The following is a 118,582-nucleotide window of genomic DNA, read 5'->3' on the forward strand; positions in this document are numbered from 1 at the left end:
TGACTTTGGGAATTTCAAAGGTAAATGTTGGTATAAGTCTTGGTATTTAATTCATTTTGAACAACATTTTTATCATTCAGCAACATAATATAATGTAAACGTACTTATTTCAGTACAATCAAAATTTAGCGCAATGTATTCATGAGTTTACAATAAATAAATTAGTACAATCACATACAGATGAACTAGTGTTATAGCGCAAAATTAAAGTTTCTAGAACAAAATACACTAATTAAAAAAGATTACCGCCTAGATATGTACAAGTACGTTTATAGTATAGCAGATTATTATAAAATCAGATAACATGAACTTGGAAAGTTTAACGATTCTATTAATTTCTTTACTAGTATGTAAGGGCATGGTGCGCCTTGTTGATGGTGATGTATTGGGCGTTATATCACTAACAATACACTGCTAGTGCACGATGTGCGTGGTCTATCGCTCTATACTCTTCATGTCATCCATTTAACTTAACCACAGAGTTTTATTGTACGACTGAGTGATATCAAGGATAATTAGATGACATTTACCTACAGCATAACAACAGGATTAATCTTCTGGACCGTGACGTTCTCTTTCGGTTCAAATTACAACGTTAACAAAGTCATGTTTTTCTAAAGCCTGCTGTAAACTTTTCTTTCTTTCATTTTCTTATACATGATTCGATTAAATTTCCATATTAATCTGTTTTGTTATTTAATATGTGAAATAATAGTCACACATATACATATAAATAATACAAAAAAAAATATTCTAAACCAATATGCATTTTAGGTTCAATGATCGTTGGTCAAGGAGTATCGTAAATACCACTGTCTAGTAAAATTGAGATAGGTGTAATATACGGATCCCTTTAATAGTATGATTATTATAACAATTAATGTTCTAATTAGTACATATTTATGTCTTGTTCCGTCGATTGTAAATTTCCTCCATCGAAATGATATCTGGTCCCTTGAGTTGAGTTTGTCTCCATGGTTTATAAACAATCATACCACAACACTTACTGAACAGTTGTGTATACATGTAACACAGGTAAGAAATAAGGTAAATAACTCCGGATCAGAGCTATTGTCATCTAATTTGTGACGAAAGATTCTTTTTCTTTTTTTTTTTTTTTTGTAAAAGAATGTAAAAATGACTATATTCGATTGTGCTAGTGCGATACTAGCATGCCAAGAGCTTATTTATAAACACTCGTTCTAAAGGTATATTCGGCTAACCCTTTACCTTTGCACTTTTATGGTGTAAACAAATAACATTGATTAACTGATGTATTTGACTTAACGTATTGTCAATTAACTTTACCGCAAAAACAAAACTGTAACGAATGTCTTTGCACTTTATAAATGATTGCCTTATTTATGCAGTCATACCTGCTCATGTGCATGCTATACATCTACATATCTCAAATTATGAAGCGAAAAGAAACATTATTTTAGCCTATATAGACCGCTGTGACTGAAATGAATGGCATTATTCACAACAAGAGGCCGTGGGTCTTAACGGTCAGCGGACTATTGGTAAAAAACTACAGTCATAGTATATACAGTAGTGGCTAACACTACCAATGATACAAGGAAAGAAAGTTGTAACATAAGTTTCTAAAATAAATGATGACTTTGACCTTAAAAGTAGGTACAGGTCATTTTGGTAACCATTCTTCCAAGTTTGCTGCAGGCCCAATACTAGCTGCAATATTGTAGCTGAAAAGACTTTTAGACCGATAATGGTGTCGTCTTTAGAGCTACAATTGGTGCCTATTACTGCTAATGGAGCAAAGTCATGATTATGCAAACTATTATTAAAACGTCTGTATGCATTTTAGCTTACTTGTTTGATATCACTTACCCACTAGGCAATAAAACTGAACGGTATGAAATATCAAAATCACAGCGAGACATTATTTTTTTACATATGAATATGATGGTCTTTCCGAAGGAATCTACAAATTATGAATTTGACGTCTTATGAGTGGTAAAGTAGATATTAAGAATGTTCGTTATGTTTCTTTTGGACAAAAATAATATATAAATGCATTTTTGAAAATTGGGCCCCGAGTGATTTTCGGAGGCACGTACTGCTCCACTAGGACACATAGGGACCATTTCGTACCCGGCTGCAAGGTATAGTAGGCCAGGTACGTATATTCGTTCCAGCCCAATGCTAGATCTCTAGGCTTCTGAATTGTTATTCACAAGAAGATTTTAGCCTATTTGACCCATGTGACCTTGAATGGCAGTCAAGGTCATTCATTTTAATAACTTGTTTCTACAGATGTTCCACGACAAATACCTGGGTCCTTTATATAAAATATGATTTTCCTCACCTTATGCGGTTTTATGACAAATATGGCTGTAATCCATCCAAGGGTTAAGGAGTAGGCTTTTAAATTTAAAAAAATCATTCAAGTTTTCGTTTCGGAGCCCCACTGTTCTGTCCCTATGGATCAAACCTGGCTCATTTATATAAAATATTATTGTCTTCTAAGGATGATGGTGAAGGAGGAATGGCATATTAAAGCAAAATTTCAGCAAAGTTCACGTTTTGAAACCTCTTTGTCCCTAGGGGTCGAACCTGGCTCTTTTATATAAAATATTATTGTCTTCTCCCAATGATTTTTCACGCCAAAGATGGTTGTAATCTCCTCAAAATGAGCCCATGCTATGGGCCCAATATATACAGTGGACCCGCGATAATCCGGACGCCGGTAGTCCGGAAAACTCACAATCCGAACGGAAATGTCAGAGAACGGATTTCCGTAACGTTATTTATACTCACTAGTCCGGAAATTCGTATTCCGAATCCGGAACTCCATTTTGGGAACGGAATGTCATTTTCTTTAATAAATTCCCGCAATAATCCGGACAATTTGTTGTCGCCACGTGCAGAGAAAATCCAAGGTCAGCTACAGTCATGTGTACAATACACACAATCACTTGACACTGAGTGTGTTGTCATAACGACGGCTGCCAGATTATAGCCACGGGCGTTTACCTGAATACCTTTCACAAGGGTACATCCATGCAGTCATGTAACGGTTCATTGGTTTTCTATAGGAGATCAAACTTCAGTGTTGTTATTGAGATACGCAATATCAGTGGCGTAGCGCCCGTGCATGCTTGCATGCTCAAGCATGCAAAAACTAATCTGATAAAACGAACAGAGTTAGCTCTACACTCGACATAGACGACTTTTATCTACATTTTAAAAATGCTCAGACCTTCCTGAAGATGATATGGAACCTGTGTACGAAAGTCTTGACTGCAATATCTCAGCCCAAGAAATAATCAGTGCTATTAATAATTTGAAGTTACATAAAAGTTGTAGCGAAGACTTAATAATGAATGAAATATTCGTTCATGGAAAAGATATATTATTACCATATTTGGAAAGATTGTTCAATTCTATTTTTAGATCTGCGTTTTTCCCCGAGTCCTGGTCACAACGAGACAAACAATTATCGAGGTATATCTATTGTAAGTTGTTTCGGTAAATTATTTACTACTATTTTGAATAATAGAATTATGAAATGGGAGAAAGAAAATAGTATTTTAACAGATGCACAATTTGGATTCAGAAGGGGGTCTTCAACTTTAGACGCCATATTCGTATTACAAACTTTAATTAATAAGAAACTAAGAAATAAGGAAAGACTTTATTGTTGTTTTATAGATTTTCGAAAAGCATTCGATTTTATTGATAGAGGAAAGTTATGGAGTAAACTGATTAATTATGGAATTAGGGGAAAGTTTTTAAAAATCATATTTTCATTATACGAAAATGTTAAAGCCTGTGTAAAACTCGATGGCCATTTGAGTCAATGCTTCCCGAACAGAACCGGACTCTTACAAGGGGAAATATTGTCACCTGTACTTTACTCAATGTATGTTAATGATTTTGAAATGAGTTTTATTAATGATAATTGTCCTAATATTGAACTACAAATGCTTAATTTTGTTCCTATTAATGTATGCTGACGACACGGTCCTATTTGCCAATAGTCCAGAAGGTTTGCAATGCATGTTAAATTCATTATTAGATTATTCTAGACGCTGGAACCTGGAGGTTAATGTCGAAAAAACGAAAATTATTGTTTTTAGAAACGGTGGTCACTTACGAAGTAATGAATCATGGAAATATGACAACATGAATGTAGAAATTGTTGACACGTTCAAATACTTAGGTATGCTTTTTAATTACAACGGCAAATTTACAAAAACACAGAAACATCTTGCAGAACAAGGTAAAAAGGCATTATTTGCATTAGCATCTTCCTTTAAAAATCATTGTTTGAATGTTGAAACATATTGTTCAGTTTTTGATTCACATGTAAGTAGTATTCTATGTTATGCAGCCGAAATTTGGGGACTACACAAAGCACCAGATATAGAAAGGGTACACATGAATTTTTGTATATGTAGTTAGAAAACTAAGAGTGTTTAAATATTGGTTAAAGCTCAGGAATACGGATAACTTGATTGTGAAAACCTGTTTCGATGATCGCGTGAACGAAAATGACGAGTGGATAAGTAATATTAAGAATGAATTAGCATTATTAGGTCTCGGTTATATGGTTGACATGTACATTCCTGACAACGTTGCTTTTCAAATAATAAAACAGAGACTAGTTGATAGCACTAAGCAAAACATCTTAGCAAAAATATCTGCCTCACCAAAAGGTTCATTATACCAACACTTGATAAACAATCATTGTGTCCAATTTTATCTACGTAAATCTATTGAGGTCAAATACAAACATGTAATAACCAAATTTAGATTATCATGTCACAACTTAAATATTGAGGTTGGTAGACACCATAACATTTTACGTAGAAATAGAATATGTATTAAGTGTAACCTAAGAGATGTAGAAGATGAATTTCATTTTATTCTGATGTGTCCTTTTAATAATGATTTAAGGTTGAAATACATAAAAAATACTATTATAAAAGACCATCTGTTTTCAAATTAATACAGCTCCTAAGTATTAATAATGTAAGAGAATTATCCAATCTAGGTAAATATCTATATTTAGCATGCAAAAGGAGGAATTGAATTATTAATATATATTTAGTATATAACAAATGTAATATATATATATATACGTGTCCTCTTTCATTTATTAGATTTGAGTTTGAAATCTGTCAACTGTCTCGCATTGAATTTATAATATATTATTTTACTATATGAATATTATTATTACTATTATGAACCTATGTAATATTCCAATATTTGTTGATCACTCTCCTTATATGGATTGGTACGTTGCAATTGATAAATACATGTTGTTATTTTCACCTATAGGTCGAAAGGCCTACGGAATAAAACGAATGAATGACTACACAACATTTGAATACACGTTACGCTGCTGAATATAAATTACGTATAATTACGTATGATATGTCCAACTGTATGCCTAACATAACTTTGTGCACATTTGACAGACTTGAAGATTGGCCATTCTGGAAATTTATTAGAATAGTCTATATATTTCCGGTTACCACGTGCATTTAGTTGTTAAATTTGATTGTTTGAATCTTGTCGAAGACAATATTAGACTTCTTCACCAAATTCCCTCAAGCAAATGTGGATTTTGAATCGGGAAACACTTACGAATACCAAAATAAACAACATCGCATGAAAAGTTAGAAATATTCTCAAAACATATAACTATATTAAAATGATATCAAATCAACTGAAATTGCAATTGCAGCATGTTCTTGGCCTTAGTAACGTAAAAAAGTGAATTTTTCAATTTTAGTTCACATCCGGCCGTTAAAACGCGTGTTAATCCATGATTTTCGGTGTCTACTCACGAAATAGTTGACTTTTATTTTTATAGAATATGAACAGATTGTTGATTTAGACAATATTTTGTTGTTGTTGTAATTGTTAGAAATAGAACAGAATATGTAGAAAAATAGGTCTTAAATACTATGTTTAATTTTTTTATTGAGGTGGTCGAGGACTGTTCCCTTCTTACGCAATTTACGCCATTTTGACAGTGGTCTTTGACTGGCTGTCATAAACAAACCAACACGTAAACTTAAGGTAAACCGTCCCTTCTGGTTTCCTCTCATGGATTTCGTTCATTTTTTGATATTTTGATTTTAGGTATACCCTGATCACAAAAACCGCATAAAAATCATATGTCACCGGGTTAATTTTTCTTCCAGGGTTGCTTAAAGATATGTACAAATGACTTAATAATCCGGATTTTAAGGATTTTTAAATAAATAATATTTCCTCCCTGTAGCAACCCTTAACATATAAATAATATACCTGTAACATGTTCATACCTTCAGTAGGTGATATAGAATTCATTACTATATCCAATAAGCTGGGTTTTCCACAATAAAACGAAATATCGTTATTTTAAAATTAAGTCCGGACCCAATTTTGCAAAAATTGCATAAAAATAGTAATATTTTCTTTTTTTCTGAAAAAATGATCTCAGGAAAAATCGATTTTTTAGAATTTCCATGAAGACTGGCTTATTTGCAATACGAAAAGCCAATAAAAAGTATGCCTCACCGCATTATTTTTCAAATTATGACCGATTTGCTTCCTACAACCCCTTAAATTTTGGTCTGAAAATGTTAAAAAATAGGCGAATCTGTAGCACTTTTCAACGTTTTATGTTATTCATCTACCCTTGTTAGTTTTTACCGATTGGCACACCTTTATATTTATACACTTCAAGTAAACACTCGAAAAGGTTCTAGACGAAATATTTGCTCGAATGCCGATTTCAGAAGCGAGTTGTAATAGGTGGGTACGGAGAAATAAAATACGTTTGCCGGGATTCAGATAGCGACGTAACAAACGTATGACGTCACAGAAGGGACGGTCTACGTTAATTTCAATTTTGTTTAAAAATATTCGCCATAAGTTTTTCATCAGTTGAAATTACACAAAATTCTCCCATTGCTTACTATTTTAATTTTTGTTCGAGCACTTGTCAGGGGAGTCTAGTATAGTGCGATTATATGTATATAAAAAACCACCACTATTCTAATTTTGTGTATAGTTTTGCATGGTTATCAACTAAATATCGTGACCTCCATTTAACCATTGGTATATACGTTAAAAGTTACCATAGGAGTAAAATGGTTACTACATTGTAACAATGTCCCGTCAGCTTCTGGGTGGCTTCGCCCCCCATACCCCCTACCGGGGCTTCGCCCCTGGACCCTGAGCAGGGGGCTGTCGCCTCCTGCACCCCCAGGCATGCAGGCCTATCCATACCTAGCTACGCCTCTGAATATATGTTTAGCCACACGCTTTTAAACATGCAGTTTGAGTTTGGGTACGGGTACGTATGCTGTAGATACTGTACTTGTTTCGCATGCAGAATATATCGCTATGAGTATCGGATACAACAAAGTGAGATAATACTCACAAAATTAATACGAATTTTAAATGTATGTGAATCTATTCTAATTCATCGCCTATGGTATAAGATATAAAGGCTACGGCATATGCCATTTACACGTGTGTGGCATTGTGCACGAAGTTAGACGTGAACGGGCGCGTGGTTGTTACAAACGTCTGTAAGTCAGAAAGCAAAGACTTGTAGAAATGGTCATTAAAAACACACATTATACAAAATAACAATTATATGAGTTCATAAAATGTTCACAACTATTTGTTATCATAATTTTTTTATGCCAAGAACGTAGATGATATTGATCCTTTGTTAGGCAATTTGCCGTACGACAGATCAAGAGTGGGATACGTAGCTATATGCATACATAGTACACAATTAACAATGGCTTTAGGTTTCGTATTTTGAAGAAATACGTTTATTCAATATTTTTAACGTAATGATATAAAAATACCTATAAATCATAACAAACGAAGTATTAATTATGATACACGTATATTACATAAAAGCCTATCATCGATTACAAGGTCAAGGGGAGTAACTCGTACGTGCCAATTTAATTGACTAAGAACACGGAATTCGGCAGTCCGGACGGTTTAGGCTGGGAACGAAGGTGTGCGGATTATCGAGGGTCCACTGTATAGGCCTCCTACATTCAGAGAAGTTGTTTAAAGATGCGCCACCGCTGACAAATGGTATTTTTTCACTATCAAAAACAGAAGCAGACGATTTAGTATTGTTCTTCAGTTACAAAAGTTACTTACTTTACATTAATATTACCACCATTGAAAAGTTTGAGCTTCTAATTTTACTTAAAGTTAAAAATATGAAAAATAATTAATTGCATCCCGAAAAAATTCTGCGGCACTATGTCCTATATGGAATGAAATACTGATTACGCATGCACCAAATGCAAAACAAATTATCTTATATTATTTTTTGTGTTAACTAGACATATTTACACAATTAAACACCAATTATTGTTCAAATGATGAATACCATTTATACTCTGTCGGCGGTGGAGCATCTTTAATGGGAAAAGTTGATGTCAGATTGCCACCTGGATGGCGCGCTACAGCATAAGCTCACTTATGCATAATGCAAGTATGCTAATAAATGATTATAGGCTGCAGTATACGAGACACTTTATTGTTCATAACTTCATACTTAATTAACATGGATACAAAATAGTGATGGCATTCATTATCCTATGAACACCATCATATATAACCATAACATTCATTTCCCAGTTCATACATATATCCAAGTAAAGCTAAATATATATTTGAAACTTCATTTCTGAAGATTCCTTTAATTGGCAAACTTTAGCACATGTATCTGAAACATGTGTTGTACACTCTAATGAATCATTGTCTCATTTCTTTGTATCTTGCATTTATACCTTTATAAAGGCATCACATCTTCCGTTTTCTATCGGACTACAAAGTTCATAATCACCTTAGAAGACTCTAGGAGTCTTTATGAAAATAATGAAATACCATATATATTCAATCAGTAACAATGAAAAGACTATTATGGTGCAATTCTTAAAAATGTTTACAGTCAACAAAACGCAAAACCATCAATTAAATGAGCTAATATCAGAAACTTATAAACACATTGTATATATGTTTCTGCTAATATGGATTTCTTGAATTGAACTTAATCAGCAACAAACTCTCTCAGAACATCTTACAATTGGACATGTTTACACACGTAAACATCTCAACACTTCACAAATGGAAATTCCCACTCTGCCTGAACCAGTCTTTTTAAAGCATTATATATATATCATTGTTTAATAAGACTCCACATGTAGATACTGACCATAATACTAGTTTATCACTTTGTAGCAGGAGAGTTACACTTATACAACACATTGGGCAGGTGAGCTAATTAAAACTTGTATCCTACAGTAAATGTACTCACATAATTATTTGCACAAAATTACAAATAAACTAAATCAGATTATGATTAAGATACATTTGACTGCGTATATGATGGTATGTAAATGAATGGACTGGTTGGAGAAGATATGTAAATGATATTGGAACAAATTAAATAAAATTCATTGAAAGTGATACATGTACATCTAATGCAAAAGTGTTTGCCTATGGCATTGCTTGTTCATAACAAGTCACCTAATACAAACTACAGGGAATGTAGCTGAGGTTGATACATTGTAAACAATCTCTCTTTCGTGGCTACTTGATTTAGAATTTCTGTTCGAAACAAGTTTTGCTAATATTAACGTTCACAGAATCAAACTTGAGTAGAATTACACTTCATTATAATTATATTAAGTTCATGACAAATTTAATTTGCAGCGCAAACAAACTTTGGTGAATTTACCTTGATTTAAAAGTATGCTAATGTAAATTGTGCATGACAGAGAGATGATTTACAAAAGTTTAAAAAGTTGTCAACATAAAAGGCAATTAATGAAATGCCAAGGAAAATGAGTTAATACTGAGTATATTAAAGGGAGACAACCCAATATAACAGAAACTGCATGGCTTGGGAAACTGAAGACAATTGCATTGATTGTTCTTTTCAAAATAACAGACAGAAATAGTGTAGCATGGTGAATAGAATGTTGTATGTATTTTATGAAAACTTCAGTATAAGTGACAGAGCAACAACTCGCTAACAATATTTCAAAATCCTCACATATGACTTTCAAGTTGGTGTCATCCATCTAAAAAATTAACACACTTCCTCCAATCTTGAGGATGTGTTGATAGGTAACTAAGCAATAGACAATAAATTATGGATCCATGTAAACTTGTCTCTAGGTGTCCTCAATATTCATCATCAGTATAAAACAGTAGAGGAATGACAAGTTCTTCAATACTTATAAAGGAAGAAATAAGGTATATATTACAAGAATTTCAGTTGTATTGCTGCACCAGACAATGTTGTTTTTTATCTAGTTTTTAGATTCATATGAATTAACCGACTATATATGTAAACAACTTTTCATAGTTTTCAACACTCAGTACATATACAGTAGCACTCGAGATTCAGGTGAGAAACATTCTGTTAATCTCATTTTAATATCTGAGGAGCCAGGCATTGCATTCAAGTATGTGTCTATCTTAATATGGAATGCACTCTCCAATATTGATTAAAATGTTTTTATATTATTTTTTTACCGGTAGCACATTTGTATGCATAAATGTTTACAAGTCAAATGATTAAAATAATTTTACTTTTTGAATGATACAGAGAGTTGCCTCCCTTTGTGCACATAACTGTTCAGGTTGAGTATAGCATTCTGTGCCTCGCGGTAGTTGGTCATTGTGACAAAGCCATAACCTTTACATTGACCTCTCTGATGGTCATATATCACATTCACCTTGGATACAGTTCCAAAGTCTGCAAATAGTTCTACAAGTTCTTTTTCTGTGCAATCGTATCCAATGTTGTATGCATATATAATATATCCACCCCCGGGTGCCAGATGGCCTGTACCCCCGGGACTCCCTGAGGAGGAGCCACCACCATAGTTATTCCCCTCTCCCATGCCTCCATTATAGCCATGACCTTGGGATCCACCGTAGCTATACATGTTTCCATAGTTCATGTTTGGACCACCATAATTATTCGGGCCATAATTGTTCATAGCTTGACCTCCCATTGGGTTAAATCTCATCCGGTTGCCAGGTGGGTTTCTCATTGGTCCGGCCTGACCTCCCCCTCCTATCGACTGTTGGTTGTAGCGTTGACCTGTCGACATATTCTGTTGCTGTTTCTTAGTATTATCATCAGCAAATTTAACAATCAATGGAGCCTCACCGTCACATGGAGGTTTACCATTCATTCCTGCTATAGCTTCCTCTGCTTCAGTTTTCTTACTAAACAGTACAAATCCTACACCTTTTGATTCACCAGTTTGCAGGTCTATTAGAACACGAGACTGCACCACAGCACCATATCCATCAAAGATGGCTTCTAGATCTGCTTCTTTAAAATGTTTGGGGACATTCCTGATGTACAAGTTAGCTCCCTTGTAGGCCTCCCCACCTGGTCGTGCTAATGCCACTTTGATTATCTTATTCTGAATCTGAAGACCATTGAGTGTCTGAATTGCACGCTCGGCATCCTGAGGACTGTGGTATTCCACAAACCCAAACCCGAAACTGTAGTTTGTAGCTTTGTCTCGGACAATTTTGGCTGACTTGATAGGTCCAATGGAGAGGAACATTGATGTGAATTCATCATCTGTGAGAGTCTGTGGTAGGTAGTTAATGATAAGATTAGTGGTGTTCTCCAGTTCCTCCATCTCCAGTCACGGTCTGCTGTCTCTGTAGGATTGGTAAAGGTCGTAGCCGGTCACGGTCACGACTTCAGACACCCAGCAGCAAGTTGGAAAAGGAGAAAAAAGAGAAAGAAAAAATTAGTATCATTTTTAAAAGCATATTATAGCCAATGGTTCTTTTTCTTCCGTAAAACAAAGAATTTATTGTTGTAACATGTCAAATGAGAACAACTGTTAATACTGAAAGTCAACCCAGTAAGCACCCCTATACCTACAAGTACCTTAACTGGTCAAAAAGTCTTATATAATGAATTAAATTTTTTATCAAATACAGACTTGAAATAGTCTTTGGATTTCTTTTCAACTGGAATATGCTGTTAAAGTTCTATTAATTTAGGTACTTTTCATATCCTCAATTTCTAAAATATCTTAATCGTCCAGCTCTTTCAGTCAAATATGGCATGATGATCATCAGGTGGACCAAATAATACATTTATATTAGAAAAAGGTATTTGGTCAAATATGGTATGATGATGGACCTTGTATTAAATGTTCATCAAAATTAGGGTAAGGGTTAGGGGTTAGGGTTAAGGTTAAAACTTTCTGTAATAAGGAATGTCATATTGGCCTTGGTAAAGCTTACAGTACGATGTGTATCTATCTCTCATATTTGAAAGTTACACTCAATGATCCATGATGATAATCAAAGGCTTAAATATTATTCATGTATATACTGCAATACTTTTGACATAAACTTTGACATAAATGATTCCTATAAGGCACATGCTGTGCAGTGTACTTTACTTTCCATCTTAACATGAGTGATGTTATTTGATAATGTATGTTTTTCTAACAAATCCCACCGTTGGCCACCACCAGGTATACCATACTGTAAATATCCAACCCAATAAGCACGCCATCCTTTCTGAAGCCTCAATTATACTTAGCTTGAATTGAATGCAGATAGAAAATATGAAAACTATGTAGGTATCTAAAATAATATCAAAAATATGTCGGAGTCTTTAATAATATAAAAACTATGTCGGTGTCTTTAATAATATGAAAACTATGTAGGTGTCTTTAATAATATGAAAACTATGTAGGTGTCTTTAATAATATGAAAACTATGAAGGTGTCTTTAATAATATGAAAACTATGTAGGTGTCTTTAATAATATGAAAACTATGTAGGTGTCTTTAATAATATGAAAACTATGTAGGTGTCTTCAATAATATGAAAACTATGTAGGTGTCTTTAATAATATGAAAACTATGTAGGTGTCTTCAATAATATGAAAACTATGTAGGTGTCTTTAATAATATGAAAACTATGTAGGTGTCTTTAATGATATGAAAACTATGTAGGTGTCTTTAATGATATGAAAACTATGTCGGAGTCTTTAATAATATGAAAACTATGTCGGAGTCTTTAATAATATGAAAACTATGTCGAAGTCTTTAATAATATGAAAACTATGTCGGAGTCTTTAATAATATAAAAACTATGTAGGTGTCTTTAATGATATGAAAACTATGTCGGAGTCTTTAATAATATGAAAACTATGTAGGTGTCTTTAATAATATGAAAACTATGTAGGTGTCTTTAATAATATGAAAACTATGTAGGTGTCTTTAATAATATGAAAACTATGTAGGTGTCTTTAATAATATGAAAACTATGAAGGTGTCTTTAATAATATGAAAACTATGTAGGTGTCTTTAATAATATGAAAACTATGTAGGTGTCTTTAATAATATGAAAACTATGTAGGTGTCTTCAATAATATGAAAACTATGTAGGTGTCTTTAATAATATGAAAACTATGTAGGTGTCTTTAATAATATGAAAACTATGTAGGTGTCTTTAATAATATGAAAACTATGAAGGTGTCTTTAATAATATGAAAACTATGTAGGTGTCTTTAATAATATGAAAACTATGTAGGTGTCTTTAATAATATGAAAACTATGTAGGTGTCTTCAATAATATGAAAACTGTAGGTGTCTTTAATAATATGAAAACTATGTAGGTGTCTTCAATAATATGAAAACTATGTAGGTGTCTTTAATAATATGAAAACTATGTAGGTGTCTTTAATAATATGAAAACTATGTAGGTGTCTTAATAATATGAAAATATGTAGTGTTAAATATGAAAACTATGTAGGTGTCTTTAATGATATGAAAACTATGTCGGAGTCTTTAATAATATGAAAACTATGTAGGTGTCTTTAATAATATGAAAACTATGTAGGTGTCTTTAATAATTTGAAAACTATGTAGGTGTCTTCAATAATATGAAAACTATGTAGGTGTCTTCAATAATATGAAAACTATGTAGGTGTCTTTAATAATATGAAAACTATGTAGGTGTCTTTAATAATATGAAAACTATGTAGGTATCTTTAATAATATAAAAACTATGTAGGTGTCTTTAATAACGTGAAAACTATGTAGGTGTCTTCAATAATATGAAAACTATGTAGGTGTCTTCAATAATATGAAAACTATGTAGGTGTCTTTAATAATATGAAAACTATGTAGGTGTCTTTAATAATATGAAAACTATGTAGGTGTCTTTAATAATATGAAAACTATGTCGGAGTCTTTAATAATATGAAAACTATGTAGGTGTCTTTAATAATATGAAAACTATGTAGGTGTCTTTAATAATTTGAAAACTATGTAGGTGTCTTCAATAATATGAAAACTATGTAGGTGTCTTCAATAATATGAAAACTATGTAGGTGTCTTTAATAATATGAAAACTATGTAGGTGTCTTTAATAATATGAAAACTATGTAGGTATCTTTAATAATATAAAAACTATGTAGGTGTCTTTAATAACGTGAAAACTATGTAGGTGTCTTCAATAATATGAAAACTATGTAGGTGTCTTTAATAATATGAAAACTATGTAGGTGTCTTTAATAATATGAAAACTATGTAGGTGTCTTTAATAATATGAAAACTATGTAGGTGTCTTTAATAATATGAAAACTATGTAGGTGTCTTTAATAATATGAAAACTATGTAGGTGTCTTTAATAATATGAAAACTATGTAGGTGTCTTTAATAATATGAAAACTATGTAGGTGTCTTTAATAATATGAAAACTATGTAGGTGTCTTTAATAATATGAAAACTATGTATGTGTCTTTAATAATATAAAAACTATGTAGGTGTCCTTAATTATATGAAAACTATGTAGGTGTCTTTAATAATATGAAAACTATGTCAGAGTCTTTAATAATATGAAAACTATGTAGGTGTCTTTAATAATATGAAAACTATGTAGGTGTCTTTAATAATATGAAAACTATGTAGGTGTCTTTAATAATATGAAAACTATGTATGTGTCTTTAATAATATGAAAACTATGTCAGAGTCTTTAATAATATGAAAACTGTGTAGGTGTCTTTAATAATATGAAAACTATGTAGGTGTCTTTAATAATATGAAAACTATGTAGATGTCTTTAATAATATGAAAACTATGTAGGTGTCTTTAATAATATAAAAACTATGTTGGTGTCTTTGAGGTAGCTCCATACTTTTGGTAAAACCCATGTCATTTTTTTCTAATAGGTCTTATTTTCTTGCATTTTTCGTGTAGATTTCAAATCTGTATAGAAAAATGGGTGTTCTCCAACTACTTTTTGAGATATTTAAGCTTGAAATATACCATCTGTACAAATTTGCTGGCTGCAAAAAGAGGCCTTGACGGTTACCTGAGTACTGCTACAGAAAGAGCATTGCAAAGTTGTTTCAAATGTATAAAAATTATTTACGAATTAAAATAAACTTTAAAGTTGAACTTTCGTATTTGAATTTTTTTTTTTTTTTTTTTTTTTTTGTGATAGTTAGTGTATTATGTTCCCAAACCTTATGCTTAAAATTCCAATTTGCTTTGCCAACGTTAAACATCAAAACCAAACTAGAAGTCAGTCAGTGTCGGTGGTTTTATAAATTTCACTTTTTAATTTATGGAGATTATTTGGTTCCATCAAACCTGTGAATTCAGAAGGTTTTTGAAATTTTATCCATTTTGACCCATTTTGGCACCGCCCCTCTGGTCCCTGGGGGTCAGCCAGGACCAATATGGATATGGTGTTAAAATGCTATTTCAGGCTAATAATTCTAACCCAGTTTGACTCATTTCCTATTAAAACTAAGCAAATAATGTTCATATATGTGTTTTTCCTATATAGACTATAGTATATTTGACCCCATCCCCAGGGGAAAATCTGAGATCCCAGAGCCATGAAATTCACAATTTTTGTAAAGGGCCTTAAGACCTTCCAATCTATGATGAGTATTTGGTTCCATCAAATCTGTGAATTCAGAAGAAGATTTTTGAAGTTTTAGCCTATTTGACCCTTTTTTGCCCTGGCCCTAAGGCCCCTGAGGGGTCAGCCAGGACCAATATGGATATGATGATAAAATGCTATCTCAGGCTAATAATTCTAACACAGTTTGACTAATTTTCTATGAAAAATAAGCAGATAACATTCATAAATGTGTTTTTCCTATATAAACTATAGTAAACTTGACCCCTTCCCCAGGGGGAAACATGAGACCCCAGGGTCATATAATTCACAATTTTTGTAAAGGACCTTTCCATCTATGAAGGGTATTTGATTCTACTAGTTCCAGAATTTCAGAAGAAGATTTTTGAAGTTTTAGCTTATTTGACCCCTTTTGACCCCACCCCTAAGGCCCCTGGGAGTCAGTCATGGAAAATTTGTAAATAGGATTCAATGGCCATTTCATAGGGATACTTCTGACAACATTTGACACATTTCCTTTCACAAATGACCAAATAATGCTCAAAAATGTATTTTCCCTATATAAACTAAAGTGAACAGTCGGGCAAGGATAGCTAAAGTCGGTAAAAATGGTGTGAATGTATCCAGTATAATTTCTTATGAAATAGAAAAATAAAATCTCTCATCAAAAATTGTCTGCGTACGAAGAAATTAATTTAAAGTATAGGAATCCTAAAACATCCTCCCGGCTGACTATGTCCGTGGTTACATTTCCACGCAGCCTTGCTTTCAATGCTTTCAACTTTTCTTTTTTCCAATGGTCAGAACTGGGAAACGTAAGCAGAACTTGACCGTCGTATTAATATGTGAGAACTTTTGGAAGGCCAATGAACGCATTTAGACTGGTTTTCTTTGCCCGACTATTCACTTTAACCCCCTCCCCAAGGGGGAACCCAAAACCCCAGGGTCATATAATTTACAATTTTTGTAACGGACCTTTAGACCTTTCTATCTGTGAAGAATATTTGATTCCATCACATCCATGAGTGGAGAAAAGACTTTTGAAATTATAGTCAATTTTACCCCTTTTGGCTCCTCCCACAGCCCCCAGGGACCATATAATTCACAATTTTGATTGGCCTTATGCCTTAGAAGGTTTGTACAAATTTTCATTGAATTTGCTTCAGCGGTTTTTCAGAACAAGCCAAAAATGTAAATTGTTTACGGACATACGACGGACAACGGATGAAGCACGAGGACGGACAAAAGGCGATTAGAATAGGTCACTGAGACTTCGTCTCAGGTGACCTAAAAATTCATGAAAATATGTTTTTCGTAATATTAGGGTGAATGTAGTCTCAATCCTGTTGATCCTTAATTTCTAACCATAAAACAATATACAAAATTATTGTATTTGTACAAATGCTAACTAATTTTCTTTATTTCCGAGGACCGTTTCTACAAGTAATTATCATGTTTTGCCATGTTTTCGCCCCTTAAAAGCAATGAATAGGCAAAGAAAGAAATGAAAACCCATGTCAATTTCACAATATTTGTATATGATATGCCCAAGGTAATATATTTTTCAAATATCATATAAAAACATTGGGTCCTCGATCAAATTTTCACAATTTTGTAAGCTTAAAGTTTGTAACTCACAACCCTATCCCCATTTCATCCAGGGCTTAAAGTTTGTAACTCACAACCCTACCCCCATTTCATCCAGGGCTAAGATTGGTCATATTTGACTATTTTTTTTAAATCATGCCACAAAAAAAACATTCTACATCAATTCATATGTTTTGGTCATATTCTATCTGGTTTATGTCTGTTTATTTTAATGGTTTTCTCTAAATTTTGTGTTTTAAGGAAATCTGTAGGCGATTTTTTTAGAATTCCAGAATTTCAGTCTGGATGGGTCCCCTCTTATCATTTATTGCAACGAACGTTACTTCTGGTGTTTGAAAGTCCATTCCCATTAACGACAGGGACCGCAAAAACCTCAGAGATAGCATGTTATATTCACTTCATTGCTTTTATTTGATTTATTTAATGATTTTAAACATTAAATATTATATGTAGGCAATTTTCACCTATTGAAAAAATATCAAAGTGGAATGTTGTAGCGCATCGGAAACCATTCTGGAATTCAAAACAACCTCAGCAGCTTCCAGTTTAGTATCACATGAATTGGCACGGTTTTCAAAAGTATGGACCTACCTTAATAGTTTCTTTTGCAAATCGATTTATGGCTTACTTTGTGCAGTAACTTTATGAAGGGCTAGTCCAAATTTTGTTTTACTATTTATAACCAAGTGCCCTTATTTTTTTTCTACATTTTGTGTTTTTTAAACTACCTGGGCGCTTACTGCATCAAATACGGTAATCTAATCCATGTGACCTCCCTGAACTCATCAAACCCAAAGAAAACTTGTCAATAGAAACTGAAAATCTTACAAATTAAGGCAATAAGACATATTTGTACATTCATTTTATAATGTTGTTTGATCAAATGGATATGTGTTTGATCCCAATATTGGATATTATATTAGCACACTACTAAATTGTCTTCACTAAATCTTTTGATTATTTATTAAGGGCTGTTGCCAGAGAAGGAAAATAATCAAAATATGTGCCCATCTGACCAGCTGCCCAGAGTGACCTTGTAATGATGGAAACTTGAGGACATGGATCAGTGAAGAAGCAGTCAACAATATATATATATATACACAAAGGTTATGGATCAATATAAATGTAATCCTTCATGCAACTTGAAAATCAAAGAATGTGAAGTTTAACTATTTAGTAGTATTACTTGTAAAATTATATATAAATAAGATTACAAATATTGTGGTGTAAAATAGTCCGTACTAAAATTAGTGACTGTAAAATGATTAAACTTTCAACAGTAACATTAAATTCTTAATTGAGAAATGATTTTTGCATATTTGATAACTCATCAGTGGAACTTTTATATGAAATTAGAAGCAATAAATCAAACTCACTTACCAAATTTACCTATAAGTATTGTATGTAAAGTAATATGTGGCTAAATCCCAAACATTTTCATAGACAGCTTACCTCATTTATTATATTAAATGTCAACTTTTGTGTGAAATTTTTTCGAAAATAAAAAAAAATCTGAGATCTAGTCAATAAATTCTCTATAAATCAAAAATTGTAATTTAATTTTTTGGAAATGATTGCTGATGACACAGTTTATACTGTTTTATCAGCTGCAACAATATGATATAATATACATTATTAGAGGGCATGCAGATCTAGATGATCAGTAAATGAATGGCCACAAATAAAAGTAAAATGGGAAAAAGTAAAGAAATTTTAGCAAAGTTGATAAAATTATTCAAATAATAAATAGATTCCAAGCAAGGATTAAAGAAAACAATACATGTGTATATGAAAATGAAAATTAAGATCATATAATTGCATCACTGACAAAAATTAAGAACTTGATATCCTTTGTTTTACCTTTGAACAGTTTGATTAAAATTTTTCTACAAAAAAAATATTCAAAACTTTACATATATCAAACTTTTCTATCACTGCATAGCTTTGGTCATTGGCATATAATAACAAATAAAACATAAGTAATAATAATACTAAAATAGAGTCAGAAAAATAAATATACACAATAATATTCATCAAAACAAACAAAAAGCAATAAATCAAAACAGTCATCTGAAAAATAATAATAAAATATTCCATGAAATAGATAATTACCTTTTCTCCAAGATGGCCCAAAATAAAGTCAAGGACTAAAATACTTTAAGCTGGAACTTGGAAATAGATCCTAAAATAGGTTACTCCTATAGCAAAACAAATAATAAAAGAAGAAAAAAAAACATCAATATCTGTGTAATATAATATGGTGGAATTTTTTTATAAATAGGCAAATAGAAATATAGAATAGGTAAAATGGGCCATTATTGTATCAACTGGAGAAAATAGCAAATAGTAATGAATTTCCAGCAATTAATACCAGATACAATAACATGTAATATACAGGCTTGTACCATGTACTGTACATGCCTGTTCGGTGGTTAGAAGAGTATGTTCCAGATTTAAAGTTAAAGTGCGGAGATATGTTCTGAATGCTACAAAAAGATGAAGCAAATGTGATAACCAGGTATAGGTACTGAAGGTACCGGTAGTTTGATAAGAGTGACAAAGTTTTAAATTTTGCCTGCATCTACTAGTAAAGGCACTGGTACCTACCGTATACTGTACAATCATCAACATAGACACATTGGAAGCTAAATTGATATGTATATTCGTATAAGTGATTTCTTTGAGAAGTTATGGATTTACAGCATGTTTCACTACTCCTATTTATAACAAGAACTGTTTGAGAACCGCAAAACATGTCTCTGGAAATTTGTTGTTTTAATTCAGGTTCCATGAAATTTACCAGTATTATAAAATATAGCATTGTCATAACATAACTTAACTTTTTGGCCGATTGGAGTTCTGAAAATTTTGCATTTTCCCCCTTGAAGTGGTCCATACCCATCACAACTATCATAATTCAAAGTCATTGTAGAAATCAATGTCAGCTGTGATAGATAACAGTATTACAACACTTGCCCCAAACCTTAACCTGGCTATTTTGGCCTATTGGACCTCTTGAAGTACTAAAAATCCAGCATTTAATTGTCTCCTTCAAGAGATTGTCCACACCCATAGCAACAATTACAATTCAAAATCATTGTAGAAATCAACATCCAGTTTACTCCTACACGTGTATGAGGTCTTATTCTACCTGAATATATTGGACGCAATGTTAAAAAGTATCTCATCGTATTAATTAAAACCTCTTAACATTGTTGAGGTACATCCAGTGCAGTGTACATTGCAGCACAGTTTTTTCATTGTTTATTCTAAGTAATGACTTATTCTAAGTAATGTCATATGGCCAGATCACTGATCAAATGCTGTGGCTTATTTACAACGTACAGAACAGTGCCGTTATTACAATTCGTAGTGTGTGTATCGATTGACATGAATAACGAGGACCAGGAGTAACGACACACAATCACAAAATAACAAGACCGGCGAAAACGTAACGTTACATGTAGTTTTCTTTCAAAATAATTGAGTAGCATCAATGACACCTCTTGAAACGAATACGCATTTCAATATTATGTAACTGACATAATAAATTGGGGTTTTCAATAACTGTCTGTTCAGAAAAAACAATAATTTGGGAGAAGTAATTTCAACACGTGCATACTAACCCTTTCCAAGATGGCTGAAGTAAATGTGACGTCATACTAAGGGAGACCACTCTCATTTATCCATCACAAAGTTTTCTACTTTCACTTTGACTTTAGTTTTACAAAAGTAACAAACAATAATTGAACATAGAGACTCCTTTCTTACTTCTGATTTTTTAGTTGTATCAGCAAGCTCATACAAGTTCCCGTGGAATGTAAAGGTGGTGTGCTATCTGTAAATTTCTGTATCTGTATAATATTAACGACGAGGGGGTGGGGGTGGAAGGGGGGAAAGGGGCGGAGTACTGCCTGTTGTTCTTGGGTCCAGTTTTCGATGGCTGACTTGGACTTGAATACCTTGACAGATTTAGTGGACTTTCATGTAATTCTTCTTACATATTATAAAGTATGCATTTTCCAGGATGCTATTTTATAGTAGTCATGCATATCACACACTTTTACCATGTATTTGATGGACATGCATATGTTACAGGGTCAAGTGTGCAAGGGGTAGCGCGAGACTAAATACTTGCGGAGTGAGACCAGTCCTGCAGGGCTACTACTCCGGACATTGACTCGAGGTCGTTCCACGACATATACAGATGTATCTTTGACTTGTTGTCACCAACTTAGTCACAAATTCCACCCCAGCTAGTCTCATAAACAACAATTATACCAGATATAAATAAAAAAAATCTATATCAATGCTTCAGCTAGTTATTGCCTGGAAAACAAAATTTATAATAAAACATTCTATTTTTGGTAAAAGTGACCTTCGTAGTTGACATTTGCAAATATGCCCATTCATATTCTATCACTTTAAATATATTGGGAATCGGAACACATGTGGCAAAAACCACTTTGAATATTTCACTTCAGCATGGAATAAGGTCATTGGTGCTCATTTATGATAGTGGGCGGTATCAGGTCAAGGACAATCGCACCAAGATAACGATCATCAAAATCGTGTCTACTAAACCTGAAACCAATTATCATAACATTTTCTTTCTGACTATATAACCCATACTCTTCCTGATATCATTTTAAATAAGAAAATATGCATACAGATGCGTGATTTTGTCCGACAAATTACTAGGAACAGATTTTCTTACAAATCCCCTGCATTTAGGTCAATGCAATCTTGATCTCAAAGTCAATGGTTACTAGGTAAATTTTGTTTAATAGAACTACTTCCATAGGAAAGGTGTATCTCAAACACACATGTGTTTTTGCCGAGATGATACAAATTATACTCCTCTAATTTCCAATCTCTCAGAAAGAGACAGAACTGAATTGTTTATAACTGATCAGGTTTGATACAGAAAAAAAATCCGTTTGATTTGCAACTAAAACGTTTACATACAATTAACAAAGGCCAGTTTTATAACAATGATGTGACTTTGTGACAGGATTCCGTTCTTCTACATGTACTGGAGTGAACTAAGACGAGACACGAAAACGAAGATGTGACCGTTGTAGTCTGGATGCAGTGCCAAGTTTAGGAAAATAAAACCAATCAAACTTCATTAGAAGAGAACATACACGTTGTATTTACATCAATTTACCGAAATGTTTTAGCAGGCCTCTAGACACTATGATGTTTACAAGCCTGCTTTATCTTGGTTTATTATCATGAACTGTGTAGGCCGATCCCGGTCATATAATCACGTGGCTTCTCTATTTGTGTCGAACTTGGTTCCAGGTTTCCAAAGTTATCCGGATATTCTAGTCAGTCATGTTGAAGTTTGCCGTCCTCGCTCTGGTTTTCATAAGGTAATTTGCATTGTATACATAATGTATATACACAGCATAATGAATATTGATCTTGAATTCGTCATCTATTTTCAGTTTTGTTTGACTATTAAAAATCTGCAAATTACAAAGTACATCTACATGACCAACAAAGGATAATACATTGTCTATAAACTGTACATGGTAATCTTGAGTTCTTATCATGCAGAGATAACTTTTTATATCCATGCTTTAATGAAACTAAAATGTAAAGAGCGTGTAATATACTGAATGAATTGTATCACTTGCACATGCATCATACATTTACATTAATTTCAGCCTGCCGCCGTCTTTATTTGTTTTATACATTTGAATAACCAGGACACTTGGATTTGAAAAGATAATTTAGCTGGTCGTTTTGGAAATTAGATGAATAATTGCCGGGACCTGTTACATTACTTTGCTAAAACAATCTTTCAATACACCTCAGATGTATACAACTAAAGCACTACACTACACTACACTACACTACACACCACTACACTACACTACACTACACACTACACTACACTACACTACACTACACACCACTACACTACCCCATTCGTACAATATTAGTCATAATCAAAATGACCCAAAGGGAATTCGTGGATAAGAATTTAAAGAATCTTCACCGCCGACAAAGAATAAATGATACTCACAATTTGAACATAACTGGTGTTAACCTGTGTAAATGTATGTATAACTAACAAAATAAAATAACAACATAATAATTTCATCTTGAAGTATCTATAAGAAGCTCGAACTTTTCAATGGTGGTAATGGCGTAAAGTAAGTAACTTTTAATTTGTAATTGAAGAAAAGTACGAATTCATTTGCTGCTGATGGAGACAAATACAATTCGTCAACGTTGTAGCATCTTTAATTTTCTGAATAATCATGAACTGTGATATTTTATTGAATTCTGTAGATAAATATAAATATGTTATTCGTTGTTCGGCAGTGTGAAATCAGACGGAGACGAAGGTCACGGAGGTGAGAAGGGTCACGACCTTTTCCGTCGGTTCGACACCAACCACGACGACCACCTCAGCTCCGCAGAGTTCCGCAATCTCTTTCTAGGATTCGACACCTGGCCTGGTATACAATCAATCAATCATCAATCAATTCTTTTATTCTTCAAAGATGAGATTTACAAAACCAAAGAAATTTCAAAACATTTGACAATGCTTGTATCTTACATTACATGTTAATCATATTTATCTGGTAGTTTGGTACTGGTATTCTCTAATTAGAGTTTGTTCTAGAGATTCACTTTTTGTGGCTGTAAACTTCCTAGATGTGGTTTCCAAAAATTTTGCGCTGTCATTTAAGAAAAGTTCGTATTCTTCCTGTGACTGCAGCTTATTCTTGAATGCTTTACAATCCATTCCAAGTAGTATTCTCAGAAAATGTTCGTGTGAAAGATTATCTATATACGTACCGTGATAATTCGGGTCCATATGTCGCGAGAACCTTTATAATAAAATTAATTCTGTCCCTTTTTGTAAAGTGGCACTTAGATGTGAAATGGAGAATAGGATCTATATACAGTTCCTCGCAGTTTTTACACACTTCCTCATTCCATGTTGGAGTATAAGTTAACATTTTGGTAATATATCGTGTTGCATGCGTGCAGGGTATTTTCCACAGTATATGCGATGAATTGTATACAGTGTATATTTTGGAAGCGAAGAAAATCTCCGTCCGCAAGCATTCGGTCCCTTAGTAGCATATTTTCATAGTAAAAATATATCGATGAATTTACCAGTCTTTTCCACACAATTGTGGAGGGGAATTGCGCTGTCTTGACATATTTAATCAAATGATTTTAATCTTTTAAAATCTTAATAATATCGGGTATAAATCCAGTTTGTTCAGATGAATTATCAAGATATTGGTATAAACGAGACAAAAATAACTGCTTTGTTAAAGTTTTTTGGCGGCAAGGCAATAAGCGTTTGGAGAAAAAAGTTTCTTTTTGTCTATCTCCGCACCAATTCGTAGTATTCCAAGCATTGGCTCTGCAATGTCTGAACGAGTACGTTTCTGAAAACACTGAATTCTTTTTACACTTTCATGTTGGAAGATATTGAGTCTTTGACTATCTTTCTGAATAGGGTTGTTCCAAAATTGCGATCCGTATAGTACTCTGGGTAAAATTGCTTTCTTGTATAGTCCGGCAAAGACCGTTGGGTTTGTAGTTTTACAGTCTTGTCCAAACCTTGTCATTAGATTGGATGATTTCCGTAACTCCCAAATGAAATGCAAAGTTTCATTTTTTGACAATATAACTTACGTTAAATACTGTCGTTGGAATCATATAAGATAAGTATGGTCCGTTTCTTCCATATATTGCTTGTAGTGACCTTGTGTTACTGTACACTATTGGTGGTATCGAAAATATAGCAGTACTTATCCATAGAATCAAAAGCCTCTGCACGAATACTGCAAACTGTACGTGTTTTCTTATGTAGTATATATAGACTCATTATTATAAAATATAGAGGATGATCGTATCAGTGAGCATGAGTTTATTACTAGGTTGACGGTTATATTACAGAGGGTGGTCGCATCAGTGAGCACGAGTTTATTACTGGGTGGGCGGCTATATAAAGATTCTTTATTACAGAGGATGGTCGTATCAGTAAGCACGAGTTTATTGCTGGGTGGACGGCTATATAAAGATTCTTTTATTATAGAGGATGGTCGTATCAGTGAGCATGAGTTTATTACTGGGTGGGCGGCTATATAAAGATTCTTTATTACAGAGGATGGTCGTATCAGTAAGCACGAGTTTATTGCTGGGTGGGCGGCTATATAAAGATTCTTTTATTATAGAGGATGATCGTATCAGTGAGCACGAGTTTATTACTGGGTGGGCGGCTATATAAAGATTCTTTATTACAGAGGATGGTCGTATCAGTAAGCACGAGTTTATTGCTGGGTGGACGGCTATATAAAGATTCTTTTATTACAGAGGATGGTCGTATCAGTGAGCACGAGTTTATTGCTGGGTGGACGGCTAGTCATAGTGAGTTGAGCCAAGCTGGGTCTACTCCGCTGTTTTTCCTCCGTACAGACGTCGACCATGATGGCGCAGTGACAGCGGCCGATGTAGACACGCTCTTCTCCATGTTTGATGAAAACGGTAGGTCGTTTGTTGTAATATTTCAGACGTACGATTGGCAATCTTAAATTACATTAAGTTCGTGTGGCTTATGAATACATATAGGTCATTGCATATATATACGATAATTTATCGTTGGATAACTACATTTGAAATATATCGTTTATACTAACTTAGTATAATATGTAGTTGTATGATGGATGGAGATTGTTCCAGAGATAATATAACAGACTTCCCAGCTGGTGCATTGTAACTTGTATATAACTATTTACAACATGGATGACCTACTTATAACTGGTTATGGGTATAATGACTTTTTGTTTATTTCCAGGTGACCACTCTGTCAGTGATCGGGAGTTCTGCGACGCTTTCACTGCCATGTACTACCACATAAAGAGCTGTTAGTTGTTAACAGTGATATTAATGAAATAAATCTAATTCTGTTCTCTTTTTATGTTATTTACATTTTTGTGATGATAGAAGTTAGTAGTGTGGGGATTCAGGGGAAGATCATTGTCCAAGAATGCAAACAAAAGCGAAATACACGGATCACACATTTACTACAAAAGATGTCCATTTTTGCAGGAGGGAATAGATCGGGGAAAAACAACCCAATTAAATTGTTAGCTGGTAGGTATCTTTATCAGATGTTGTTTTGAGACAATTTTCGTCGGGTAGATAGAATGTATTGTCTAGTAGAGAAAAAGAGATAGATGTCTATCTGTCTCCTGATCAAGATAACTATAACTGTATACCATGTAACTTGAAACCTAGCTAGGTATTCTGGCAGCTTTGGGAACACATGTTGATAATGGAGGAGTTCGTGTCATTTGTCCGACATACATGTATGATGACATGAATAACCCTTGAATTAGCAGTGTGAAAGTCAGTGTAGTTTTTGGAAGCACTCCTTACATTTTGTAGACATAGTGTTCTCCCCAGGAAAAACAAAGATGACCATGGATATAACACGGGTACCTTGGTGCCTACAAGGACCTATGACCATGGATATAACACGGGTACCTTGGTGCCTACAAGGACCTATGACCATGGATATAACACGGGTACCTTGGTGCCTACAAGGACCTATCGGTTGTAACAAGTGAAGGCCCTGCAGGTAGGGCTTTAGAATTGTACCTGCTGCCCCTATTGCATGATCGTAATAGGCGACTAAATTTAGGATCTTATCTTTTCTCTTCTTCCTAACTGACTTTATCTTTCCTAATGCCTCCCTTGGCACCGCCTCACTTTTGGCCTTGAGTTGAGCGTTCGCCCCTGTGAGGAAGGCTCTGGGTTCTGTCCCCTGGCCGAGACACACCAAAGTCTATAAAAGTGGTAGTTTCTGCTCCTGCTTAGCGTTCAGCATACATGGAGTGGGACGACTGGTTCGCCCGTTGTCAGTATAATGTGACCGGGTGGGGTGTGTTGCTTGGTGTCTTCGGCGGCATGCTTCAGTGATATAGCACTATAAAAAGGGCAACAGTTCCCCTATACAAGAAGACACAACACGAACATACCGCAGTCTCCCAGTACACTCACCTCGCACAACATACACGCAACACACCGCATACATGGGAGGCCGTCCTTACATGACCATAGCTGTTAATAGGACGTTAATTAATCAAACAAACAAACAAACAAACGAATATCATACACAGATCGTCATTACGGAGGTTTCTTTCATAAAGCACAGGTATTTTTAAGCGTTCATTTTTTTTTATCTGGGCAAGGGTTTGCATGAATGGATAGTTGTGGATGTTATGGCCAGTACACGGTTGATAGTCACAGATTGTCTGAGTCCGTGTTTGTCTGGCGTCTACTCCATCAATGTGTGAGTGGAGCCCAATTATTGTTACCGTATTTCGACAAGTAATTACAAAAAATAACATATATATACTTAATGGGATTATAATCATTCGACTGTAACATGTTTATGTTAAGTTAATGTCTTCCCTTTCGATCACTTTTAACTTAGTTTTTTTATTATAACAAGGCTAAATTCATTATCAAAATTATCTCAAGAAATCAGGCACAACATAATTTCTACACAAGAATTACACTTGAATCAACGTATCAATATACTTGACAACTTATCATACAATTAAAAACGCTTTCTGTTTATATCTTTTATAATTCGGTATCTTTTATAATTTGGTATCTTTTATAATTCGGTATCTTTTATACTTCGGTATATTTTATAATTCGGTATCTTTTATAATTCGGTATATTTTATAATTCGGTATCTTTTATAATTCGGTATCTTTTATAATTTGGTATCTTTTATAAATGTAATATACTGTAAACCAATGTAGAATCAGGCGCTAATTTACCAAAGACTCCTGTACTCCAGTGCATACACAACATTTTGCTGTTCATCTTATTAAAAACGATTTGATACGAAAAATGATATAAGTAGACTGTAAGCCTCTATGTCCATATCATATATATATAAGTATACAATTATTAATTAACAGTGACTTCTGTTATACAATTTTCCGTAACAATATCCGAGGTTAAATCAGTTAAATCATATAATAAATGAATATTGGCCAGTGATTGTCTGATAGTATCAAAATGTTTCACATTCTTAGCATCCACAACATGTCGAGAACACATTATTTTTTTTTAAAGTAAATAATCCTTTCAAAGTAAAATCGCTGAGTGAATTTGCAATCCTAGTTTTGGGCCTATCCATACTGCAAATTGTACTTAATATCTTTTCATTACAAATATATAAATTACTTAGAGAAACAATATTTCTACAAATTCTGTTCCCATTCCTCAAAAGATGTTTCTGGCCAAATTTGGTTGACCTCTATTTCCCCTAATGAACCCCGCCCCTTCTGTCCCAGGGGGATCGAAGCCCAAATTTATGCATGCTCAGTTCTGTTTTTTTTCCTTTAAGGACATTTCTGGCCAAATTAAATTTGCGTCCATGCAGAACTGTGTGACTAGTAGCGATTTAAAGGATTTCAGTGACATCTATTTCGCCTATTGGGCCACGCCGCTCCTGCACCCGGGGGTAAGAGCCAAAATTTATACAGACTCTGTTCCACTTCCCCAGAGGATGTTTATGGCAAAATTTTGTTTCAATCCATGCTAAACTTTATGACTAGTAATGATTTAAAGGATTTACCTCTATTTCCCCAAATAGATTTCAGAAAAGCTGGTGTGACGTCACAGAAAAATTACATCCGGGTCCTCAAAGGTACAAACACAGTATGGCCTAATAAAAACAATAACATATTTTGATTTTAAACATATTTTTATTGTCGTAAATTATTGACAACAGGGATTGGACACAAGTTTTGCCAACTTAGTAACGTCCTCTCCCGACATTAACAGATACGTGATACATCCCTGCTACACAATCGATACTTTGACAAAAGTATACACATTCATACTTGCAAATTCCGATTTAAAAATTGTTTCTTATTGTGTCAGAGGTTATAGACTTTTATATTTTTAATTTTACAATTGTTTATTGCTAAACATATTTGTGTAGATTTAGTGTTGAAACCAGCTTGAGAAGCGGTGTTGGGCCGTCACAGTATTCGTTTTTTTTCTTCACAGAAAGAAATCCATGTTGTGAAAAAGTTATGAATAGATTATTGATTTTATTGTGTAATGTTTCTGTAATACATGAAAAAGCAGTTCACAAAACTATTAATTATAACGAAATGTGAACCACCTTGCCAGACCACGGCCGCTCATGTAGTTGGGATTTAATAATATAAATACGCAATTACCAACACATTTCTCAATAATTGCTTGTAAAAGAGATTATTTCGTTCTTTGCTATGTATATCTTGTTTTAAAGGAATACTATAAACCACTGTGTTACACTTATATGCAAATCTACGAAATGTATATGTGTACGTACACGTACATGAATGGCGGCCGATCGCGATATCTCGAAAAATACTATGGTGAAATCGTTCAGTTTTAGGTCTAATGCTGTAGAGTTTATTTTTTAATTTCAGTCGCTTTTATTCTATGGGCTGCTAAGTGAAGTATCAAATTGAAGTGATGTTACTTTTAAATAATTCGAATACATGTTAGATAGACTACATTTAGATTTATGAATACAGATATCTAGATCTTAGTACTGTAAATATGCCGACCAGGACACATTGCGCACGGCCTCGAAAATCCTAAAATACTCAATATTTTGTTTAAAAATATGATAAAAAGTAACTATAAACTGACTCATTTGTATGTCATAAACTAAATTCCAAAACTTCTAACGAAATATTTATCTAGAATATGTAATTTTGTGACTCTGAAAAAGGACGAAATTCGAGATCTCGGCAGTACTGTACGTAATGGCTGCCGTGCGCTTGGGGGTAATCTACGAAAGCAAACTTGAATTTGGTCATAATCACACATTTAATCTGTTTTACCAAGTAATACTAAGAAAACAGTAATCGCTTATTAAAATGTCAGTATGATATTTGCGGAACTTGGAATTTAATTCATAATTTCAAGCTGATATTTTTAATATTCTGTCAATGTTTATACATGTATAATGGCGACGGTGGTTTTTTTCTCGTAGCGGTCGAAATGGAGTATGAACATCGTAAAATATATGAATACCATATGTTTATATCGATATATTATTGTTACATATTTTTATTTACACCTTTTGAAATTAAGATAAAGCAACAATTCTCGGATTGCCGTACTATTTATTACAATAAAATGTAAACAAACATCGCAAGCGGCTTTAATTTGTTCCCACCATGTTAACGTGTACAGACAGATCCTTGAGCGCCCGGATGTACCTGTATATGACGTCATCGCCATCTTTTCTGCCCCTAGATACAAGATACAAGATTATTTTTATTTAAAGTCGTGTTTTAACAATAAAGCAATTTTAGGTCAGTAGAGCTATCCTTACGACTGTAAGTTGTAACAACGAAAATAAAAGCGACATAATAGAGATGTATCACAGGAGGTGGCATGCATCACAGATGGCTGAGTAAAATAGCACTAAATTGTTAAAGGTCACACAAACACAAAGCTCATACATGCAATAAATTTCAGATTAAAAGAAAGTAGTCTAATGTACATACATGCCAATATGGCAAAAAAAAAATAATAAAAAAATGTAATGGTACATGCTAATATAGCATACTCATAAACACCAATACAACAGGGAAATGATAAAGAGTATACTGATAAGACTGACATTTGTGACACAAACAATTACTATAAGCATTTAAAAAAACGAAACCAAAATAAGGTAGACATTAAAACCAGCAGGAAAACAGGGAAAATAACAAGTAAGTTACAAAAAATCTTAGTTGGTACAAAGGCTGCAGCTGCATATTGAGCCTTTCCAGGTGTTCAACAGTCTTCTGATCAAAGATAATGAAGGATTCGGCCTTTCTGATATCATTCGGAAGACTGTTCCATACCTGGACTGCATCTAAACCGAACGATTTCTTGTCATACCTTGTGGTCCTGACCTGTTGTACTTTTGCTATAAGGTCTTGTCTGAAATTATAACGTGAGATTTTAAAATTTACTAAGTACGCAATATACTGTTGAATAATATCATGTAAAATCTTAAAAGCTTCAACGGCCATACTTAGGAGAGAGCACTTATTTCTTTCTAACAATACGTGCAGAGGGATAGTAAAATCATTTCGATGAAACAAACAGTCCTTTCCTGGATTTTCTCTAGTTTCCTTGTGTTTTTCATACTACAGAAGTACCAAGCTAAAGGGCAGTAACTAAAGTTTGAAAAGGTAAAAGATTTTAAAATAGTGATTTTGCTTAGGTAACAGCAAATTCTTTTCAAAATTCATAGTTGTTTTAAGGCTTTTCTACAAATGTTGGAAATATGTAGATCGAAATTAAAATTAGAGTCGATGTCAACACCCAATAATTTTACAGAACTTTCACATTTAATTTCGTGGTTGTCAATGTTGAAAGAAGGGGTTTTAATTAAGTTTTTTTTTTTTTTTTTTTTTGTCTAAACAGATAGATCTAGTTTTACATTTTCCGGGTTTGCCTGCATCCCATTTTTACCAAACCAATTAATCGAATACTGACTCTCTTTTCCAAGGTATTTAAAACAGTGATATTGTCATTGCTGGCATAAGAAAGGGTGTCCCTCCTTCCAGACCATAAGGTGGGGTTGCAAAATCCGCCCACGTGCCGATTTCATTCAAATTTTGCAGTGTTAAAGGTCTAGATACATAACTACTTTTTATGTGCTGTTTATTTATTTTGTATGTTTTAAAAAGGCATAAAGGACATGAAATGATGTTTTCTAAAATTACTTTGGGTATGTGGCAAGGGAACCCCTTGTGTCCATCTTTTGAACATAATTTTTTATTTTTTGATTATTTTTGTTAATAAAAGATACTTCTTTCTTTATTTCATATCAATTTATAATGATATTTACGAATTATTTTTACGACAAATTGATTTTGAAGCAAAAAAACCTCAAATTTTTGTCAGGATAAAAATTGAGGAAATTGAATTTGCTCGAAATATTTGGCATGTTATCGATTTTGTCCACCCTTTTAAACCATTTTAAAAACATGCTATAGGTAAAATCTTATAACAGATACTTTTTCAAAAAAATGAAATCCGGGAAAACACATTTTATAGGCTGAAATGTAGCGAGGGGAATTTTCTAAAAAAAAAAAAATCAATATTTGCCCTAGTTGACCATCAATTTAAAATTGATCATAGACATTATTCTAGCACTTTTAAAATACTGTTTTATTTTAATATCCTGAGTAATTATTCCTTTTCTCCGAGATTTTAATGCATTTACATAATTATATCATAAATTACCTTATGAAAATGATGTCAATGTGTTGCCCTGGGGGTTCTCTCAGCTAAAGAGTACTTCTCTTTGTTCAGACCATAATAAAACAAAAGTCAGTGATAGAATTTTTTATAAACTAACATATGTACTCTAACATTATTGCATTTCTATTCATGCATCTTCCCTAACAGTACAAAAAAGCCTAACAACTAGATATGCTCTTGGGTGAAACAAAAAGTTTCTCTTTTCATATCAGAAATCAAATAAAACGCAAATGATACAGATTAAGATTATCCATCTCTCTTATGTAGATAAAAAATATTTTAAATTGAGTTAAAAATGATTAAAGAGGAAAACAGAGTTACATGGGATTTTCAAATAAAGTATGTATAATTTAAAAATAATACCAGCGCCACAAAGGCTACAATCTTAATTTTGAGCAATCAGACGGCTTTTATTTCGAAACAATGACAACAATGTATTTAAAACTGTTACTATCTCATTCGGCATACTCCATAACCCATATATTGTATCAATTTTCACAAATATCTAATAATATCTAAATTTCAACCAATCCGAGACCTCCATTTTGTTTCCATGGCAACCAATCTTTTAAAAAGGGATGCCATGTTATTCAGCATATTTTATAACCCATATATATATACCAATTTTCACTTAAATCTGACAATATCTAAATTTCAACCAATCAGAGGCCTCCATTTTGTTTCCGTGGCAACTAAGCTTTTTGAAAGTGTTACCATGTTATTTAGCATACCTCTTAACCTCTATATACCAATTTTTCACTTAATTCTGACATTTAAATTTCAGCCAATCAGAGGCCTCCGTTTTGTTACCATGGCAACCAATATTTAAGGAGGTGTTACCATGATATTTAGCATTAAACATTTTTACTGTACACTGATTTTCACTTATATCGGACTCTGGAATCATAAACTGGATATGTATAACTAGGTATACTAACAAAGAAGTGATCCGTTGCTACATGCACTCTCTATTTTGAAGTCACTCAAAAACAGTTTTCCCGGATTTTAATTTTGAACCTAATTTACACATTGACAGAAAATGTCATGGGAGTATTTTTAAATGGGGATAAAATTGTGGACAAAACCAGTAACAGGGTGAACTGAGATGACAAAAAACAAAGTTTCGTTTTCTCCAAAAAGTTTTACATTTTCGTAAAAAATATTATTTCAAACTAAATTTTCCGTTAAAAATCTAAAAGAAATTGCTTAAATATAAAGTATATTATCTACTCAAATGATTTATGAATAAAAAATGTAGAATATTTAACAAAGGCTAACCTTTTTTGGCATGTTTGTGCAGGTAGTTTTAATGAAAATGACTACAAAGAATTCAGGCCCTTTGGGCCTTTTTAAAATCACAAAAGAAAAAAGAATTGTCATTTTAAAGGGACAACTAGTAGTACTTTCAATATGCAAAGTTTCAAGAAAATTGGGCTGTGGGCAGTTTCGATTAGCTTGAACACCACCTTTAACGTCACCGTACCCCATTTGGTACACGACCCCTTTTGGTACAAAATTAGGGTTTTCCCCTCTAAAATCCTAGTTACTGTGTTTTGTTATTTATACTATTGTGATATGAAAATACAAGTATAAAATGACAATTTAAGCTCAAATTTGACTTCGATCGTCTAGATTATATTCCTATACGCCTACATCGAAATGGGCGAAATGGCCGTAAATGTTAGCAGTGGGTGCCGTTGAGCCATTCGACGGCTATTTTATGCTACATTGTTATCCGTTTTCATCTAAAGTAAACGCATTAAATAAATCTCTATATCACTAAAATTCTTCGGATATCATTTTCATAACGATACCTCTTTTATTAGCGCAGATACGCCACTTTTCTTAGTGTAACACCGCAATTCAAAAATCCCGCTTCGCCATTTTTGTTTTTACTACCAATGCGCATGCCTCAACGTTGCTGACTAAAACGATCTACCAGGCCAGGTGCTCAGTTGGGGGTTTAATGAGATCCGGATTTATAGCAAGGATATGTATTATGTGTTGGTGTCAATTATTACTTTCTGTCTATTAATCATTAAGATTGTAAGATAACCTACATGTACACCATATGAATTTTTGTCTTAAATAAAATGAGATAATCAAACAACAGACCATTGACATTTCCCCAAGACAATGACATACAAATGTACTCAGTACAGATACATGTAACTTAATGTAAGCAGTATCTCAGTAGATTTTTTTAAAGTGGTTCCTCAAAATTATAAAATGACTTAATCCAGATTTGCAGGCAAATACTATTTCATTGTTAATAGAGTTCATTACACAAAAACAGCAATAAACTGGATCAGTGTTGAGAATCACCATGGGGATTTAATGTCACATGCAGTCATGGAAAAAATATAACATTGAACTTACATGTACATCCTAGATCTTTCATTATATAGAAGACATTGCTCACAAATATTTCATTTATTCTCTCTCTCCATCTTTTCTATTTACATTAAAAAGGTAGTTGTATTCTTGATTTAAAGTTGCAATGTTATAAAAATATAATATATAGATATAAAAATTCTTAAACAGGTATGACAAATTCTGCATTTCTGAAAACTGTGTTTAGGAATCAATATTGATATACCAACCAAAATATGGTCAGTGCATAGCATCAAAACTAATATCAATGTGAGGCCATGTATACACATACATGTATAGATAATTCATATTCCAATTGCAAGTGATCCTGAATTGAACAAACGTGGATCATTTATTTTCATCTGTAACTTGTAAGAAGATATTGTAAGAATTGTAATTGTGTGTTCAGTATTGTTGTGTTTAAATGGAAACTGTACTACCTCCTTAGGCCCTATTGCATCCATTTTTATCCACTAATGAACTTAATATGCAATTATACAGTGTACCTGCATGTATTACCTAGTACCTACAAGTATAAATGTACATGTACCAGGTATATATTGCCTGTACCTATACTATTACCATGCATACTCTATATTGTGATTCCCAGTATTATAACTTTAAAGAAAGAACAAATTGATATATTAATGAGTGCTGTAATGTATTTACTGAAAATTAACAAGCATAATTAGGGCAATTCCAGTTATAAACTAGATCTTTTTTCTTAAAAATCATACTTAATTTCACAGTAAAACCATTTTTCTGAGACATTCACGTCTTCATATAGGTTTGCATATGGCAATATGTTCCAAAATTATTGTGCTAAATGCTGAATGCTGCAGTTTTCCAATGAACAAAAGAAATTTTGTAACAGATGATAAACTCAGGAAATAAAAAAAAATATTATGGTTTCCATGCATTTAATACTGTCTGGTTTTTACATATAGAAAAGGTATGTGTAGCCTCAAGAAATTCTTCTTATATTATGGGGGTTTCCATACCTGCAACATAAACAAAATAGAAAATTAGACATGAAAAATTATACCAGGTACAGAGCTATTGATTATAGGGTATCTTTGTTCTATAGGGAACAAAATGCACCATGTACAGGTAAAAATACAATATTATTGCATTGACATGACCATTATGAGGACTTTTCTTAACCTCTTATTTGTGGTCTTCCAGTAAAAATGGACAGGATATATTTATATATATCATTCCCTGTATAATTTTACCATTTTACAGATAAACTCCCAGGTAAAAATGATTTACATGTAGATAATTAATTACATATAATAAGTTAACAGAAGGAAGGATATCTAGTCATTGGTGATTTATATACCCAGTAATTGAATAGAATGGTATTTGTTTTACCATAAAAATATCTATATATGCTATAAAATAATTATACATGAATCACATGTATTTGAATCCTCTTAATAAATTAATATGGGAAAATTTAAATATGTAATGTTTTGTAATGCAAACCTTTTAAAATAAAAAATGGAAGATTATAACAAAATTGAGTTGTAAAAAATTAAAACAGAAGAGTGTATAAATTCATTTTGTATTGTAATTTATAAAATTATTTCTAAATATCATACATACATAATACATAAAAACATTTTTAATTACCCAATATACCTACATGTATCTATCTATGATTTTGTTTAATTTTTCATATAAATAACATTTATTAACAAGTTCTCAACCTCATGATACAGTTGCATAACAAGATTTTCAGCAAGTATGTACTATTATGCATTAGCTGTGTATTGAGGGCTAAATGAAGTCTTATCAAATTAAATACATGCACATTATAAGGTTATATACATTTTACATACAAACAGTTCTGAACAAGCTCTTTTTTCACAATATGTAATGTACACTACATGGTACAATTAATAAAATCTTATAAAACCAGATACCATATCTTATAATTATGTTCTATTTGCTTTATTTCTAATGCTTCATTTGGAGAATGGATACTGGATAGATCTATAGTATAGGCCTAGTTATAATATGGACTGTTTAGGCATGTTATTTCAAATTTTATATGCAAATGAGCAGGTGCTTGTTTCGTTTTGATAACATATTTTAAAAAGTTTTGAAAATTGGTATTTACCGGGATTATAGATTGCAGAATATTCTGAAACAGGTATGTTCTATTTTAAATCAGTTTATATGAAGAAGTGTAGTGGATATTCCTCATATTTCAATTGTAACACCAAACCGTCTTTCAATTTCACTGAAAAATACGGGAAATGACTCGCCAGATTAGGTAGTGTTTTGAATGGCGGTACTTTTTAAATAATCGTCGGTAAATATCAAAGACAGTCACACATTTCAAAATATTTTATTAACAAATACAAGATATACATGAATCATAGAGAAAGATAATATATTAATGTAATGCCAAATGGATTGGACAACAGGCAAAGCCTATATAGGTCCTCTCCAGAAATCCGGTTTATTTAACTAATAAATAGATATAAATAGTGTTGTATCAGTAGAAATGAAAAGAAAAAAGAATATTAGGAGCATACCCAAGCGGGCCATAGAAAAGAAAATAAATATTTACAACAGATAGACAAATAAGTAAATATATTTTAAATGAATAAGTAATAAATAGGCAATATTATTTATAGAAAACAAATTAATTAATTTATACATATCACATCCACACACACATACACACCCTCTCATAATGGCCTTCAATATATCAATACATGCATATATTTTAATATTTCTATAAAATCTATTTGTACAATTGAAATCTCTTAGTTTTTTTTATATAATTACTTGTATGAAGTAGTATCATTTCATTAATATCATTAGATAAATCAATAGACCCATACAACAGAATTTCAATATTAACAAAACCCAAAAGATTAGAAATAGAGATTATGTGATGTCTAAAATCAGAAAAATGAGTACAATAAAAAAAATAATGTTCAGAATTTTCAGTTGGAGCACCACATAAGCATGAACCATCATCTGTCAAATGATCGGAGAATTTGTCATAATTTAAGTCACTGGCATTATTGCGCAATTGGCATAAAAGGATATTTAAATTTCTTGGTTTACAATTCATAAATATGTTGGAGATTATAGATGGAAAAGTTGTTTTTAATTTTAATTTAAAAGAGGAAATAGAAGAAGATTCTCTGATAGAGTGATCTAGTGAGTTCCAAAGTTTCATAGAAGATGGGAAAAAACTATTATTATAGTTGTTAGTCCTTGATTGTGGTAAGTTAAAGAACCTTTCATTTCTAAATGCATAATTATTATTAGTATTTATGAAGGGATGTATATTGTCATATAGATAAGTAGGAGTATGGTTATTTAGGATTTTATATAGTAATGTTAGTTTGTGTTGATGTCGTCTATTCTGCAATGTTTCAAGTTGTGTTTCAGAGTAAAGAACATGATGAGAAGTGCCTCTTCTTAAACCAGTAATAATTTTCATAGCTTCTATTTGAATAGATTCTAAAAGATCAGACTCATTTTTTGTACAATTATCCCAAACAATATCAGCATATTCTAAAATTGGCCTAATATAAGATATATATAGTGTTTTTAAAGAGTTTCTATCAAGTTTATGTTTAAGAGTTCTTAATATATTGAGTCTGGATGATGCTTTTTCATAGATATTTGATATGTGTTCTGACCATGTTCCTTTTCTATTAAATGTTAGCCCTAAGTGTTTGTGAAAGTCATGCTGAGATACGGGTTGGTTATTAAAAATAAGAGTGGGATGTAGGTCTGCTTGTTTCCGTGAGAAGGTAATACTGACAGTTTTATTAGGATTAAAAAGAATTTGCCATTGATCAGCCCAAGAGGAAATAGAAGTGAGATCATCATTAAGAGTGTCTGCTGGCGTTTCAAGATCATCATCATCATCAACTATTACATATAAAGAAGTATCATCTGCAAATAATTTTATATTGGATGTAATATTATCTGTGATGTCATTTATGAATAATAAAAAAAGAAAAGGACCAAGAACAGACCCTTGAGGTACTCCTGCATGTACTGATTTCAAGTTTGATTTATAGTCATCAATGATTACTCTTTGTTTTCTGTCAGATAAGTAAGCTTTGAACCAGTCAAGTAATTTACCTTTTATACCATATTTTTGTAATTTATATAAAAGACCTGAATGCCAAACTCTGTCAAATGCCTTACTTATATCACAGAAAACAAAGCGCACATCATTTCCCTTATCTAAATTAGAACTAATAATATTAAAAATATCAACAAGTTGATTAGAAGTAGAATCTTTGGGTTGAAATCCAGATTGATTTTTACTCAACATGTTATATCTAGTGATATAATTAAAAGTTTATTTAAAAATTATTTTTTCTTACAGTTATTAGAAGTAAATCTTTGGGTTGAAATCCAGATTGATTTTTACTCAACATGTTATATCTAGTGATATAATTAAAAGTTTATTTAAAAATTATTTTTTCTAACATTTTAATAAATATAGAAGTAATTGCAATTGGTCTATAATTATTTAGGTCATTTATGTCACCTTTACCTTTATATAGGGCATTAACATTAGCTGTCTTAAGGATGTCTGGAATTTCACCCAATGATAAAGTCTTATTAAATAGTAATTTTAAAGGATAGATTAGTGATGGCGACAAGTTTTTAACTACTCTTGGCAATATGCCGTCTGGACCAGCAGGCTTATATTAATTCTTAAAAGGTTAAATTGGTCTTTGATCTTGTTCAGTAATATTTATTTCAGAAAGTTCATAAGGGCATAAGGGAGGTAATTCTGGAAGATTAGTGTCAGTGATATCTGAAGAGATGTTAGTAAAGAAATTGTTCAGTGCTTCAGCTTTATCAAGAGGATGTGTTAGTATTTTACCATTCACTTTTAGAGGATTAGAGGTTGTGTTAGATTTATTCATTTTAATTATTGACTTGGCAATATTCCACCATTTCTTTGAGGAGGTTGACTTATCAGACAGTTCATTTTGTAATTTTTGGATATAGTTTTCTTTAGCTTCCCTAATAAGACTAACAGTTTCATTACGGATTAATCGAAAATTTGACCAGTCTTGTTCCCTATTGAGGGTTTTAGCTCTTTTATGTATTCTATTTTTTTGTCTTAACTTGAGTTTTATATCTGAGGTGATCCAGGGTTTATCATTTGGACGAATTGTAACAGATTTATGAGGAATGTGCCTGTTTGTTTTTTCATTAATTGTGTTAATAAGATGAGAGTAAGAGTCATTTATATTGGTGCAGTTTATGAATAAGGTGTCCCAATCTATTCGTAGTAGTTCATTGTTAATGGTATCCCATTCTGCATTATTAAAATCATATATAACTCTTTTATAGGATCTGTGTTTGAATGTTTTGAAAGAAACATGTATTATAATTGGGCAATGATCACTACATAAGGGAGATAATATTTGACTATAGGTAATAAGATCAGAATTATTTGTAAGAAATATATCAATTTCAGTTGCAGAGGTATTAGTAATGCGGGTTGGTGCTTGAATTGTATCATGTAGTTGATATTTTGTTAGCAACCTTGATAAATGAGAGGTTTTAGTAAGTGTCAACAGATCAGAATTAATATCTCCAGTTATTATTATATTTAAGTTGGTATTAAATAAGTTGTCAAATATATTATCTAGTTTATTCCAGTAATCAACAAGAGAGTTTGGAGGCCTATAAAGACAGCATAGAAGAATTTTTTTGTTTGAAGTATTTAGTTCCAGAATCATAACTTCAATATTTTCAGTTTCCAACTCATTTCTACGAGTAACTATTATGTTGTTTTTTGTATATATGCAGATACCACCACCATAGTGTGTCTGTCTGTCTTGTCTGTATATATTTGGATGTGTACTGATTTCAATATCATTATTAGCAATATCAGGATTCAAATGAGTTTCAGTAAAACACAGAATATCATATTCAGATAACTCAGAAGAAATAATGTCAGTTTTATGTCTGAGAGACCTTACATTCAAATTTAATACCGATAAATCATCATAATCAGATGCTGTAGTTGGTCCAGGGTTAGTATGGATATCACCTGCTCTTAGTAATAATTTTAGTAGTACAAATGATATCCTGATACGAGGGGGGCGAAATACTACACAAAAAACCCGAATCCATATCTCGGCGTATGAGGTTTATTTTAATTACGATGAAACAAAGTGAAGAACTGAAACAAACAGAAAGAAGAATTACTCTTTCTTCTTTCTGATAGACAGAACACATAACAAACAACACTATGCTATAATGCAATAAATGTTACTCGAAACGATATGACCTTAATTTGACATGATTTACTTTAATATGTCGACTGTATATTTCCTATTCATAGTAAATATGAGTGATCGATAACATAACATACAATAGGAATGAAATTACATTTAGTCTAAACGATTATAAACTCTGTAAACTTACATTTTTGGACCACCCAAACTAATGGTGCGAAGCCCTCCAATGGCGTATCTTGCGAAAAGAGCGAACCAAAAGGGGGATAACTCTAATGTAACTATAAAAGTTTAAAGCGGCGATGTACCGAATCTAAGACACATAATATAATACGAAATAATTGTATAATGTAACTATTTGTTACAGAACACTCCCCGTCTGGTATTGAACATGGGAAATACCACTATAATCAAACATACAACTAATAAGCCTTTCAAGTATACTTCAGTTCGTAGTGGTCACTTTAACCTACAGGGCAATCAACTAGTTCATTAATACACTTTAAATGTCCATGAAATTAGTCTCTAAATTTCCCATGATTGGCACAAATTACTGATTCTCTTTTTCTAAGAGTACGATAAGTTCCGTGATGGGTCTGACATAGTTTTTGATTTTTTTGTTCATCATTGCGATATAACTGAACTGTGACGGTGCGCACATGACCGTCGTCACCTGGGAAAGTCTCCTTCACGATTCCCATGGGCCAGTTGTTCCTATGGGAGTCCTTTTCTATAACTAGCACAATATCTCCAGGTTGCATATCACGTTTGCGAACAGTCCATTTGCGACGTTGTTGGAGAGACTGAAGGAACTCGAGACGCCAACGCTTCCAGAAAACGTTGGCTTACGCTTGAACTCGACGCCAATGAGCTCTGTACATGTCTTTACTGTTAGTGTCGGTGATGTACTCTCCTGTTTCAGCTGGTTTCTGTGTAAGTAACATGCTGGGACTCAGAACTGTTGGATTATCCGGGTCAGTAGAGACAGGAAGTAAAGGTCGCGCGTTTACCATTGCAGTGACTTCCGCCATAAATGTAGTAATCACATCATGAGTTAGGTCCTTAGTCGTAGTATGGTAAAGCATAGAGTCTAAGATCCGTCGAACAACACCTATCATCCGCTCCCACACTCCGCCCATATGGGAGGAATGTGGAGGGTTAAAGATCCATACTGTTCCACTTCTAAACAAAAACTCCTTCAATGGACCATCCTCTACATTTACAGCGTCGATTCTCATCAAGTCGGTAGCGCCCACAAAATTGGTGCCTCGATCTGACCTGAATTCCGTCACTTTTCCTCTGATGGCGATGAACCTACGAGTCGCGTTGATGAATGCTGAGGTGCTAAGTTCTTCAACGACTTCAATGTGAATGGCTCTAGTCGTCAAGCATGTATATAGTACGGCCCATCGTTTACTGTTGGCAACACCACCTCGTGTCCGACGTGCGACAACATTCCACGGGCCGAAAACATCGACACCCACAGAGGAGAATGGCGGTCCTGGTACGACACGATCTTTTGGCAGATCTGACATTATCTGGTTCCCTTCCTTGCCTCGAAACTTCCTACACGTGACGCACTTATGAATGATAGACGATATAAGGCGCTTGCCACCAACAATCCAAAAGCCAGCCGACCTGATAGATCCCTCGGTGAGATGGCGACCCTGATGTTTCATCTGTTCGTGATAGTGTCTCACAATGAGAGTGGATATATGATGAGCGCTGGGAATGATGATCGGATATTTCTCGTTGGTGTCTATCTTCGCGTGTTTCAAACGTCCTCCCACGCGCAGGAGACCATGCTGGTCCAGAAACGGGTTCAAGGCAGATATGCGACTATCTCTAGGACATGGATTGCCAGATGACAAACATTCGATTTCCGTCGGAAAGGTGTCTCGCTGAACAAGTTGTAGAATGAAAGTTTGTGCACGCGAGAAGGACTCGAGGCAACTCGGAGTTGAAGGTAAATTCCCTCCACCAATTCGCCTTGCTAATTTAATCAAAGTTCCCATAGCCGTAACCAACTGATGCCAATTGGAAAACTTTTCACAGCGCTTAAGAATTGTCTCACCTGATACTTTTGCCTTGGTGAGGAGACAGGATACCTCTGGCCGAACTTCCTTATCGTCAGCCGATACCTCTGGAACAAGGTCATCGGAGAACTCTGTTCCTTCGAGGAGAAACATGGGACCGTGGAGCCACTTGCTTTCCAACAAGTCCTTTGCGTGAATAGGTCTAGTTCCTTGGTCAGCGGGGTTATGTTCTGTTGATACAAAGTTCCACTGTTCAGGAGTTGAGCTCTTGCGGATCCTCGTTACGCGATTACACACGTAGTTATAGAAACGGCGGGTCTGGTTATACACGTATCCTAAAACCACTTTACTATCTGTGTAGAAGCGAAAGATGCTTAACGGCAGATTGAGTTGCTCAGATATAGTTTCCGCGATTTCTATCGCAAGAACAGCAGCACACAGCTCAAGTCGTGGTATCGTCGTGGTATGAAGTGGCGCAACCTTGGTCTTACCCAAGATGAACCCTAGCTCTTGAGTTCCATCTTCACATGCTGTCAACAAGTAACCGACAGAGGCTATAGCTTTCTCTGAAGCGTCTGAGAAAACATGGACACTGATGTTCTCGCACTCTTTGAAGGATGATGAAGTATACTGACGTGGAATTCTGAGGTCCTGAAGATCATGTAATGAATCTCTCCATCGTTCCCACTCATTATAGAACTTTGAAGGAAGAGTCTCATCCCAGTCGAACATACCCGTAGTCATAGAGCGCAGCAGTATTTTCCCTCCGATTGCAACAGGTGCGATAAAGCCTAGTGGATCAAACAAACTATTAGTCACTGAAAGAACACCGCGACGAGTGTACGGTTTGTCATCTGGAGATATGCGAAACAGAAATGAGTCCGATTCAAGATCCCAACTGAGTCCGAGACTGTGCTGGACAGGTAAGCTGTCTGTACCTATCTCCAGATCCTTTAAGTCTTTTGCGAGGTCTTCTTGGGGGAATGATTTTAACACTTGTGTGCTGTTTGAAGCTACTTTGTGAAGCCTTATGCCAGCTGTAGCGAGAGCTTGTTGCGTACGTTTCATGAGGTCAATAGCTTCTGGTGCAGATGGCAGCGACATAAGCCCGTCATCAACATAAAAGTCTTGCTCAACGAACTCCTTCATATCATAGCCAAAGTTGTCAGCGTTTTCACATGCAGTTCTCCGAAGGCCGTACGTAGCAACCGCAGGTGAGGGGGTATTGCCGAATACATGCACACACATGCGGTATTCAACCAAGTCCTTGGACATGTCATTATCTTGATACCATAAGAACCTCAAGAAATTTCGATGATCCTCACAGACAAAGAAGTTGTAAAACATTTGCTGGACGTCGGCTGTTACTGCGACCTGCTCTCTGCGGAAGCGCAACAAGATCCCTGGTAAATTGTTGGTCATGTCTGGACCGGACATCAAGACATTGTTGAGCGACAGCCCATCATGTTTAGCCGATGAATCAAAGACTCCGCGGATTTGGTCTCTCTTTTTCGGATGATACACTCCGAAGATTGGCAAGTACCAACATTCTTGACCGTCATGGAGCGGTGGAGCTAGTTCGGCGTGTTTTTGCTCAAACAGTTTCTGCATGAAGGTTATGAAATGTGCTCTCTTGATGGGATCCTTACGCAGTGTATTGTCAAGTATATGAGCGCGCTTTACTGCTTGGGACTTGTTGTTTGGCAAACGCGGTCGATGTGGTTTAAATGGTAGTGGAGCTGTCCATCGCCCATGTAAGTCTTTTGTAAAGTCTCTATCCATAATTTTCAGGAACTCCTGGTCCTCACGAGAGAAACCCAGTTTTTCGTCATCTCTGGTTCTTTGGAAGATTGAGTGTTCACACTCGTCGTGCGCAGTGGTATCTGAAGGTGCACGTTCCTTCACTCGGAGATTGTAGGGACAAGGTTTGCAAAGCGATGGTCGGTCCTTGATGAGATAAGTCTTATTGACATTGACTGTGTCGGGACGATGCATAGTACCTAAACACGTTTCTCCAATTATTGTCCATCCTAGATGGAGTTGTTGCGCGTAAGGTGAACCGGAAGGACCAATACGTTGATCTTGTACGTGATGTACCTCAGGGATATCACGGCCTAGAAGCATGACAATTTCTACACTAGGATCGAGATCAGGAATGTATTGTGCGAGGTCAGAAAGATGGGGGTAATTCAAGGCAACATCCGGAGTTGGAATTTCCTCTCGTTCGTTCGGCATATTGTCACATTCAAGTAAGCACGGTAGGTCTGCATTAAATGAACCATCAAGTGCTGAGACAGTAAAGTCACACGCTTTCCTCCCTGTAGCTGAAGCAAGTCCAGAGCATGTCGATAGCGAGTAGTTTACAGTTTCGTACTTTTTATCAAAAAGTTGGAAAAACGCAGGGCGTACAAGAGATCTATTACTTTGTTCATCTAACAACGCGTACATCTTTACTGTATTCTGTGGCTCTTGTGTAGGGTGAACATTTACCATGAGGATTTTGGCGCACGATTTACTTCGGCCACTGGCATTGTTAATACGCGTACAATTTGCCGTAACTTTCTCATTATGTGGTATGGTGACTGTTTTTACTAGTGGTTCTTTGTCACGATTTTTCTCCCCGCCGTCAAAATGTAGAGCTCCCGGATGTTCAGTGCTTTGACATACATTGCATGTTATGTTCTTCGAACAGTTTTTGTACACATGATCAGTGCTGTCACAACATTTGAAACAGTACCTCTTTTCTTTAAGGTATTTTCTCCTAACTCCAATAGGTTTTGATCGAAATTGACGACAGGAGTTTAACGAATGGCCTGTGTGATGCAACGGACAAAGCGATGAACTGTCGATAGACTCCATGTTTCCTGTAGGTGAGATTTCAGTTTTGAAAGTAGAGACATGAGGTGCCGACTGGTTTCCACGTTTCTTTGCGGGGGCATGACTAACAGGATTTCTGTCCTGTTTCTGAATACTACTGTCTTTCGCAGTGTCGTTGTCATAGACAAATCCTGGATCATTCTTTATCTGACTCATCTCGCACACGAATTCTGTGAAGCATGAAAAGGGTGGGAAAACAACATCAAATTGTTTACGATACCGAACAGCATGATTTGTCCATTTTTCCTGAATGTTGTGCGGCAACTTAGAGACTATAGGGTTTATTCCAGCAGTGGTGTTAAAGTATGAGAGAAGTTCTCGGTATGTCGGGTTTTCCATGGCAGATTCAATTTCCGAAAGAATGTCAGCAAGTTCATATAATCGCTTGAACTCCTTGTTCGTGATCTTGGGAAAATTGTTAAGTTTTGTTTTGAGTGCGCTCTCGACCATTTGGGGGCTTCCGTACCTTTCATTAAGACGGTCCCATAGTCGTGAAAGACCTTTAACTGGGTTTGACGTACTTGCTGCACGGATGCTTGTCGCGTGTTTCACCGATTCAGGTCCTAACCAACGTATTAACAAGTCAAGTTCTTCAGGTGGCGAGACATTGAGTTCGTCCATGATGTTACAAAACCCAGTTCTCCATGCAGCATAATTTTCGGGTGAATCGTCGAACTTGTGTAGTCGCGAGAATATTAGATCTTTTTTTAATAGAAATTGCGAAAGTTCAGACGCGACAGTGCTCTCCTTCATGACTGGTTGTCTCAATTCATTTTGCGACACATTTTCCATGTTCGGTTGTCTTTCTTCGTCGCGCGACACATTTCCAATGTTGGGTTGCCTCGCTTCGTAACGCGACATATTCTCAAAGTGCGGTTCTCTTGCTTCGTAATGTGACACATTTTCAATGTTCGGTTCCCTTGTGTCGTAACGCGATCCATTTTCAATGTTTGTGAGCGAATTAACATATTTCTCTGTACGCAACACAGTATCCACTACAGGAACATTGAGATGTGCAGGAATATGTATACTTTCACCTGCAGCACTGATTGTCTCAAGTGCATCAGCTTCCGCTTCCGCTGCGGCACAGTTTTTGCGTTCTTGTAAAACATACATATCCGCATTTAGTTCTTGTTTTTGACGTTCTAATTTTGCTAAGTGTAATTTCTCCTCCTGCTCAATAAATGCTTGATGTTTACGTAACTCAGCTTCCTTTTGTACATATGCGACGCGAACCTTAGCAGCGTCTGCCTTAGCTCTCCTTCTAGCGGCATCAGAGCTAGAGTTCGAATGTTGTGAAATGCGATCGGAGTGTCGTGAAGTGCGACCAGAATGATCGGAGTACCTCGATGACCGATTGGAACGAGTCTCATATTCTGCGGAACTAATTTTTACATCTATTTGTTTAAGGACGTTTTTTACTATGAAGTCTGATCTTTTGAAATTTGTTGCGTGATGAGCTACTTCACCTTGGCTTTCTGCAGAGTTGATTGTGTCCATGTAGGACGTAAATTCATCTGAAATCATGCAATATCCACCATATACTATTGACAGAGAAAGTCTTACTTTTTTCAGATTTTCTACGTTATCATCACTAGCACACATAACATTGTCCAACTCAGACTGGCACTTTCCCCAAGCAGAGGACAATTTATCCTTGAGTTTGGTTAATGTTTGTTCATATTGTTCTTTGGCCTTCTCAGTCAGGACCCGTGTCCTTCGGCTTTCAAGAATGTTTTCCTGAGTTACAGATGATTTGATCGACATATTTGTACGAATGTTCTAGTTAACTGTACACAAATTGAGGCTGTATATGTGTAATATATATGGAAAGTCTTATATGGAGTAGTTTCAAGTAGTGGTACGTGTGACACTAATTTGTACGAAATTGCTTGTTCGAAAACAGTTCCATTGGTCACTGAGACTAGTACGAGTAGTTGTACAAGTGTCTATCGGGCTGCATTGAAACACGATTACAGAGTGTCCGAAATTTCTTCACTATCCTGATACGAGGGGGGCGAAATACTACACAAAAAACCCGAATCCATATCTCGGCGTATGAGGTTTATTTTAATTACGATGAAACAAAGTGAAGAACTGAAACAAACAGAAAGAAGAATTACTCTTTCTTCTTTCTGATAGACAGAACACATAACAAACAACACTATGCTATAATGCAATAAATGTTACTCGAAACGATATGACCTTAATTTGACATGATTTACTTTAATATGTCGACTGTATATTTCCTATTCATAGTAAATATGAGTGATCGATAACATAACATACAATAGGAATGAAATTACATTTAGTCTAAACGATTATAAACTCTGTAAACTTACATTTTTGGACCACCCAAACTAATGGTGCGAAGCCCTCCAATGGCGTATCTTGCGAAAAGAGCGAACCAAAAGGGGGATAACTCTAATGTAACTATAAAAGTTTAAAGCGGCGATGTACCGAATCTAAGACACATAATATAATACGAAATAATTGTATAATGTAACTATTTGTTACAGAACAAATGACATGTTAGATTTACATGAAAAATAAAGTAATAAAATAGAGAATAAGGCCACACATTCATTAAAGGTATTCTTATTAAATAAGTCATACACACAACTTTCATACTTCAACATACTCTCAACGCAAGCACTTAAGATTATTATCATAAATATTTATATACAGTATTTACATCTAACTAAGGCAATGTAAGCTAGGGAAAACACGGACATGAACGGTGGAAGACTAAGTGATTTTAAATATAATTAATCAACAGTTTAATAACAACAAGGAAACCACAACAGACCAGACATATCAAATAAGTTTGAATCACAAACTCAATTATAATCTGTCAAACATACTGATAAATTGAATACCTTGATTATTTGAGGTGTCAGTCTGAAGTTTTCTAAATATAGATCAATATCATATCGCAATCAAGTAGACGCTTGTAAAGAAAGATAAAAGTAGCGATAATAAATTTCCATTATGGAAAAAGAAATACATAAGAAAAGTGATCATATAATCATATTAATCAGAATTAAAATCTGAGTTTAATTATAAGCATTAAGGTATAATTATAAGCATTAAGTTATAAGTTATACAACAAACCTCCTACAATGTGTTAGTTTGCTTTCTAAAATAGAAATAACTAGCAAAGATTTAAGGTTGTCACAATCAGATAGAAGCTTGTAAAGCAAGGTTGAAACAGCGATAAGATAAGGTAATATTTACAATATTGGAAATCGTTTTGAATTATGGAGCATTTATGAGTCGGACATTTTAAAAATAATAATAATATGCTCAGTATTTATCATACACAATAGCACAAAAATACTATTATTGTTTGTTACGCAATATTAATTATTTATATTGTTGTGTGACTTAACTGGATAGCATTTACAGTGGTAAAGTTTACCAAGCGAGATTATAAAAATTACGAAAACATAAACATTATCCTGAATATTTACAGATTAAATTTATTTAACAATTAAGGTTATTAAATATGCAATTATAAATAGTAGGTTGACAATTGGCAGTAAAGAATATATACATAATTTGAGCAGAGTCAAACACTAATTAAAACAAATTTTTTAGAGAGTATCAGACATGCGCAATACACATTTAAGTGTTGACAGCAGACATAACCACGTGTATTACAGAGAGAATCATTACATTGGAGATACTAATTCTCACACAGAATGATGAATGAATACCATACCTTTCCATCAAAGTGCATGAATTAAAATTTCAGCATATAAATCGAGAATCTCAAAGCAAAACGTCCCGTGTACCAAAAGAGGTCCGCTCGCTGTATCAAAACCGGAAGTGACGTAGTGAGGAATAAAAACCGGTCTATTTTTAGCTTGCAGTTACGACGATAATTTTTTTTATTGTGGACGTACACCCCAGAGGCAGTCCTTGTCAGAAACTGACAAACATTGAATCACAAGGAATGCATATTAAAAATATCGCAAAAAATATGTCAAATTTGTACCAAATGTGGTACGGTGACGTTATACATACTCCGATTTATATGTAATCCGCCCTTTGGGCCAGTTGGATTTGGGGCCACTAATGGCGCAAACCATGCACAGTTCTTAACCGCATGATAGAATCCATCTTTTCTATAAAAATGACAATTTCAATTCTAATCGAAGTTAGGCCTAAATCGTAAACACTCTTTAAAAAATATTTTTCGCAACTTTTCCAATAGCCATTGGCATGATATCTACAGGATTACTTCCCTTCTATCAGAAATCTTTTCTGTTGGAGGCGTAACGCAAACCGAAAAATGTTGACCAATCAAATCATCGCTCTCAGCATTGGCAAACAACAACAAAGTCGGACAGGATTTATCATCGGGAACGTTTAAGGGGGGTTTATCTCGGGGGTAATTGGATGAATTTCAAATAATCTGCCCCAAAAGCAACAACAAATGGGGAAGAGAGGTGAGTTTCACATCGGTGCAATTAGAAAAAGAGGCAAATCTCATTGCATTCTATTGATAAACACTAAGAAAATGACAGATGAAATTGGCCGATTGCTCGTCGGCGAAACAAGTTTCGACAGATGGTTTTATACAAAATTAATGAACGACTTTTCGGTGGATGCGATCGATTCTTTTTGTTGTATTACTTTTACTAGTTTTGTGTTAATTAAAACATGGAAAATTTTCATTATACATGGCTCATCGTTGTGAAACAAACTGTGTATGCAGTGTTTTGACATTTTTGTCATTTTATAAAACTTGCTCAAACAAGTACGAATTTACCGCGGATTCTAAATCCCATCAAATAATTTGTTGAAAATTGAAGTTAATCCCTTCTCTCATTGTTAATCACCGAAGTAAGTTTATTTTTTATTTTTTTAATATACATATGTCATTACACGAAAAAAAATATTTAAAAAAAAAAAAATAAATGAAAAGAATGTAGCAAAATGGTTACACCACAGCCACAGGATTATGGCGTTCTATCATGATCAGTAATACTGGGACCATACCAGTAGTGGTGAAGGAACAGTAGTCGTGATTTAGGGAAATTTTAAATGGATGCATCCCATAAACTGATAAAGCACATTATTTCACATAAACAAAACAACACCATCATGAATAAATATTTGTAAACAGCTCCAGACATTCAGAAATCTGGATGCACAGTAGACTATGCACACAATTTATTACGACAACTGTTCCGTCACAACTACTGGTTGGGTCCCAGTAATGAGTATAGATTACATTGATATATAAAAGTACATCCTATACTAGTATATATGGGTATTTATATATATCTATGCTAGAACTTAAAGCTCCTGTGCCTCATGATGCAGCATGACTGTATCTTTCTGAAAGAAATTACCACATATAACAAGACAGTTACAAATTTAGTTGTCGCTATAGGCTCCTGTTTCTTGTTGATTGGCTGTATTGGTTGTGTTCTTGTGACAAACTATATTGAAATGTACTTCTTAAAGAAGCGGCTATTGTTAAAATCTCTGTGTTTTACAATTCAACTGACTTGTGTTGACACATATCACAAGGTAGCTGCAATAATGTAGCTCAAAAGACTTCTACTAGATAGATAATGCTGTTGTCTTTAGAGATACAATTGATGCCCATTACTGCTATTGGAGCAAATAAGGAAAAATGGAGAATGCTATTTTCACCTTTATTTTTCAATTTGTGTGCATGTTACTGAGCCAGTTTTATATTTTTTATCTACATTGCTGTAAGGCATCATAAAAAATTTTAGTCATAGGGAAAATCCACGTTCAGCAGTTATACAGATAATGAAATTGACGTATTGTGAGCAGTAAGATAGATATATTATTAATGATTGTTAGGTTTATATGTTGCAAGAATTATATATATATGATTTAAATTTATAAGCACAAAATAATTAGCAGTGCTCCACCAACACACAAAGGGACCATTTCATATACCCAGCCGAAAGCATAGTAGGCTGGGTATGTATATTCATTCTGTCAGCAAAATTAAGTATCAAATGTTGTGCCTGTGGATTCAAAGAAAAATTAGTGGTTGTCCAACATCATGATCAATGTAAAACAAGAATAAAGCTAATCTTGCTTGATACTAAAAAAGTGACCTGTTTTTATTCAGAATGGGTCCAAATATTAACACAAAAATGCATTATAAAAATATAAATGCCTTGTTTTAAAATAACTTGTTGCAATGATCTTTTTTGAAGGCATGTCAGCTGACAAGGGCCTTCGGCCAACCTCTCCTGTCCATGTCCACGTGGATGATGATGTCCCTGTACATGTTCATGTTAAACAAAAGGGAAAGATAAAAACAAAAAAGGTTTGTATAAAGTACTCTTATATTTATTTACTTTCTGATCTACTGAAATTCAGAGTCACAGCATTAGTACATTCTACACATAGATTGATATAATGTTACTACAATTATCTATGATGTCACTCTGGCAACACTAGCTGTCATTTCACTTCAAATGACTGCTAATAATCTTTGAGCTTCTTACAATTTCTAAGTTATGGATCTGTTCAGGTTCCATCAGTGGGAGGACCTGTGAGATCAGCCTTGTCTAAGAAGATTACTGCCAGAAGTAAGAGTCCGGGAGGAGCATGGGTCCCCCCTCCAGGCAAGGCCACTAAAGGTTCAAAGGTTACCTGGCAGGTAAGGCAGTAGAACTAATTGGCTATTTAGTTTCAACTTCATCACAAATTTGGGATAATAAATTGCATTGTTCTCTAAAAGCTAGACTGCTACTGTCAGGATTTCATAACTGATCTTCATACTTCATTGACAGTGTGGTAACAATAAAACAGCAGTGTGACAGTGGCAACACCGAAGGCACTTGATAGATCATTTGAAACATTTAGTGTTGTGTGTCACTATATATATTGCTATTGATCAATGATGTTAACATAACTGATAAATCACAGCTATATGGTCTTTCCACCAGCCATAATGATATACATGTTGTCATCTGCTCATCATCATTGCTTTACTGTCAGGCTCACTACAGTGTACCTCGTCCGTGCAGAATTTGTTCACACACGCCAAGACCGAGAAACCCACGTAAAATAAAACCCCAGCGCTCCAGATCCCATCGGGTGAATCATTGGCATGCTAGCTCAGAATTTGTGTCACATGTACTCACACTTGCATCATTCATGTTGGGTTGTTAAGGAAGACTATTGGATAAATTTATACTTAGGGTAGTTTTTGTTCACGATGCTTTCCTTTGTTAGGTTCCTATATTAGGTCCTGATACTTACTTTTTGTTCCAGTACATTCACTGTCTGTGCACATGGAGCTTGATTTAGAGGCATTTTAATATACTAGGTCATTATGCAGAGGTTGAACATTTGCTCGCATGTATATAATGTATTGATGTAATTGTAATATAGTTAATGGTAATGTTTGCGGTTGAGGGAAGCTCTTACTTACACTTTGTCTTGGAACTGAATGATTATACGGTAGTTAGTTATAGTTTACCACTAAATGAAGTTGTTGATGATAACTCCTTATTATGTTAGGGTCCTACTCATCGCTTGGAGATCAGTAATCCGCGTGAAAGTCTCCGCATGAGTGACCTTGACACAGATGAGGAGGAGCAGGTCCATGGACAGATGCGAAACTACGAGAAAAAGATCGAAGGTCTCATGTCAGAGGTTGGCACATTGAAGAATGAGGTAAATGTATAGCTTAATTACATGGCTGGATGGTGATAATAAGCAATATCTTCTTTTATAACTTGTAATTATCATGATATTTTTACTTTTCTGTATCTGCTTGTGACTAAGTAATAACTAATTATATCTATTTATTCTACTATCAAGAAAGATTATTAGTTTGCTAAAAATCTATTACTAGCAACAACAGTTATATATGTTAGTGTTGAAAGGTAAGATTCAGTGTATAGTGTATTTTTGTTTATGTCTACACTAGTGTATAACATGTAAGAGAGACTATTTAATTATTGTCAATTATCAGTTTTTGTGTAAGGAAAAGAATGCTTTGCCTATAATTTTATACGACTTAAATGTTGTTTATAGGCTGAACTTCAGAAAACGCTAAAAGAGATGGTACATAAAGATGACTTACTGGACGCCTCGCGGCAAGTGATGCGGGAACAGGAACGCGAACTGGACGAGTATAAAGATGAGCTTGACATCACAGCACATGAAAACCACATCCTCCGTAGGAGTATGGAGAACCTCACAGACGAGGCTGTCTATTCTAGGTAGGCATATAGTCTTGTCTTAGATAGTGTGTACATATGTTATAGGTAGGCATAGTCTTGTCTTAGATAGTGTGTACATATGTTATAGGTAGGCATAGTCTTGTCTTAGATAGTGTGTACATATGTTATAGGTAGGCATAGTCTTGTCAAAGAAAGCGTGTACAGATGTTATAGGTAGGCATAGTCTTGTCTTAGATAGTGTGTACAGATGTTATAGGTAGGCTTAGTCTTGTCTTAGATAGTGTGTACAGATGTTATAGGTAGGCATAGTCTTGTCTTAGATAGTGTGTACAAATGTTATAGGTAGGCATAGTCTTGTCTTAGATAGTGTGTACAGATGTTATAGGTAGGCATAGTCTTGTCTTAGATAGTGTGTACAGATGTTATAGGTAGGCATATCTTGTCTTAGATAGTGTGTACAGATGTTATAGGTAGGCATAGTCTTGTCTTAGATAGTGTGTACAGATGTTATAGGTAGGCATAGTCTTGTCTTAGATAGTGTGTACAGATGTTATAGGTAGGCATAGTCTTGTCTTAGATAGTGTGTACAGATGTTATAGGTAGGCATAGTCTTGTCTTAGAAAGCGTGTACAGATGTTATAGGTAGGCATAGTCTTGTCTTAGAAAGTGTGTACAGATGTTATAGGTAGGCATAGTCTTGTCTTAGAAAGTGTGTACAGATGTTATAGGTAGGCATAGTCTTGTCTTAGAAAGTGTGTACAGATGTTATAGGTAGGCATAGTCTTGTCTTAGATAGTGTGTACATATGTTATAGGTAGGCATAGTCTTGTCTTAGATAGTGTGTACATATGTTATAGGTAGGCATAGTCTTGTCTTAGATAGTGTGTACATATGTTATAGGTAGCATAGTCTTGTCTTAGAAAGCGTGTACAGATGTTATAGGTAGGCATAGTCTTGTCTTAGATAGTGTGTACATATGTTATAGGTAGGCATAGTCTTGTCTTAGATAGTGTGTACATATGTTATAGGTAGGCATAGTCTTGTCAAAGAAAGCGTGTACAGATGTTATAGGTAGACATAGTCTTGTCTTAGATAGTGTGTACATATGTTATAGGTAGGCATAGTCTTGTCTTAGATAGTGTGTACATATGTTATAGGTAGGCATAGTCTTGTCAAAGAAAGCGTGTACATATGTTATAGGTAGGCATAGTCTTGTCTTAGATAGTGTGTACATATGTTATAGGTAGGCATAGTCTTGTCTTAGATAGTGTGTACATATGTTATAGGTAGGCATAGTCTTGTCTTTAGAATAGTGTGTACAGATGTTATAGGTAGACATAGTCTTGTCTTAGAAAGTGTGTACAGATGTTATAGGTAGGCATAGTCTTGTCTTAGATAGTGTGTACAGATGTTATAGGTAGGCATAGTCTTGTCTTAGATAGTGTGTACAGATGTTATAGGTAGGCATAGTCTTGTCTTAGATAGTGTGTACAGATGTTATAGGTAGGCATAGTCTTGTCTTAGATAGTGTGTACAGATGTTATAGGTAGGCATAGTCTTGTCTTAGATAGTGTGTACAGATGTTATAGGTAGGCATAGTCTTGTCTTAGATAGTGTGTACAGATGTTATAGGTAGGCATAGTCTTGTCTTAGATAGTGTGTACAGATGTTATAGGTAGGCATAGTCTTGTCTTAGATAGTGTGTACAGATGTTATAGGTAGGCATAGTCTTAGATAGTGTGTACAGATGTTATAGGTAGGCATAGTCTTGTCTTAGATAGTGTGTACAGATGTTATAGGTAGGCATAGTCTTGTCTTAGATAGTGTGTACAGATGTTATAGGTAGGCATAGTCTTGTCTTAGATAGTGTGTACAGATGTTATAGGTAGGCATAGTCTTGTCTTAGATAGTGTGTACAGATGTTATAGGTAGGCATAGTCTTGTCTTAGATAGTGTGTACAGATGTTATAGGTAGGCATAGTCTTGTCTTAGAAAGTGTGTACAGATGTTATAGGTAGGCATAGTCTTGTCTTAGATAGTGTGTACAGATGTTATAGGTAGGCTTAGTCTTGTCTTAGATAGTGTGTACAGATGTTATAGGTAGGCATAGTCTTGTCTTAGATAGTGTGTACAGATGTTATATAGGTAGGCATAGTCTTGTCTTAGATAGTGTGTACAGATGTTATAGGTAGGCATAGTCTTGTCTTAGATAGTGTGTACAGATGTTATAGGTAGGCATAGTCTTGTCTTAGATAGTGTGTACAGATGTTATAGGTAGGCATAGTCTTGTCTTAGATAGTGTGTACAGATGTTATAGGTAGGCATAGTCTTGTCTTAGATAGTGTGTACAGATGTTATAGGTAGGCATAGTCTTGTCTTAGATAGTGTGTACAGATGTTATAGGTAGGCATAGTCTTGTCTTAGATAGTGTGTACAGATGTTATAGGTAGGCATAGTCTTGTCTTAGATAGTGTGTACAGATGTTATAGGTAGGCTAGTTTGTAGGCATTTGTCTTAGATATGTGTGTAGGCATAGTCTTGTCTTATATGTGTACAGATGTTATAGGTAGGCTTAGTCTTGTCTTAGATATTGTGTACAGATGTTATATGTAGGCATAGTCTTGTCTTAGATAGTGTGTACAGATGTTATAGGTAGGCATAGTCTTATCTTAGATAGTGTATACAGATGTTATAGGTAGGCATAGTCTTAGATAGTGTGTACAGATGTTATAGGTAGGCATAGTCTTGTCTTAGATAGTGTGTACAGATGTTATAGGTAGGCATAGTCTTGTCTTAGATAGTGTGTACAGATGTTATAGGTAGGCATAGTCTTGTCTTAGATAGTGTATACAGATGTTATAGGTAGGTATAGTCTTGTCTTAGATAGTGTGTACAGATGTTATAGGTAGGCATAGTCTTGTCTTAGATAGTGTATACAGATGTTATAGGTAGGCATAGTCTTGTCTTAGATAGTGTGTACAGATGTTATAGGTAGGTATAGTCTTGTCTTAGATAGTGTGTACAGATGTTATAGGTAGGCATAGTCTTGTCTTAGATAGTGTGTACAGATGTTATAGGTAGGCATAGTCTTGTCTTAGATAGTGTGTACAGATGTTATAGGTAGGCATAGTCTTGTCTTAGATAGTGTGTACAGATGTTATAGGTAGGCATAGTCTTGTCTTAGATAGTGTGTACAGATGTTATAGGTAGGCATAGTCTTGTCTTAGATAGTGTGTACAGATGTTATAGGTAGGCATAGTCTTGTCTTAGATAGTGTGTACAGATGTTATAGGTAGGCATAGTCTTGTCTTAGATAGTGTGTACAGATGTTATAGGTAGGCATAGTCTTGTCTTAGATAGTGTGTACAGATGTTATAGGTAGGCATAGTCTTGTCTTAGATAGTGTGTACAGATGTTATAGGTAGGCATAGTCTTGTCTTAGATAGTGTGTACAGATGTTATAGGTAGGCATAGTCTTGTCTTAGATAGTGTGTACAGATGTTATAGGTAGGCATAGTCTTGTCTTAGATAGTGTGTACAGAGTTATGTATAGGTAGGCATAGTCTTGTCTTAGATAGTGTGTACAGATGTTATAGGTAGGCATAGTCTTGTCTTAGATAGTGTGTACAGATGTTATAGGTAGGCATAGTCTTGTCTTAGATAGTGTGTACAGATGTTATAGGTAGGCATAGTCTTGTCTTAGATAGTGTGTACAGATGTTATAGGTAGGCATAGTCTTAGATAGCGTGTACAGATGTTATAGGTAGGCATAGTCTTGTCTTAGATAGTGTGTACAGATGTTATAGGTAGGCATAGTCTTGTCTTAGATAGTGTGTACAGATGTTATAGGTAGACATAGTCTTAGTCTTAGATAGTGTGTACAGATGTTATAGGTAGGCATAGTCTAGTCTTAGATAGTGTGTACATATGTTATAGGTAGCATAGTCTTGTCTTAGAAAGCATGTAGAGATGTTATAGGTAGGTATAGTCTTGTCTTAGATAGTGTGTACATATGTTATAGGTAGGCATAGTCTTGTCTTAGATAGTGTGTACATATGTTATAGGTAGGCATAGTCTTGTCTTAGATAGTGTGTACAGATGTTATAGGTAGGTATAGTCTTGTCTTAGATAGTGTGTACAGATGTTATAGGTAGGCATAGTCTTGTCTTAGATAGTGTGTACATATGTTATAGGTAGGCATAGTCTTGTCTTAGATAGTGTGTACAGATGTTATCGGTAGGCATAGTTTTGTCTTAGAAAGCATGTACAGATGTTATAGGTAGGCATAGTCTTGTCTTAGATAGAATGTACAGATGTTATAGGTAGGCATAGTCTTGTCTTAGAAAGCGTGTACAGATGTTATAGGTAGGCATAGTCTTGTCTTAGAAAGTGTGTACAGATGTTATAGGTAGGCATAGTCTTGTCTTAGATAGTGTGTACAGATGTTATAGGTAGGCATAGTCTTGTCTTAGATAGTGTGTACAGATGTTATAGGTAGGCATAGTCTTGTCTTAGATAGTGTGTACAGATGTTATAGGTAGGCTTAGTCTTGTCTTAGATAGTGTGTACAGATGTTATAGGTAGGCATAGTCTTGTCTTAGATAGTGTGTACAGATGTTATAGGTAGGCATAGTCTTGTCTTAGATAGTGTGTACAGATGTTATAGGTAGGCATAGTCTTGTCTTAGATAGTGTGTACAGATGTTATAGGTAGGCTTAGTCTTGTCTTAGTGTAGATGTATGTACAGATGTGTACAGATGTTATAGGTAGGCATAGTCTTGTCTTAGATAGTGTGTACAGATGTTATAGGTAGGCATAGTCTTGTCTTAGATAGTGTGTACAGATGTTATAGGTAGGCATAGTCTTGTCTTAGATAGTGTGTACAGATGTTATAGGTAGGCATAGTCTTGTCTTAGATAGTGTGTACAGATGTTATAGGTAGGCATAGTCTTGTCTTAGATAGTGTGTACAGATGTTATAGGTAGGCATAGTCTTGTCTTAGATAGTGTGTACAGATGTTATAGGTAGGCATAGTCTTGTCTTAGATAGTGTGTACAGATGTTATAGGTAGGCATAGTCTTGTCTTAGATAGTGTGTACAGATGTTATAGGTAGGCATAGTCTTGTCTTAGAAAGTGTGTACAGATGTTATAGGTAGGCATAGTCTTGTCTTAGATAGTGTGTACAGATGTTATAGGTAGGCATAGTCTTGTCTTAGATAGTGTGTACAGATGTTATAGGTAGGCATAGTCTTGTCTTAGAAAGTGTGTACAGATGTTATAGGTAGGCATAGTCTTGTCTTAGATAGTGTGTACAGATGTTATAGGTAGGCATAGTCTTGTCTTAGATAGTGTGTACAGATGTTATAGGTAGGCATAGTCTTGTGCTTAGATAGTGTGTACAGATGTTATAGGTAGGCATAGTCTTGTCTTAGATAGTGTGTACAGATGTTATAGGTAGGCATAGTCTTGTCTTAAAGTGTGTACAATGTTAGTAGAACTTAGATAGTGTGTACAGATGTTATAGGTAGGCATAGTCTTGTCTTGTATTAGATAGTGTGTAAGATGTTATAGGTAGGCATAGTCTTGTCTGTAAGATAGTGTGTACAGATGTTATAGGTAGGCATAGTCTTGTCTTAGATAGTGTGTACAGATGTTATAGGTAGGCATAGTCTTAGATAGTGTGTACAGATGTTATAGGTAGGCATAGTCTTGTCTTAGATAGTGTGTACAGATGTTATAGGTAGGCATAGTCTTGTCTAAGATAGTGTGTACAGATGTTATAGGTAGGCATAGTCTTGTCTTAGATAGTGTGTACAGATGTTATAGGTAGGCATAGTCTTGTCTTAGATAGTGTGTACAGATGTTATAGGTAGGCATAGTCTTGTCTTAGATAGTGTGTACAGATGTTATAGGTAGGCATAGTCTTGTCTTATAAAGTGTGTACAGATGTTATAGGTAGGCATTGTCTTGTCTTAGATAGTGTGTAAAGATGTTATAGGTAGGCTTAGTCTTGTCTTAGATAGTGTGTACAGATGTTATAGGTAGGCATAGTCTTAGATAGTGTGTACAGATGTTATAGGTAGGCATAGTCTTGTCTTAGATAGTGTGTACAGATGTTATAGGTAGGCATAGTCTTGTCTTATAAAGTGTGTACAGATGTTATAGGTAGGCATAGTCTTGTCTTAGATAGTGTGTAAAGATGTTATAGGTAGGCTTAGTCTTGTCTTAGATAGTGTGTACAGATGTTATAGGTAGGCATAGTCTTAGATAGTGTGTACAGATGTTATAGGTAGGCATAGTCTTGTCTTAGATAGAATGTACAGATGTTATAGGTAGGCATAGTCTTGTCTTATAAAGTGTGTACAGATGTTATAGGTAGGCATAGTCTTGTCTTAGATAGAATGTACAGATGTTATAGGTAGGCATAGTCTTGTCTTAGATAGAATGTACAGATGTTATAGGTAGGCATAGTCTTGTCTTAGATAGCATGTACAGATTTTATAGGATTTCATTGAAATATTACCATTTTTAGGAATGTTTTGTGGCTTACACTTTTTGCACAACTTTAAAAAAAAAAATCTTTTCTTGAATCATGAACTGGAGTTTGGTTTATAAATGATATTCTATATCAACAAATGATGTGGAAAAATAATATGAATTTATCCCTACAAACTCATAGTCATTCTTGTAGTACACTGGTAAATGATGCTTCATTTACATTTTGAAAACCATCAAAGTTATTGCAATTTACATTCCAATTGTTAGTAAAGTCATAGTAATATATCTGTTATATTATAAATAATAGATTCCATAAAAATTCAAAAGATTTTGCTCAGTATTTAAACAATATTGAAGGTTACAAAAATGATCATGTATATATCATGTATGATTGTATTTCTTATACAGGCATGAAGCCATCATTGCCTCAGGAGAAAGAGAAAAACTGATGAAGAAACTCATTGAGGTGGAAATGGATGGTCAGTCAGCCGTGAAACACATTGGAGAGTTACGGGATGTGATACGCAGGCTACGAGAGGTAACACTATTTTTGTTTTTAATTATTTCCTGTTTGAAAACAAAGCTTTGTGATTGTAACTTTACATCAAATGTGGACTGATATCCCTGTGTAACTTTACATTAAATGTGGACTGATATCCCTGTGTAACTTTACATCAAATGTGGACTGATATCCCTGTGTAACTTTACATCAAATGCATGTGGACTGATGTCCCTGTGTAACTTTACATCAAATGTGGACTGATATCCCCGTGTAACTTTACATCAAATGTTGACTGATATCCTCGTTTAACATTACATCAAATGTGGACTGATATCCCCGTGTAACTTTACATCAAATGTGGACTGATATCCCTGTGTAACTTTGACTGGGAAACATATCATGTATGTAAAGAAAAAATGTTGAAATTATTTACTGTGCTAAAAATATATGTCAATTACAGGAAAACAAACTTACCCACGGTGATACAATACGATACAGTAAACAGAAAGATATACTACTGGAAAAACTCGCCGACTTTGAGGCCACGAATCGTACATTAAGACGTTTGCTAAGAGAACAACACCATGCTGAGGCAGCCGCACTGAGATTAGGAGAACAGAGAGATGATTTGGTGATCAAGCTCTCCGATGCTGAGAGGCAAAATGAGGTCGGTGCACATTAACAATAGTTAGTGACTAGATCAAACATCATACCATTATAAACTGTTCATTTATAGTCATATAGAGGTATTATTTTAATAAAAAAAAGACGAATGATGTGAAATTAGGATTGTTATATGTAAATTTGATATGAACATTATTTTGTCCCATTGAAAAATTTTGAAATTAACATTTATAGTAATTGTTTACTGTTTGATTCTGACTTTGAAATTTTTGCCATTTTGTTCACTGAGTTTTAAGTTGTTGTCTGAAATACATTCACTTAATAATGTTTTGTACTCTGATTGCCATGCCCAATCAATGATATGCCCAACAGGTGCTTTATAAAAAGCAGTTTTATTTCGGTCCATATGAATGTGGTGCTTTATATTTGACAGCCTGTGAGATCACTGTTGCGATATAATAGGGTTGGTATATACATACACATCAGTTCTTGTCATGATTAGCAAAATCTGTTGTGATGTACATGCATGTTAATAGGAGGGCAACATAAAATTAAAATCACATTTTATGCATTTCATCACGGAAAGAGGGGTAGCATATGCTGTTTAATACTTATGTATGTCCCGTCTTAAGTCCTTAATGTGGAAATGAATGCATTTATGTCTTGCAAGTATTTCTAGTTTAATATTTGAAATGTTGTTTTGAAACAAGAAATGCATGCTATTCAGTTTCTGGTATTAATTATGGAGATGTTCTCTGTGTTAACCTATCCTTTTATAGAGTATGGTTTATATATAGTAGTCATATCAGTATTGTTTCACATGGAGTAAATTTGTTCACAATTTTCAGTTGTATTAGTTAATTGGCCTGATTCAAGGTTTAGATCTACATTTTGTAGAAGCATGAGATCACGAATCAGAAACAGATCAATGCAAAGTTATTCAAACCAGCTGATTTTGTAGCATGATTCACATTCCATGGATAATTTATCATCAACAGCTGTTGGCATGATTAAGATAGGTTAATAGAGAATCATTCTCAGCATTTTATATATTTTGGCATGAATTTTATGTGTAAAACATATTTCATTAGTGCAAAAATCTGCATAGCTGTTGGATGATTACTGCATTAATGACACCTTTTTCCTTCAGAACCTTTTCCTTCCAAATTGAAATGATCAATACATCATTTTTAACAAATTGTAATTGAATAACATTTTAGATGACTATTACGGTTGAATCATCATTATTTAGAAAGTATATGGTTTTATATATGATGTTCTGACTGGTTCTGAATCATATTTATTTGTAGGAAACAGTTGTAACATTTTTAGATAGGTTCATGAATCTGCTTATTGTGGTGTACTCGTAAGTACACAGTCACATATTTAAAGGTTTAATTCCATTTAGTGAAAGTTGTATTTTTTGTTTCCAGCGTCTGCGGATAGAGTTAATGGACCGTGACCGACTCATTGGCGATATGAGAGCTAACATAACAGCTCAGAAGGTAAGATTCTAAAGCTTATATGTGGCATTTAGCTGTGTAGTTGTTTTATCCTTACATCCTTGAGTAGATTTCACACCATCATCAGGTCATCTGAGTCTTTCTTAGTAGATGTTATATAGGTCATATAAATACTGATAGAATACTCTTGATGGAAAAAACCCACTTATTTTACTTTTGTAATCACAAGGTAGGAATGCAATTTTTGTTTTATCGTTTTAGTGAAATCTTAATAACTAATCATATTTTCTAGGGCTGAAACGATTAGTCGAATAATCGGAGGCGATTAGATTAATGAAGCTAATCGCTGATAATCGATTAAAGATTTTATTAATCGTTAATCGTAACATGCATAGCAAGTGCATTGTAAGCTGACTAAACATGTTGACAGATCATGGATTTCTGAGTAAGCCATTCCGACTGGAGTTTCATCTCTTTATGTACATGTTTTGAACTCAACAAAACATATGTGATGTGAGAAATACTTGTTAAATTAAGTCTCTGTGGAAGTTAAAGTCATTAATCAATGAAAAAGTGGATGTCATGAGAAAGCTTGCAGCACGCTGTTCGCCAATTTTCACTAGCGATCGACTCCATGTTGTTATGTCACGGAGGCCTAATTGCCGCCGGGACGCTCGGGAGCGGATGGAGCAGTAATCTTGAACATTTAATTTTACTATTGCATGTGTTTATCATATAAAAAGAATGTTTTTTTTCATATTCTAATTGAAGATAAGAGTTGTTGATTTATTTTATTTTTTTGATCACAGAAATAAAAAAAGTTCATTGACGAAAATTTGGTCATGTCACTCCGTGGCGACCCAGATTTGGTTGATTAGTCGTACGTGTGAAGGTCACGTCAAAACAGCGGGTTAGTAGACTGGATTTAAACGATGTTACAGAAGACGATACAGGAACAGAATTCAGAGCTTATTTGGGATAAAATACGTTTGTTTTGTAAATAAATCTATTCTTTTTTGTTGGTAGGCTTATATTTTGTAATAACGTACAGTAGGTGTTATTATTAGTTGATACCAAAACATGTCGGACGTTTTCAGTAGATCTACTGTTGTCAGTAGTGAAACAATATAGTTGCCTTCAATTCAAACGATTAATCAATTACATATGACCGAATAATCGAATACAAAAATTACTAATCGTTTCAGCCCTAATATTTTCTAAAACTGTTTTCAGCTACAAAATAGTCTAAACAAGATACCAGACATTTACATTGCTATGGATATATATTTAGTGTATTTGCTGTATTCTTCCCCTAACTTAGAAATAAGGGAAGGGTTCTTATTATGGAATGTAAGCCTAGTTTTATTTATACCAAATAGTTGGATTTGCAGCAAACAGAAAAGGAGCAGTAGGATTATGTGTCTAGTTTATTGTGATGAAGGATTGCTTAACTGTTATAGATAAATAAGTACATTCAGAAACAGGGATTCATCTTCATTGCAATGCACAATAGATTTCTGTGTATTGACAGCAGTCAAAGCACTGTATTTATCTATCACAAACCTCTTTAGTCTAATTCTGTATTTGCATATTACAGAGTTATCTGCCCATGCGATAGGTATTGATTGTGAAGTCATGTGTTTGCAAGCGCAATGTCATACTTTTCAGAGAAATTGATGTGAATTGCACTCACAAAATAATGACGTAGCAATCAATACCTACCCACAAGGGAGCTAACTCTGTAATATGCAAAGACGGAATTCTTTATACATATGCGTTGTATAAAAAGAATGTTAAATGTAGACTTGATTATCAACATCATACATGTACTATTATGATCAAACATATATTTTACCTCTGTCTTTCCTTTAATATCACCTCAGTTATATGTAATAATCAGAAGATGCACTGATATATATCACTATCAATCCTTTTCGTCCCAGACATACTTAAGTCATTTCCAGCTTATTACCTTGTATACATGTATATCACGACAGCAACACTGTAATGCTTGTGGCCTGCAGTGCTCCTTTTATTATTGAAGTAATTAATTAAAGTTGATGCTAATTGTCTTTCCTTGTTTTGGGTCAGCTGGTAAAACGCAGAGGCTCAAGAACAAGGCCAAAATGCACAAAGTTAAAAACAAAAAGGGTGAAATGTTTCTACTATTTCCTTTTTAAGTCTGCATCTCTGTCACACTAATGACATAATCAGATATTTTGATTTCTATGATGAGATGTGCTTTCCATACTTATATGAGAACTTGCTGGCTAGCTGACACAAATCCGAGGATGAGAACAGGAAATGTCTGGCCCAAACAAACGCTGCCGCTTTGTCCTTTTACTCTCCTGTGGTACTGAGGTGTCAACTGTATAGTCTAGTAGCTGCCTCAAAATTATTTTACTTCTATCTATTTCATATCACAAGAAAACCTCCTCGTCTCTAGATCTGACTTTTATAATAATGATAATTGTGATGAGAAAATAAGCTGACTAAATTCTGATTGCCTTCCTCTTTACAATTATAACACTTGTTTCAGGTTCCTACTTTGGGGATTGATATAAAAATGATAGAAATGAAATTACTACATATTTAGAAAATAAATTCAATTATAGCTATTATAATGATATGAAAATGATTGGGAGTTGACGAGGTTACTTGTAAGTGATTAGCTGTTTCTGATCATTAAGCAGTCAGACCTGTCTTATAACATGTTTGCTCAGTAGGCTCTACTGAGGGTAGACCTAGAACAAGTCTCTGGTAATATACCAGTTATATACCTAAGTTTTACATAGAATAATGCATGATACATTTGGTCTGTAAATTGTTTGAATGTGGTTTGTGTAAAATGATCTTTCAATGATTCCTCACTCAAGTGACATTACTGCCCTTAATGATTAAAACTGTATCTACTGAAAATCATTTTGTCCAGATGTCTTCTTTTAATTAGAAATGTAGATTTTGAAACTGTGTTCTTTGAAAAGTTGGTAAATGCAAACTCTATAGAAGGCTGGTCCATAGCTATATTATTGTTGTATGGTATTAATTAGGCATGGCTGTTGGTATGTAATATAGAGTTCAGCTTGTCTTGGATAGGTAATGGGTAAAACAGATTGTCTGTTTATCTGTCTGTAGCATAGAGTTCAGCTTGTCTTGGATAGGTAACGGGTAAAACAGATTGTCTGTTTATCTGTCTGTAGTATAGAGTTCAGCTTGTCTTGGATAGGTAATGGGTAAAACAGATTGTCTGTTTATCTGTCTGTAGTATAGAGTTCAGCTTGTCTTGGATGGGTAACGGGTAAAACAGATTGTCTGTTTATCTGTCTGTAGTATAGAGTTCAGCTTGTCTTGGATAGGTAACGGGTAAAACAGATTGTCTGTTTATTTGTCTGTAGCATAGAGTTCAGCTTGTCTTGGATAGGTAACGGGTAAAACAGATTGTCTGTTTATCTGTCTGTAGCATAGAGTTCAGCTTGTCTTGGATAGGTAATGGGTAAAACAGATTGTCTGTTTATCTGTCTGTAGTATAGAGTTCAGCTTGTCTTGGATAGGTAACGGGTAAAACAGATTGTCTGTTTATCTGTCTGTAGTATAGAGTTCAGCTTGTCTTGGATAGGTAACGGGTAAAACAGATTGTCTGTTTATCTGTCTGTAGTATAGAGTTCAGCTTGTCTTGGATAGGTAACGGGTAAAACAGACTGTCTGTTTATCTGTCTGTAGTATAGAGTTCAGCTTGTCTTGGATAGGTAATGGGTAAAACAGATTGTCTGTTTATCTGTCTGTAGCATAGAGTTCAGCTTGTCTTGGATAGGTAACGGGTAAAACAGATTGTCTGTTTATCTGTCTGTAGTATAGAGTTCAGCTTGTCTTGGATAGGTAACGGGTAAAACAGATTGTCTGTTTATCTGTCTGTAGTATAGAGTTCAGCTTGTCTTGGATAGGTAACGGGTAAAACAGATTGTCTGTTTATCTGTCTGTAGTATAGAGTTCAGCTTGTCTTGGATAGGTAACGGGTAAAACAGATTGTCTGTTTATCTGAGGGACATTTAGGTCTTGGGATACCAGTTGATGAGAAAGAAATGTTTTTCTTCCTTGGAAACCCGTTGTTGCTTCCTAATCCTAAGATATATAATGTCTGACTTTTAAGTGTAGAATCCTATTTATTTCCTGGAATTTTTGTTTCTTATTTTTAATTAATTCCTTTATCTGTTGAATTATTTTCTTATCTCATTATTTTCATTATTTTAATCATTGTTTCAATTTAAGCTAAATTAGTTTTAACAGTGTCTCAGACTAGAGCTTATTTATTAGTGAGATACCTGACCTTGACCTATGATTTGAAGCATCCTTTAGATCTAGTTTTATAGTAGGCATATTTCTATGGATTTAAATATAATATCTTGTAGTTATTTACCATTATTATATTATACATAACTCTTGACCGATATATCTGTAAGTTTATTTTAATTTTTCATTATTTGTTAATTTGTTAATTTTATTATTTCATTTTTTGACAACTGTAAAGCATTACCATTATTGTATTATGCTAAAATTAATATTTCTGGTGTATGTATATACATCCTGTCAGCGTGATATGTTCCAGATGATCCACTTCTTACAATTTTGCTGGAAAGACTTGTTTTCCCGGAAATAGTGTATTGCTAAAGAATTTTACTGTTTGCAGTTCCCAAACTACTAACTCTAAGCTATCTGTGTATGAATACAAGCCAGACTTATCATTTCTCTCTGTACAATGATTGTTGGTACTGCTGTTGTGTCGGGTGTTTGTGACGATGTAAATTCTGTTGTTGGAAGCTCCTGTTCACCTGTTCTATCCTCTTTCATCGTAGGAGGAGAATATAGCTCTAACGGGACTCCAATCCACCTTAGAAAGTACGCGAGCACACTTACAAAAACAGCTGAGAACCAAAGAGGCAGACTGTAATCGAATGGCAGTACAAATCAGGGTGAGTTAAGGGAGACAACTTACTCCAAATATAATGAAACTTACTGAAAATAAGAAATCTAACGAGGCGAATGGATTAAAACTATTAAGAAGTTAAATGGAACTGTGTTGTAAATCTTCCCCGTTAAGGCATTTCATTGTTTCCAGCAGTAGTGAAAACTTTTCAGAACACTTAAAAATATGATTCACCAGACTCGGTGAAAGTTTCTTGATTTCTTTACTTAATTTTTTTTAAAATAGATTATCTTTTGATTGTTCACTTAGCTGTTTTTATGTTCCTTTTTCATAGATACTAGAGAGTAAATAGAAAATCTCACTAGAAAGTTTTGAAATAGTTGTTCACAATGCATGTTTTTGACTTAAGCTGCAGTGCTTTTGGAAGTTTTTGTAGTGCATGTTTTGATCCAAGCTTAATAGCTTATCTATGATTTAATGATTGGATTAGATCAGTGCCAGCTGCAGTATTGTGTCATATAATTACCTGTTACAGTTAGGTCTTTTTGGAAGCTTTATTTTATCATTATTTATTGTGGCCAAGCTTTAACAAAAATAGAATATCTTTTTAAAGTGAATCTTGGAAACATAATAAGAACAAAGTCTATAATTCAAGGCACTCATTATGGTTTTCATTTTCACACAGAAAAGAGATTTTATTGCTTGTCTGATATTGTGTAAATTTGTCCTAAATCTATCTCAAATCTTTAATGATTGTGTGGTTTGTGTCATGCATTAAGCATCGTTTCATTTTTTCAGGTTTGATGCTTCACTATTTATAGAATTTCATTTTCTTAAACTTCACCATGTAAACATTTACCTGAATACAATTTATCTTTTGATAACATCGCTAGATCATAATGAGGTGTAAAATTTGTATGAAGCTGGACACATTTCAAAGACTTTTATATTGCAACATTGTATTGGACACAAGCATGCCCAGGGCCTGAAAAAAAAATTGAAACAACTCAGGGGATGCTTCATAGAAACAAATGTGGACTTGCCTTTTAAAATATTATTCTACAAAGTAAGCCATAAATAAATTTGCAAAAGAAATCAGTAAGAAACCTAACAGAGTGTCATATTTTGATTTTCAGTCTGCATTTAATTCAATTTGAAAGTAAATGAAATTGAAGCCTAAAAAAGTGTGAGAGGCGCTTATAGGAATGGGGGAAACATTATTTACTTAAATTGCTTTTTGGGTATGCCTTAATTCCAGAATGAACATATCTTATTCTACCAGAACAAGTTACACGCTCATGTTTATTTGTATTGTAAATTTGAGAGAGAATGCCATGTTTTTCAGACACTGGATGGATCAAAGGCCCAGGATAAAATAGAAATTGAGCATCTGACAGAACTTTTGTCTAACGCCAAGGAAAAAGCGGAACGAGATAAGGAGGCTCTCAAAAAAGCTACAAGGTTTGCTTTTTACTTTACAGGAGTTTAATTGCAGATTTAATTATTGTTTTGGCCATCACTGCTTGAAGTTTTTCACTAAAAGTCTTGTAATGAGATATTTTTTCGTGAAAACCAACCAATATTTAGTTTCATCGGTAAGCTGTAGGTATAACCTAGAATGCACTTTGCTAGTTTTGACTGTCTCCCCACATAAATTCACTGATTTGATGTTGTTTTCCCGTCACTTCCCCAACCATTGTAGATGTGTTTCCGACCTTCACAGAATTTTAACACTGATAAAACAATGTAAATATGTAATATTCATTTAAGTATGTGTGTTATTATATATATAAAAAAAAATTAAAATACCCATAGATACTTGCATTTCTCTATTATTTTGTTTTGATTGCCAAAAAAAAAGGTTTTTTTTTTTTTGTAAAAGTTATTGTCCATCATGATTATCATTTTGAAAATTGATACACTAGATCCAGAATGATGGATAAGGGGCTCAAATGTAACCTTATAAAAGTTATCTGAAATGGACCCCATAGATTAGATTTAGTGTAGATTAGCCGAGGCATGTAGATTACTATGATTTAAACCTTTGAGAATCGATGAAACAAATGCTTGACTCAAGATCTGATTTGTGAATCTGGAATAATTTTGCATGGAAATCTTTTGCTGGAAGCTTGCAAGTGTTGTGTTAGATAGCAGCATGCATGGTGTGGCATACACGAGATTCATTCAGGGCATGCATGGTGTGGCATACACGAGATTCATTCAGGATTTTTACTATTCAGTCTTTACATCAGTTATCTCCCTGACGGGTTGGTATTAATTGTGACCTCGTCATTTTGTAAATGAAACTCAAATTGTTTTCTCTGATAAATGTGACCTTATGCTGCATACATGACTTCACTACCAATACCTATCAACAAGGGCAGGTAACTCAAAACCCATGATATACAAATGAAGAATATATGTATAGGGATATGAATTTGTTTACCAAACCTGTGATTTTTTTCTTATTGATTTTGTTTTTATAGAAAACTTGAATCAGCTATATTCAATTCCATATATTTTTTATGACTCATTATGATATTGGGATTTTATGAATGGTTTAGCATGCATACAGACTGGGTTTTGATAATGCTATCTAGTATACAGTTATGTACATGATAGATGTACAAGGTATTATTACAGTACTACAGTAGATCTTTGGTGTCCGGATCTTTATCTTATACAAAATGGCTGTGGCTCTAGAAATAGTAAACCCACTTCTAACAATATCTTCATGACTTTTTCTTGGTAAGGATTTCAGGGTTTATTTATCATTATTGAATTCTTATCCATAGCATGACAATGTGGAGAAAAATAATAATGAAATGAAAAACTAGTGTGCATTTGAAAAGTTAAAAAAAAAACATGGCTGAAAAAAAAATCCTATTTGATTTAAATATTAAAGAAAAATTATCAAACAGTTATCTCATTGCATATTTGGATGAAAAAGTAACTACATAAATTTGAACAATATTTATAGTTATAGAACAATGAAATCTTTGGATCTGTAATGATAAAGAATTTTGTTTTAAGGAAGCCAACTGAGTATAGGTATTTTTACTCCTTTCCTCATCCTCTACAGAGTACAGAAGCAGAGAGCTATGAGAAGTGAGGATGCTCTCGAACAACTAAATACTCAATTGATGGAGCGTGAGTCGCAGCTTGAGGATTTGCGAACTCAGCTCGACCAGATGGGTCCAAGATACGATAAACTTTCTAAGGAGAAATCGCAGATACTGGCAGAAAATTCTGCTTTATCCACGTAAGTTAACTGCGGCACGCTATCCATGTTCTTCTCCCCAAGTGGTGTACAGACAGCAGCGATAACTAAACGTGACCCAGTTTGTACTGCACTGTGTGCTCCGTGGTGTATTGTGTTGACATGCAACTCTAGAGCATGATCTATACAGAAATGGAAACTTATAATAAAACTAATTAAAAGTTCATCAGAAATTGTAATGTACTGCAACACAATCTTAATTTTAATGCTCCTTTCATTGCTCTTGATGCCAAGTACTGTAACTGCTTCCTATAAATGTATGAGGCAATTATATTTCATTGTGATTCCTACTATTAATATAAATAATGACAAAACGTCAGGGTATAAATACTAATTGTGCGTCACTTAATGCTTGTGTTACTAATTTGGAGGTGTGGCTTTACTAACAGATCTGTCTAACATCATTGGCAGGGGAAGGTTACTACTATTATTAGAGAAAGTACATCAAATGTTTCTTTCAGAGATGTCAAAAGACTGCTTTGTAGTAAAAATGATAGAACAGCTTTTTGAGTGGCTTTGCCAGGAAGATGATATGATTATTAATATTATGTGACTAAAAATATAGTAAACTTCATGTATACATATATGTTTGAAATGCGATAGCTACAGTACACAAATGAATACATCAGACTTATACTGCATCCAAGTACTACAATATATGATACATTGTCCCAGTTACACAAGATCACCACATCTTCATGTACATTAAATTGTTCCCATTGAAATCACATGTAAATTTACAGGTCATTCATGATCTGCCTCCTTACATTATGTGTAGATCTTGCTACATGCTGCTGTATACCTAATGATTTCCTGTTCATCTTTAAGTCCACGTTTGGCTACTTTCTCTTTCAGTCTGTCTGTATAACTGAGAGTATGTATAATTCTGTTAACACAGGTCAGAGGGTAAACATGATCCAAAGTGAGTGATACGTAGTCCCAGTCCCTTTCTTCACTATTCACTTTTATTTACACAGGAGAAATGGCAATGGAATACAAGTATTATGATGGGCATAACATGGCAATCTTTATAAAATGCTAGGTATTTGATAAAAGATGTAACATAAAATATAACTTGGTACGGCTAACTAATATGGAGATTTTTAACTTTGGTTTTAGTAATTTCACATCTTTTTTTTCACTCTAGTGCTGCATGGAAACCCTTTTTTGGGAAGCCTTATATCATTGTCAGATACTATTTTGGCTATGTTCTTTTTTAACTGACTATTTCAAAACAGGTTGATTTTATACATGTTTTTAATTTAGCTTTATCTGTATTTTCACTGATTATGCAGAACCATACTTCTAAATATACTGACATAACAAGGAATGCTGATTTATTTGGATGTTGTATACTGTACATTTATTAGGAGTCTACACAAATCCATTTCCTTTTGCTTTAGCACATGTACATATACATCCAATGCTCATCCATATATTCCTGTGTAGCCAGAAACTGTTACCCAGTGAAATCATTGCTGCTTTACACGTAGTGTCATTTTACCTTTAAGGACTACATACTAATTGAATTCCCCTCAACCCAACTTGATTCCTTTTTCCTCATCTCCTTTCAACCAACCAGACTTAACAACTAACATCAAATATCCATAGATTTGTTTTCATCTTTTTGGCCAATAGTATTATTGAACTATCTCTGCTTATGAAATCTTCTGAAAGAAACATTTTTCTCTAACTATGACCAAAAGTAAAACATGCATGCATATATAATGTATTGAGGTGTTCCTTTTATTTGATAAATCTTATTAGAATAATATCTTTTTATTGCTCATTATATAAATACATTTTATATACCAAATATTTTACGTAGACTTGCTTGGCCGTTTTTTTTCTGATCTAAAAATTAATGGTCAAGGCCACTAGTTAATAATGAAAAGGTCAAGGCCACTAGTTAATAATGAAAAGGTCAAGGCCACTAGTTCATAATGGAAAGATTTTTTTCTGTCCAATGCTGTAACTAAGTTCCATTTTGGCCAATCAAGTTCACATTTTTTGTGCATCTTCTTTGGATTAAGCTGCTTTTTAGGTCTGGGGTTCAAATGTCAAGGCCATTATGTAGAAAATTTGAGATCAAACCACCTCTTTGATTTGCAAAATTCTTGTCTTAAAAATGATTGCCAATCCTAAGTTCAAATTCTGTAGTATTGTCTTCATTAATCAATTCTTCTGTAAATTCAAAGAATAGATAATATGCAGTTTCAGACATATTGAGATAAAGCTTTGTAAGTTCATTCCCATCTGTAATACAGTCAAATATTAAATGTTGTCTGTGTATGTGATACTTAATTTTAAATGGATCTGGTATATTATCACCCTGACTCTACAAAAAATTGCAACATCTCAACACTTGATTACATATTGGCTGATATAATGCTCAATAATAATTGTACAATGTGGCAGAAATTGTAAGCCCAGTACAAGTATGTTGTGTGCAGATTTCATAGATTCATTCCACCTGTACATGTACTTAATGAAGGGCATAAAAGAGTCTATTCATCGTACAAATTTTATTAAAACAGAAAAATGAAATTAAAATAAATTTTATCATGATATCCCAGTAAAAAGTAAATAAAGCTTTTGCTTATATTCAAAGCTAATAATTCTAAGCCTCTGTGCAAATATATAAGCTCGATATTTTGTGTTCTGTATATATTAGCCCGGTATTTTGTGTTCTGTGTATATTAGCCCGGTATTTTGTGTTCTGTGTATATTAGCCAGGTATTTTGTGCACTATGTATATTACAATTTGTTGGAATAACTTTTGCAATGTTACAGGAGACTTGGGGAGCTGGAGACCCTGATGGACCGTGTGGAGAACAACACCAAAATCCACCAGGAAAACACTACAGCAGAACTACAGGACAAGCAAGGCCAGGTGTCTGCTCTCAAAATAGAGAATGAACGCCTTAAGGTAAGAACTACATGACAAGCAAGGCCAGGTGTCTGCTCTCAAAATAGAGAACGAATGCCTCAAGGTAAGAACTACAGGACAAGCAAGGGCAAGTGTCTGCTCTCAAAATAAAGAACGAATGCCTCAAGGTAAGAACTACAGGACAAGCAAGGCCAGGTGTCTGCTCTCAAAATAGAGAACCAAGGCCTCAAGGTAAGAACTACAGGACAAGCAAGGCCAGGTGTCTGCTCCTAAAATAGAGAACCAAGGCCTCAAGGTAAGAACTACAGGACAAGCAAGGCCAAGTGTCTGCTCTCAAAATAGAGAACCAAGGCCTCAAGGTAAGAACTACAGGACAAGCAAGGCCAGGTGTCTGCTCCTAAAATAGAGAACCAAGGCCTCAAGGTAAGAACTACAGGACAAGCAAGGCCAAGTGTCTGCTCTCAAAATAAAGAACGAACGCCTCAAGGTAAGAACTACAGGACAAGCAAGGCCAGGTGTTTGCTCTCAAAATAGAGAACGAAAGCCTCAAGGTAAGAACTACAGGACAAGCAAGGCCAGGTGTCTGCTCTCAAAATAGAGAACGAAAGCCTCAAGGTAAGAACTACAGGACAAGCAAGGCCAGGTGTCTGCTCTCAAAATAGAGAACCAAGGCCTCAAGGTAAGAACTACAGGACAAGCAAGGCCAGGTGTCTGCTCCTAAAATAGAGAACCAAGGCCTCAAGGTAAGAACTACAGGACAAGCAAGGCCAAGTGTCTGCTCTCAAAATAAAGAACGAACGCCTCAAGGTAAGAACTACAGGACAAGCAAGGCCAGGTGTCTGCTCTCAAAATAGAGAACCAAGGCCTCAAGGTAAGAACTACAGGACAAGCAAGGCCAGGTGTCTGCTCCTAAAATAGAGAACCAAGGCCTCAAGGTAAGAACTACAGGACAAGCAAGGCCAAGTGTCTGCTCTCAAAATAAAGAACGAACGCCTCAAGGTAAGAACTACAGGACAAGCAAGGCCAGGTGTTTGCTCTCAAAATAGAGAACGAAAGCCTCAAGGTAAGAACTACAGGACAAGCAAGGCCAGGTGTCTGCTCTCAAAAGAGAGAACGAAAGCCTCAAGGTAAGAACTACAGGACAAGCAAGGCCAGGTGTCTGCTCTCAAAATAGAGAACCAAGGCCTCAAGGTAAGAACTACAGGACAAGCAAGGCCAGGTGTCTGCTCCTAAAATAGAGAACCAAGGCCTCAAGGTAAGAACTACAGGACAAGCAAGGCCAAGTGTCTGCTCTCAAAATAAAGAACGAACGCCTCAAGGTAAGAACTACAGGACAAGCAAGGCCAGGTGTTTGCTCTCAAAATTGAAAACCAACACCTAAGGTAAGAACTACAGGACAAGCAAGGCCAGATGTCTGCTCTCAAAATAGAGAACGAACGCCTCAAGGTAAGAACTACAGGACAAGCAAGGCCAAGTGTCTGCTCTCAAAATAGAGAACGAACGTCCAAGGTAAGAACTACAGGACAAGCAAGGCCAGGTGTTTGCTCTCAAAATTGAAAACCAACACCTAAGGTAAGAACTACAGGACAAGCAAGGCCAAGTGTCTGCTCTCAAAATAGAGAATGAATGCCTCAAGGTAAGAACTACAGGACAAGCAAGGCCAGGTGTTTGCTCTCAAAATAGAGACTGAACGCCTTAAGGTAGTATGTTAAGAGTAGAAATCAAATATTTGTCAAATTCTCTTCACTAAACACTTTGAAATAATATTAAATTTAATACAATTTTTACAGTACTTCAAATTAGAACTATTTCTAAAAAATGATAATTGCAGATTGTGAACTTTACAGTATATATATGTATAGTTTCATTTATTGGTGTCTTTCAAAGATAATAATATTTTATGTGGACAGACTTCTATAACTACAATAGAGGAAAAATTCCGAGCTGCTGACGAGGAACTTGTTCAACTGCGTGGTAATCTGAAACACTATGAGAACCTAGTGGATGAGTATAAAACCCAGGTAAGTAGGGGGTAGGTGTGTAGTGATTCACCTGTGTATATACCTCACTGTTACAGGGATAGAATGTAGACCGCTGGGAATCGTTAGTCTCACTCCTCATCTCAGGTGTCGCTTACATAACCTAAACATCCCTAGCTCAGTAAATGTCTAGTTTTTTCTCCTCTTGTTTTTTTTCTCCATTTTTTTTAGTAGTTTTCATTAAAAAAAAAAAATGGTATAATTGGTCTTTTAGTATTTTTTAGTCATATTTTTTAAATAATGAAATCTTTGTAAATGCTTGCGTTAATTAGCTTGAAGTGGTGGAAAAGGTACAATTTTAATCATTTTGTTAAAATTTAACTTTGGTCATTTTCAAATTGCTTGGTATTTAATTATAGTCCTTTAGTCTAGCGAGGATATAATCTTGTTAACCATTTTATCCACAAGGAAAAAAAATAGGAAGAAAAAAACCCTGCATAGGTAAATGGCATGGACAAAGCTCAAATGAATTGCTAAATAAGGATTTTATTCTCTTCAAAGTAACATTTAATGGTTCAAATCTTGTCATAGAATAATCAAATATAATTTATTTCTTATATGGTATTCCACTGTCAACAATAATCAATGATTAACCTAGTTTTTCAAAAATGAACTTAGGAGTCATTTTGTTTCCCAGTATAAATGTTTCAAAAATGAATTTAGGAGTCATTTTGTTTCCCAGTATAAATGTTTCCATTGTCATTGTGTGCTATGACAGAGTTGTTCACTGCCGAGTGTCTAATATTCACTGGATAGATTCTCCCCATAGAAGCACAGGGATCATACTAAAGGTTCCATCAGTCTAATTATCTGTGTTACACTATTCAAAATTAAGTATACAGTCATAATGATCATGTTTGCTTCAAATTTGTTCTGAAATAGAAATGACTTTGAGTAGTGTTTCACAGATTTCCCTCCTGGTAATATGATCCAAGATTTACCTTCATCCTAAACATGATTTCATACCATTTAATGTATTTCCTTCCTTTATGGGAACCTTCCATTTCCATGGTAACAGGGTGTTTCTGTGAGTAAATTACCTCCCCCTACCGTGTCCAAGGCAACTGTATCGACCCCCCTTATGTCATCTGACCATCAACAGGTATTGACCATTCACTGTATCACACTGACTGTTGGTATGGGTTGTATCGTGTCACCCTGGACGTTGTTAGTTCATGTGTCGCACTGAAAGTCACCATGTTGATTAAAGTAAAACACATCGTCACATCACACTATCATGTATTTAGAAAAAAATGTCACTTTCTGTTTCATTCATCATTTGATTATCATCAAACTATTTATATAGAGTATATAATAGTAAATTAATAAAAATAGACCTAATGATAGAGAAGATACATCTGAACATTCTCAAAAATACTTCAATTAAGTCTAAAAATTAGAAGAAGAAATATTAAAAAAAAAATAATCATGGTGATGATTCACTTAATTTACAAGAAAATTTTAATTGTTTTATTCAAAATAAAAATTCAAATTCTAACCATTATCATATAAACTGTGAAAACTTCTCAATTTAATACTTCATAATGGATTCTCTACCTTACACCAAGAACTTAGATAGACTCTTAGATTTTCATGTATATAATATGCATGGTAATCTGACACCAAATCCTATCTGGAATGTTACTGTTAAACCAAGGAGGGGAAAGATATAGCTAGTTTTCATTAGTTTTTGCATGTTTTCCTTCTACATACACTATGAATGTACACTCAATGTATTTTATTCAAATATACGTTATATGCATGCTTACCATGCATTGTTATGATGTAGCATGTGACGTTAGGAATCAGCCAGGTGCTTGAATGGCAGTCTGTCAGCCAGATGCTTTGATAGCAGTCTGTGTTAGCCAGATGCTTGTTTTCCAGATGAACCGCTGTCGGATTGAAGCAGATGACACAATGGTCCGTTTGGAAGAAACTGTAAAAGAGTCGGAGCTTATCCAGCAAGATGGAGAATATGAATTAGAAAAGGCAAGGGACATAACTCAGCTATATAATCAGTTAACATGGGGAATCTCTAATCGTAAAATTGTACTTGTTTCTGCATGGTGTTATTTATATTCAATTTGGTATTAAGGTATTCCAATTTAGGGTTGATAAAGAGATATCTTTTTGGGATCTGTATCATCTTATCTCCAAACCATTTCCATGACAGTAAACATAGCTGTGATGAAACAAGATCCGTGTGTACAGTCTTGCTTTCTAACCATGTTTTAACCCCGGCAAAACAGAACAACTTCTGTGTGTTTGCCTGTGTTGAGACGTCAGCCTTTAGACTCCTTAGAATGTGTGGTACTAACTGTATAGTTAATGTTGTGGTTTGTGCATGTCTAGTTAACCTAACACCTGTTTTATAATGTGTGAGGAATGGTTGATCAGACCCCAGACAGGATTAGACCTTATACCTTCACTGTCTGGTGTCTGATAGATTACATCCTTACATCTGAATCCACTTTTCTCCTCGTCCATTAGAAACTTGTTGTTCAGTCCTACCAATTCAGTTATGATTACCAGGTATAGATTTTATCATCTTTCAGATTTTGAATGAAAATAATACTCATTAAACCATAACCAACAGAGAAAAGCATCTGATGTAAAAAGAAAATTATGGCATATAATGAGATTATTGAAAGAAGATTTGGTTTCAGAGTTTATATATATTGTAGGTTTTATTTGTAGATGTCTGCATGTTGTTTCATGAACATATTCAAGTTTTGATTTTTTCAAACTGAAAAAATGCATGATCTTCCTGTAAACTTTACCATAACTTAGCATGTATCATATCATTATATTAGTAAACAAACTATTCTGAAATTATGCATGGTCAAAACTATAATTTTGAATGAATTCATTAATTATAATCAAAACAAAAAAATTAAGAGATATTCAGTCTGGATACAATATTATATACCAGATCTGAAGCAAACCCTGTTTTGAAGTTTTGTGTGTTAAGAATAAATCATATTGTAAATAATATATCTTTGAAGCTTGTTGTTTATATGTGGCTTAAAGTATTCTACAGATCTAGTATACATTCCCTGTTTCTCATTGTTTTCTTGTTTTACCTCAATCATTTTCTGTCATCAGATATTTCCCCAGAGAATGTATCATTAGCTCTGATGTCCTATCATCTGTAATTGTTTTCATGTTGTTTCTTGATCCTACATCATGTTTGCTCTATTTCCATCAGTCTCAGCCCTCTGTTGTACCGACTACAGCTCCAGTGTCTGAGGGTGGGGCTTCATACTACCCTATCTCACAACAACATCCAGGTCAAGCCTTAGGCCAGCCCCAAGGGGTAGGGATGCAATATTATTCACACCCTGGGATCCAAACGTCTGGTGGAGGACAATTTCAGTCCAAGTCAGGACATGGGGGAGGGTATTTTTTGCAGCAGTCACCCTCAGGCACTGGGGTCCAGTCTGTGTACGGGTATGAGGGGATGGGGCAGCAGGGCCCTCCCCAGGTAAGTCTGGATGTTCAGATTAGATTGGTCAGTCACTGCATTTCTGTCACTATTTCTGTGGAATCGTTTTCAGTTATATCCATTCTTCATCATCATACATTAGATTTCAGTTCATGGAATGTTACCAGTCACTCGTTTTTGTTCCATTCTATGTTAATGACACTTGCGTTCTGTTGATATCATGAAGACGAATATCTCCCTAACTACATTCATTTTTATCAACACTTGAATTAACATTCTGGACATTTTCTCCACTGTGATATAGGTTGAAGCATGCTTTTGTATTTCATGAAGGTGTCTGAATTTTCAGTATGTGGTTTTATCTTGCATGATTCTGAGTTTCATGGTGGTGTCGTCAACCAGTTGGCATTAATGAGTTGTTGCGTAAGGAAATCAACCTGGAACGGTTAAGCTTTGTAAAATACAAATATATTGCAAAAAGGTTTGAATGAAATTCACAATTATAATTTTGATTATTGGGTTTAGTTGTTCACTCTCAAATTAAACTAGTTAGAAGTTTGGTAACTGATTTATCTCTTTACACGATCCTCTCAATTCAATGTGTGCATTCTTGATCCCGTTGAATCATATGTCTGTCCTGAAATAAAGGGATATAACTGATAGATCCTACTGTGAACATTAATTGAATCTGTAAATCAATTCCGTGGTCTAGGTTAACTTTGACCAATGGACATTTATGGGAGTTTTATTGCTCAAGAGTTCAAGCTCAGCAAATGGATTACATAGTGCATGTTTTACGATAAGTATATATCTATTGTGTACTTTCATATTGTGGTGGCCGGAGGAATCACTGATGTCAAACTTATGTCTCTTGTCACAATTTGCAACATATTCACATTCAATCCTAAAATGCATGCGTTTTTGACTATGAACGAAAATGTTTTATCTGTAAATCATTAAGTTTTAAATCAGTTTAATTACATCATTCTTTTACAGAAGATTAATAGATATTAAGCCTTTGAACATGTTTTCTATATTCCACTGTTGTTTAACTATACTCATTTTGCATCCAGTTGAACCTGTGACCATTATACTATTCTGCTTATTATATTATTGCCTCTGTAGACTATTATAATCTGTATACCCCCAGTGGTACACCATTAGCCTTGTGTTCTGTCAGCCTTCGATGTTACCTCTTTGCTTCTATGACTGCATGTTCACACCTCAGAACTGTATTGAGGATATAAGTATGACTTTCAAACTATATTGAAAAGATAAACTCTAAATCAGGATAGTTGTTTAGTGATGTCGCTCAAAATAGTTCAAAAACATTGGATACATTTTCATCAAATGATTTGATCAGACTGTGAATGATCAGAGTAATGTTGTGTTTCTAGACAAGCGGTGTGAAGTTGTTTGAAGTCCAAGTAAAATATGTCTGTATTTATGTACAGGTGAAAGCCAGATTACACAACCGTCTACAAGAACTAGAACCATTACCGGACATGCTCAAAAGTACAGAACTCAAACTCCACGATGCCAATGAACGGATTATAATGTATGAACGAAAGAATACAGAAAATACAAAATTGATCACAGAGCTCACTGCCAAGGTAAGCTTCTTAGTCAGTTTAATACCTAAACATATGTAAAGTCAATATATGGCCAAAATATGATTATTGATAGACAAGGTTATCAAACTTGAACAAAAGTGTAAAAACTGAATATGATACACTACTGGTCATGAGACAAGCATGTTCTAATCTTGTGCTCCAGAATCTACCTATAGACGGACCGTTATGTTTAGTCTTGAGACTGTGATTATGATTGGATACATTTTCACACAATCACGACATCATTTAAAAGATTTGGTATACTAACTCTGAATTACTAACTTGATACATGCCGTCACTGTCCAGTTCAGACCTGCTATTAGTAATAGAAGCTTGTTGACTAACTTGATACATGCTGTCACTGTCCAGTTCAGACCTGCTATTAGTAATAGAAGCTTGTTGACTAACTTGATACATGCCGTCACTGTCCAGTTCAGACCTGCTATTAGTAATAGAAGCTTGTTGACTAACTTGATACATGCCGTCACTGTCCAGTTCAGACCTGCTATTAGTAATAGAAGCTTGTTGACTAACTTGATACATCCCGTCACTGTCCAGTTCAGACCTGCTATTAGTAATAGAAGCTTGTTGACTAACTTGATACATGCCGTCACTGTCCAGTTCAGACCTGCTATTAGTAATAGAAGCTTGTTGACTAACTTGATACATCCCGTCACTGTCCAGTTCAGACCTGCTATTAGTAATAGAAGCTTGTTGACTAACTTGATACATCCCGTCACTGTCCAGTTCAGACCTGCTATTAGTAATAGAAGCTTGTTGACTAACTTGATACATCCCGTCACTGTCCAGTTCAGACCTGCTATTAGTAATAGAAGCTTGTTGACTAACTTGATACATCCCGTCACTGTCCAGTTCAGACCTGCTATTAGTAATAGAAAAGTTGGCTTAAATATTACACTGAAGCTGGTTTTCAATATAACAGTAGACTATCCAGCAAAAACTTGAAGATAGAAATTTCTTAAAAGTTTTGTTTATTTTGTTCAAGTTTTTTTTTGTGGACACTGAATACAATGGTTATTTTGTTTAATGTTTTCGTGGACACTGAATACAATGGTTATAATTTTGTGGACACTGAATACAATGGTTATAATTTTGTGGACACTGAATACAATGGTTATAATTTTGTTTAATGTTTTTGTGGACACTGAATACAATGGTTATAATTTTGTTTAATGTTTTTGTGGACACTGAATACAATGGTTATAATTTTGTGGACACTGAATACAATGGTTATAATTTGGTGGACACTGAATACAATGGTTATAATTGTGTGGACACTGAATACAATGGTTATAATTTTGTGGACACTGAATACAATGGTTATAATTTGGTGGACACTGAATACAATGGTTATAATTTTGTGGACACTGAATACAATGGTTATAATTTTGTGGACACTGAATACAATGGTTATAATTTTGTGGACACTGAATACAATGGTTATGATTTTGTGGACACTGAATACAATGGTTATGATTTTGTGGACACTGGTTATAATTTTGTGGATACTGAATACAATGGTTATAAATTTGTGGACACTGAATACAATGGTTATAATTTTGTGGACACTGAATACAATGGTTATAATTTTGTGGACACTGGTTATAATTTTGTGGACACTGAATACAATGGTTATGATTTTGTGGACACTGGTTATAATTTTGTGGACACTGAATACAATGGTTATAATTTTGTGGACACTGAATACAATGGTTATAATTTTGTGGACACTGAATACAAATGGTTACAATCTTGTGTACACTGAATACAATGGTTATAATTTTGTGGACACTGAATACAATGGTTATAATTTTGTGGACACTGAATACAATGGTTATAGTTTTGTGGACACTGAATACAATGGTTATAATTTTGGAGAGGTTTTGGAATCCTCAGTGGCCTCTAAAGCGGTCAAACTTTGAAAATTATTTGATTTCGTTGAAAATTTGTGAACATGATCCATGGGTGTTACTGCAGCTCAAGGTCAACTTAGCAGGGGCGTGTCCCTTTGTAATGGTTGGCAGATTTCTAGTTCCAACTTAGTGTATCTGTAAAGGGTAACATACGTACACAAACATAGAACCTTCTCGAGGAAAAACTGGTCATATCTGCATATGTTACATTTGTATGACACTAACATTGATTTATTACCTAACACATTGTTTGTACACATGTTTTTTGTCGATGTTATTCTAACTTGTAAAGGAAAGATGATCGAGTATGAATCTTTCCAACATCATCATTTTCAGTCTGAACTTACCACAGACAAGGTAAAATGTGATTTGGAGTGGAGTTGTCTTCCCTTGTTAAACCTCAAACGTTTTAACTCATCTTATGTATACATAATAAAATTTTGATATTAACTTTGCTCGTGTATGCACTCATGGATAATTATCATTGAATATTTTATTCAATCGCCTCAAGTCCTTATTAACATCATTTAGTTTAGTCAACTGGCCATAAATATATTTTCCTATATTTTTAATTGAATGCTTAATTATCAAGGTATTGGTTCAGGCTTTTGTGGTTAGTTCAAATTTTAAAGTGAAAAAGTTCAAATCAGTGAAAAAGATTGTAGCTTCACAGGAAAGGAATACTTTGTTTTTGAACTTGCTTTCATGGTAGCTGTTTATGTCTAGTAATCAAGAGAATAAAGGCTATATGATAGGAAATTGTGAAAATGTTAGTTACTTTTTGTGATAGTAATGATTGGTCTTTGTGCTGCAGATTTAAACAAGTATTCACCAAGTAGTTATAGCTAGAGTTTGCCGTTCTTAACAGTAATAAACATTTTGTACAGATTTAATCATTTTCATATTATTGTGTTGATTATAGTGTAAGGAATATGGAGTGTATGCTCATAAAGATCAACATCCATCATAATCACAGTCATCTTTATTGATGCATAAAGTTGTAGAGTTTTAAATTTTGGGAGTGCATGTTGTTCCAACAACATTTTTATTCTGTTATTTAATAAATAAAATGTCCAATTATTAAATCGATTTCCTAATGATATATCCATATCAAATTTGATTTTCAAATTTAAATATTTGTTAAGTCTTACTAAGTCTTTAGATTTTAATAGGAATTTTTGTTATTAACTTTTTTATTTGGCCTGTAAACTGTCATCAATCTATATCTAAATGATTCATCTTTGTCTTGTTTTAAAGATGTGTTTTTTTTTCTGTGTTAGGTGGAGCATGTGTCAGACTCGCTAGAACAGATGCGATCTAAATGTCACGATATGCAGGATGACAATCGACTCCTCCAAGGGAAGGTGGAATCTTTGGAAAGGTAAGTTACAAAATAATTGACTATCTCTGTTTAGCCTGTGATATGAGGGTAACAAACAGTTATTTTAAGTTAGCTCCTCAATATAAAGGACTTGATATATATCTAGCTGAAACACAGGTTGGGGCCGACTAATCTTCAGCGACAAGGCCTATTCCTGACTGAAAAGTCCTATTCCTGGGTGACCGGCCAATTCCTGGGTGTCTGATCCCATTTCTGGCCGACCTGTCCTAGTCTACAACGAAAGTCCCATGATAAAGGATTTAGCGTAGTAAAATAGGACTTTTGTATCTCCTAGTGATATGGTAATGGCTCTTTTTGACCCCTAAGTCTACCAAATTTCAAATAAAGTATTTAGAAATAAAGTTGCTGCGTTTGAAAAATTGAATACATCCCTGATAAAAAGTTTATGATATTTTTGTTGACAGAAAGTATGTTTTTGCTATATAACCATGGTAACTTTGCATAAATTATGCAAATTTGAAAATTTGGTCAATTTTGGCATATTCTTTGATAGTTTTTTCCTTTAAAAGCAATAGAGCACAACCTAGAACAAACTGTATTTTTTTAAAGGAATTAGTAGACACGAAGAATACATAATTTTTGAGAAACATAAAATTTGTTCTAGAATGTGCTCTTTGTTTAATACTAGATGAAAAACTGCATAAAAAGGCCAATTTTGATGAATTTTTCACATTTTGCATAATTTATGTATAAAAAATGGTTGCCATGACAACTAGAACTGCAATGTTACCTAAAAGCACTATCAAGTATGTCAGGTATGTAGTTAATATTTGAAATGCAAGATTCACATCTTAAAATAAAAGACTTTGAAAAACAGAGGATTTTGGGGCCACAAAAGACCCTTACCATACCTAGTCCTTTAACATGATACTGCTACAGTATGAAACATTGTGTTGTGAAATCACAAACAGATTTTGAAAGCTAAATGTACCATCATGATTACATATACCGACCGTGTAGTGAATGGTACTTTCCTAGTTAACAGCTCCAAATAATATAAATGTTTTCAGAAATTATTTGACTCTGTACTGATGTTTTTATAACAGGAAGCTCCATGATGCTGAAGACCACTGCCGGGAGATGATGACTTCTGTGGCTAAAGCCGAGGAGGCTGCTCATCAACAAAATGTACGTCTTAAATAAATTTGAAGAAATACTATTATTATTTCTATATTGGACTCTACTCTCACCTGATCTAGTGAATTCAGATTTTAGATATGAGGAAAAACGCAATATGAGAGGGATCTATATTTAGCAATGTTTATTCCTGGGGAAGAATTATAGCATCCTGTTGACCCATGTGGATTAGTATTTATCAAAAATTAGGTAGATATTACTGAGAGATTTGATAAGTCCATAAACATAGTCAGGCGTATTTTATCACATCAACTTCGGTTTATCTGATTGCTATTTATTTGGTCTCTTTTTAAACCATATTAAGAATTGATGTTAAACTTTATGTCCATTATATTTCAGCTGCGTCTGGAGGAAAAGACTCGAGAGAATGCCAGTCTGACTAGACAACTAGAGAATGCTTTGTCAGATATCCGTCGACAGAATGATCAGAGTAGAGATAAGGCATCACAGAAGGTGAGACATGATCACTCAGAGTAGAGATAGGACATCACAGAAGGTGAGACATGATCACTCAGAGTAGAGATAAGGCATCACAGAAGGTGAGACATGATTACTCAGTGTAGAGATGAGACATCACAGAAGGTGAGACATGATTACTCAGAGTAGAGATAGGACATCACAGAAGGTGAGACATGATCACTCAGAGTAGAGATAAGGCATCACAGAAGGTGAGACATGATTACTCAGTGTAGAGATGAGACATCACAGAAGGTGAGACATGATCACTCAGAGTAGAGATGAGGTAACACAGAAGGTGAGACATGATCACTCAGAGTAGAGATAAGGCATCACAGAAGGTGAGACATGATCACTCAGAGTAGAGATAAGGCATCACAGAAGGTGAGACATGATCACTCAGAGTAGAGATGAGGTATCACAGAAGGTGAGACATGATTACTCAGAGTAGAGATGAGGTATCACAGAAGGTGAGACATGATTACTCAGAGTAGAGATAAGACATCACAGAAGGTGAGACATGATTACTCAGAGTAGAGATAGGACATCACAGAAGGTGAGACATGATTACTCAGAGTAGAGATAAGGCATCACAGAAGGTGAGACACGATTACTCAGAGTAGAGATGAGACATCACAGAAGGTGAGACATGATTACTCAGAGTAGAGATGAGACATCACAGAAGGTGAGACATGATTACTGAGAGTAGAGATGAGGTATCACAGAAGGTGAGACATGATCACTCAGAGTAGAGATAAGGCATCACAGAAGGTGAGACATGATTACTCAGAGTAGAGAAAAGACATCACAGAAGGTGAGACATGATTACTCAGAGTAGAGATAAGACATCACAGAAGGTGAGACATGATTACTCAGAGTAGAGATAGGACATCACAGAAGGTGAGACATGATTACTCAGAGTAGAGATAGGATCACAGAGGTCAGATCAGAGTAGAGATAAGGCATCACAGAAGGTGAGACATGATTACTCAGAGTAGAGATAAGGCATCACAGAAGGTGAGACATGATTACTCAGAGTAGAGATGAGACATCACAGAAGGTGAGACATGATTACTCAGAGTAGAGATAAGGCATCACAGACGGTAAGACACGATTACTCAGAAGTAGAGATGAGACATCACAGAAGGTGAGACATGATTACTCAGAGTAGAGATGAGACATCACAGAAGGTGAGACATGATTACTGATGAGATAGAGATGATACTAGAGTAGAGATAGGATCACAGAAGGTGAGACATGATCACTCAGAGTAGAGATAAGGCATCACAGAAGGTGAGACATGATTACTCAGAGTAGAGAAAAGACATCACAGAAGGTGAGACATGATTACTCAGAGTAGAGATAAGGCATCACAGAAGGTGAGACATGATTACTCAGAGTAGAGATAAGGCATCACAGAAGGTGAGACATGATCACTCAGAGTAGAGATAAGACATCACAAAAGGTGAGACATGATTACTCAGCGTAGAGATAAGACATCACAGAAGGTGAGACATGATTACTCAGAGTAGAGATAGGACATCACAGAAGGTGAGAGACATTACTCAGAGTAGAGATACGGCATCACAAAAGGTGAGACATGATTACTCAGAGTAGAGATAAGACATCACAGAAGGTGAGACATGATCACTCAGAGTAGAGATAAGGCATCACAGAAGGTGAGACATGATCACTCAGAGTAGAGATAAGACATCACAGAAGGTGAGACATGATTACTCAGAGTAGAGATAAGGCATCACAGAAGGTGAGACATGATTACTCAGAGTAGAGATAGGACATCACAGAAGGTGAGACATGATTACTCAGAGTAGAGATAAGGCATCACAGAAGGTGAGACATGATTACTCAGAGTAGAGATGAGGTATCACAGAAGGTGAGACATGATTACTCAGAGTAGAGATAAGGCATCACAGAAGGTGAGACATGATTACTCAGAGTAGAGATAAGACATCACAGAAGGTGAGACTGATCACTCAGAGTAGAGAAAGGACATCACAGAAGGTGAGACATGATTACTCAGAGTAGAGATAAGGCATCACAGAAGGTGAGACATGATTACTCAGAGTAGAGATAAGGCATCACAGAAGGTGAGACATGATTACTCAGAGTAGAGATAAGGCATCACAGAAGGTGAGACATGATTACTCAGAGTAGAGATAAGGCATCACAGAAGGTGAGACATGATCACTCAGAGTAGAGATAAGGCATCACAGAAGGTGAGACATGATTACTCAGAGTAGAGAAAGGACATCACAGAAGGTGAGACATGATTACTCAGAGTAGAGATGAGACATCACAGAAGGTGAGACATGATTACTCAGAGTAGAGATAAGACATCACAGAAGGTGAGACATGATCACTCAGAGTAGAGATAAGGCATCACAGAAGGTGAGACATGATCACTCAGAGTAGAGATAAGACATCACAGAAGGTGAGACATGATCACTCAGAGTAGAGATAAGGCATCACAGAAGGTGAGACATGATTACTCAGAGTAGAGAAAAGACATCACAGAAGGTGAGACATGATTACTCAGAGTAGAGATAAGGCATCACAGAAGGTGAGACATGATTACTCAGAGTAGAGATGAGGCATCACAGAAGGTGAGACATGATCACCCAGAGTAGAGATAAGGCATCACAGAAGGTGAGACATGATTACTCAGAGTAGAGATAAGACATCACAGAAGGTGAGACATGATTACTCAGAGTAGAGATAAGGCATCACAGAAGGTGAGACATGATCACTCAGAGTAGAGATAAGACATCACAGAAGGTGAGACATGATTACTCAGAGTAGAGATGAGACATCACAGAAGGTGAGACATGATTACTCAGAGTAGAGATAAGACATCACAGAAGGTGAGACATGATCACTCAGAGTAGAGATAAGGCATCACAGAAGGTGAGACATGATTACTCAGAGTAGAGATGAGACATCACAGAAGGTGAGACATGATTACTCAGAGTAGAGATAAGGCATCACAGAAGGTGAGACATGATCACTCAGAGTAGAGATAGGACATCACAGAAGGTGAGACATGATTACTCAGAGTAGAGATGAGACATCACAGAAGGTGAGACATGATTACTCAGAGTAGAGATAAGGCATCACAGAAGGTGAGACATGATCACTCAGAGTAGAGATAGGACATCACAGAAGGTGAGACATGATTACTCAGAGTAGAGATAAGGCATCACAGAAGGTGAGACATGATCACTCAGAGTAGAGATAAGGCATCACAGAAGGTGAGACATGATTACTCAGAGTAGAGATAAGACATCACAGAAGGTGAGACATGATCACTCAGAGTAGAGATAAGGCATCACAGAAGGTGAGACATGATCACTCAGAGTAGAGATAAGGCATCACAGAAGGTGAGACATGATTACTCAGAGTAGAGATGAGGCATCACAGAAGGTGAGACATGATCACTCAGAGTAGAGATGAGGCATCACAGAAGGTGAGACATGATCACTCAGAGTAGAGATAAGACATCACAGAAGGTGAGACATGATTACTCAGAGTAGAGATAGGACATCACAGAAGGTGAGACATGATTACTCAGAGTAGAGATAAGGCATCACAGAAGGTGAGACATGATTACTCAGAGTAGAGATAAGGCATCACAGAAGGTGAGACATGATTACTCAGAGTAGAGATAAGACATCACAGAAGGTGAGACATGATTACTCAGAGTAGAGATAGGACATCACAGAAGGTGAGACATGATTACTCAGAGTAGAGATAAGGCATCACAGAAGGTGAGACATGATTACTCAGAGTAGAGATGAGGTATCACAGAAGGTGAGACATGATCACTCAGAGTAGAGATGAGGTATCACAGAAGGTGAGACATGATTACTCAGAGTAGAGATGAGGCATCACAGAAGGTGAGACATGATCACTCAGAGTAGAGATGAGGTAACACAGAAGGTGAGACATGATCACTCAGAGTAGAGATAAGACATCACAGAAGGTGAGACATGATTACTCAGAGTAGAGATGAGGTAACACAGAAGGTGAGACATGATCACTCAGAGTAGAGATGAGGCATCACAGAAGGTGAGACATGATCACTCAGTGTAGAGATAAGGCATCACAGAAGGTGAGACATGATTACTCAGAGTAGAGATAAGGCATCACAGAAGGTGAGACATGATTACTCAGAGTAGAGATAAGGCATCACAGAAGGTGAGACATGATTACTCAGAGTAGAGATAAGACATCACAGAAGGTGAGACATGATTACTCAGAGTAGAGATGAGGTATCACAGAAGGTGAGACATGATCACTCAGAGTAGAGATGAGGTATCACAGAAGGTGAGACATGATCACTCAGAGTAGAGATGAGGCATCACAGAAGGTGAGACATGATCACTCAGAGTAGAGATGAGGCATCACAGAAGGTGAGACATGATCACTCAGAGTAGAGATGAGGCATCACAGAAGGTGAGACATGATCACTCAGAGTAGAGATGAGGCATCACAGAAGGTGAGACATGATTACTCAGAGTAGAGATGAGGCATCACAGAAGGTGAGACATGATTACTCAGAGTAGAGATGAGGCATCACAGAAGGTGAGACATGATTACTCAGAGTAGAGATGAGGCATCACAGAAGGTGAGACATGATCACTCAGAGTAGAGATAAGGCATCACAGAAGGTGAGACATGATCACTCAGAGTAGAGATGAGGCATCACAGAAGGTGAGACATGATTACTCAGAGTAGAGATGAGGCATCACAGAAGGTGAGACATGATCACTCAGAGTAGAGATGAGGCATCACAGAAGGTGAGACATGATCACTCAGTGTAGAGATAAGGCATCACAGAAGGTGAGACATGATTACTCAGAGTAGAGATAAGGCATCACAGAAGGTGAGACATGATTACTCAGAGTAGAGATGAGACATCACAGAAGGTGAGACATGATTACTCAGAGTAGAGATAAGGCATCACAGAAGGTGAGACATGATTCACAGAGTGAGCATGACTCAGAGTAGAGATGAGGTATCACAGAAGGTGAGACATGATCACTCAGAGTAGAGATGAGGTATCACAGAAGGTGAGACATGATTACTCAGAGTAGAGATGAGGCATCACAGAAGGTGAGACATGATCACTCAGAGTAGAGATGAGGTAACACAGAAGGTGAGACATGATCACTCAGAGTAGAGATAAGACATCACAGAAGGTGAGACATGATCACTCAGAGTAGAGATAAGACATCACAGAAGGTGAGACATGATCACTCAGAGTAGAGATAAGACATCACAGAAGGTGAGACATGATCACTCAGAGTAGAGATAAGACATCACAGAAGGTGAGACATGATCACTCAGAGTAGAGATAAGGCATCACAGAAGGTGAGACATGATCACTCAGAGTAGAGATAAGGCATCACAGAAGGTGAGACATGATCACTCAGAGTAGAGATAAGGCATCACAGAAGGTGAGACATGATCACTCAGAGTAGAGATAAGGCATCACAGAAGGTGAGACATGATCACTCAGAGTAGAGATAAGGCATCACAGAAGGTGAGACATGATTACTCAGAGTAGAGATAAGACATCACAGAAGGTGAGACATGATTACTCAGAGTAGAGATAAGGCATCACAGAAGGTGAGACATGATCACTCAGAGTAGAGATAAGGCATCACAGAAGGTGAGACATGATTACTCAGAGTAGAGATAAGGCATCACAGAAGGTGAGACATGATTACTCAGAGTAGAGATAAGGCATCACAGAAGGTGAGACATGATCACTCAGAGTAGAGATAAGGCATCACAGAAGGTGAGACATGATCACTCAGAGTAGAGATAGGACATCACAGAAGGTGAGACATGATTACTCAGAGTAGAGAAAGGACATCACAGAAGGTGAGACATGATTACTCAGAGTAGAGATAAGGCATCACAGAAGGTGAGACATGATTACTCAGAGTAGAGATAAGGCATCACAGAAGGTGAGACATGATTACTCAGAGTAGAGATAAGACATCACAGAAGGTGAGACATGATTACTCAGAGTAGAGATAAGGCATCACAGAAGGTGAGACATGATCACTCAGAGTAGAGATAAGGCATCACAGAAGGTGAGACATGATTACTCAGAGTAGAGATGAGACATCACAGAAGGTGAGACATGATTACTCAGAGTAGAGATAAGGCATCACAGAAGGTGAGACATGATTACTCAGAGTAGAGATAAGGCATCACAGAAGGTGAGACATGATTACTCAGAGTAGAGATGAGACATCACAGAAGGTGAGACATGATTACTCAGAGTAGAGATAAGGCATCACAGAAGGTGAGACATGATTACTCAGAGTAGAGATAAGACATCACAGAAGGTGAGACATGATCACTCAGATTAGAGATAAGGCATCACAGAAGGTGAGACATGATTACTCAGAGTAGAGATAAGACATCACAGAAGGTGAGACATGATCACTCAGAGTAGAGATAAGGCATCACAGAAGGTGAGACATGATCACTCAGAGTAGAGATAGCTCAAAAGGCATCAGAGTAGAAGGCATCACAAGGTGACATGATTACTCAGAGTAGAGATAAGGCATCACAGAAGGTGAGACATGATTACTCAGAGTAGAGATAGGACATCACAGAAGGTGAGACATGATTACTCAGAGTAGAGATAAGGCATCACAGAAGGTGAGACATGATTACTCAGAGTAGAGATAAGGCATCACAGAAGGTGAGACATGATCACTCAGAGTAGAGATAAGGCATCACAGAAGGTGAGACATGATTACTCAGAGTAGAGATAAGGCATCACAGAAGGTGAGACATGATTACTCAGAGTAGAGATAAGGCATCACAGAAGGTGAGACATGATCACTCAGAGTAGAGATAGGACATCACAGAAGGTGAGACTGATCACTCAGAGTAGAGAAAGGACATCACAGAAGGTGAGACATGATTACTCAGAGTAGAGATAAGGCATCACAGAAGGTGAGACATGATTACTCAGAGTAGAGATAAGGCATCACAGAAGGTGAGACATGATTACTCAGAGTAGAGATAAGACATCACAGAAGGTGAGACATGATTACTCAGAGTAGAGATAAGGCATCACAGAAGGTGAGACATGATTACTCAGAGTAGAGATGAGACATCACAGAAGGTGAGACATGATTACTCAGAGTAGAGATAAGGCATCACAGAAGGTGAGACATGATTACTCAGAGTAGAGATGAGGCATCACAGAAGGTGAGACATGATTACTCAGAGTAGAGATAAGGCATCACAGAAGGTGAGACATGATTACTCAGAGTAGAGATAAGGCATCACAGAAGGTGAGACATGATTACTCAGAGTAGAGATAAGACATCACAGAAGGTGAGACATGATTACTCAGAGTAGAGATAAGGCATCACAGAAGGTGAGACATGATCACTCAGAGTAGAGATAAGGCATCACAGAAGGTGAGACATGATTACTCAGAGTAGAGATGAGACATCACAGAAGGTGAGACATGATTACTCAGAGTAGAGATAAGACATCACAGAAGGTGAGACATGATTACTCAGAGTAGAGATAAGACATCACAGAAGGTGAGACATGATTACTCAGAGTAGAGATAGGACATCACAGAAGGTGAGACATGATTACTCAGAGTAGTAGAGATGAGACATCACAGAAGGTGAGACATGATTACTGAGAGTAGAGATGAGGTATCACAGAAGGTGAGACATGATTACTCAGAGTAGAGATAAGGCATCACAGAAGGTGAGACATGATCACTCAGAGTAGAGATAAGGCATCACAGAAGGTGAGACATGATCACTCAGAGTAGAGATGAGGCATCACAGAAGGTGGGACATGATTACTCAGAGTAGAGATAAGGCATCACAGAAGGTGAGACATGATTACTCAGAGTAGAGATAAGCATCACAGAAGGTGAGACATGATTACTCAGAGTAGAGATAAGACATCACAGAAGGTGAGACATGATCACTCAGAGTAGAGATGAGGTATCACAGAAGGTGAGACATGATCACTCAGAGTAGAGATGAGACATCACAGAAGGTGAGACATGATCACTCAGAGTAGAGATGAGGCATCACAGAAGGTGAGACATGATCACTCAGAGTAGAGATAAGACATCACAGAAGGTGAGACATGATCACTCAGAGTAGAGATGAGGCATCACAGAAGGTGAGACATGATTACTCAGAGTAGAGATAAGGCATCACAGAAGGTGAGACATGATTACTCAGAGTAGAGATAGGACATCACAGAAGGTGAGACATGATTACTCAGAGTAGAGATGAGGACATCACAGAAGGTGAGACATGATTACTCAGAGTAGAGATGAGGCATCACAGAAGGTGAGACATGATCACTCAGAGTAGAGATGAGACATCACAGAAGGTGAGACATGATCACTCAGAGTAGAGATGAGGCATCACAGAAGGTGAGACATGATTACTCAGAGTAGAGATAAGACATCACAGAAGGTGAGACATGATTACTCAGAGTAGAGATATGACATCACAGAAGGTGAGACATGATTACTCAGAGTAGAGATGAGACATCACAGAAGGTGAGACATGATCACTCAGAGTAGAGATGAGGCATCACAGAAGGTGAGACATGATCACTCAGAGTAGAGATGAGGACATCACAGAAGGTGAGACATGATCACTCAGAGTAGAGATAAGGCATCACAGAAGGTGAGACATGATCACTCAGAGTAGAGATAAGGCATCACAGAAGGTGAGACATGATTACTCAGAGTAGAGATAAGGCATCACAGAAGGTGAGACATGATTACTCAGAGTAGAGATATGAGATATCAAGAAGGATCACAGAAGGTGAGACATGATTACTCAGAGTAGAGATAAGGCATCACAGAAGGTGAGACATGATTACTCAGAGTAGAGATAAGGCATCACAGAAGGTGAGACATGATTACTCAGAGTAGAGATAAAGCATCACAGAAGGTGAGACATGATCACTCAGAGTAGAGATACGGCATCACAGAAGGTAGAGACATGCATACATGACTCAGAGTAGAGATAAGGCATCACAGAAGGTGAGACATGATTACTCAGAGTAGAGATAAGACATCACAGAAGGTGAGGCATGATCACTCAGAGTAGAGATGAGGTATCACAGAAGGTGAGACATGATCACTCAGAGTAGAGATAAGGCATCACAGAAGGTGAGACATGATCACTCAGAGTAGAGATAAGGCATCACAGAAGGTGAGACATGATCACTCAGAGTAGAGATGAGGCATCACAGAAGGTGAGACATGATTACTGAGAGTAGTAGAGATGAGGTATCACAGAAGGTGAGACATGATTACTCAGAGTAGAGATAAGACATCACAGAAGGTGAGACATGATCACTCAGAGTAGAGATGAGGTATCACAGAAGGTGAGACATGATCACTCAGAGTAGAGATAAGGCATCACAGAAGGTGAGACATGATCACTCAGAGTAGAGATAAGGCATCACAGAAGGTGAGACATGATCACAGATAGAGATCACTCACAGAGTAGAGATGAGGCATCACAGAAGGTGAGACATGATTACTCAGAGTAGAGATGAGGCATCACAGAAGGTGAGACATGATTACTCAGAGTAGAGAGAGGCATCACAGAAGGTGGACATCACTCAGTAGAGAAGACATCACAGAAGGTGAGACATGAGTAGAGATACTCACTCAGAGTAGAGATACAGAGGCATACGGCATCACAGAAGGTGAGACATGATCACTCAGAGTAGAGATAGGACATCACAGAAGGTGAGACATGATTACTCAGAAGTGAGACATGATTACTCAGATACTAAAGTTATATAATTTCATATAGAGGTAATTACATGAAAATTCCATTAGCAATTCACGCAAATAGTATTGATAAAATAAGATACCAAAAGTTTATTCTAGTTTTTTCTAGAATTGAAATTCATTGTTTTTTTTTGGATCAATTTTTGAGCATTTAGCATCCAGTACCAATAACAGATTATAGAATTGAATTCAGTATTGAGTATTAAATTTGAATGAATTCCTATGATCAAATTTTGGAAAACATATTCTAAATATTTCATATCCATTATAGAAAGACACACATTTGTACTGTTTTTACCTATTAACCTTGACAGAAGTGGACTTTAGCTAGGTATAACCTGATAATTGATATAGTCATGGAAAGACATATTAGTTTGTATATGTAGTACAAAGGTGGAATTATCCAAATCATAGAGTTAAATGATATTATAGGTAGCATCACGTTTTTTCATAAATGCGATTTGTTGTTGATTTGGTTTTTTATTTATATTTTAAAACATTGTTTTTTCGAGGGACAGTATAGATATTTATTTTAGACAGGATATCATGTTATATACAAAAGTTCTGTGTAGCTTGAACACAAGTCAGAAGTGGAAGCATCCACTAGTGTTTTATAGATTAAGCTGACAATGTATTAAATTATTATTCAATGTAAAAGTTTTGGTCTAAAATCATCAGTATTAATTAGCAGTTTTTTAAAGCATTTTCCGTCCATTTATTTACCCAAATTTGTTTTTCAGAAACTTCATTCAGGGAATCTTGATCATTGCTCAGTTTTATCAATAAGTTCATAAACTAATGAATTACTTAGTTAGATACATATGTGAAAAATTGTTTTCCTAATCACAGTTTATTTTTTCAAGTTTTTGGCTTCACAAATGAAGTATGAATTTAAGATTTTTATTATTTTATTGAAAAAGTTTTCCTATTGAATCACGCTGTGAAAAAGAACATAATAGAATTTTTCAAATATGGTACACAAAAAGTTTCACGGTATTTCCCGAATAGTTAAAATTACATTTAAAAGTCAAATATTATCAATGAAAAATTAATAATTTAAAATATGTACTTGAATGGATGAACAGAAACTTGTACAAATTTTCTCTTCATCCCAGAAAATATTTATAGGGGAAATAATGTTGTAATGCATACAAAAAAATATGCATGGATTTAAATTTGGTACCATACATGATTTTTATGAACTTGTATAAATTATGGAAATAAAATATAGGGGAAATTAAATCCTATAAATCGCTACTTGTCCTAGAGTGCATGATTAATTCTTACAGAACCAACCAAATTTGGCTTTTTGGGGGAAGGGGAACAGAACTTGTATAAATTTTAGGCTCTGACCCCCCAGGGGCAGGATATTTTGCCAATAAGGGAAATAGAGGTAAATCCTATAAATCGCTATTGTCCTAGAGTTCTGCATGGATTGTAACCAAATTTGCCAGAAACATCATACAAAAAGATTGGGGGAAGGGGAACAAAAACTTGTTAAATTTTGGTTCTGACCCCCGGGGCAGGAGGGGGGGGCCCAATAGGGGAAATAGAGGTAAATTTGATAATATTTGTCCAGAGTTCTCATGGATTGTAACCAAATTTGGCCAGAAACATCCTTGTACTAATTAACAGAACTTGTATAAATTTTGGCTTTGACCCCCCGGGGGCAGGATTAAATAGGGGAAATTGAGGTAAATTATAAATTTTTCCTATTCTTTGAATTGGGGCCAGAAACATCCTTGGGTGAAAATGAACAGAACTTGTAATAAATTTTGCTTCCTTCAAGTATCTTGAAGTCCAAACAATACTTACTATAAAAATGATTTGGGGAAGTAATCTTCAGCAGTTCTCATTACCTTGAGAACGTACAATAAATTACTTATTGTAATGTGTAAGCTTATCCATCATGAATACCCATCACTGCTCAAGTCATCATGGTGCTTCGGGGCCAAAGTGACCCCTTACAAAGGCATTGACCCCATACAAAGGCATTCAACTAAAAAGGCCATATTTTAATATTCCACTCACAGGGATTTCATAGGTTTTACATTACTGAGCGCAGCATTTCGTCCTGATGGATTCATCGTCATTAAATAGTTCAAATCACAAAATAAATTAATTTGAAAGATTTTTTTAGAAATTGTATATCTACAAGTTTATGTACCGGTACCATATTGTAATATACAGCAATAAAAGTATGAAATATATCAAATGTCTTTTGTAATTCCTGATTACCATTGTACATACTACACATATAAAATGTAATAGGAAATACCACGAACACGATACACTAAAGACACATAGCGCTGCATAATAAGATAGTATGCTACCCAAAATGGAACTGTTTTAAGATATCTGCTACAAATGTCATTTTACAATACAAACATAACGACTGAAACAAAAATTAAGGCGCTTTATACAGGTAGCCACTGTATCAATTTGTATTCATCAGTTTCTTCGCGGATATTGATACAGTAGTAGTAATCCTGGAAATGACGTGTGACATTCCTAAAAACCAATGCCGTGATGTACTGTAACTTTCTAAACGAGATTTGTTTTGAAGATATGTGAAGGTCAATAAAAAATATCAAATTTTTAGCTCACCTGGCCCGAAGGGCCGGTGAGCTTATGTCATGGCGCGGCGTCCGTCGTCCGTCCGTCCGTCCGTCCGTCGTCCGTCCGTCCGTCGTCCGTCCGTCAACATTTCCTTTAAATCGCTACTAGTCATAGAGTTCTGCATGGATTATAACCAAATTTGGCCACAAACATCCTTGGGTGAAGGGGAACAGAACTTGTATAAATTTTGGCTCTGACCCCCCGGGGGCAGGAGGGGTGGGGCCCAATAGGGGAAATAGAGGTAAATCCTATAAATCGCTACTTGTCCTAGAGTTCTGCATGAATTGCAACCAAATTTGGCCAGAAACATCTTTGGGGGAAGGGGAACAGAACTTGTATAAATTTTGGCTCTGACCCCCCAGGGGCAGGAGGGGCGGGGCCCAATAGGGGAAATAGAGGTAAATCCTATAAATCGCTACTTGTCCTAGAGTTCTGCATGGATTGTAACCAAATTTGGCCAGAAACATCCTTGGGGGAAGGGGAACAGAACTTGTATAAATTTTGGCTCTGACCCCCCGGCGGCAGGAGGGGCGGGGCCCAATAGGGGAAATAGAGGTAAATCTGATAAATCGCTACTTGTCCTAGAGTTCTGCATGGATTGTAACCAAATTTGGCCAGAAACATCCTTGGGGGAAGGGGAACAGAACTTGTATAAATTTTGGTTCTGACCCCCCGGGGGCAGGAGGGGTAGGGCCCAATAGGGGAAATAGAGGTAAATCCTATAAATCGCTACTTGTCCTAGAGTTCTGCATGAATTGTAACCAAATTTGGCCAGAAACATCCTTGGGTGAAGGGGAACAGAACTTGTATAAATTTTGGCTCTGACCCCCCGGGGGCAGGAGGGGTTGGGCCCAATAGGGGAAATAGAGGTTAATTCTATAAACCGCTATTAGTCCTAGAGTTCTGCATGAATTGTAACCAAATTTGGTCAGAAACATCCTTGGGTGAAGGGGAACAGAACTTGTATCAATTTTGGCTCTGACCCCCCGGGGGCAGGAGGGGTGGGGCCCAATAGGGGAAATAGAGGTAAATCCTATAAATCGCTACTTGTCCTAGAGTTCTGCATGAATTGTAACCAAATTTGGCCAGAAACATCCTTGGGTGAAGGGGAACAGAACTTGTATAAATTTTGGCTCTGACCCCCCAGGGGCAGGAGGGGCAGGGCCCAATAGGGGAAATAGAGGTAAATCCTATAAATCGCTACTTGTCCTAGAGTTCTGCATGGATTGTAACCAAATTTGGCCAGAAACATCCTTGGGGGAAGGGGAACAGAACTTGTATAAATTTTGGTTCTGACCCCCCGGGGGCAGGAGGGGCGGGGCCCAATAGGGGAAATAGAGGTAAATCCTATAAATCGCTACTTGTCCTAGAGTTCTGCATGGATTGTAACCAAATTTGGCCAGAAACATCCTTGGGGGAAGGGGAACAGAACTTGTATAAATTTTGGCTCTGACCCCCCAGGGGCAGGAGGGGCGGGGCCCAATAGGGGAAATAGAGGTAAATCCTATAAATCGCTACTTGTCCTAGAGTTCTGCATGGATTGTAACCAAATTTGGCCAGAAACATCCTTGGGGGAAGGGGAACAGAACTTGTATAAATTTTGGCTCTGACTCCCCCGGGGGCAGGAGGGGTGGGGCCCAATATGGGAAATAGAGGTAAATCTGATAAATCGCTACTTGTCCTAGAGTTCTGCATGGATTGAAACCAAATTTGACCACAAACATCCATGGGGGAAGGGGAATAGAGTTTGTATAAATTTTGGCTCTGACACATGGGGGCAGGAGGGGCAAGGCCCAATATGGGAAATAGCGGTAAATCCTATAAATCGCTACTAGTCATATAGTTGTGCTTGGATTTTAACCAAATTTGGCCCAGAAACATCCTTGGGGTTAACAGAATTTGTATAAATTTTGGCTTTGACCCCCTGGAGCAGAAAGAGTGGGGCCCAATAGGGAATTAGAGGTAAATATTCAAATTCCTTCAGAAAAGAAACAATGAACCTGTATTCAGAACATTACTTGGCATGTAAAACCAGGTGAGCGATACAGGCCCTCTGGGCCTCTTGTTCTAAAGTGGATTCAATTATTATCCCCCGCCCAACGAAGTTGGCGGGGGATAAACAAATGGGTTCCGTCCGTCCGTCCGTACGAATGGTTTCCGGAGCATAACTCTAAAACCAGTAGAGATATTTCCACGAAACTTCATACACACATTGGTCTTATGGCCTAGTAGTGCCTTTTGCTATTTTTAGGTTTTCATTTTTTTGCATTTTTTCCGTAACCATGGAAACATTGCTGAATATATCATATTGTTGTACCAGGTTCGTTTCCGGAGCACAACTCTAAAACCAGAAGAGATATTTCGACGAAACTTCATAGACACATTGGTCTTATGGTCTAGTAATGCCTTTTGCTATTTTTAGGTTTTCACTTTTTGTACTTTTTTCTGTAACCATGGAAACATTGCTGAAAATGGCAGATTTTTGTGTAAGAATCGTTTCCGGAGCACAACTCTAAAACCAGCAGAGATATTTCCATGAAACTTCATAGACACATTGTTCTTATGGTCTAGTAGTGCCTTTTGCTATTTTTAGGTTTTCTTTTTTTGTGCTTTTTTCTGTAACCATAGAAATATTGCTAAGAATATCATATTTTTGTAGCAGGTTCATTTCCGGATAGATAACCAGCAGATATTTCCACGAAAATTCATAGACACATTCTTTTTAGGCCCTTTATGACACTGTCATTGTACTAGTTATAAACAGGTTAATAGTTTTTCACCTATATGCTTCACATTCATAAAACTATTCACCTTGCTGTATCTGCCCTTACCAGAAAAGAAAGAAAAACATTTGGATTATATTCGTGGCAGTGTTATTTGGTGTATAAAAGAAATACAAATTTAAAACTGCTGTCAAATTTGAATGATATATGTATCTTAAGACATTAGACAACACAGACCTTGAATTTAATACTGCGTGGAGTAAAATATTAAAAAAAAACAAAAAAAAAACGGGAAAATTATCGCCAACAAATGTCAAGGCTGTATACCTGATTCAACAATTGCAGCCCCGCTCTACTTGAATTATACTCCATCTTTCTTAAGCTCAACTTCCTTTTTTTTCATACACACAAGTCTCCACAATCAAACTTACTTCAGCTTTGATATCTCCATTGGCGGGGGATCTGAATGACTATGTCCTTGTTTATATTGTGTCTGCACAAGTTTCGGTGTTCCATTTGGGGTACTTTGAGATGCTGAAACGTGCTTTGCTGACATACTAATAATCAGTTATAAAGAAGTGAATGTATTTGTAAAGTCTTTAGATCATTTTTACTCCCTAAAACGAAATTTTGATAGACCAAAGATCAAACATTAAACTTAAGTAAGTGCCATTGAATCTGTAAAAAAATGATCATGCATTTTATAATAAAAACTTTTACTTTTCACAAAAGATATGGTTTTATACAATATCAACACGTATATATAGTGTACTACATGTGGACTTTCAATTCGTGTTCACTTTCTATCAGAAAATGATCACTACAAATATAGGCAAATAAGGTTGGAAAATTCATAGCATGCTGAATTTTATTCAGAGTAATAAAATAAATGATGCAAAGATTGCGTGGTTTGCACTACATGTACTTTTGTAGGTACTCTAGCTGTTCTTACGATTATCTATTCTGAGACTCTTTGTTTTATTTTGTATTTTTTTTATATCATTGACGAGACGTTGTGTATAAGATATCTTCTATAAACAAAACGTAAATTAAGAGATATCGCATGCGAAGTAGACCGGTGAAATGGCGATAGGACAATTTCTATCGTCCATACAGTCGCCAGGATACATCATGACTGTACACCGCTCTTCATGAACACCACCCTGGTCTCCGTTAGGTTCATAGATACAGAAGCCTGGTATGTTGGTGTAAGAGCCTCCATCGGACCATAGCCATGGTCCCGTGTACTGGTCAGCTCTTAGGCCAAGTATCACATTGATGGCAGGTTCTATAAAGATAAAAGTATTCATAGACATGATTTTGCTTTTACTTTGAATTTATTTTGGCCTTTTATTTCGGATTATTAATATACTAGCTTTATACCGTTTTTATCTCATTATAAAAGTATTCGGTTTAAAAATTTGACTAAATAAATATTGTGAAGGATTAATAGAATCTTACATGGATCTGTCAACAAGGACAAGGTCAACCCGAGTGACAGATTTTGAGATGTCTACCCGAGGGTTGATCGTCTAAATCTTTCACGAGGGTTGATATATCCCTATACACCTGGCAAACCCATGTTTGACTTTTTTTCTCACATAATTTAACGAAATAAAAACTCCTAGCGCCGTCATCATATGGATGCCGCAGTGCATACAAATTAGTGACGTCGTCGACAATGTTGATGACGTCACGTCATTGTCTAGCGCGTGTGTTCTGTCTACTGCGGTAAAAGACCTTTCCGTACTTTGATGGTAAGGCAGAGAAATCTCTCCCCGAGGAGGCGATTCACGACTGTCGAACCTGAGGCTTTCCGAGGGTTAAAGATATATATGCCGTATTTTTCATAGTCACGAATCAAGAAGAGCTTTTAATATGTTATTCAACTCCAAAAGTTACCAACATTTTGAGAATTACAATACTTTCAATGTATAGGATTTAATTTTACAAGTACAAAAAGGACTGAAAATGATTTTTGGCAGTACTACCAAAAATCATTATATTAACATCTTCAGTGTAATGAAATGAGTACATACGGTCTGACCATAAAGGCATAAAAAAAGACTTTAACAGTGCCTAACCAATGTGTTCTAACTAACGTTTATAAGGCATTATATATGTTTGTCTGTCCATTTGAATGATTTTCACAGCTTTATTCATTAAAACTTATGGTTTTAAGTAGATAATTGGAGAAAAATTAACATGTCCAAATTTTCGGCCTGTTACGGCACATATAACTTTAAGCTGTCGTAAATCTTCTCCGAGGGTAACGAATGATCCTTATCCATTTCCAAGTTGCACAGAATCGGATATTTTTAATTTATATTGTCTGCAAACTTTGTTCAACATTAAATATACATTGTATAGGAGAAGTGAGCAGTCTAAGAAAAAATATCAGTTTACCATTTGACAGTGAGACAATAGATAAACCTCCACACTGGGATAATATTCTTAAGAGGCAATCAGATTCAGGAACAAAGTTAAAATGTACGTGTGCAGTACGCCTAACATAAGGTACTAAAACGTAAATGGTTTTGTAGCTTCTAAATTGTCACACAATATACGAAAACAAAGTACATATTAGTCTGTTGATTTACTGAATTAGCTATTTTCAAGTGCAACTAGGAATTAAAATTGTCTATGCTTCATGTATTTCAAGCAAGGGAGAATACATTGAGCAATCAAACAAGCCACATGTTTGACAGAAAGCCCATTTAGTTCACACTCCAGATGGTGACGATACACTGAGTTGTGTGTTAGATAAGTTCTAAGGGATATCAGTTTCTGTCAATTCATTGTCTTTCATTCAGGTTGTGTTATTTATCGTATTGTTTATTTCCTTCGCAATGTCAAATTATGTTAATTGTTTATTTTTCTTCTTCTTTGACTGCATCATATACGTATGTTATTTGCACATGACGTTTTACAACTTCCGAAATATCAAGCGAAAAACGCAGACTAGATTTATCAAATATCTCGCTGTTAAGTGATGAACTATTATTTTTTTCTTAGCATGTACGCTTCCTCGTGTATAATGTATTTATGCAGCGTACTATCCAGGTTAATTGTGCAATATTGATTCTTCATACCATCGTTGTTTTAAAGTTTTGAATCGATATAAAACTAATGAGCACTATATTTACTTATACAGATGTAGTCTATCACCCATAAGATTATAAAAATATATCGATACATTTCCATAAAAATGAATAAAAGTGAGCTATAGTACTACTTCTGATGAGTAAACCATCCAGATGGAAATGACAGATGTTGACAAACCTGATACGTGTGTGTCCAGAATCCCTTTGAAGTAATCGAACTTCCCCTGGTTACGTAGATTAACAAGTTGTCCTCCTAGACACTCGCATGTCGTATTGGCCTCGTCGGTCGATATGGCCGTTGGACCAATTAGCGTCAAGTATTGGTTATCCACATAGAACTCTAAAAAGTGTCAATTATAATAAGTATACACATTTATGATCATCCTCGCGCTCTTATCATATGTCTGTAAAAATCTGTATTTTCATTTCATTATTTACTTTTTCGCCCTTATATTGTATATTGATGGTGGTATCGGGGCAACTCAATTATCAGATGCATTTATAAAGTCATTTTCAAACTTCACTTGGTATCAATAGAAACTCAAATGTTATGTTGTTTTGCATTATTTATAACCCGAATAAACAAATTTAAAATCTAAATCCATGACCGAGCTTCTGTGGAAATCTACCTGAAAAATTTCACGGCGCAAGGAGGTGAACGAAGTTAGAAATTGATCAAATGAAAAAATGATTTATTTTTTTTGAAAAAAAGATGTACTAAATAATAAAACCTAAGTTTGTAATGGCTGGCAATTATGGCGTATTGTTAAAATCAAACAAGACCTTTGTGATATAATATTTCAAATTATGACAGAATTTGATAATGTAGAAATCATGCATCAGACTTAATAGATACTGTCATACCGATAAAAGCGAACAATAATGTACAACATCAACCTGTCGTCAAAATTGTTGTCTTTGTTGCTATGAAACCAACGATAATTTATGATATATATATATATTATCCAATAGTTTGGCCAATAACTGCGTCGTTTTTAACATTCCCCGCGAAAATGTTCCCTATATATGACGTCATAATATTTGACGTACAATTCTTTCGGTCCACGGAAAAATAACCTCAAAGATCTAAACAATAGAAATGAGTGTAACATGAAATTAAATGATATATTTTATAAATGGTATTGTATTGCTAGCCATGACTGTATTGAATCTACCCATGATATACTTCAAATGTTCTGAGTAAAGAAAAAAAACTATCCACGAATACTTCATGTTATACCGTATAAATTGCTAGAAACCTTTTTATATTACCATATTATGTATTGATGGCACCAAATTACAAAATGTTTAGATCAAATAATGTAATTATAATAAACAATGTAATATTGACAAAACCAAAAAATTGGAAATGCTTAAGCACATGACTAAACATAGTCATGGTGACGTTTTATAGACACTCATGTAAGTGCGGTACTTGATTTGTTTTGATTAGAAAGTTGAATGTTTATCTTAATAGGCATGTTTTACCTGAAAACACTGATAAACAATCGGAAACATTCGGTACACCTGAAGGGGCCATATCAGACATGGCTTCGGTTGTAGTCGGAGAATTTTTGTATGGTCGATTTGGAGAAAATAGCACATTTGTAGAGGCCGACTGCTTTGGTTCCGATGGAGGAGTAGGAATCGTCAATAGCAATGCACAAACTTGTTCCTTGGGGTCGTAGAAGAATGATTGACATGCTGTGACGGTCCACACACACAACCCGGCGCACTGGATTAAAGTTACATTGGTAATGGTGCTGATAATATCGCCCACAACTGGCTGATGACCCAGGAACACGTCATCCTTATAGAAACATTCCAACAGCCAACCGCATCCACACTCTACAACAAAATGGCATCTTATAAAAATATCAGAACAACCAACCACATCCACACTCTACAACATAATATCATCTTATAGAAATATTACAACCAACCACATCTACAGTCTACAAAAAAATGTCATCCTTATAGAAATATCACAACCAACCACATCCACACTCTACAATAAAATGTCCTCTAATATAGATATCACAACCAACCACATCCACACTTCAACAAAATGTCATCTTATAGAAATATCACAACCAACCACATCCACTCACTTCAACAAAATGTCATCTTATAAAAATATCAGAACAACCAACCACATCCACACTCTACAACAAAATGTCATCTTATCACAACCAACCACATCCACACTTCAACAAAATGTCATCTTATTGAAATATCACAACCAACCACATCCACACACTTCAAAAAAATGTCATCTTATAAAAATATCAGAACAACCAACCACATCCACACTCTACAACATAATATCATCTTATAGAAATATCACAACCAACCACATCCACACTCTACAACAAAATGTCATCTTATAAAATTAGCACAACCAACCACATCCACACTACAACAAAATGTCATCTTATAGAAATATCACAACCAACCACATCTACACTCTACAACAAAATGTCATCTTATTGAAATATCACAACCAACCACATCCACACACTTCAAAAAAATGTCATCTTATAAAAATATCAGAACAACCAACCACATCCACACACTACAACAAAATGTCATCTTATAAAAATATCAAACAACCAACCACATCCACACTCTACAACAAAATGTCATCTTATAAAAATATACAACCAACCACATCTACATCTACAACAAAATGTCATCTTATAAAATATCACAACCAACCACATCCACACTACAACAAAATGTCATCTTATAGAAATATCACAACCAACCACATCCACTCTACAACAAAATGTCATCTTTTATAAAATATCACAACCAACCACATCCACACACTACAACAACAAAATGTCATCTTATTATAGAAATATCACAACCAACCACATCCACACACTACAACAAAATGTCATCTTTATAGAAATATCACAACTAACCACATCCACACTCTACAACAAAATGTCATCTTTATAGAAATATCACAACTAACCACATCCACACTCTACAACAAAATGTCATCTTATAGAAATATCACAACTAACCACATCCCCACACTCTACAACAAAATGTCATCCTTATAGAAATATCACAACTAACCACATCCACACACTCTACAACAAAATGTCATCTTTATATAAATATCACAACTAACCACATCCACACTCTACAACAAAATGTCATCTTTATAGAAATATCACAACTAACCACATCCACACTCTACAACAAAATGTCATCTTTATAGAAATATCACAACTAACCACATCCACACAACTACAACAAAATGTCATCTTATAGAAAATATCACAACTAACCAATCCACAACTACAACAAAATGTCATCTTTATAGAAATATCACAACTAACCACATCCACACTCTACAACAAAATGTCATCCTTATAGAAATATCACAACTAACCACATCCACACTCTACAACAAAATGTCATCCTTATATAAATATCACAACTAACCACATCCACACACTACAACAAAATGTCATCCTTATAGAAATATCACAACTAACCACATCCACACTCTACAACAAAATGTCATCCTTATAGAAATATCACAACTAACCACATCCACACTACAACAAAATGTCATCTTATAGAAATATCACAACCAACCACATCCACACTCTACAACAAAATGTCATCTTATAGAAAAATAACAATCAACCACATCCACACTCTACAACAAAATGTCATCTTTATAGAAATATCACAACTAACCACATCCACACTCTACAACAAAATGTCATCTTTTATAAAATATCACAACTAACCACATCCACACTCTACAATAAAATGTCATCTTATAAAATATCACAACTAACCACATCCACACTCTACAATAAAATGTCATCTTATAGAAATATCACAACTAACCACATCCACAACTACAACAAATGTCATCTTATATAAATATCACAACTAACCACATCCACACTCTACAACAAAATGTCATCCTTATATAAATATCACAACTAACCACATCCACACTCTACAACAAAATGTCATCCTTATATAAAATATCACAACTAACCACATCCACACTCTACAATAAAATGTCATCCTTATAGAAATATCACAACTAACCACATCCACACTCTACAACAAAATGTCATCTATATAGAAATATCACAACTAACCACATCCACACTCTACAACAAAATGTCATCCTTATAGAAATATCACAACTAACCACATCCACACTCTACAACAAAATGTCATCCTTATAGAAATATCACAACCAACCCACATCCACACTCTACAACAAAATGTCATCTTTATAGAAATATCACAACCAATCACATCCACACTCTACAACAAAATGTCATCTTTATAGAAATATCACAACTAACCACATCCACACTCTACAACAAAATGTCATCCTTATAGAAATATCACAACTAACCACATCCACACACTACAACAAAATGTCATCCTTATAGAAATATCACAACTAACCACATCACACTCTACAACAAAATGTCATCTTTATAGAAATATCACAACCAACCACATCCACACACTACAACAAAATGTCATCTTTATAGAAATATCACAACCAACCACATCCACACTCTACAACAAAATGTCATCTTTATAGAAATATCACAACCAATCACATCCACACTCTACAACAAAATGTCATCTTTATAGAAATATCACAACCAACCACATCCACACTCTACAAAAAATGTCATCTTATAGAAATATCACAACTAACCACATCCACACTCTACAACAAAATGTCATCTTATATAAATATCACAACTAACCACATCCACACTCTACAACAAAATGTCATCTTTATAGAAATATCACAACTAACCACATCCACACTCTACAACAAAATGTCATCCTTTATAAATATCACAACCAACCACATCCACACTCTACAACAAAATGTCATCTTTATAGAAATATCACAACCAACCACATCCACACACTACAAAAAAATGTCATCTTTATAGAAATATCACAACTAACCACATCCACACTCTACAATAAAATGTCATCTTATATAAATATCACAACTAACCACATCCACACTCTACAACAAAATGTCATCTTTATAGAAATATCACAACTAACCACATCCACACTCTACAACAAAATGTCATCTTTATAGAAATATCACAACTAACCACATCCACACACTACAACAAAATGTCATCTTTATAGAAATATCACAACCAACCACATCCACACTCTACAACAAAATGTCATCTTTATAGAAATATCACAACTAACCACATCCACACTCTACAACAAAATGTCATCTTTATAGAAATATCACAACTAACCACATCCACATACTACAACAAAATGTCATCTTTATAGAAATATCACAACCAATCACATCCACACTCTACAACAAAATGTCATCTTTATAGAAATATCACAACTAACCACATCCACACACTACAACAAAATGTCATCTTTATAGAAATATCACAACTAACCACATCCACACTCTACAACAAAATGTCATCCTTATATAAATATCACAACTAACCACATCCACACTCTACAACAAAATGTCATCCTTATATAAATATCACAACTAACCACATCATCCACACTTCACTACAACAAAATGTCATCCTTATAGAAATATCACAACTAACCACATCCACACACTACTATCAATAAAATGTCATCTTATAGAAATATCACAACTAACCACATCCACACTCTACAACAAAATGTCATCCTTATAGAAATATCACAACTAACCACATCCACACTCTACAACAAAATGTCATCTTTATAGAAATATCACAACTAACCACATCCACACTCTACAACAAAATGTCATCCTTATATAAATATCACAACTAACCACATCCACACTCTACAACAAAATGTCATCTTATAGAAATATCACAACTAACCACATCCACACTCTACAACAAAATGTCATCCTTATATAAAATATCACAACTAACCACATCCACACTCTACAACAAAATGTCATCTTTATAGAAATATCACAACTAACCACATCCACACTCTACAATAAAATGTCATCCTTATATAAATATCACAACTAACCACATCCACACTCTACAACAAAATGTCATCCTTATAGAAATATCACAACTAACCACATCCACACTCTACAACAAAATGTCATCCTTATAGAAATATCACAACTAACCACATCCACACTCTACAACAAAATGTCATCCTTATAGAAATATCACAACTAACCACATCCACACTCTACAACAAAATGTCATCCTTATAGAAATATCACAACTAACCACATCCACACTCTACAACAAAATGTCATCCTTATAGAAATATCACAACTAACCACATCCACACTCTACAACAAAATGTCATCCTTATATAAATATCACAACTAACCACATCCACACTCTACAACAAAATGTCATCTTTATAGAAATATCACAACTAACCACATCCACACTCTACAACAAAATGTCATCCTTATAGAAATATCACAACTAACCACATCCACACTCTACAACAAAATGTCATCCTTATAGAAATATCACAACTAACCACATCCACACTCTACAACAAAATGTCATCCTTATAGAAATATCACAACTAACCACACATCCACACTCTACAACACAAATGTCATGTCATCTTATAGAAATATCACAACTAACCACATCCACACTCTACAACAAAATGTCATCCTTATAAAATATCACAATATCACAACTAACCACATCCACACTTAACAAAATGTCATCCTTATAGAAATATCACAACTAACCACATCCACACTCTACAACAAAATGTCATCCTTATAGAAATATCACAACTAACCACATCCACACTCTACAACAAAATGTCATCCTTATAGAAATATCACAACTAACCACATCCACACTCTACAACAAAATGTCATCCTTATAGAAATATCACAACTAACCACATCCACACTCTACAACAAAATGTCATCCTTATAGAAATATCACAACTAACCACATCCACACACTCTACAACAAAATGTCATCCTTATAGAAATATCATCACAACTAACCACATCCACACTCTACAACAAAATGTCATCCTTATAGAAATATCACAACTAACCACATCCACACTCTACAACAAAATGTCATCCTTATAGAAATATCACAACTAACCACATCCACACTCTACAACAAAATGTCATCCTTATAGAAATATCACAACTAACCACATCCACACCTACAACAAAATGTCATCCTTATAGAAATATCACAACTAACCACATCCACACACTACAACAAAATGTCATCCTTATAGAAATATCACAACTAACCACATCCACACTCTACAACAAAATGTCATCCTTATAGAAATATCACAACTAACCACATCCACACTCTACAACAAAATGTCATCCTTATAGAAATATCACAACTAACCACATCCACACTCTACAACAAAATGTCATCCTTATAGAAATATCACAACTAACCACATCCACACTCTACAACAAAATGTCATCCTTATAGAAATATCACAACTAACCACATCCACACTCTACAACAAAATGTCATCCTTATAGAAATATCACAACTAACCACATCCACACTCTACAACAAAATGTCATCCTTATAGAAATATCACAACTAACCACATCCACACACTACAACAAAATGTCATCCTTATAGAAATATCACAACTAACCACATCCACACTCTACAACAAAATGTCATCCTTATAGAAATATCACAACTAACCACATCCACACTCTACAACAAAATGTCATCCTTATAGAAATATCACAACTAACCACATCCACACACTACAACAAAATGTCATCCTTATAGAAATATCACAACTAACCACATCCACACACTACAACAAAATGTCATCCTTATAGAAATATCACAACTAACCACATCCACACTCTACAACAAAATGTCATTCTTATAGAAATATCACAACTAACCACATCCACACACTACAACAAAATGTCATCCTTATAGAAATATCACAACTAACCACATCCACACACTACAACAAAATGTCATCCTTATAGAAATATCACAACTAACCACATCCACACTCTACAACAAAATGTCATCCTTATAGAAATATCACAACTAACCACATCCACACTCTACAACAAAATGTCATCTTATATAAAATATCACAACTAACCACATCCACACTCTACAACAAAATGTCATCCTTATAGAAATATCACAACTAACCACATCCACACTCTACAACAAAATGTCATCCTTATAGAAATATCACAACTAACCACATCCACACACTACAACAAAATGTCATCCTTATATAGAAATATCACAACTAACCACATCCACACACTACAACAAAATGTCATCCTTATAGAAATATCACAACTAACCACATCCACACTCTACAACAAAATGTCATCCTTATAGAAATATCACAACTAACCACATCCACACTCTACAACAAAATGTCATCCTTATAGAAATATCACAACAACTAAACCACATCCACACTCTACAACAAAAATGTCATCCTTATAGAAATATCACAACTAACCACATCCACACTCTACAACAAAATGTCATCCTTATATAAATATCACAACTAACCACATCCACACTCTACAAACAAAATGTCATTCTTATAGAAATATCACAACTAACCACATCCACACTCTACAACAAAATGTCATCCTTATAGAAATATCACAACTAACCACATCCACACTCTACAACAAAATGTCATCCTTATAGAAATATCACAACTAACCACATCCACACTCTACAACAAAATGTCATCCTTATAGAAATATCACAACTAACCACATCCACACTCTACAACAAAATGTCATCCTTATATAAATATCACAACCAACCACATCCACACTCTACAACAAAATGTCATCCTTATAGAAATATCACAACTAACCACATCCACACTCTACAACAAAATGTCATCCTTATATAAATATCACAACCAACCACATCCACACTCTACAATAAAATGTCATCTTATATAAATATCACAACTAACCACATCCACACACTTCAATAAAATGTCATCTTATAGAAATATCACAACTAACCATATCCACAAACTACAACAAAATGTCATCCTTATATAAATATCACAACTAACCACACATCCACACACTCTACAACAAAATGTCATCCTTATAGAAATATCACAACTAACCACATCCACACTCTACAACAAAATGTCATCCTTATAGAAATATCACAACTAACCACATCCACACTCTACAACAAAATGTCATCCTTATAGAAATATCACAACTAACCACATCCACACTCTACAACAAAATGTCATCCTTATAGAAATATCACAACTAACCACATCCACACTCTACAACAAAATGTCATCCTTATAGAAATATCACAACTAACCACATCCACACACTACAACAAAATGTCATCCTTATAGAAATATCACAACTAACCACATCCACACTCTACAACAAAATGTCATCCTTATAGAAATATCACAACTAACCACATCCACACTCTACAACAAAATGTCATCCTTATAGAAATATCACAACTAACCACATCCACACACTACAACAAAATGTCATCCTTATAGAAATATCACAACTAACCACATCCACAAACTACAACAAAATGTCATCCTTATAGAAATATCACAACTAACCACATCCACACTACAACAAAATGTCATCCTTATAGAAATATCACAACTAACCACATCCACACTCTACAACAAAATGTCATCTTATAGAAATATCACAACTAACCACATCCACACTCTACAACAAAATGTCATCCTTATAGAAATATCACAACTAACCACATCCACACTCTACAACAAAATGTCATCTTTATAGAAATATCACAACTAACCACATCCACACTCTACAACAAAATGTCATCCTTATAGAAATATCACAACTAACCACATCCACACTCTACAACAAAATGTCATCCTTATATAAAATATCACAACAACAACCACATCAACACACTACAACACAATGTCATCCTTATAGAAATATCACAACTAACCACATCCACACTCTACAACAAAATGTCATTCTTATAGAAATATCACAACTAACCACATCCACACTCTACAACAAAATGTCATTCTTATAGAAATATCACAACTACACCACATCCACACTCTACAACAAAATGTCATTCTTATAGAAATATCACAACTAACCACATCCACACTCTACAACAAAATGTCATCTTATAGAAATATCACAACCAACCACATCCACACTCTACAACAAAATGTCATCTTATAGAAATATCACAACCAACCACATCCACACTCTACAACAAAATGTCATTCTTATAGAAATATCACAACCAACCACATCCACACTCTACAACAAAATGTCATCTTATAGAAATATCACAACTAACCACATCCACACACTACAACAAAATGTCATTCTTATAGAAATATCACAACCAACCACATCCACACTCTACAACAAAATGTCATCCTTATAGAAATATCACAACTAACCACATCCACACTCTACAACAAAATGTCATCCTTATATAAATATCACAACCAACCACATCCACACTCTACAAAAAATATCATCTTTATAGTAATATCACATCCACTACAAAAAATTATTAACACACTTAAAAATCCAGCAACATACACACTATACAACAAAATGCCATCCTTATAGAGATATTACAAAATGGCAAATGATACAGTTTTAATGACAATTTTTTTCCTCAACTTTTATATGGTTTATATCTTGAAATTGACCTGAACAAATGAATATTTGTTCCTGGGTAATCCTTAGAACCTCAGGTTGAAGCCTTCAGATTTAATGAACTTGATAGAACATTTGTGTTTGCATTTCTGTATAAAACTTGTGTTGATGATTATCTTGAATTGTCCACCACCATTTCTGATAACAACACGTTTTATTACCAAATACTATGGATACATGCTAGTGTCCTTCTGGTAAATGTATATTATAAATATAAACATTCCTTTGCGCTTGATGTACCAATTTGTGCAGATATTTACCGAGATCAAAAGATACACATAGCCGAAAGACCAAAGAGTACGACTATACATAGTTTACAAAATCCAAAGTTCTTATAAAACCAAGTTACACAATCCCCCTAATAACGAATACACGTAAACACGCCAGAAAATAGGATCTAGATAAGATACAAGAATTTTATCTACCGTCGCATATTGAGTAACAAAATAACATTAGCTCTCGGTAGAGACAAAAAAAGTAAGAACACAAATAAATAACATAATGAGTTAAATACAATGAACATGCGGATAAGTAAAGCAAGCATGTAAAACAAGACAGCATTTAAAGACAAAAATTGAAACTAAAATGTCAGCACATATTATGAGTATCACAGAAAAGCAAATAGGTTAAATTTTTAGGTTGACAATGAATACTAGTATAACACATATATTTCTTAACAAAAGATATTAAACATTTAGAGAGTGTATTGTACATATATACTAATATAGCAATGTGTAAAATTTGATATGCTAATTTTTTTGATCGTGTGATGTAGTGGTTAAGCCACTCGCCTTTCACCTAGCCAGCCGGGGTTCGATCCCCGGTACGGACGTGAACAGGTTAGGGGTCACCTGCCCGATCACGTGGGTTTTCTCCGGGCACTCCGGTTTCCTCCAACACTAAGATCCCTCGCACGCTTACATTCGGGCCATCGAGAGTGGTTACATAAATTCTATAACTTGTTTCGTAATCGATGTAAAATAAATAAAGTTTATATATAATTTATTTTATAAGTATCAAAACAAGAAAACAAATATAACCCTTTGAATTTAAAAATCTAAGGTGCACTTACCCACTGTAATTAACAGAAGCATCCTATATATCGCCATTCTGTGTCATTAATGTAGCTGTGGTGTGCTTGCAGGACAGTATACCGATTTTGTTATAGATTTCCAAGTCTGTCATGGGTCTACAATCTTACCGACTTCGTTCAATAATCTATTGGGTGTTGAAGACTAGGATGATTGCCGTTTATTCCTATAAAAAATGTGACCAACACAAAATAAAAATATTAATCGGTAATATATCAACATTGTTCAGTGACAAAAAATAAAGTGTCAAATTCCTTTTTATAGATCGGTATCTAAAATATACAAAGCTCTACATTGAATATTTTTTTTATCGTAAAATACTAAAACTACAACTTAAATCCTTAATGGACAAATAAATCAAATAAGAAAAACTAGTAACGAAGAAGGTAAGTCAATAGACAAACCAATAAAAGATAGATATGTCTTTTGAAAAGCATTACTTTTGTATAAAAAACCCCAAAAAGAATGGTACATGTAGAATTCCTAAATGTGAATTTTGTATTCAAACACCCCGCACTGGTTGCACTGATGACATCACAGGTCAATTTTAATTAAAGTCTAGTTTAATTTGTTTATTTCTATTTGCAGAGTTAACAAAGAACACAAAGATAAAAGACAGATTTTGCCTGTACTGAATAAAAAATGAAATTGAATATTTTATTTATGTTTCAATAAATACTACATTATAGTTGTACGGTTAATAGGATCTTACACCTGTAACAATGTCACAAAGGCTCCTGGCATAATATCTTATTTAACTAGCTATAGATTAATACCTCTCTTATAACCACCCTTGTGAGACCACCTTTTACACCTTTGGACATTGGCTGATGTTAGAGGTGGGATATGATTATTTCCCTATGTTTACATCCCAATCCCATACCTGTCGTCTGGGCCTCGCCCCCTGGACTCCGAGCTTGGGCGTGACGCCACCTGTTTTGATAATTATCAACACTATTGATAAAGAACATTCTGTGACATTTAATCTCGCTCATATTTTGTAAAGATAACTCCTTACCCTCGTCTACATTTAAGAGACCATAGAACAGTCTCTTAGTATTTTAACGATTCTTGAATCACGTTACGTTCCGCGGATAAATGACTACTTAGCTTCTGTCAGTCTCAATTTCTTCAACTTCAGTATGTTGTCGTGACTAGACTACCAGGCGAGGACATATGGCAAAACGGTATGATGTATGAACTATTCACTTATTTTCTAAACAAAAATTGCAAAACATTTCAATCTTAATTATTATAAATTGAGTTTAATGAACCGCGTTTTTTAAAGTTTTAAAAACGAAGTCTTGGACACTTAACTCTGCCATTTATGACGCAAGTCGGATTAGATTCTGGCAGTTTATCAGTCAGTAACGACCCGGGTATCACGAGCTGTCAATGAGGACATCCATTCAATGAGTTATTTACCTAACCGTTTATGTGAACTATTTTAGTTAAATATGTAATTAACTCGACAATGAAAATAAAGTGTCATAACCCCTGTGCGTACTATCTATTCGGAGCCAGCGGAGTATAGTGAGACAGATGTTGTTAACTTTCTAAAAAGTAATTTCAGCAATATACATCAAATAATTCGGGTCTATTTAGCTAGAGTGTTTTGTCCGGTTGTCAGGCACGAATAGT

The 118,582-nt window shown here is 35.1% G+C and overlaps 4 protein-coding genes and 1 long non-coding RNA gene across 12 annotated transcripts; 2 read left to right on the forward strand and 3 right to left on the reverse strand.

Moving 5' to 3' along the window:
* Nucleotides 1-8,518: 8,518 nt before the first annotated feature.
* On the reverse strand, nt 8,519-21,202 carry LOC138320399 (ELAV-like protein 1). 2 transcript variants are annotated; one of them, XM_069263340.1, is made up of 3 exons: nt 21,173-21,189; nt 19,659-19,744; nt 8,519-11,737 (listed from the first exon to the last, which is right to left on the reverse strand). In XM_069263340.1, the coding sequence occupies exon 3, from the start codon at nt 11,673-11,675 to the stop codon at nt 10,599-10,601; it is 1,077 nt and encodes a 358-aa protein (XP_069119441.1). In that variant the 5' UTR covers nt 11,676-11,737; nt 19,659-19,744; nt 21,173-21,189; the 3' UTR covers nt 8,519-10,598. The 2 variants fall into 2 exon arrangements, with proteins under 2 accessions (XP_069119441.1, XP_069119442.1); XM_069263341.1 differs by lacking the exon at nt 19,659-19,744 and having other exon boundaries at nt 21,173-21,202.
* Nucleotides 21,203-22,795: 1,593 nt separating this feature from the next.
* On the forward strand, nt 22,796-26,499 carry LOC138322380 (uncharacterized). The gene is made up of 4 exons (XM_069266420.1): nt 22,796-22,924; nt 23,886-24,022; nt 25,902-26,072; nt 26,383-26,499. The coding sequence occupies exons 1-4, from the start codon at nt 22,887-22,889 to the stop codon at nt 26,454-26,456; spliced, it is 420 nt and encodes a 139-aa protein (XP_069122521.1). The 5' UTR covers nt 22,796-22,886; the 3' UTR covers nt 26,457-26,499.
* A 9,647-nt stretch (nt 26,500-36,146) lies between these two features.
* Nucleotides 36,147-38,078, reverse strand: LOC138320400 (uncharacterized). The gene is made up of 2 exons (XR_011208178.1): nt 37,381-38,078; nt 36,147-36,256 (listed from the first exon to the last, which is right to left on the reverse strand). It is a non-coding gene; the product is annotated as an uncharacterized lncRNA (long non-coding RNA).
* Nucleotides 38,079-42,348: 4,270 nt separating this feature from the next.
* LOC138322048 (uncharacterized) lies at nt 42,349-48,183 on the reverse strand. The gene has a single exon (XM_069266103.1). It carries the CDS (start codon nt 48,181-48,183, stop codon nt 42,349-42,351), a length of 5,835 nt encoding a protein of 1,944 aa, XP_069122204.1.
* Nucleotides 48,184-50,713: 2,530 nt separating this feature from the next.
* LOC138320401 (outer dense fiber protein 2-like) lies at nt 50,714-86,853 on the forward strand. Of its 7 annotated transcripts, none has more exons than XM_069263343.1 (19): nt 50,714-50,870; nt 52,629-52,741; nt 52,949-53,077; nt 53,944-54,099; nt 54,463-54,650; nt 61,519-61,648; nt 62,073-62,279; nt 63,670-63,741; nt 68,550-68,666; nt 69,966-70,081; nt 71,703-71,882; nt 74,694-74,829; nt 76,701-76,811; nt 78,714-78,818; nt 81,729-81,887; nt 84,158-84,178; nt 85,102-85,202; nt 86,270-86,351; nt 86,700-86,853. In XM_069263343.1, exons 1-19 carry the CDS (start codon nt 50,858-50,860, stop codon nt 86,835-86,837), a joined length of 2,274 nt encoding a protein of 757 aa, XP_069119444.1. In that variant the 5' UTR covers nt 50,714-50,857; the 3' UTR covers nt 86,838-86,853. The 7 variants fall into 7 exon arrangements, with proteins under 7 accessions (XP_069119444.1, XP_069119448.1, XP_069119445.1 ...); XM_069263347.1 differs by lacking the exon at nt 71,703-71,882 and adding an exon at nt 72,799-72,822; XM_069263344.1 differs by lacking the exon at nt 84,158-84,178.
* The last annotated feature ends 31,729 nt before the right edge of the window (nt 86,854-118,582 follow it).

This window comes from Argopecten irradians, chromosome 4 (assembly GCF_041381155.1).
Source record: "Argopecten irradians isolate NY chromosome 4, Ai_NY, whole genome shotgun sequence".
Classification (NCBI taxonomy): domain Eukaryota; kingdom Metazoa; phylum Mollusca; class Bivalvia; order Pectinida; family Pectinidae; genus Argopecten; species Argopecten irradians.

Excerpts from the sequence above, each read along its gene's own strand:
- LOC138320399 (XM_069263341.1), bottom strand. The coding sequence starts at position 11,675 with ATGGAGGAACTGGAGAACACCACTAATCTTATCATTAACTACCTACCA.
- LOC138322380 (XM_069266420.1), top strand. The coding sequence starts at position 22,887 with ATGTTGAAGTTTGCCGTCCTCGCTCTGGTTTTCATAAG. Across the intron at positions 24,023-25,901 it reads AGGATTCGACACCTGGCCTG|AGGATGGTCGTATCAGTGAG; the intron begins GTATACAATCAA and ends CTTTTATTACAG. Across the intron at positions 26,073-26,382 it reads CTCCATGTTTGATGAAAACG|GTGACCACTCTGTCAGTGAT; the intron begins GTAGGTCGTTTG and ends GTTTATTTCCAG.
- LOC138322048 (XM_069266103.1), bottom strand. The coding sequence starts at position 48,183 with ATGTCGATCAAATCATCTGTAACTCAGGAAAACATTCTTGAAAGCCGA.
- LOC138320401 (XM_069263343.1), top strand. Across the intron at positions 54,651-61,518 it reads GACGAGGCTGTCTATTCTAG|GCATGAAGCCATCATTGCCT; the intron begins GTAGGCATATAG and ends TTTCTTATACAG. Across the intron at positions 61,649-62,072 it reads TGATACGCAGGCTACGAGAG|GAAAACAAACTTACCCACGG; the intron begins GTAACACTATTT and ends TGTCAATTACAG.